The sequence below is a fragment of the Biomphalaria glabrata genome, chromosome 12 (genome assembly GCF_947242115.1).
Source record: "Biomphalaria glabrata chromosome 12, xgBioGlab47.1, whole genome shotgun sequence".
In the NCBI taxonomy this organism is placed as follows: domain Eukaryota; kingdom Metazoa; phylum Mollusca; class Gastropoda; family Planorbidae; genus Biomphalaria; species Biomphalaria glabrata.
Window position 1 is genome coordinate 25,345,618 of NC_074722.1, and position 121,073 is coordinate 25,466,690.

Genomic DNA, 121,073 nt, shown 5'->3' on the forward strand with positions numbered 1-121,073 from the left:
CACCGCCTGGTCATGTATGATTTTCCAAACCGTCGTCACAATGATCTCGAGTTTGAACCCTGTCCGCTCCCACCCCTTCCATCCTGCTGGATATTTGGACACAATAAAAATATATTTAAAAAAAAAACTTAAGTTATATTGAGTGCAGTGGCGTAGCTAGGTTGGGGGATAGGAGTGGGAGAATTTGAAAACTTTTTTTTTTTGCCTATCTGGAATTCTGGTCAAATCTCCTGCGCCCAATTAATATAGTTCCGAAGAAACTACAAAAGTCTGGACTGCCCATACGGGAAGCTGCTGAAGAAATTAAAACCCTTTCATGCTTTCTGCAAAATGATGAGAAAGGGACAAAAACCCAATCCATCGAAAAAGAAAGTAGTGAATACTAAGGAGCTCCTGTCATCAAACCAACCAGAAGAAAGACAAGACTTGATGGAATGTTGTGTTCTAATGTAGGACTGTCAATAAAACTGCAATTCAAACGTGTTGTGACAGAAGTGCTGGACAGATTTCATATGGAGATGAAGGGCAGATTCCAGAGGCTGGAAAACTATGTGGACACCTTTGAGTTTCATCTTGAACCAAGACACCTGTTGGAGTCTATGGACGATGACACGCTGATGACAAACTGTTACTTTTTCCTGCTTGTATGATGAAATACAGGCAAATCACTTGTTCAATGATGTCATTGATGCACGAGCACTTTTTATCAACAAACCAGTAATACAATCACCAATAGACATATTGAGAAAGCAGGTTTCATATGGTAATGATGTGTGCTCAAACCTTGCAATCTCCTCCGAATACTGCTAACTCAGGCCACTTCCATTGCGTCATGTGAGAGATCATTCTCAAAGTTCAATCAAAAACTATCTCAGGAGCACATTGATGCAAGAAAGGCTTAGCAGCACGGCTTTAATGTCGATGAAGTCACAAATACTAGACAGTATTGGTGTATATCAGGTGTTCTCAACCTTTGAGTCGCGACCCCCTTGGGGGTCGATTGACGATTTGCCAGGGGTCGCCCAAGCACAATTAAAAATATGGATTGTTTTTGTCTATTCTTCTGTATGGGTGTGTGCGGGGGGGGGGGTGCGGCAGAGTGGGAGGGGGTTGTAAAAAGGGGTCGCCGAGCTTAAAAGGTTGAGAACCGCTGGTGTAGATGATGTTATAGATGCCTTTGTTGCTCGGAAAGCACGGACTTGAAGATACATGAATTGAGGTTTGTCACATACATTATTTAGCCAATAAACAACGGTATTATTCATTAAACGAGTCTTAATGATTATTTTTTGTTAATTTTAGTGATATACTGTACCAGTTTGATTTTGGGTTCATATATTTTTACGTACAATCGTGTCATGATTTCGAATGTCAAAATGCATGGGGCCCCCAAAAAGGTCAATCCCCCCCCCCCATGGCCCCCAAATCCCTAGCTACGCCCCTGATTGAGTGTAATTGTATCAATTAGTTTGGATCAATCATGTAGGCCTAATTAAATTTGTAATAGATTTAGACCATAGACTATATATTATAGTCTATGATTTAGACTAACAATAATAAATCTGTGCGATTAGATATAATTTTTACCAATTGTTTTTGTTTAGTGTAATTTCATGCTTTTAGCTTTTTCCATACGCTATGATCTGGTCCAATCTCTTTTGTGGACCCGTTGTAGGATCATCGGATGGGGTTTGTATGAGAAGGTTTCCTGTGACGCTCAGCTAACACAGCTCAGCTCGAGTCAGGATTCGATCCCGCTTGATAGGATACCAAACTTTTTTTGCCACTCAGCCACACATAATATAATATAATTCTACATTTGTATTCAGTCATTCAAAAGTAAGAAAAAAGATTCTTAGAAACATTGTGATATAAGATATTGTCAACACAAGAAGCAGTTACCGGGGTAGACAAACAAAGATGCTCAGTACATCACAAGGTAACCAGACACCTACATTAATAGCTTGTTTCCAAACCTAGACACCCAAACCTGGGTACAACAGAAATACACCCTCCCCTCTCCCTTCTTAGCCCTTCATTAGTTTGCACAGCAGGTCGGCAAATAGAGAGAAGAACTAGGGTCTAGTTCTGGTCCATTCACTATCTTAGAAAAGAACGGCTAATGCCATCGTTTAAACAAACATGTAGGATATGCACGCAATGCGAAGACAGACATGCGCACAGAAGCAAGTCAGAGAAGTCAGAAAAGATTGCATTTAGACATGGGGTATAGATGAAGCAAAGAGATGTTCAATATTCAATGACAGGATAATGGCTTAGAGTTGTACAGCCTAGACGATTTAATAATGTCGCGTATGCTTAAATGATGTTTCGTTAGAATCAAAAGTGTATGAGAATTAAGTGAAAATAAACTGAAACAGTTTTTTTTTTCATCTTTTTGTAAGTATTCTAAAAGTTGAGTGGAAGACTCTTGAAACGGCTGGGCACGTGGAAGATTCCCTCCATCGTTCTGTCTGAACGGTTCTGTCTGGGAGGGATCCAAGCAGATGTCAATTTGCTACATTCCTATTTCTGATTACTCGTATGCAAAGACGTTCGTGTTAGAGAGTCGAGGCCGAAGGCCGATCAAACCGGGGAATTTCCCCTATATTTTTTTCTGTACCACAACAGCCGTGAGGGTGTCTGGGATCTATGCGGGGATTTATGTGCGTGTGTGTGTACGTAATTAATCTTTATAACATTCGACCCTTCATTCTTTCGAAAGACGTTTATGCTAGAATAGGTTCTTCCTGGAGTTAGTGGAAAGACTATAGACACCCCGCCCTTGTCAGCCAGGCACTATTTCCGATATTTACCCCCCCCCCCCAATGCATTTTCTAAGATATCTACAGTGCATTATCCTTTTATTTAAACAAAAATTTTTTTTTGTTTAAATCTGCACTTTGTTAATGGAGCCCAGTGACTGTTAGAAATGTGTAACCCTTGTTGGCTACTCTCATGGAATTTGATAACTGTAGTTTGCTTTAGAATAAAATTTAAGTTGGGGTTTGAACCCCTACCACCCTGCTACGCCCATTAAAAGGACGTACCTGAATATAATCCAGTTTTAATGGGGAACCACACTGGTGAAAGTAGAGCTGCAGGCTGTTGTTTAAGTCAGTGTGTAAGTCAGTGTGTAAGTCAGTGTGTAAGTCAGTGTGTAAGTCAATGTGTAAGTCAGTGTGTAAGTCAGTGTGTAAGTCAGTGTGTAAGTCAATGTGTAAGTCAGTGTGTAAGTCAATGTGTAGGCCATATATTATCTTTTGTAAACTAAAGGTAACGGGGATACACAACACTTTATTCTACACATGATCATTTCAGATCATTTCATTTGAGAAGGACAACTCGGACTTTGTATAACACAAAAATGTGCGACTTCCAACAAGAAACATCCTACCGATCCAGATTAATATTTATGACTTTATTGACTTTGTGTTCATAAGCAGTGACTCGTACTATAAGCTTAAAATCAACTCCACGAGACATTGTTTAATTATCCTTAGATCAGTAACACTTTTTTCACATGCAAATATTTTGTAAATGTATCAATGAGAACATCGGCAATCGCAAAGTGCCAATATGGATATTATATAATCAATGTTAATTGTCTGACAGTGTAGCTTGGAGGCATTTATCTCGTAACTGTTGCATGCCAAATCTTTTTTTTTCTCTAGATGGAGTCTGACATCAAAGACATCTTTTCGTAACCACGTACCTTTGAATTATATTAACTGAGGCTTTCCCCCCAAGTGATTTAAAAACTCAAAATTTTGAGTTCAGCTTAGTGTAACTGGCAAAGAGAATACCTGGTAGAATTTAACTTCCAAGAGACACGTCTGGAGAATTCTTACAAGGACCTTAACTCAGCGACCTACCTTTTAGATCTATAGAGCAAAGAGAAATCTTTCTGAAATATATTTAGAGCCCATAGATTTCTATAAGCCCATATTAGCCCTGGGCCGGATTTAAGTAAGTAAAGGCCCCCGGTGGTAACCACACTTTTTGGAAATTTTAATGAAATCCTTTCTTGTGGACCCCAGGGCTGTAGCCCCGCCTGTTCTTTTAAATCCGCCCCTGTATAAGCAGGTTCTCATCTTCCCAGAATATAGATTACAAATAGCCTGAGCTAGCCAGGAAAACCAGTGACTTGGCAGAATTTAAGTCATTGGTTAATATGCATGACTAAATGCATGACGCGTAGGACGTAATCTTCTTGTTTTTTGAAGTAACGTCTGTATTATATAAGATAAGATAGGATTGAAATCTGGATCTAGTTATCTACTTACTTTCCATATAAATACCGTTTTCCTCTCTCTCTCTCTGTACATTTTGAAAATGAATCTTTAGTTGTTGTAAATGTTAAATGGTTATTGTAATGTTTCTTACAGCATGTTATTATGTGTGGCTGAGCAAAAACTTTTTTTTTCTTTTAAAGGAGACAACTCTAGAATATACTTAAGGTAGTGTATCTGTCCAAGTCATTTCTCTTTAAATTCAAGCCGATGTCCTAAATTACCTAATTAGTTAGTTATACAATTATATCTGTGTATATTTTTGGCTTACATCTAATGTTAATTAATGGAACACGGTTTGTAGTAAGATTTTGTTAATGTCTATCATTTTGTTTTTCAAAAAAATAATTTTAAGCTATTTTTTTTGGTCGAAAAATTGTTTCTGTTTCATATACTTCAATGTCAGTGTTTAAGACTGTTGAAGGAGACAACTAAGGAAAATACGTTCAGGTTCAAACTGTAGAAAAACAGTTTTAGTTCTTTCCCCTTACGTAGCATTCTCTATCTTTGTTAGTCATTATCTTTAGATTTAATCTTTTTTTTATTATTATTTTTAAATTTGGGCGTCACCCAGTGCTATTCGCAACCCTCTAGAGACGTCACTGAGAGCAATAGTTTAAAATATAAGCTAAACAATTAATCGAAGAAATAACCTAAGTTTTTCAAACCTAATAAGTTTTTTTTGTTTTTTTTTTGGAAAAGGTTTAATCGACAAATAGTAACATAGAAAATATGAAAAGTTGAAGACACCGTTTATAAGCAAAATTAAACTTTGAATGTATTTTTAATCTCAGATCCAGTTCTATATTTAGGAAATATCTCAGGCCTTATATTCCTTTTCTTTCTGTACCATGACGACTCCTTTGATGACATTACTATTTGTATTTCGGATGAGGTCGTAATCAACAAGTATCAACGTGGTATCTCACCAACTGACTCAATATTTGTCTGTAGTTTACTTTCATCGCTATGTGTACTAATACTATGGTTTTGCTTTTAATTAAAATCGGTTTTAGTTTATCACGAAGATAATAAAAAACAAATGTCTTAGAACTTTGCTTCTTCACAGCCATATGATGCCATACCAGTTCACTGTGAAATACTGGAACAGCGTTGGACGTATCAAGTCAAAACAATGGACTCTTTTAAAACACTCGCTTTCTCAAAATATATAGACTTACCTACATTTTTCATGACTGTTCAGGAGCGTAGCAAGGAATTTTCCATCGTTTGGGGGCCGGGGAGCTTGACCTTTTTGGTGGCCCATGCATTTTGCGTAATATTTAATTTTTAATGTAAGCAACACTCATTTGGGGACCCCTCTCTCAGGTAAGTGAGAAAATTAAAAGCCTGCATAGAAACTAACAATCTGCCTGCTTCAAACACTGCATAGCAAGTCTGCTACCCAATAAAAGGGACGCAGGAAAAACCACTTTGACATATAGTTAATGGTTTTATAATATTCTCTTATACAAGAGAGCGTCGTGTTTTAAAAAAATATCTTTTACAGACTCTACTAATATTGATACTAATTTAATGTAGCATATTTTCCGGTATAGTGTAATAGTCTACATCCGTAAAAAGTGATACTAGTAGGCTTCATCATTTTACGGCCTACACACTTAGCAATTAAAAAGCAACTTTACGTCTATATTTCTGCATACATCAAACTTATAATGATTTTGAGGACAGGCCTATAATTAGATGCCCATCATATGATAATATAAAATTTATGGACCATATTGTATAGAAATGCCCGGGCCGATTTTGACACCCAGTCCGCCCCTGCAAACAAGCACTGGGAAATCGGAATACTGAGGAAAAGTTTAATACCCCTACTTCGCTACGGTTAAAATAGTCGGTATGAGTTTATTTTGACTGGGACTTTTTTTTCCCTTCCTCTAAAGTAGTCTAAATCTTACCTGCCCCCACCCCCCAAAAAAAAAAAAAAAACTTTACTCACTTTTGAAGTCCCCTCCTCCTCCTCGTTTTTTTTTTTTTTTTTTTTTGTGGTTTCATTCATCCTTCAATCGAACGGCTCACAGCCCAATGTCCACTTACTTCTTTGGCACATCTAAAATGGTCTTAAAAACAAATCGCATTTTCGGGCTATCCGCATTTCGGATGTCATTTATTAAAACTTGCAAGTCCAATTCGAAACATTGGAATTGTATTAATTAGAAAACAAGTTTCAAGCATCGAGCATATATGGTCTGTTGTCAAAATATCTGTGAGTAGGTGCAAATAAGAAACAGCAACTCACTTCAAAGTTCTTCTACACTTCTTAGATCTACTTATATAAGGTAAACATTATTCACATAAAACAGTTTATTTTCCAATAAAAAAATATATATCCATTTGTTAATCATAAAAACTAATAGAATGTAAAGCAGAAAAAAAAAAGGGGGATGTGATGCGATTGTCATTGGGCTTCAATTATACGACAGTTAATAGCAAACTCAATAACAGCATGAAGGTGGTGGCTGTGGTCAATGAAGCTGCAGCGAACGGTCCTTGGCCAGCATCAGTCCCATCATACCTCTTAGTGGTATAGATTGGATAATTCGTAGTGTATTGTTGGTAGTTTGTTGGGTGCATCAAGGCGTAGGCTTGCGTCTCACAAGAGGCTATTCTGGCCATCATGTCGAGGCCAACATCGTGGGATGACAACATCGCATACTGAAATAGACAACATCGGTGTTGATAAACATTACATTTGGTAATTGATAACATCGCGTGTTGATAAACATTACATACTGAAATAGACAACATCGGTGTTGATAAACATTACATACTGAAATAGACAACATCGGTATTGATAAACATTACATTTGGTAATTGATAACATCGCGTGTTGATAAACATTACATTCTGTAATTGACAACATCGGTGTTGATAAACATTACATTCTGTAGTTGACAACATCGGTGTTGTTAGCATTACATTTGGTAATTGATAACATCAGTGTTGATAAACATTACATTTTGTAATAGACAACATCAGTGTTGATAAACATTACCTTTGGTAATTGATAACATAGCGTGTTGAAAAACATTACATTTGGTAATAGACAACATCGGTGTTGATAAACATTACATTTGGTAATTGATAACATAGCGTGTTGATAAACATTACATTTGGTAATAGACAACATTGGTGTTGATAAACATTACATTTGGTAATAGACAACATCGGTGTTGATAAACATTACATTCTGAAAGACACAACATCACTAATAACATATATAATATCTTCTCAACAAGTTACCTACTGACCATGGGCGTAGCCGGGGGGGGGGGGGTTGGGGGTTCAACCTTCCCCCTCCCGAAATGAAATCTTCCAGGGGGGGGGGGGGATTGGAATTTAGTGACTGATTTTTTGCTTTGATTTTGTTTACTTTAGGTGAGATTTTAATACTAAACTATCACTTGCCCCAGCACAGCAAAGAAGGTTTTGAGTTTAAAACCCCCTACCAGGGGTTATACAGTTTAAAGCCCCTACCAGGGGGGGGTAATTTAAAAACCCCTACCAGGGGGGTTCGAGTTTAAAACCCCCCTACCAGGGGTTTTCGCCGTTAAATTCCCCTCTTCTATAACACAAAACAAAAAAAAATGCAAACGACAATCCCCCAAATTTCACGAGCACAGTTAAGGAAGATTTTGTTTTTAGCGGCCCCCGTAAGGGGAAAAAGCCGCTATTAGGTTTGTGCAAAATGTCCGTCTGTCCGTCTGTCACACTCAGATCTCGAAAACTAGAAGAGATATGAAAAATATTATTTCATCATTAAATCCGGCTTGAAAAGTTTAGGTGCAACGGCTACTTTTGGTTTTCTAAAAGCAAACCGTTTAATTTATAAAATTAATTATGCAAGCGATTTTTTCATAAAAATACACCAATTCTAAAACAATTACGTAAATGTAAGGGAGGCAATGTTACAATATGCTAACAAAGATGGACAATTTTTGTGTATTTTCAGTATCACTAAGTCAAATATATTTTAAAAATGTACAGGAAATGTTTACAACAAATATAAATAATAGTTAAAGACGTTTTTTCTGGTCAACTAGCTGCTAAAATTAAAAGAAAACATTTCTGTTTGTTTATAAAGGCTAATAATGCACTTTGTATGTAAATATCACGCACATTTTTTTAAATGGACTTTTTATGCAGCGATTTTCGTGCAGTAGCGTAACGTCGCAACATGATCAGGTGCTAAACCAATTCCTTAAACTTTTTTTTAAAAATCAGATTTTATTTATTTTTTGTTTAGTGCCCCCATCCGAATAAAAGAAGCTTATTTTTGTGCGTTTTGTCTGTTGGTCGGTCTGTCCGTCACGATTAGATTTAAAAAACTAGAACTCTAAAAGCTATTGAAAATCTGATTTACCCTTTAATGTTCCTCCCATAACATCTCAATAGTTTTAAGTATCTAAAATTGATTGTTCCGGATTTTTTTGTGCAAAACTAATCAACGCCAACAAATGTTTGTTTGCTCTTCTAACTTATATTACATTCAATTTCCATGCTTAAACGTTGCAAAAACACATTATCAATAATATGTTGTTCCGTTTTTTATGTAAATAGCATATTAATGCTAAATCAAAATCTCTATACTGACTTATATTTCATTAAGTGTAAAAATGTTCCGGATATTGTTTTCTAAAACATGAATTATGCCTAATGATTGTTTGAAATCGCATAAGGCTTTTAAAAAAAGTAATTTACTAGAATTGATTACTGAAAATTACTTTTTAGACATTTAATTTTCTTGTAAAACATAACATAGAAGTTTTGTAATCAATAAAGAAAGTTCCGGAAATTTGTTTCTTACAAATCGTCGCCAGAAATTTCCGAATTTATTTAAAAATCTACTAACGCCAAATAATTGTTTGAACTCCCTCTTCTAATTAATAAACAAATAATCTTCTCATTTACGAAATAATGTTTTTACGGATTTTTATGAAAAATATTTTAACTCACTACTCTCTTACAGTACATTTAACTTTCTACCTAAAACATTAAAAAATCTAATTATCGTTGATATTATGTTCCGATTTTTAAGGAAAACAGAATCCAAACACCAAAGTAAGGTATGAAAATCTCTCCACGTGGCTGTAGTACATCTAATTTTTATACGAGACCATCCAAAAAATTTAATTAACGGTATTACATTTATCTGAAATTCTTTTTTTCTTTTACTATTTATACAAACATCCGGAACAATCTATTATATAAACTTTTCGATTGTGTTCATACCTAAAAATTATTGCGATGTTTTGAAACGTAAAATAAAGGTTAATCAATTTTTAATAACTTTTAGTTGTTTTTTTTTATATCAAGATGACGGACAGACCGACTGACAGACAAAACGCAAAAACAATGCGGCTTTGATCCTTTTTAAATAAATTCTATTAGAACTCAGTGCACCAATGTCTATGAACCCTCGTTAAATATCTCGTGTAAATAAAGACATTTTTTTATGGTACCGGTACTAGCCTATTGTGAGGTAATGGAATTTTTTTTCTTTGACGTCATATGAATGGACTCTTTAAATGTAATGTTAAAAGAACGTACTCGGTGCACCAATGTCTATTAACCCTCGAAAAAATTGCTTGTATTAATGAAAACATATTTTAGTCTAACTAAGCCGTGTGACGTAGTGGTTTTTTTTTCCTTTGACGTCATATGGAATGAATTCTTTAAAAGAAATGCTAAAAGAACGCACTCGGTGCACCAATGTCTATGAACACTCGAGAAATGGCTCGTGTTGATGAAGGTGATTTTTAATCTAGCTAGGCCTTGTGACGTAGTGTTTTTTTTTCCTTTGACGTCATATGGAATGAATTCTTTAAAAGAAATGCTAAAAGAACGCACTCGGTGCACCAATGTCTATGAACACTCGATAAAAGGCTCGTAATGATGAAGGCGATTTTTATTCTAGCTAGGCCGTGTGACGTAGTGTTTTTTTTCCTTTGACGTCATATGGAATGAATTCTTTAAATGAAATGCTTAAAGAACGCACTCGGTGCACCAAAGTCTATGAACACTCGGATAAATGGCTCTTATAGATGAAGGCGATTTTTAGTCTAGCTAGGCAGTGTGACGTAGTGTTTTTTTTTTCCCTCTGACGTTATATGGAATAAATTCTTCAAACGAAATGAAAAAAGAACTCGGCATAGTAATGTTTATTAAGCCTCGTTATGTGACTCGCGTTTAAAAAAGGAATGATATCTTGATTTAGATCTAATCTAGATTTTTTAAACTAGATCTAGATTTTTATTACAGTATATCTAGATCTGGATTTATATTCTAAATTATTTTAGAGTCTAGATCTAGAATTTCTAGATCTAGTTTAGACTAAAATAGACTAGATTAAGATGTAGAATTTCAATTTCTAAACTTAAAGTGTAAAAAAAAAGTGTAGATTTTCATTTCCAAACGTTTTGATCAATATTGTAATGTTTTAATATACTAAAACTAATCTACTATTTTTTATTAAATTTAAATTTACGGCAAATGAATCTTTGAAACATTATTACTTTTGACCATCGGATGGCTGCCTGGTCGTGCGGTTTGCGCGCTGGACTGTCGTTCAGATTTATGGATGGCCCAGGGTTCAAACCCTGCCCGCTCACATCCCCCGTCGTCCTGCGGGAGGTTTGGACTAGGAAGTAATTATCTTCAACTCTGAAGGAACATCCGAAACGTGTAAAACATTTTACATCAAAATTAAATCACCTCTTGAATATTATTTGCGAATATGCAGATCCGACAGGGATCCGACTTCGACGGGGGCCGCCTCTGAGTTTGTGTAACACAAACTCTCTTTGTAATCTTGTTTAAACCCATTCCGAAATTTCCGATAAACCCCTTCTTCAATATAAAAAAAGAAAAGTATACACTCAAAATTCTATGAGCGTAGCCAAAGGGGTTTTGAGTTAACCCCCCCCTCTTCTGTAGTGTTTGAAGCTAAAAAATACCTCTTCAATACCCGGTATAAAAAAAAACGCAAATTACGCACTCAAAATGTTATGAGCGTAGCTAAATGGGTTTTGACTCAGTTTTGAGTTTAAACCCCCCTTCAGTGGGGTTTAAAGGTAAAAAATACCTCTTCAATATAAAAAAATACCACTTAGAAATCTATGAGCGTAGCCAAAGTGGTTTTGAGTTTAAACCCCCCGCAAGCGGGGTTTGAAGCTAAAAAATACATCTTCAATGTAAGAAAAAAGCAAATTACACACTAAAATTATTTGAGCGTAGCCAAGACAATTAGGGGTTTTGAGTTTAAAACCCTCTCCTACAGATGACTTTTTTTAAAGTTTAAAACCCCTCCAGATGGTTTTGAGTTTAAAATCGCCCTACAGTGCGTTTTGAGATGAAAAACCTCTATCTTCAATATTATTCTAAAGCAAACTACAGTTACTAAATTCTATGACCGTAGCTAAATGGGGTTTTGAATTTTAAAAAACCCATAACTCCAGAGATTTTTTTAGTTTAAAACCCCTAACAGATGATTTTGACGATGAAACTTCCCTTTTCGATATAAAATCTAAAGCAAACTACAGTCATTTAATTACAAGAGCGTATTCAAGAGAGGTTACACATTTCTGCCAGTGGCGGGGCTCCATTAATAAAGTGCAGTGAATAGTCATCTGCCGAAATTGAAAAACACTAAATGTGGCTCAACAAAGATGGCTAAGACTGATTTTAGGAGTCAGTTATAGAGATCGGGTCTAAATCAAGGAAATCCTATGACGAACTGGGAGTCGACCCCTTAGTAAGATTGTGACAGAGCGTCGCATGAGGTTTGCGGGACTTATTCTCCGACAAAATGAATTACGCATGAAAAGAGTTGCGATGACATCCTAGTACAACTTGGCGCCACACATTCATGGAGGTCTTCGGAGCAGGTGGGAAGAGGCTTCAGACATTACCAGTGACAGATTTTTGTGGAAACAGCTTGATGGCAAATGCGCCGAACGGCGCGGGAGGGTCTAAGTCAGTAAGAATAGCACATTAGGTTTTTGAAATAAAACTTTTTAATAGCAGCAAAATGCACTGTAGATACCTCAGAATATGCATTTTGTTGGCTTTCAATATCAGATATAGTGCTTAAATTTTTTAAACAACATTATGATTCATGAGTAACTGAATTAAAAAATATATTGTCATGTCCTAAGCCAAAACCTCCAGCAGGACAGCTAGGAGAAGGCAGCGGTCAGGGTTCGAACTCGAGTCAGACCAAAAAAGAGACCACAAGCCCAAGCAGCCAACATGACTTGTCACATTTGATTGACAACCAACAGTAGCGATGTACTTACAAAACGTATAGCACGTTTGAACTCGTTATTTCTCCCAATTCCCATTCTGGGTTCAAGTTTAAAACTTTACACAATTATTAACTGTTCCTAATAAAACATGAATCAATTAAAAAAAACAACAGTTAATGAATTAATTAGTGATTATTAATTAACTTTGTTTGATAGGGAAAAGGGGGGATAAATCTAACAGTATTTAGATATATTGCAGTAAATATTAATTCTTCCCTTAATTAAAATTTTTGTTTAATTTATATTTTGCTCGTTTTATTAATGAAGTTCAGTTGTAACGAAAAGCAAACGTTGACCTCCATAACTAGATAGACTTTTATTGTTAAGGGCAAAGTCCGAGTGAATTAGTTCCCCTTTCTCACCCACAACCCACCGCCCTCCATTTCCACCCATAATCCTTACCAAAAAAAAAAATACCAGTTACCTTAATGAATTCAAATAGCTCTCCCTGAAAGCACTGGCTACTCTGCTGCATCTGGACAATCACCTGCAGGCATTCTTCCAGGCATGGACTAAATGGACGACAGTTCTCAACAAGTTGTTTATAAGCAGACGACGAGTTCACTGATCCCGGCATAAAAAAGCTCCTAAGTTCTGGACACCCATGTCTCAGTGGTGAAACATCATCGCAGAAGCTGGAGAGCAGTTAGACATGGCAGAATAAAGTAGAAGCTGGAGAGCAGTTAGACATGGCAGAATAAAGTAGAAGCTGGAGAGCAGTTAGACATGGCAGAATAAAGTAGAAGCTGGAGAGCAGTTAGACATGGCAGAATAAAGTAGAAGCTGGAGAGCAGTTAGACATGGCAGAATAAAGTAGAAGCTGGAGAGCAGTTAGACATGGCAGAATAAAGTAGAAGCTGGAGAGCAGTTAGACATGGCAGAATAAAGTAGAAGCTGGAGAGCAGTTAGACATGGCAGAATAAAGTAGAAGCTGGAGAGCAGTTAGACATGGCAGAATAAAGTACATTTCGTATCAGCATTGAAATATTTATAAAGCCTATAAAATGCATTGCTTCTGAATAAAAATTACAATTCAAAATTAGGGATGGGAGAACTAGAGAGAGGGGGGAGATAAACATAAGAATAAGTTTTGTTTCGCAAAATTATGCCTTTGATACTTAAAGAAAAATGAAATGTATATCTTATTGTTGATACCGTTAGATTCAATGAAGTTTACAGTTCCGTTCATATTATACTATTATAGTCTTAATTTAGCAAAGGTCGAGAATAAAGTAGATCAAAGGTAAAGAGTAAAGTAGACCTAACAAAGGTAAAGAGTAAAGTAGACCTAACAAAGTTATTAATGTAAGTTATTACTTAACATCAGGGCCCATAGTCACGCAGTATTCAGTCTTCAGGTTTCTCTTCGGGAAGTAAGTTATAAACCCAAAACACATCTCATCGTATGTTGCTTCCCCTTGCCTTGTAGAGTGGTTCCTATTGGAGGTATCGTATGTACACTTAGTAATGATCTCGTCCCCGGGCAAGAGAGTCACTGGGTTGTCTGTGCTGGAAAACAAAATAATAATTATAAAAACTCGTAATGACCTCATTAATATAAAGAGTAAGACTAGGTCAGTTGTGTTCACATTTTAAACAAGGTTACAAAGACATGTTGTGTGGAAACACAAGCTCAAAATCGGCCCCCGAAGTGGTCCACCTAGAGTCTTCACCAGGATCCGGTTCCAAGTGCTTTACCCCTCAGCCACAGCATCTCCATATATTCATTTAGCGTACACTTATATTTTTTAAAATAATAATTATTAACTTTATCCATACATTCAAAATTAATAACATGTTACATGTAATAAAGAGAAACTAAAAAAGATTTATTCTTCTTACACAATTAGAACAATTGGTAACACGAAAAAAATAATTCTTGACCTACTATAATCTACAATAAAAATAAAAATTAATATCCCCATTGTCATTTGTCATACAAACTAGACATAGATCTAGCTAGATCTAGACCTAGTTTTAGATCTAAATCTAGATTCAAGATCTAAGTCTAGAACTAGAACTAGATATCTAGACCTAGTTTTAGATCTAAATCTAGATTCAAGATCTAAGTCTAGATCTAGAACTAGATATCTAGACCTAGTTTTAGATCTAAATCTAGATTCAAGATCTAAGTCTAGATCTAGAACTAGATATATAATCTTGATATAGAATCTACTACATCTAGACTAGAAGTCGTATTAATTTACACGTTTGATCTTCAAATTTCAAGTTCTAGGCCAATGAATAATAGGCCTTTTGTTACCGGGTAATGCTGTACTATGCTGTTCGTATCCATTCATTTCTTAATGTGATACTATTGTAATAAATAAAAAATCTGCATCCCAATGTGTCAGAAGATAAGTTATTGCCTTAATAATTAAAATTGTCTTCAAATTATCAATACATTTATAATATATATATTATAAATATATCTAGGTCATGGCTCTATTTAGTCTTATTTAGACTGTCAAGTGTAACCCCCTATAATGAGGATATGTCAAAACTGCGCGCTATAAAAGTAGTTTGTTATTTTTTAAACTTATAACTAAAACGAAGTTCGTATCAAAATTCTTTTTCTAAAAACAACATTTGAATCAGAATTCTATTCAATTAGTTAGTTAATAAATGGAAATATATTTTATAATGATCCATTGACACTTTTATCATTGTGACATTAGATGCAATTTTTTTGTACCAATGCGCGAATTTATGAATGAAGCTTGAGTTATTAATGAAGAAGTCCATGACCTTTTTAAAAAAGTTACCTCCCCTGAAATTTTTTATAGAAAATTGGTGTCATTTTTAAAAACAATCTGCTTGCATATATAGTTTTTAAAAATAGATGGTTCACTTTCGGAAAAGAAAAAAGTAGCCGTTGCATCAGAACTTTGAATGATCTAAAATATCATGATGTCCAATTTTCATTTTCTCTTCTAGTTTCTGAGATCTAAACGGGACGGACAGACAGGCCACACAAAACTAATAGCGTCTTTTCCCCTTTCGGCGGCCGCTAAAAATTGACCAATTATTTCATCATTTAGTCGCAATTAATTGATTTTGTTTTATATAGAGACAGTACTAGCATTGTATAAAGAATTAGGTCGTCACCTAAAAATTTAAAACTAAAAGTAGATATTTTGATAAGTACTTGTCTAGCTCAGTGGCTAGCTTGTCTGCTCTCAATCAAGACCGTAGAACCCGTATTCATATTCAAGTCACGCAACATTTAAATATCCCCTCCATATCCCCCAAAACAAAAATATTTCAAATTTTACATTAACTTACTCTGTCTGAGTTATCTCTTTTACACTTTTTGTCTCCCTTTCCCATTCTCTGATCAAGTTGAAAATGTGCAACAATTATTTCATTTTCGATGACAATACGAATCATTAAAAACATTAACCATTTAACTAGGGGTAATTTATAAATTTTGTTTTCCTTATAAAAAGGGGAGATAAAACTTGCAATATTGAGATTTATGTAAGGGACTTATCTTTTATCACAAGCTTTTTATAACTCCATAACAATTACGTGTTGACCCGGGCCCTGTGGGTTTGCTGGTGCTCTCGATATATAAATAAATATATGAATCTATCTATCTATCTAACTAAATATCTATATACGTATGTATGTATGCATGTATGTATGTATGTATGTATGTATGTATGTATATAAAAAATATATGTATCTATCTGTCTGTCTGTCTGTCAATCTATCTATATCTATATCTATCTATCTATCTATCTATCTATCTATCTATCTATCTATCTATCTATCTATCTATCTATCTATCTATCTATCTATCTATTCTATCGATCTATCTATTCTATCGATCTATCTATCTATCTATCTATCTATCTATATTATTATATATATATATGTGTGTGTGTGTGCGTGAGCATGTGTTTGTGTATGTGCGTTTGAGTAAAAACTATTACATTGTTTATTTTTATAAACAACAATGAACCTAATTTCAACTTTGGAAACATTTCACTGAAGTCACTTACTAGGAGTAGACTTGTGGACTTTCATAGCTGTAGATTGGGTCATCGGTCAAATACAGCAAGTGAGCATTGTTCCTCAACACTTCAATACTCATCTTTTTACCTGCGAAATACAGTTTGTACATTACTCTGTTTTATGAGCTGTTTATTTGATCTAACACTATGACTAGATGATGTTTTTATACAGTGTTGGCATATTGTCGCTCAAGGCAAACATTTTGTGTTGTCCAGTTATCCAGCAGTAGAAATATCCACTGTGGTATCAGGTCAGCGGAACTAACAATACAATACAATCGGCAACATTTCAACTACTTTCATTTAGTAAACTTCATTACTGCCCACACTGCCTATCTTTGTACTTCTATACTTGATATATTTACCTGCGTAGTGCATGTGGTTCCAGGCCATGGTGACGTTGACTGCTCCTAGGTAATTGTTCCTGGTACACCCGGATGTGCACGTACTTGTCACGGTCAAGGACTGGCGTTTTGGCGGCAAAAAGAAGCTGGTTACGCCGGTCAAAATAATCCCTGCATCATAAATTCTCCTAGTAACGAAACAGACCAAAAAAACATTTTCTATTCACCGACATTTGAGTGTAATTGTATCTGTTACAAGTAGAGTAGTCCTTTCAGTATAAAATTAATTTGAGACTCAAAAAAAAAGGTCATTCTAGTAATGACTATGAAGAAAAAAAATGACTATGACGACATTTATTTTAAGAGATGGCTAGTACAGATAAAAAAAAAAGGTCAGATGTCACAGTTCGCATCCTAAAATGTCTTGAAGACACTAGAGTAGTGAAATGATATAAAAAGGAAAATGCACAGAGAGTCGGGGTGGGTCGGTGTTATGAAAATTATATGCTGTATCGGTTGTCGTTCTTATGTTTACATGTGCTTGTAACTCGTCCGTAAGAATGTGTTCACGAAATGTGTGTTGTGTAGTCATTCGGTGTATTAAAGCCAGACTAAGCGGACATGGTTTTCGACCCTGTTCTCATTATGTTCATAACAATTTAATACACTGAATTAAACCATGTGACTTTAATGTTGTAATTGAAATGTATAAATAATGTTTGTTTGGAGGTGGTTATTAGGTATTTGTTGTTTTTCTTATTCGACTAGGATTTGTTTTCAGTGCTTAATTCATTACAAAGTGTGTTGAATTTGTGTCAGTACAATCTACCATTACAAAGTGTGTTGAATTTGTGTCAGTACAATCTACCATTACAAAGTGTGTTGAATTTGTGTCAGTACAATCTACCATTACAAAGTGTGTTGAATTTGTGTCAGTACAATCTACCATTACAAAGTGTGTTGAATTTGGGTCAGGACAATCTACCATTACAAAGTGGGTTGAATTTGGGTCAGGACAATCTACCATTACAAAGTGGGTTGAATTTGGGTCAGGACAATCTACCATTACAAAGTGTGTTGAATTTGGGTCAGGACAATCTACCATTACAAAGTGGGTTGAATTTGGGTCAGGACAATCTACCATTACAAAGTGTGTTGAATTTGGGTCAGGACAATCTACCATTACAAAGTGTGTTGAATTTGGGTCAGGACAATCTCCCTTTATCCCTCACCCACCACGCTACCAGATACATTAAAAAGATGGCTCCAGTTTAGTAGAGCAACTTAAGCTGAAAACAAAAAACTTACGGAAAAGAATGTCTTGAAAAAAAAAACTGAACGACCTCGCTTATTGTCTTCCATTGTATACATACCCGTCCTAATCTTCATTTCACCAACTAGAAATATCAAGAAATCTATTTTAGGTACCATGAAATATATGCACTCGATCTATAGAAATATGATTTTTTTTTCTTAAGCATACTTTGTTGAAAACATTTGATTCATTCAAACCATGAAACATTAATGAGTACATTGCGTGGCACTGACATATTAGGTAGATGGAATTAGTTTCGTTTACTATTGACATGAAAACTGCACCAATTCCCCCAAAGAATAAAATAGTTCAGGAGTTAGTACGATCAAAACTTACAAGTTAGGTGTGTAGTAGATTCTCAAGCCAGAATTGTCCAACAGGTCAGAACGTATGCTTGGGTTGTTCCAATGGAGCTGCGAAACACATAAATATTATTTAATTAAAAAACCCATATGGATTTAAAAAAAAAGACATTTTTGGTTTGTTATTTGTTTGTTGATGTTGTTGTTTTTCCCAGGTTATTGCATCTATACCTAAATCTATGTTTGAAAAACTATTTAGCTAAAATGCTGCAGTCATTAAGCAACTAACCTAGAGTGGCGGATTGATGAGAATATTTACACAACAACAAAAAACAGACAAGAAAATAAGTCGGCTGGAATGGTAGCTACAGACTTGCTTACATTGAAAGTAGAGTTATGACAGCATTTAACGATGGCCTATGCATAAAAAAGTGCAATAAAAAGAAGAATGCTGTTGAAGCTGTCAACCTTTCCAATGACAATTTGACAATTTCAAGGCGAGTTAAAGATATTGGTAAATATTTCCATTCAAAAGTAACAGATAAAACAGATTTCGAAATGTTTTTTTTTTAAATTGCCGCTAACGAGTCTACTGGCATATCTGATACCGCAGTTAGTAGCTATTTAATTGCCGCTAACGAGTCTACTGACATATCTGATACCGCAGTTAGTAGCTATTTAATTGCCGCTAACGAGTCTACTGACATATCTGATACCGCAGTTAGTAGCTATTTAATTGCCGCTAACGAGTCTAATGGCATATCTGATACCGCAGTTAGTAGCTATTTAATTGCCGCTAGCGAGTCTACGGACATATCTGATACCACAGTTAGTAGCTATTTAATTGCCGCTAACGAGTCTACTGACATATCTGATACCGCAGTTAGTAGCTATTTAATTGCCGCTAACGAGTCTACTGGCATATCTGATACCGCAGTTAGTAGCTATTTAATTGCCGCTAGCGAGTCTACGGACATATCTGATACAGCAGTTAGTAGCTATTTAATTGCCGCTAACGAGTCTACGGACATATCTGTTACCACAGTTAGTAGCTATTTAATTGCCGCTAACGAGTCTACTGACATATCTGATACCGCAGTTAGTAGCTATTTAATTGCCGCTAACGAGTCTACTGACATATCTGATACCGCAGTTAGTAGCTATTTAATTGCCGCTAACGAGTCTACGGACATATCTGATACCGCAGTTAGTAGCTATTTAATTGCCGCTAACGAGTCTACGGACATATCTGTTACCACAGTTAGTAGCTATTTAATTGCCGCTAACGAGTCTACTGACATATCTGATACCGCAGTTAGTAGCTATTTAAATGCCGCTAACGAGTCTACTGACATATCTGTTACCGCAGTTAGTAGCTATTTAATTGCCGCTAGCGAGTCTACGGACATATCTGATACCGCAGTTAGTAGCTATTTAATTGCCGCTAACGAGTCTACTGGCATATCTGATACCGCAGTTAGTAGCTATTTAATTGCCGCTAACGAGTCTACGGACATATCTGTTACCACAGTTAGTAGCTATTTAATTGCCGCTAACGAGTCTACTGGCATATCTGATACCGCAGTTAGTAGCTATTTAATTGCCGCTAACGAGTCTACGGACATATCTGTTACCGCAGTTAGTAGCTATTTAATTGCCGCTAACGAGTCTACGGACATATCTGTTACCGCAGTTAGTAGCTATTTAATTGCCGCTAACGAGTCTACGGACATATCTGATACCGCAGTTAGTAGCTATTTAATTGCCGCTAACGAGTCTACTGACATATCTGATACCGCAGTTAGTAGCTATTTAATTGCCGCTAACGAGTCTACTGACATATCTGATACCGCAGTTAGTAGCTATTTAATTGCCGCTAGCGAGTCTACGGACATATCTGATACCACAGTTAGTAGCTATTTAATTGCCGCTAACGAGTCTACGGACATATCTGATACCGCAGTTAGTAGCTATTTAATTGCCGCTAACGAGTCTACGGACATATCTGATACCGCAGTTAGTAGCTATTTAATTGCCGCTAACGAGTCTACGGACATATCTGATACCGCAGTTAGTAGCTATTTAATTGCCGCTAACGAGTCTACGGACATATCTGATACCGCAGTTAGTAGCTATTTAATTGCCGCTAATGAGTCTACTGACATATCTGATACCACAGTTAGTAGCTATTTAATTGCCGCTAACGAGTCTACGGACATATCTGATACCGCAGTTAGTAGCTATTTAATTGCCGCTAATGAGTCTACTGACATATCTGATACCACAGTTAGTAGCTATTTAATTGCCGCTAACGAGTCTACTGACATATCTGATACCACAGTTAGTAGCTATTTAATTGCCGCTAACGAGTCTACTGACATATCTGATACCGCAGTTAGTAGCTATTTAATTGCCGCTAACGAGTCTACTGACATATCTGATACCGCAGTTAGTAGCTATTTAATTGCCGCTAACGAGTCTACTGACATATCTGATACCACAGTTAGTAGCTATTTAATTGCCGCTAACGAGTCTACTGACATATCTGATACCGCAGTTAGTAGCTATTTAATTGCCGCTAATGAGTCTACTGACATATCTGATACCGCAGTTAGTAGCTATTTAATTGCCGCTAACGAGTCTACGGACATATCTGATACCGCAGTTAGTAGCTATTTAATTGCCGCTAGCGAGTCTACGGACATATCTGATACCGCAGTTAGTAGCTATTTAATTGCCGCTAACGAGTCTACTGGCATATCTGATACCGCAGTTAGTAGCTATTTAATTGCCGCTAATGAGTCTACGGACATATCTGATACCGCAGTTAGTAGCTATTTAATTGCCGCTAGCGAGTCTACGGACATATCTGATACCGCAGTTAGTAGCTATTTAATTGCCGCTAACGAGTCTACTGACATATCTGATACCACAGTTAGTAGCTATTTAATTGCCGCTAATGAGTCTACGGACATATCTGATACCACAGTTAGTAGCTATTTAATTGCCGCTAACGAGTCTACTGACATATCTGATACCACAGTTAGTAGCTATTTAATTGCCGCTAATGAGTCTACGGACATATCTGATACCACAGTTAGTAGCTATTTAATTGCCGCTAATGAGTCTACGGACATATCTGATACCACAGTTAGTAGCTATTTAATTGCCGCTAACGAGTCTACTGACATATCTGATACCACAGTTAGTAGCTATTTAATTGCCGCTAATAAGTCTACGGACATATCTGATACCACAGTTAGTAGCTATTTAATTGCCGCTAACGAGTCTACTGACATATCTGATACCGCAGTTAGTAGCTATTTAATTGCCGCTAACGAGTCTACTGACATATCTGATACCGCAGTTAGTAGCTATTTAATTGCCGCTAACGAGTCTACGGACATATCTGATACCGCAGTTAGTAGCTATTTAATTGCCGCTAATGAGTCTACTGACTTATCTGATACCACAGTTAGTAGCTATTTAATTGCCGCTAACGAGTCTACGGACATATCTGATACCGCAGTTAGTAGCTATTTAATTGCCGCTAATGAGTCTACTGACATATCTGATACCACAGTTAGTAGCTATTTAATTGCCGCTAACGAGTCTACTGACATATCTGATACCACAGTTAGTAGCTATTTAATTGCCGCTAACGAGTCTACTGACATATCTGATACCGCAGTTAGTAGCTATTTAATTGCCGCTAACGAGTCTACTGACATATCTGATACCGCAGTTAGTAGCTATTTAATTGCCGCTAACGAGTCTACTGACATATCTGATACCACAGTTAGTAGCTATTTAATTGCCGCTAACGAGTCTACTGACATATCTGATACCGCAGTTAGTAGCTATTTAATTGCCGCTAATGAGTCTACTGACATATCTGATACCGCAGTTAGTAGCTATTTAATTGCCGCTAACGAGTCTACGGACATATCTGATACCGCAGTTAGTAGCTATTTAATTGCCGCTAGCGAGTCTACGGACATATCTGATACCGCAGTTAGTAGCTATTTAATTGCCGCTAACGAGTCTACTGGCATATCTGATACCGCAGTTAGTAGCTATTTAATTGCCGCTAATGAGTCTACGGACATATCTGATACCGCAGTTAGTAGCTATTTAATTGCCGCTAGCGAGTCTACGGACATATCTGATACCGCAGTTAGTAGCTATTTAATTGCCGCTAACGAGTCTACTGACATATCTGATACCACAGTTAGTAGCTATTTAATTGCCGCTAATGAGTCTACGGACATATCTGATACCACAGTTAGTAGCTATTTAATTGCCGCTAACGAGTCTACTGACATATCTGATACCACAGTTAGTAGCTATTTAATTGCCGCTAATGAGTCTACGGACATATCTGATACCACAGTTAGTAGCTATTTAATTGCCGCTAATGAGTCTACGGACATATCTGATACCACAGTTAGTAGCTATTTAATTGCCGCTAACGAGTCTACTGACATATCTGATACCACAGTTAGTAGCTATTTAATTGCCGCTAATGAGTCTACGGACATATCTGATACCACAGTTAGTAGCTATTTAATTGCCGCTAACGAGTCTACTGACATATCTGATACCGCAGTTAGTAGCTATTTAATTGCCGCTAACGAGTCTACTGACATATCTGATACCGCAGTTAGTAGCTATTTAATTGCCGCTAACGAGTCTACGGACATATCTGATACCGCAGTTAGTAGCTATTTAATTGCCGCTAACGAGTCTACGGACATATCTGATACCACAGTTAGTAGCTATTTAATTGCCGCTAACGAGTCTACTGACATATCTGATACCACAGTTAGTAGCTATTTAATTGCCGCTAACGAGTCTACGGACATATCTGATACCACAGTTAGTAGCTATTTAATTGCCGCTAACGAGTCTACGGACATATCTGATACCACAGTTAGTAGCTATTTAATTGCCGCTAACGAGTCTACTGACATATCTGATACCGCAGTTAGTAGCTATTTAATTGCCGCTAATGAGTCTACGGACATATCTGATACCACAGTTAGTAGCTATTTAATTGCCGCTAACGAGTCTACTGACATATCTGATACCACAGTTAGTAGCTATTTAATTGCCGCTAACGAGTCTACGGACATATCTGATACCACAGTTAGTAGCTATTTAATTGCCGCTAACGAGTCTACTGACATATCTGATACCGCAGTTAGTAGCTATTTAATTGCCGCTAACGAGTCTACTGACATATCTGATACCGCAGTTAGTAGCTATTTAATTGCCGCTAACGAGTCTACTGACATATCTGATACCGCAGTTAGTAGCTATTTAATTGCCGCTATCGAGTCTACGGACATATCTGTTACCACAGTTAGTAGCTATTTAATTGCCGCTAGCGAGTCTACGGACATATCTGATACCACAGTTAGTAGCTATTTAATTGCCGCTATCGAGTCTACGGACATATCTGATACCACAGTTAGTAGCTATTTAATTGCCGCTATCGAGTCTACTGACATATCTGATACCGCAGTTAGTAGCTATTTAATTGCCGCTAACGAGTCTACTGACATATCTGATACCGCAGTTAGTAGCTATTTAATTGCCGCTAACGAGTCTACTGACATATCTGATACCACAGTTAGTAGCTATTTAATTGCCGCTAACGAGTCTACTGACACATCTGATACCGCAGTTAGTAGCTATTTAATTGCCGCTAACGAGTCTACTGACACATCTGATACCGCAGTTAGTAGCTATTTAATTGCCGCTAACGAGTCTACTGACATATCTGATACCGCAGTTAGTAGCTATTTAATTGCCGCTAACGAGTCTACGGACATATCTGATACCGCAGTTAGTAGCTATTTAATTGCCGCTAATGAGTCTACGGACATATCTGATACCACAGTTAGTAGCTATTTAATTGCCGCTAACGAGTCTACGGACATATCTGATACCGCAGTTAGTAGCTATTTAATTGCCGCTAATGAGTCTACTGACATATCTGATACCACAGTTAGTAGCTATTTAATTGCCGCTAACGAGTCTACTGACATATCTGATACCACAGTTAGTAGCTATTTAATTGCCGCTAACGAGTCTACTGACATATCTGATTCCGCAGTTAGTAGCTATTTAATTGCCGCTAACGAGTCTACTGACATATCTGATACCGCAGTTAGTAGCTATTTAATTGCCGCTAACGAGTCTACTGACATATCTGATACCACAGTTAGTAGCTATTTAATTGCCGCTAACGAGTCTACTGACATATCTGATACCGCAGTTAGTAGCTATTTAATTGCCGCTAATGAGTCTACTGACATATCTGATACCGCAGTTAGTAGCTATTTAATTGCCGCTAACGAGTCTACGGACATATCTGATACCGCAGTTAGTAGCTATTTAATTGCCGCTAGCGAGTCTACGGACATATCTGATACCGCAGTTAGTAGCTATTTAATTGCCGCTAACGAGTCTACTGGCATATCTGATACCGCAGTTAGTAGCTATTTAATTGCCGCTAATGAGTCTACGGACATATCTGATACCGCAGTTAGTAGCTATTTAATTGCCGCTAGCGAGTCTACGGACATATCTGATACCGCAGTTAGTAGCTATTTAATTGCCGCTAACGAGTCTACTGACATATCTGATACCACAGTTAGTAGCTATTTAATTGCCGCTAATGAGTCTACGGACATATCTGATACCACAGTTAGTAGCTATTTAATTGCCGCTAACGAGTCTACTGACATATCTGATACCACAGTTAGTAGCTATTTAATTGCCGCTAATGAGTCTACGGACATATCTGATACCACAGTTAGTAGCTATTTAATTGCCGCTAATGAGTCTACGGACATATCTGATACCACAGTTAGTAGCTATTTAATTGCCGCTAACGAGTCTACTGACATATCTGATACCACAGTTAGTAGCTATTTAATTGCCGCTAATGAGTCTACGGACATATCTGATACCACAGTTAGTAGCTATTTAATTGCCGCTAACGAGTCTACTGACATATCTGATACCGCAGTTAGTAGCTATTTAATTGCCGCTAAAGAGTCTACTGACATATCTGATACCGCAGTTAGTAGCTATTTAATTGCCGCTAACGAGTCTACGGACATATCTGATACCGCAGTTAGTAGCTATTTAATTGCCGCTAATGAGTCTACTGACATATCTGATACCACAGTTAGTAGCTATTTAATTGCCGCTAACGAGTCTACGGACATATCTGATACCGCAGTTAGTAGCTATTTAATTGCCGCTAATGAGTCTACTGACATATCTGATACCACAGTTAGTAGCTATTTAATTGCCGCTAACGAGTCTACTGACATATCTGATACCACAGTTAGTAGCTATTTAATTGCCGCTAACGAGTCTACTGACATATCTGATACCGCAGTTAGTAGCTATTTAATTGCCGCTAACGAGTCTACTGACATATCTGATACCGCAGTTAGTAGCTATTTAATTGCCGCTAACGAGTCTACTGACATATCTGATACCACAGTTAGTAGCTATTTAATTGCCGCTAACGAGTCTACTGACATATCTGATACCGCAGTTAGTAGCTATTTAATTGCCGCTAATGAGTCTACTGACATATCTGATACCGCAGTTAGTAGCTATTTAATTGCCGCTAACGAGTCTACGAACATATCTGATACCGCAGTTAGTAGCTATTTAATTGCCGCTAGCGAGTCTACGGACATATCTGATACCGCAGTTAGTAGCTATTTAATTGCCGCTAACGAGTCTACTGGCATATCAAATACCGCAGTTAGTAGCTATTTAATTGCCGCTAATGAGTCTACGGACATATCTGATACCGCAGTTAGTAGCTATTTAATTGCCGCTAACGAGTCTACTGACATATCTGATACCGCAGTTAGTAGCTATTTAATTGCCGCTAACGAGTCTACTGACATATCTGATACCGCAGTTAGTAGCTATTTAATTGCCGCTATCGAGTCTACGGACATATCTGTTACCACAGTTAGTAGCTATTTAATTGCCGCTAGCGAGTCTACGGACATATCTGATACCACAGTTAGTAGCTATTTAATTGCCGCTATCGAGTCTACGGACATATCTGATACCACAGTTAGTAGCTATTTAATTGCCGCTATCGAGTCTACTGACATATCTGATACCGCAGTTAGTAGCTATTTAATTGCCGCTAACGAGTCTACTGACATATCTGATACCGCAGTTAGTAGCTATTTAATTGCCGCTAACGAGTCTACTGACATATCTGATACCACAGTTAGTAGCTATTTAATTGCCGCTAACGAGTCTACTGACACATCTGATACCGCAGTTAGTAGCTATTTAATTGCCGCTAACGAGTCTACTGACACATCTGATACCGCAGTTAGTAGCTATTTAATTGCCGCTAACGAGTCTACTGACATATCTGATACCGCAGTTAGTAGCTATTTAATTGCCGCTAACGAGTCTACGGACATATCTGATACCGCAGTTAGTAGCTATTTAATTGCCGCTAATGAGTCTACTGACATATCTGATACCACAGTTAGTAGCTATTTAATTGCCGCTAACGAGTCTACGGACATATCTGATACCGCAGTTAGTAGCTATTTAATTGCCGCTAATGAGTCTACTGACATATCTGATACCACAGTTAGTAGCTATTTAATTGCCGCTAACGAGTCTACTGACATATCTGATACCACAGTTAGTAGCTATTTAATTGCCGCTAACGAGTCTACTGACATATCTGATTCCGCAGTTAGTAGCTATTTAATTGCCGCTAACGAGTCTACTGACATATCTGATACCGCAGTTAGTAGCTATTTAATTGCCGCTAACGAGTCTACTGACATATCTGATACCACAGTTAGTAGCTATTTAATTGCCGCTAACGAGTCTACTGACATATCTGATACCGCAGTTAGTAGCTATTTAATTGCCGCTAATGAGTCTACTGACATATCTGATACCGCAGTTAGTAGCTATTTAATTGCCGCTAACGAGTCTACGGACATATCTGATACCGCAGTTAGTAGCTATTTAATTGCCGCTAGCGAGTCTACGGACATATCTGATACCGCAGTTAGTAGCTATTTAATTGCCGCTAACGAGTCTACTGGCATATCTGATACCGCAGTTAGTAGCTATTTAATTGCCGCTAATGAGTCTACGGACATATCTGATACCGCAGTTAGTAGCTATTTAATTGCCGCTAGCGAGTCTACGGACATATCTGATACCGCAGTTAGTAGCTATTTAATTGCCGCTAACGAGTCTACTGACATATCTGATACCACAGTTAGTAGCTATTTAATTGCCGCTAATGAGTCTACGGACATATCTGATACCACAGTTAGTAGCTATTTAATTGCCGCTAACGAGTCTACTGACATATCTGATACCACAGTTAGTAGCTATTTAATTGCCGCTAATGAGTCTACGGACATATCTGATACCACAGTTAGTAGCTATTTAATTGCCGCTAATGAGTCTACGGACATATCTGATACCACAGTTAGTAGCTATTTAATTGCCGCTAACGAGTCTACTGACATATCTGATACCACAGTTAGTAGCTATTTAATTGCCGCTAATGAGTCTACGGACATATCTGATACCACAGTTAGTAGCTATTTAATTGCCGCTAACGAGTCTACTGACATATCTAATACCGCAGTTAGTAGCTATTTAATTGCCGCTAAAGAGTCTACTGACATATCTGATACCGCAGTTAGTAGCTATTTAATTGCCGCTAACGAGTCTACGGACATATCTGATACCGCAGTTAGTAGCTATTTAATTGCCGCTAATGAGTCTACTGACATATCTGATACCACAGTTAGTAGCTATTTAATTGCCGCTAACGAGTCTACGGACATATCTGATACCGCAGTTAGTAGCTATTTAATTGCCGCTAATGAGTCTACTGACATATCTGATACCACAGTTAGTAGCTATTTAATTGCCGCTAACGAGTCTACTGACATATCTGATACCACAGTTAGTAGCTATTTAATTGCCGCTAACGAGTCTACTGACATATCTGATACCGCAGTTAGTAGCTATTTAATTGCCGCTAACGAGTCTACTGACATATCTGATACCGCAGTTAGTAGCTATTTAATTGCCGCTAACGAGTCTACTGACATATCTGATACCACAGTTAGTAGCTATTTAATTGCCGCTAACGAGTCTACTGACATATCTGATACCGCAGTTAGTAGCTATTTAATTGCCGCTAATGAGTCTACTGACATATCTGATACCGCAGTTAGTAGCTATTTAATTGCCGCTAACGAGTCTACGAACATATCTGATACCGCAGTTAGTAGCTATTTAATTGCCGCTAGCGAGTCTACGGACATATCTGATACCGCAGTTAGTAGCTATTTAATTGCCGCTAACGAGTCTACTGGCATATCTGATACCGCAGTTAGTAGCTATTTAATTGCCGCTAATGAGTCTACGGACATATCTGATACCGCAGTTAGTAGCTATTTAATTGCCGCTAGCGAGTCTACGGACATATCTGATACCGCAGTTAGTAGCTATTTAATTGCCGCTAACGAGTCTACTGACATATCTGATACCACAGTTAGTAGCTATTTAATTGCCGCTAATGAGTCTACGGACATATCTGATACCACAGTTAGTAGCTATTTAATTGCCGCTAACGAGTCTACTGACATATCTGATACCACAGTTAGTAGCTATTTAATTGCCGCTAATGAGTCTACGGACATATCTGATACCACAGTTAGTAGCTATTTAATTGCCGCTAATGAGTCTACGGACATATCTGATACCACAGTTAGTAGCTATTTAATTGCCGCTAACGAGTCTACTGACATATCTGATACCACAGTTAGTAGCTATTTAATTGCCGCTAATGAGTCTACGGACATATCTGATACCACAGTTAGTAGCTATTTAATTGCCGCTAACGAGTCTACTGACATATCTGATACCGCAGTTAGTAGCTATTTAATTGCCGCTAACGAGTCTACTGACATATCTGATACCGCAGTTAGTAGCTATTTAATTGCCGCTAACGAGTCTACGGACATATCTGATACCGCAGTTAGTAGCTATTTAATTGCCGCTAACGAGTCTACGGACATATCTGATACCACAGTTAGTAGCTATTTAATTGCCGCTAACGAGTCTACTGACATATCTGATACCACAGTTAGTAGCTATTTAATTGCCGCTAACGAGTCTACGGACATATCTGATACCACAGTTAGTAGCTATTTAATTGCCGCTAACGAGTGTACGGACATATCTGATACCACAGTTAGTAGCTATTTAATTGCCGCTAACGAGTCTACTGACATATCTGATACCGCAGTTAGTAGCTATTTAATTGCCGCTAATGAGTCTACGGACATATCTGATACCACAGTTAGTAGCTATTTAATTGCCGCTAACGAGTCTACTGACATATCTGATACCACAGTTAGTAGCTATTTAATTACCGCTATCGAGTCTACGGACATATCTGTTACCACAGTTAGTAGCTATTTAATTGCCGCTAGCGAGTCTACGGACATATCTGATACCACAGTTAGTAGCTATTTAATCGCCGCTATCGAGTCTACGGACATATCTGATACCACAGTTAGTAGCTATTTAATTGCCGCTATCGAGTCTACTGACATATCTGATACCGCAGTTAGTAGCTATTTAATTGCCGCTAACGAGTCTACTGACATATCTGATACCGCAGTTAGTAGCTATTTAATTGCCGCTAACGAGTCTACTGACATATCTGATACCACAGTTAGTAGCTATTTAATTGCCGCTAACGAGTCTACTGACACATCTGATACCGCAGTTAGTAGCTATTTAATTGCCGCTAACGAGTCTACTGACACATCTGATACCGCAGTTAGTAGCTATTTAATTGCCGCTAACGAGTCTACTGACATATCTGATACCGCAGTTAGTAGCTATTTAATTGCCGCTAACGAGTCTACGGACATATCTGATACCGCAGTTAGTAGCTATTTAATTGCCGCTAATGAGTCTACTGACATATCTGATACCACAGTTAGTAGCTATTTAATTGCCGCTAACGAGTCTACGGACATATCTGATACCGCAGTTAGTAGCTATTTAATTGCCGCTAATGAGTCTACTGACATATCTGATACCACAGTTAGTAGCTATTTAATTGCCGCTAACGAGTCTACTGACATATCTGATACCACAGTTAGTAGCTATTTAATTGCCGCTAACGAGTCTACTGACATATCTGATACCGCAGTTAGTAGCTATTTAATTGCCGCTAACTAGTCTACTGACATATCTGATACCGCAGTTAGTAGCTATTTAATTGCCGCTAACGAGTCTACTGACATATCTGATACCACAGTTAGTAGCTATTTAATTGCCGCTAACGAGTCTACTGACATATCTGATACCGCAGTTAGTAGCTATTTAATTGCCGCTAATGAGTCTACTGACATATCTGATACCGCAGTTAGTAGCTATTTAATTGCCGCTAACGAGTCTACGGACATATCTGATACCGCAGTTAGTAGCTATTTAATTGCCGCTAGCGAGTCTACGGACATATCTGATACCGCAGTTAGTAGCTATTTAATTGCCGCTAACGAGTCTACTGGCATATCTGATACCGCAGTTAGTAGCTATTTAATTGCCGCTAATGAGTCTACGGACATATCTGATACCGCAGTTAGTAGCTATTTAATTGCCGCTAGCGAGTCTACGGACATATCTGATACCGCAGTTAGTAGCTATTTAATTGCCGCTAACGAGTCTACTGACATATCTGATACCACAGTTAGTAGCTATTTAATTGCCGCTAATGAGTCTACGGACATATCTGATACCACAGTTAGTAGCTATTTAATTGCCGCTAACGAGTCTACTGACATATCTGATACCACAGTTAGTAGCTATTTAATTGCCGCTAATGAGTCTACGGACATATCTGATACCACAGTTAGTAGCTATTTAATTGCCGCTAATGAGTCTACGGACATATCTGATACCACAGTTAGTAGCTATTTAATTGCCGCTAACGAGTCTACTGACATATCTGATACCACAGTTAGTAGCTATTTAATTGCCGCTAATGAGTCTACGGACATATCTGATACCACAGTTAGTAGCTATTTAATTGCCGCTAACGAGTCTACTGACATATCTGATACCGCAGTTAGTAGCTATTTAATTGCCGCTAAAGAGTCTACTGACATATCTGATACCGCAGTTAGTAGCTATTTAATTGCCGCTAACGAGTCTACGGACATATCTGATACCGCAGTTAGTAGCTATTTAATTGCCGCTAATGATTCTACTGACATATCTGATACCACAGTTAGTAGCTATTTAATTGCCGCTAACGAGTCTACGGACATATCTGATACCGCAGTTAGTAGCTATTTAATTGCCGCTAATGAGTCTACTGACATATCTGATACCACAGTTAGTAGCTATTTAATTGCCGCTAACGAGTCTACTGACATATCTGATACCACAGTTAGTAGCTATTTAATTGCCGCTAACGAGTCTACTGACATATCTGATACCGCAGTTAGTAGCTATTTAATTGCCGCTAACGAGTCTACTGACATATCTGATACCGCAGTTAGTAGCTATTTAATTGCCGCTAACGAGTCTACTGACATATCTGATACCACAGTTAGTAGCTATTTAATTGCCGCTAACGAGTCTACTGACATATCTGATACCGCAGTTAGTAGCTATTTAATTGCCGCTAATGAGTCTACTGACATATCTGATACCGCAGTTAGTAGCTATTTAATTGCCGCTAACGAGTCTACGGACATATCTGATACCGCAGTTAGTAGCTATTTAATTGCCGCTAGCGAGTCTACGGACATATCTGATACCGCAGTTAGTAGCTATTTAATTGCCGCTAACGAGTCTACTGGCATATCTGATACCGCAGTTAGTAGCTATTTAATTGCCGCTAATGAGTCTACGGACATATCTGATACCGCAGTTAGTAGCTATTTAATTGCCGCTAGCGAGTCTACGGACATATCTGATACCGCAGTTAGTAGCTATTTAATTGCCGCTAACGAGTCTACTGACATATCTGATACCACAGTTAGTAGCTATTTAATTGCCGCTAATGAGTCTACGGACATATCTAATACCACAGTTAGTAGCTATTTAATTGCCGCTAACGAGTCTACTGACATATCTGATACCACAGTTAGTAGCTATTTAATTGCCGCTAATGAGTCTACGGACATATCTGATACCACAGTTAGTAGCTATTTAATTGCCGCTAATGAGTCTACGGACATATCTGATACCACAGTTAGTAGCTATTTAATTGCCGCTAACGAGTCTACTGACATATCTGATACCACAGTTAGTAGCTATTTAATTGCCGCTAATGAGTCTACGGACATATCTGATACCACAGTTAGTAGCTATTTAATTGCCGCTAACGAGTCTACTGACATATCTGATACCGCAGTTAGTAGCTATTTAATTGCCGCTAACGAGTCTACTGACATATCTGATACCGCAGTTAGTAGCTATTTAATTGCCGCTAACGAGTCTACGGACATATCTGATACCGCAGTTAGTAGCTATTTAATTGCCGCTAACGAGTCTACGGACATATCTGATACCACAGTTAGTAGCTATTTAATTGCCGCTAACGAGTCTACTGACATATCTGATACCGCAGTTAGTAGCTATTTAATTGCCGCTAACGAGTCTACGGACATATCTGATACCACAGTTAGTAGCTATTTAATTGCCGCTAACGAGTCTACGGACATATCTGATACCACAGTTAGTAGCTATTTAATTGCCGCTAACGAGTCTACTGACATATCTGATACCGCAGTTAGTAGCTATTTAATTGCCGCTAATGAGTCTACGGACATATCTGATACCACAGTTAGTAGCTATTTAATTGCCGCTAACGAGTCTACTGACATATCTGATACCACAGTTAGTAGCTATTTAATTGCCGCTAACGAGTCTACGGACATATCTGATACCACAGTTAGTAGCTATTTAATTGCCGCTAACGAGTCTACTGACATATCTGATACCGCAGTTAGTAGCTATTTAATTGCCGCTAACGAGTCTACTGTCATATCTGATACCGCAGTTAGTAGCTATTTAATTGCCGCTAACGAGTCTACTGACATATCTGATACCGCAGTTAGTAGCTATTTAATTGCCGCTATCGAGTCTACGGACATATCTGTTACCACAGTTAGTAGCTATTTAATTGCCGCTAGCGAGTCTACGGACATATCTGATACCACAGTTAGTAGCTATTTAATTGCCGCTATCGAGTCTACGGACATATCTGATACCACAGTTAGTAGCTATTTAATTGCCGCTATCGAGTCTACTGACATATCTGATACCGCAGTTAGTAGCTATTTAATTGCCGCTAACGAGTCTACTGACATATCTGATACCGCAGTTAGTAGCTATTTAATTGCCGCTAACGAGTCTACTGACATATCTGATACCACAGTTAGTAGCTATTTAATTGCCGCTAACGAGTCTACTGACACATCTGATACCGCAGTTAGTAGCTATTTAATTGCCGCTAACGAGTCTACTGACACATCTGATACAGCAGTTAGTAGCTATTTAATTGCCGCTAACGAGTCTACTGACATATCTGATACCGCAGTTAGTAGCTATTTAATTGCCGCTATCGAGTCTACGGACATATCTGATACCGCAGTTAGTAGCTATTTAATTGCCGCTAACGAGTCTACTGACATATCTGATACCGCAGTTAGTAGCTATTTAATTGCCGCTATCGAGTCTACGGACATATCTGATACCACAGTTAGTAGCTATTTAATTGCCGCTAACGAGTCTACTGGCATATCTGATACCGCAGTTAGTAGCTATTTAATTGCCGCTAATGAGTCTACGGACATATCTGATACCGCAGTTAGTAGCTATTTAATTGCCGCTAGCGAGTCTACGGACATATCTGATACCGCAGTTAGTAGCTATTTAATTGCCGCTAACGAGTCTACTGACATATCTGATACCACAGTTAGTAGCTATTTAATTGCCGCTAATGAGTCTACGGACATATCTAATACCACAGTTAGTAGCTATTTAATTGCCGCTAACGAGTCTACTGACATATCTGATACCACAGTTAGTAGCTATTTAATTGCCGCTAATGAGTCTACGGACATATCTGATACCACAGTTAGTAGCTATTTAATTGCCGCTAATGAGTCTACGGACATATCTGATACCACAGTTAGTAGCTATTTAATTGCCGCTAACGAGTCTACTGACATATCTGATACCACAGTTAGTAGCTATTTAATTGCCGCTAATGAGTCTACGGACATATCTGATACCACAGTTAGTAGCTATTTAATTGCCGCTAATGAGTCTACGGACATATCTGATACCACAGTTAGTAGCTATTTAATTGCCGCTAACGAGTCTACTGACATATCTGATACCACAGTTAGTAGCTATTTAATATCCGCTAATGAGTCTACGGACATATCTGATACCACAGTTAGTAGCTATTTAATTGCCGCTAACGAGTCTACTGACATATCTGATACCGCAGTTAGTAGCTATTTAATTGCCGCTAACGAGTCTACTGACATATCTGATACCGCAGTTAGTAGCTATTTAATTGCCGCTAACGAGTCTACGGACATATCTGATACCGCAGTTAGTAGCTATTTAATTGCCGCTAACGAGTCTACGGACATATCTAATACCACAGTTAGTAGCTATTTAATTGCCGCTAACGAGTCTACTGACATATCTGATACCACAGTTAGTAGCTATTTAATTGCCGCTAACGAGTCTACGGACATATCTGATACCACAGTTAGTAGCTATTTAATTGCCGCTAACGAGTCTACGGACATATCTGATACCGCAGTTAGTAGCTATTTAATTGCCGCTAACGAGTCTACTGACATATCTGATACCGCAGTTAGTAGCTATTTAATTGCCGCTAATGAGTCTACGGACATATCTGATACCACAGTTAGTAGCTATTTAATTGCCGCTAACGACTCTACTGACATATCTGATACCACAGTTAGTAGCTATTTAATATCCGCTAATGAGTCTACGGACATATCTGATACCACAGTTAGTAGCTATTTAATTGCCGCTAACGAGTCTACTGACATATCTGATACCGCAGTTAGTAGCTATTTAATTGCCGCTAACGAGTCTACTGACATATCTGATACCGCAGTTAGTAGCTATTTAATTGCCGCTAACGAGTCTACGGACATATCTGATACCGCAGTTAGTAGCTATTTAATTGCCGCTAATAAGTCTACGGACATATCTGATACCACAGTTAGTAGCTATTTAATTGCCGCTAACGAGTCTACTGACATATCTGATACCACAGTTAGTAGCTATTTAATTGCCGCTAACGAGTCTACGGACATATCTGATACCACAGTTAGTAGCTATTTAATTGCCGCTAACGAGTCTACGGACATATCTGATACCGCAGTTAGTAGCTATTTAATTGCCGCTAACGAGTCTACTGACATATCTGATACCGCAGTTAGTAGCTATTTAATTGCCGCTAATGAGTCTACGGACATATCTGATACCACAGTTAGTAGCTATTTAATTGCCGCTAACGAGTCTACTGACATATCTGATACCACAGTTAGTAGCTATTTAATTGCCGCTAACGAGTCTACGGACATATCTGATACCACAGTTAGTAGCTATTTAATTGCCGCTAACGAGTCTACTGACATATCTGATACCGCAGTTAGTAGCTATTTAATTGCCGCTAACGAGTCTACTGACATATCTGATACCGCAGTTAGTAGCTATTTAATTGCCGCTATCGAGTCTACGGACATATCTGTTACCACAGTTAGTAGCTATTTAATTGCCGCTAGCGAGTCTACGGACATATCTGATACCACAGTTAGTAGCTATTTAATTGCCGCTATCGAGTCTACGGACATATCTGATACCACAGTTAGTAGCTATTTAATTGCCGCTATCGAGTCTACTGACATATCTGATACCGCAGTTAGTAGCTATTTAATTGCCGCTAACGAGTCTACTGACATATCTGATACCGCAGTTAGTAGCTATTTAATTGCCGCTAACGAGTCTACTGACATATCTGATACCACAGTTAGTAGCTATTTAATTGCCGCTAACGAGTCTACTGACACATCTGATACCGCAGTTAGTAGCTATTTAATTGCCGCTAACGAGTCTACTGACACATCTGATACCGCAGTTAGTAGCTATTTAATTGCCGCTAACGAGTCTACTGACATATCTGATACCGCAGTTAGTAGCTATTTAATTGCCGCTATCGAGTCTACGGACATATCTGATACCACAGTTAGTAGCTATTTAATTGCCGCTAACGAGTCTACTGACATATCTGATACCACAGTTAGTAGCTATTTAATTGCCGCTAACGAGTCTACTGACATATCTGATACCGCAGTTACTAGCTTTTTAATTGCCGCTAACGAGTCTACTGACATATCTGATACCGCAGTTAGTAGCTATTTAATTGCCGCTATCGAGTCTACGGACATATCTGATACCACAGTTAGTAGCTATTTAATTGCCGCTAACGAGTCTACTGACATATCTGATACCACAGTTAGTAGCTATTTAATTGCCGCTAACGAGTCTACTGACATATCTGATACCGCAGTTACTAGCTATTTAATTGCCGCTAACGAGTCTACTGACATATCTGATACCGCAGTTAGTAGCTATTTAATTGCCGCTAACGAGTCTACTGACATATCTGATACCACAGTTAGTAGCTATTTAATTGCCGCTAACGAGTCTACTGACATATCTGATACCACAGTTAGTAGCTATTTAATTGCCGCTAACGAGTCTACTGACACATCTGATACCACAGTTAGTAGCTATTTAATTGCCGCTAACGAGTCTACGGACATATCTGATACCACAGTTAGTAGCTATTTAATTGCCGCTAACGAGTCTACTGACATATCTGATACCGCAGTTAGTAGCTATTTAATTGCCGCTAACGAGTCTACTGACATATCTGATACCACAGTTAGTAGCTATTTAATTGCCGCTAACGAGTCTACTGACATATCTGATACCACAGTTAGTAGCTATTTAATTGCCGCTAACGAGTCTACTGACACATCTGATACCACAGTTAGTAGCTATTTAATTGCCGCTAACGAGTCTACGGACACATCTGATACCACAGTTAGTAGCTATTTAATTGCCGCTAACGAGTCTACGGACATATCTGATACCACAGTTAGTAGCTATTTAATTGCCGCTAACGAGTCTACTGACACATCTGATACCACAGTTAGTAGCTATTTAATTGCCGCTAACGAGTCTACTGACATATCTGATACCACAGTTAGTAGCTATTTAATTGCCGCTAACGAGTCTACTGACATATCTGATACCACAGTTAGTAGCTATTTAATTGCCGCTAACGAGTCTACTGACATATCTGATACCACAGTTAGTAGCTATTTAATTGCCGCTAACGAGTCTACTGACACATCTGATACCACAGTTAGTAGCTATTTAATTGCCGCTAACGAGTCTACTGGCATATCTGATACCACAGTTAGTAGCTATTTAATTGCCGCTAACGAGTCTACTGACACATCTGATACCACAGTTAGTAGCTATTTAATTGCCGCTAACGAGTCTACTGACATATCTGATACCACAGTTAGTAGCTATTTAATTGCCGCTAACGAGTCTACTGACACATCTGATACCACAGTTAGTAGCTATTTAATTGCCGCTAACGAGTCTACTGACATATCTGATACCACAGTTAGTAGCTATTTAATTGCCGCTAACGAGTCTACTGACACATCTGATACCACAGTTAGTAGCTATTTAATTGCCGCTAACGAGTCTACTGACACATCTGATACCACAGTTAGTAGCTATTTAATTGCCGCTAACGAGTCTACTGACACATCTGATACCACAGTTAGTAGCTATTTAATTGCCGCTAATGAGTCTACTGACATATCTGATACCACAGTTAGTAGCTATTTAATTGCCGCTAATGAGTCTACGGACATATCTGATACCACAGTTAGTAGCTATTTAATTGCCGCTAACGAGTCTACTGACACATCTGATACCACAGTTAGTAGCTATTTAATTGCCGCTAACGAGTCTACTGACACATCTGATACCACAGTTAGTAGCTATTTAATTGCCGCTAACGAGTCTACTGACACATCTGATACCACAGTTACCACAGTTAGTAGCTATTTAATTGCCGCTAACGAGTCTACTGACACATCTGATACCACAGTTAGTAGCTATTTAATTGCCGCTATCGAGTCTACTGACATATCTGATACCGCAGTTAGTAGCTATTTAATTGCCGCTAACGAGTCTACTGACACATCTGATACCACAGTTACTAGCTTTTTAATTGCCGCTAACGAGTCTACTGACACATCTGATACCACAGTTAGTAGCTATTTAATTGCCGCTAACGAGTCTACTGACACATCTGATACCACAGTTAGTAGCTATTTAATTGCCGCTAATGAGTCTACTGACATATCTGATACCACAGTTAGTAGCTATTTAATTGCCGCTAATGAGTCTACGGACATATCTGATACCACAGTTAGTAGCTATTTAATTGCCGCTAACGAGTCTACTGACACATCTGATACCACAGTTAGTAGCTATTTAATTGCCGCTAACGAGTCTACTGACACATCTGATACCACAGTTAGTAGCTATTTAATTGCCGCTAACGAGTCTACTGACACATCTGATACCACAGTTAGTAGCTATTTAATTGCCGCTAACGAGTCTACTGACATATCTGATACCGCAGTTAGTAGCTATTTAATTGCCGCTAACGAGTCTACTGACACATCTGATACCACAGTTAGTAGCTATTTAATTGCCGCTATCGAGTCTACTGACATATCTGATACCACAGTTAGTAGCTATTTAATTGCCGCTAACGAGTCTACTGACACATCTGATACCACAGTTAGTAGCTATTTAATTGCCGCTATCGAGTCTACTGACATATCTGATACCGCAGTTAGTAGCTATTTAATTGCCGCTAACGAGTCTACTGACACATCTGATACCACAGTTAGTAGCTATTTAATTGCCGCTAACGAGTCTACTGACACATCTGATACCACAGTTAGTAGCTATTTAATTGCCGCTAACGAGTCTACTGACACATCTGATACCACAGTTAGTAGCTATTTAATTGCCGCTAACGAGTCTACTGACACATCTGATACCACAGTTAGTAGCTATTTAATTGCCGCTATCGAGTCTACTGACATATCTGATACCACAGTTAGTAGCTATTTAATTGCCGCTAACGAGTCTACTGACACATCTGATACCACAGTTAGTAGCTATTTAATTGCCGCTATCGAGTCTACTGACATATCTGATACCGCAGTTAGTAGCTATTTAATTGCCGCTATCGAGTCTACTGACATATCTGATACCGCAGTTAGTAGCTATTTAATTGCCGCTATCGAGTCTACTGACATATCTAATTTCACAGTTAGTAGCTATTTAATTGCCGCTATCGAGTCTACTGACATATCTGATACCGCAGTTAGTAGCTATTTAATTGCCGCTATCGAGTCTACTGACATATCTGATACCGCAGTTAGTAGCTATTTAATTGCCGCTATCGAGTCTACTGACATATCTGATACCGCAGTTAGTAGCTATTTAATTGCCGCTATCGAGTCTACTGACATATCTGATACCGCAGTTAGTAGCTATTTAATTGCCGCTATCGAGTCTACTGACATATCTGATACCACAGTTAGTAGCTATTTAATTGCCGCTATCGAGTCTACTGACATATCTGATACCGCAGTTAGTAGCTATTTAATTGCCGCTATCGAGTCTACTGACACATCTGATACCACAGTTAGTAGCTATTTAATTGCCGCTATCGAGTCTACTGACATATCTGATACCGCAGTTAGTAGCTATTTAATTGCCGCTAACGAGTCTACTGACACATCTGATACCACAGTTAGTAGCTATTTAATTGCCGCTATCGAGTCTACTGACACATCTGATACCACAGTTAGTAGCTATTTAATTGCCGCTATCGAGTCTACTGACATATCTGGTACCGCAGTTAGTAGCTATTTAATTGCCGCTAACGAGTCTACTGACACATCTGATACCACAGTTAGTAGCTATTTAATTGCCGCTATCGAGTCTACTGACACATCTGATACCACAGTTAGTAGCTATTTAATTGCCGCTATCGAGTCTACTGACACATCTGATACCACAGTTAGTAGCTATTTAATTGCCGCTAACGAGTCTACTGGCATATCTGATACCACAGTTAGTAGCTATTTAATTGCCGCTAACGAGTCTACTGACATATCTGATACCGCAGTTAGTAGCTATTTAATTGCCGCTAACGAGTCTACTGACATATCTGATACCGCAGTTAGTAGCTATTTAATTGCCGCTAACGAGTCTACGGACATATCTGATACCACAGTTAGTAGCTATTTAATTGCCGCTAACGAGTCTACTGACATATCTGATACCGCAGTTAGTAGCTATTTAATTGCCGCTAACGAGTCTACTGACATATCTGATACCACAGTTAGTAGCTATTTAATTGCCGCTAACGAGTCTACTGACATATCTGATACCGCAGTTAGTAGCTATTTAATTGCCGCTAACGAGTCTACTGACATATCTGATACCGCAGTTAGTAGCTATTTAATTGCCGCTAACGAGTCTACTGACATATCTGATACCGCAGTTAGTAGCTATTTAATTGCCGCTAACGAGTCTACTGACATATCTGATACCGCAGTTAGTAGCTATTTAATTGCCGCTAACGAGTCTACTGACATATCTGATACCGCAGTTAGTAGCTATTTAATTGCCGCTAACGAGTCTACTGACATATCTGATACCGCAGTTAGTAGCTATTTAATTGCCGCTAACGAGTCTACTGACATATCTGATACCGCAGTTAGTAGCTATTTAATTGCCGCTAACGAGTCTACTGACATATCTGATACCGCAGTTAGTAGCTATTTAATTGCCGCTAACGAGTCTACGGACATATCTGATACCACAGTTAGTAGCTATTTAATTGCCGCTAACGAGTCTACTGACATATCTGATACCGCAGTTAGTAGCTATTTAATTGCCGCTAACGAGTCTACTGACATATCTGATACCACAGTTAGTAGCTATTTAATTGCCGCTAACGAGTCTACTGACATATCTGATACCGCAGTTAGTAGCTATTTAATTGCCGCTAACGAGTCTACTGACATATCTGATACCGCAGTTAGTAGCTATTTAATTGCCGCTAACGAGTCTACTGACATATCTGATACCGAAGTTAGTAGCTATTTAATTGCCGCTAACGAGTCTACTGACATATCTGATACCGCAGTTAGTAGCTATTTAATTGCCGCTAACGAGTCTACTGACATATCTGATACCGCAGTTAGTAGCTATTTAATTGCCGCTAACGAGTCTACTGACATATCTGATACCGCAGTTAGTAGCTATTTAATTGCCGCTAACGAGTCTACTGACATATCTGATACCGCAGTTAGTAGCTATTTAATTGCCGCTAACGAGTCTACTGACATATCTGATACCGCAGTTAGTAGCTATTTAATTGCCGCTAACGAGTCTACTGACATATCTGATACCGCAGTTAGTAGCTATTTAATTGCCGCTAACGAGTCTACTGACATATCTGATACCGCAGTTAGTAGCTATTTAATTGCCGCTAACGAGTCTACTGACATATCTGATACCGCAGTTAGTAGCTATTTAATTGCCGCTAACGAGTCTACTGACATATCTGATACCGCAGTTAGTAGCTATTTAATTGCCGCTAACGAGTCTACTGACATATCTGATACCGCAGTTAGTAGCTATTTAATTGCCGCTAACGAGTCTACTGACATATCTGATACCGCAGTTAGTAGCTATTTAATTGCCGCTAACGAGTCTACTGACATATCTGATACCGCAGTTAGTAGCTATTTAATTGCCGCTAACGAGTCTACTGACATATCTGATACCGCAGTTAGTAGCTATTTAATTGCCGCTAACGAGTCTACTGACATATCTGATACCGCAGTTAGTAGCTATTTAATTGCCGCTAACGAGTCTACTGACATATCTGATACCGCAGTTAGTAGCTATTTAATTGCCGCTAACGAGTCTACTGACATATCTGATACCACAGTTAGTAGCTATTTAATTGCCGCTAACGAGTCTACTGACATATCTGATACCGCAGTTAGTAGCTATTTAATTGCCGCTAACGAGTCTACTGACATATCTGATACCACAGTTAGTAGCTATTTAATTGCCGCTAACGAGTCTACTGACATATCTGATACCACAGTTAGTAGCTATTTAATTGCCGCTAACGAGTCTACGGACATATCTGATACCGCAGTTAGTAGCTATTTAATTGCCGCTAACGAGTCTACTGACATATCTGATACCGCAGTTAGTAGCTATTTAATTGCCGCTAACGAGTCTACTGACATATCTGATACCGCAGTTAGTAGCTATTTAATTGCCGCTAACGAGTCTACTGACATATCTGATACCGCAGTTAGTAGCTATTTAATTGCCGCTAACGAGTCTACTGACATATCTGATACCGCAGTTAGTAGCTATTTAATTGCCGCTAACGAGTCTACTGACATATCTGATACCGCAGTTAGTAGCTATTTAATTGCCGCTAATGAGTCTACTGACACATCTGATACCACAGTTAGTAGCTATTTAATTGCCGCTAACGAGTCTACTGACATATCTGATACCGCAGTTAGTAGCTATTTAATTGCCGCTAACGAGTCTACTGACACATCTGATACCACAGTTAGTAGCTATTTAATTGCCGCTATCGAGTCTACTGACACATCTGATACCACAGTTAGTAGCTATTTAATTGCCGCTATCGAGTCTACTGACATATCTGATACCGCAGTTAGTAGCTATTTAATTGCCGCTAACGAGTCTACTGACACATCTGATACCACAGTTAGTAGCTATTTAATTGCCGCTATCGAGTCTACTGACACATCTGATACCACAGTTAGTAGCTATTTAATTGCCGCTATCGAGTCTACTGACACATCTGATACCACAGTTAGTAGCTATTTAATTGCCGCTAACGAGTCTACTGGCATATCTGATACCACAGTTAGTAGCTATTTAATTGCCGCTAACGAGTCTACTGACATATCTGATACCGCAGTTAGTAGCTATTTAATTGCCGCTAACGAGTCTACTGACATATCTGATACCGCAGTTAGTAGCTATTTAATTGCCGCTAACGAGTCTACGGACATATCTGATACCACAGTTAGTAGCTATTTAATTGCCGCTAACGAGTCTACTGACATATCTGATACCGCAGTTAGTAGCTATTTAATTGCCGCTAACGAGTCTACTGACATATCTGATACCACAGTTAGTAGCTATTTAATTGCCGCTAACGAGTCTACTGACATATCTGATACCGCAGTTAGTAGCTATTTAATTGCCGCTAACGAGTCTACTGACATATCTGATACCGCAGTTAGTAGCTATTTAATTGCCGCTCACGAGTCTACTGACATATCTGATACCGCAGTTAGTAGCTATTTAATTGCCGCTAACGAGTCTACTGACATATCTGATACCGCAGTTAGTAGCTATTTAATTGCCGCTAACGAGTCTACTGACATATCTGATACCGCAGTTAGTAGCTATTTAATTGCCGCTAACGAGTCTACTGACATATCTGATACCGCAGTTAGTAGCTATTTAATTGCCGCTAACGAGTCTACTGACATATCTGATACCGCAGTTAGTAGCTATTTAATTGCCGCTAACGAGTCTACTGACATATCTGATACCGCAGTTAGTAGCTATTTAATTGCCGCTAACGAGTCTACGGACATATCTGATACCACAGTTAGTAGCTATTTAATTGCCGCTAACGAGTCTACTGACATATCTGATACCGCAGTTAGTAGCTATTTAATTGCCGCTAACGAGTCTACTGACATATCTGATACCACAGTTAGTAGCTATTTAATTGCCGCTAACGAGTCTACTGACATATCTGATACCGCAGTTAGTAGCTATTTAATTGCCGCTAACGAGTCTACTGACATATCTGATACCGCAGTTAGTAGCTATTTAATTGCCGCTAACGAGTCTACTGACATATCTGATACCGCAGTTAGTAGCTATTTAATTGCCGCTAACGAGTCTACTGACATATCTGATACCGCAGTTAGTAGCTATTTAATTGCCGCTAACGAGTCTACTGACATATCTGATACCGCAGTTAGTAGCTATTTAATTGCCGCTAACGAGTCTACTGACATATCTGATACCGCAGTTAGTAGCTATTTAATTGCCGCTAACGAGTCTACTGACATATCTGATACCGCAGTTAGTAGCTATTTAATTGCCGCTAACGAGTCTACTGACATATCTGATACCGCAGTTAGTAGCTATTTAATTGCCGCTAACGAGTCTACTGACATATCTGATACCGCAGTTAGTAGCTATTTAATTGCCGCTAACGAGTCTACTGACATATCTGATACCGCAGTTAGTAGCTATTTAATTGCCGCTAACGAGTCTACTGACATATCTGATACCGCAGTTAGTAGCTATTTAATTGCCGCTAACGAGTCTACTGACATATCTGATACCGCAGTTAGTAGCTATTTAATTGCCGCTAACGAGTCTACTGACATATCTGATACCGCAGTTAGTAGCTATTTAATTGCCGCTAACGAGTCTACTGACATATCTGATACCGCAGTTAGTAGCTATTTAATTGCCGCTAACGAGTCTACTGACATATCTGATACCGCAGTTAGTAGCTATTTAATTGCCGCTAACGAGTCTACTGACATATCTGATACCGCAGTTAGTAGCTATTTAATTGCCGCTAATGAGTCTACTGACATATCTGATACCGCAGTTAGTAGCTATTTAATTGCCGCTAACGAGTCTACTGACATATCTGATACCACAGTTAGTAGCTATTTAATTGCCGCTAACGAGTCTACTGACATATCTGATACCACAGTTAGTAGCTATTTAATTGCCGCTAACGAGTCTACTGACATATCTGATACCACAGTTAGTAGCTATTTAATTGCCGCTAACGAGTCTTCTGACATATCTGATACCACAGTTAGTAGCTATTTAATTGCCGCTAACGAGTCTACTGACATATCTGATACCGCAGTTAGTAGCTATTTAATTGCCGCTAACGAGTCTACTGACATATCTGATACCGCAGTTAGTAGCTATTTAATTGCCGCTAACGAGTCTACTGACATATCTGATACCGCAGTTAGTAGCTATTTAATTGCCGCTAACGAGTCTACTGACATATCTGATACCGCAGTTAGTAGCTATTTAATTGCCGCTAACGAGTCTACTGACATATCTGATACCGCAGTTAGTAGCTATTTAATTGCCGCTAATGAGTCTACTGACATATCTGATACCGCAGTTAGTAGCTATTTAATTGCCGCTAACGAGTCTACTGACATATCTGATACCACAGTTAGTAGCTATTTAATTGCCGCTAACGAGTCTACTGACATATCTGATACCACAGTTAGTAGCTATTTAATTGCCGCTAACGAGTCTACTGACATATCTGATACCACAGTTAGTAGCTATTTAATTGCCGCTAACGAGTCTACTGACATATCTGATACCACAGTTAGTAGCTATTTAATTGCCGCTAACGAGTCTACTGACATATCTGATACCACAGTTAGTAGCTATTTAATTGCCGCTAACGAGTCTACTGACATATCTGATACCACAGTTAGTAGCTATTTAATTGCCGCTAACGAGTCTACTGACATATCTGATACCACAGTTAGTAGCTATTTAATTGCCGCTAATGAGTCTACTGACATATCTGATACCACAGTTAGTAGCTATTTAATTGCCGCTAACGAGTCTACTGACATATCTGATACCACAGTTAGTAGCTATTTAATTGCCGCTAATGAGTCTACTGACATATCTGATACCACAGTTAGTAGCTATTTAATTGCCGCTAACGAGTCTACTGACACATCTGATACCACAGTTAGTAGCTATTTAATTGCCGCTAATGAGTCTACTGACATATCTGATACCACAGTTAGTAGCTATTTAATTGCCGCTAACGAGTCTACTGACATATCTGATACCACAGTTAGTAGCTATTTAATTGCCGCTAATGAGTCTACTGACATATCTGATACCACAGTTAGTAGCTATTTAATTGCCGCTAACGAGTCTACTGACATATCTGATACCGCAGTTAGTAGCTATTTAATTGCCGCTAATGAGTCTACTGACATATCTGATACCACAGTTAGTAGCTATTTAATTGCCGCTAACGAGTCTACTGACATATCTGATACCACAGTTAGTAGCTATTTAATTGCCGCTAACGAGTCTACTGACATATCTGATACCACAGTTAGTAGCTATTTAATTGCCGCTAACGAGTCTACTGACATATCTGATACCACAGTTAGTAGCTATTTAATTGCCGCTAACGAGTCTACTGACATATCTGATACCGCAGTTAGTAGCTATTTAATTGCCGCTAACGAGTCTACTGACACATCTGATACCGCAGTTAGTAGCTATTTAATTGCCGCTAACGAGTCTACTGACATATCTGATACCACAGTTAGTAGCTATTTAATTGCCGCTATCGAGTCTACTGACATATCTGATACCACAGTTAGTAGCTATTTAATTGCCGCTAACGAGTCTACTGACATATCTGATACCACAGTTAGTAGCTATTTAATTGCCGCTAACGAGTCTACTGACATATCTGATACCACAGTTAGTAGCTATTTAATTGCCGCTAACGAGTCTACTGACATATCTGATACCACAGTTAGTAGCTATTTAATTGCCGCTAACGAGTCTACTGACATATCTGATACCACAGTTAGTAGCTATTTAATTGCCGCTAACGAGTCTACTGACACATCTGATACCGCAGTTAGTAGCTATTTAATTGCCGCTAACGAGTCTACTGACATATCTGATACCACAGTTAGTAGCTATTTAATTGCCGCTATCGAGTCTACTGACATATCTGATACCACAGTTAGTAGCTATTTAATTGCCGCTAACGAGTCTACTGACACATCTGATACCGCAGTTAGTAGCTATTTAATTGCCGCTAACGAGTCTACTGACATATCTGATACCACAGTTAGTAGCTATTTAATTGCCGCTATCGAGTCTACTGACATATCTGATACCACAGTTAGTAGCTATTTAATTGCCGCTAACGAGTCTACTGACATATCTGATACCACAGTTAGTAGCTATTTAATTGCCGCTATCGAGTCTACTGACATATCTGATACCGCAGTTAGTAGCTATTTAATTGCCGCTAACGAGTCTACTGACACATCTCAAGCTTGGAACCATCACAGTCTGTGTTCAGTGGCGTAGCTGGAGAGGGGGGAGAATTTGAAAATCCCCCCGGCCCTGACTTGAGGGGGGGGGGCTGCCAAATGAGTGGGTTTTTTTACATTAAAAAGAGGTTAAGCCCCCCGGGCCCCCAAACGATGGAAAATTCCTAGCTACGCCCCTGTCTGTGTTCCAACTATCTGTCTCATCTATGAAGCTGGGTATATAAAAAATGGTTTATGATAAACTTTTCATGAATTAATGCAAGTAGCCCTACTAGATTCACGGGACCATATATAAAAATAATTTAAAGTCATTTTTTTTTTTTTTTTTTTACAAAGCTTGGTCGAGAGGCTAAGTACACTTGAATTTGGCTTGGGTACCTATGAAGGGGGCGGCTCGAGGTTCTGCACCCGACTCGAGCAGAGTTGTGTTTACTGAGCGCCTAAAGGCCACACGGAAAACCTTCTCCCCGATACCCCCCCCCCCAGCTGGTCCACAAATGAGATTGGACCATAGCGCTCTGAGCATGCTATAAGCATGAATATAGCTATATTATATATAAGAGCTATAATTTAATATATATTAACTCACTTTGTCTGTCTGTCTGGTAAAAATTGTGTACACGTTATTTCTCCCACACCCACTATACATTGATAGACAAGAAACGAATCATTAAAAAAAAAAAGTAACCAATTAGATAATTAATTACTGGTAATTCATTATTTTGTGTAATAGTAACAAGGGAAACTAATACTTATGTATTCACAGATATTGCTACATTTGTTGGGATTAGTCCCCTTAAATAATTGTTAACGCTATTTCTCCCTCACGCATTCTCCGATCAAGTTGATACTTTGAACAAGTATTTATTGTACTTAACAAAACATGGATCAATAAACAAAAATAATCAATTAGTCAATTATTTATTGGTAATAAATTATTTTGTGTGATATTGAATAAGGGAAACAGATTGTACATTATTGGTAGATATCGTTTAAGGTCGGAGTTCTTCCCCTTTGGATACGTTTTTTTTTAAAGGATTGTTTTATATTTTGCTTGTTTGTTCTTTTAGCACTTTTTTTTTTACCACTTTTTCGTTTTGTTAGCACTTTTCTTTCCTTTTGCATATTTTTTCTTACTTTTAGCACTTTACCATGAAAGCTCTGAGCATGATATTTTGAAATGGAGTTAGGCCCCGCATATGACACTCAGGGTCCGGCGATTTTGTTAAAGCCGCCTCTGCTTTCTCAAAGCAGAGTTCTTCCTCCTTGTTCGCGAACAGGCTCGCCTATAAAAGTTGACATCAGTAAAACCTTGTTCTGTTTAACAACTTTCGCTTTCAGCGTTAGTTCAGAAATGAAGGTTATTACAGCCTAGAGCAGCCCCTACTTGCAATAGGGGCTTAAGCTCGGGCCCATCATGACGACAGTTCCAAGTGCAAGCCACACGACCAGGCAGCCCTCCTACAATGTTGGGCAGAGGTGTTGGGATGTGTTAAGTCACTGACTCGAAATTTTTTTTCTGTTTACATGTTAAGAAATTTAAAAAAAAATACTTGAAAAAAAAACACAAAGATTATCTAAAGAGAACAAATCTACATTTACAACCACAACTCTCAGTACTGTGAACATTTTTTCCATTTTTGATATAAAACAATCTAATTAACTAATTGGTTAATTATTTCATTAATTCATGTTTTGCTAGGAGCGACAAATGATTGTGCAAAGTTTCAACTTGATCCGAAAATGGGAAGTGGAAGAGATAACGTCTTACAAATGTGTAGCAGACAGACAGTCAGAGTGAGTTGTAGCAGACAGACAGGCAGAGTGAGTTGTAGCACACAGACAGGCAGAGTGAGTTGTAGCAGACAGACAGGCAGAGTGAGTTGTAGCAGACAGACAGGCAGAGTGAGTTGTAGCAGACAGACAGACAGAGTGAGTTGTAGCAGACAGACAGGCAGAGTGAGTTGTAGCAGACAGACAGGCAGAGTGAGTTGTAGCAGACAGAAAGGCAGAGTAAGTTGTAGCAGACAGACAGGCAGAGTGAGTTGTAGCAGACAGACAGGCAGAGTAAGTTGTAGCAGACAGACAGGCAGAGTAAGTTGTAGTAGACAGACAGGCAGAGTGAGTTGTAGCAGACAGACAGGCAGAGTGAGTTGTAGCAGACAGACAGGCAGAGTGAGTTGTAGCAGACAGACAGGCAGAGTGAGTTGTAGCAGACAGACAGGCAGAGTGAGTTGTAGCAGACAGACAGGCAGAGTGAGTTGTAGCAGACAGACAGGCAGAGTGAGTTGTAGCAGACAGACAGACAGGCAGAGTGAGTTGTAGCAGACAGACAGGCAGAGTGAGTTGTAGCAGACAGACAGACAGGCAGAGTGAGTTGTAGCAGACAGACAGGCAGAGTGAGTTGTAGCAGACAGACAGGCAGAGTGAGTTGTAGCAGACAGACAGGCAGAGTGAGTTGTAGCAGACAGACAGGCAGAGTGAGTTGTAGCAGACAGACAGGCAGAGTGAGTTGTAGCAGACAGACAGGCAGAGTGAGTTGTAGCAGACAGACAGGCAGAGTAAGTTGTAGCACACAGACAGGCAGAGTGAGTTGTAGCAGACAGACAGGCAGAGTGAGTTGTAGCAGACAGACAGGCAGAGTGAGTTGTAGCAGACAGACAGACAGAGTGAGTTGTAGCAGACAGACAGGCAGAGTGAGTTGTAGCAGACAGACAGGCAGAGTGAGTTGTAGCAGACAGACAGGCAGAGTGAGTTGTAGCAGACAGACAGGCAGAGTGAGTTGTAGCAGACAGACATGCAGAGTGAGTTGTAGCAGACAGACAGGCAGAGTGAGTTGTAGCAGACAGACAGACAGGCAGAGTGAGTTGTAGCAGACAGACAGGCAGAGTGAATTGTAGCAGACAGACAGACAGGCAGAGTGAGTTGTAGCAGACAGACAGGCAGAGTGAGTTGTAGCAGACAGACAGACAGGCAGAGTGAGTTGTAGCAGACAGACAGGCAGAGTGAGTTGTAGCAGACAGACAGGCAGAGTGAGTTGTAGCAGACAGACAGACAGAGTGAGTTGTAGCAGACAGACAGGCAGAGTGAGTTGTAGCAGACAGACAGGCAGAGTGAGTTGTAGCAGACAGACAAGCAGAATGAGTTTTAGCAGACAGACAGGCAGAGTGAGTTGTAGCAGACAGACAGGCAGAGTGAGTTGTAGCAGACAGACAGGCAGAGTGAGTTGTAGCAGACAGACAGGCAGAGTGAGTTGTAGCAGACAGACAGACAGGCAGAGTGAGTTGTAGCAGACAGACAGGCAGAGTGAGTTGTAGCAGACAGACAGGCAGAGTGAGTTGTAGCAGACAGACAGGCAGAGTGAGTTGTAGCAGAAGAACAGGCAGAGTGAGTTGTAGCAGACAGACAGACAGAGTGAGTTTTAGCAGACAGACAGGCAGAGTGAGTTGTAGCAGACAGACAGACAGGCAGAGTGTGTTGTAGCAGACAGACAGGCAGAGTGAGTTGTAGCAGACAGACAGACAGAGTGAGTAGTAGCAGACAGACAGGCAGAGTGAGTTGTAGCAGACAGACAGACAGAGTGAGTTTTAGCAGACAGACAGGCAGAGTGAGTTGTAGCAGACAGACAGGCAGAGTGAGTTGTAGCAGACAGACAGACAGAGTGAGTTGTAGCAGACAGACAGGCAGAGTGAGTTGTAGCAGACAGACAGACAGAGTGAGTTGTAGCAGACAGACAGGCAGAGTGAGTTGTAGCAGACAGACAGACAGAGTGAGTTTTAGCAGACAGACAGGCAGAGTGAGTTGTAGCAGACAGACAGGCAGAGTGAGTTGTAGCAGACAGACAGGCAGAGTGAGTTGTAGCAGACAGACAGACAGAGTGAGTTGTAACAGTCAGACAGGCAGAGTGAGTTGTAGCAGACAGACAGGCAGAGTGAGTTGTAGCAGACAGACAGGCAGGCAGAGTGAGTTGTAGCAGACAGACAGGCAGGCAGAGGGAGTTGTAGCAGACAGACAGGCAAAGTGAGTTGTAGCAGACAGACAGGCAAAGTGAGTTGTAGCAGACAGACAGACAGAGTGAGTTGTAACAGTTAGACAGACAGAGTGAGTTGTAGCAGTCAGACAGACAGAGTGAGTTGTAACAGACAGACAGACAGAGTGAGTTGTAGCAGACAAACAGACAGGCAGAGTGAGTTGTAGCAGACAGACAGACAGGCAGAGTGAGTTGTAGCAGACAGACAGACAGAGTGAGTTGTAGCAGACAGACAGACAGGCAGAGTGAGTTGTAGCAGAAAGACAGACAGAGTGAGTTGTAACAGTCAGACAGGCAGAGTGAGTTGTAGCAGACAGACAGGCAGAGTGAGTTGTAGCAGACAGACAGGCAGAGTGAGTTGTAGCAGACAGACAGGCAGAGTGAGTTGTAGCAGACAGACAGGCAGAGTGAGTTGTACAGAAGATTGAAGAAAATATTACAGAATAACTTTCAATCATTTGTTCTATTGTTTTTCTGCTATTTCCAACTACCGTCCAACCTCAGTTTAATTCTCTCCTCCTTCAAACATTTTGTTAGACCTGCTACCAAACAGGAATTCAGAACACTTTTCAAAATAGTTTTAACACTTATACAGTGCTCACCTGAATGGCAACTTTTTTATAACCGTTTAGACCAATTCTCACACCAGCCTTGGGGTGGGAACAATCTCCAGAGAGTCCAACTGTCCAGACACTCAGAAAATCTTGGCACGAAGCGCCAGCGGACATCCCACATTCGTAAGGACCATTGACCATTGCTTCGCTATCTTCACAATGTGGAAAACACAAGAAAACATTATATAAGCAAAACATTCTTTTAAAAACAACAAAGTTATCTAAGGAGAAGAACTCCACATTTTAATACATATATCTCAATACCTTAAAATTATTTTTCATTCTTCAATATGAAATAAAATTATTTAATTACCACTATTCAATATTTTTTTTATACATGTTTTCTTAGAAATAATAATTGTGTACAGTTTTCAACTTGATCCTAGACTAGGAAGTGGGAGAAATAACGTGTTCAAAATGTGTACCAGACAGACAGAGTGAGTAGATATAATTTAAAAAAATAAGACTTAAATTACTTCCCAAACCGGTCACAACCCGGTCTAGTAAAATGTAATGGTCTCTTTTCAGACCGAGTGATCCTTGGAGCAGGTGATGTTAAGTTAATCTGTTTCTACAACGTAATGAGGGTGTCCTATGGACAGCAAACGACCAACTTTATGTGCTTTCTCCAATTAATTTCTGATAGCCCGTGGAATTAAAACAACAACTAAAGTTCAAGATCTTCACAGCTACTCGAACGTGAGACCTTTCGGTTCGAAAGCCAAGCGCTAACCAATAGGTCAGCACGCCTTAATTCTTGAACGCCAACATTAGGACGACTAAGTCGACTATTCGGGATTTTATTTTTTTGGTTTTGTGTTTTTTTTTTGTTTTGTAAATAAAAAAATAAAAAACAGGTTCGGCTTAAATTCCTTGTCTCCTACTGCATGCCAAACTGAGTTTAAAAAAAGTTACAACATTGAAAGTCGGCCTCAACAAACATTTCACCTTCGCATCCATACAGCACCATGTGGTGCAGGATCTCCCTTGTGTTGATGATGGGTTCAACAGCCACCATGTGATTGTCCAACGTCTGAAGCATCGTCTGCAAGTCAAACATCTGGCACATGTAGGTGGTGGCCTTGGCTGGCACTCTGGTGTTGTAGTCCACTCTTAAGTCTAAACTTCTGACACCTAAAGAAAACATTATTTGACAGAGCAAAAAAAAAATTAAATACAATAATATAAAAAAAACACAAGATTACAAAGGAGGCCCTCATGGAATTGTTTTGATAGTTTAAAGTAATAAAATTTAAAAAATCACGGGGCAGTAAAATAATAATAATGATAAAATGAAATTAATTTTTCTTTTTAAAAGTTTAAATCTTTCAACATGAATTTTTAAAAGGCATGAGTACTTTTTCAATTACTAATTGTTTAAAAAGTTCCCCTTACAGACCTAGTGATCTATAGGGCAGATGATGTAAAGGTCATCTTTTTTCTATTGCCCACGGTTAACGAGGGTGTCATGTGGCCAGAACAACGACCAACCGGCTTTACGTTTCCCTAACTAATGTCAAGTACCCATTAGAGCTGGGTGAACTCATTTTCAACCACTATCGGATCCAGGGGGGGGGGGGCAGAAGGGGCGATCGCCCCCCCCCCCACACAAACACACTCGGCCGAACCCACCCCCAAAGGGGGGGCGGACAAATTTTAGTATAGAATTCACATAATTTGTATACGAATTTATTACGTATGTTAACAATATATACTATTAAATAAGAACAATCTGGTATAAACTTTGTCACATGTAAATTATGAGTGAGTCTGGTGGAATGTACACTTTGGTTTCTTATAGTTATAATGTTTTTTTGTTTGGTGTAATGCACAAATTGTAAGACATTTTCCATACGGACAATAAAGATTATTATTATTATTATTATTATTAATTATTTATATTTCAACCTATTTGTAGATTATTTCGCCCACCCCCTCTAGTATGTTGGCAGATTTTGGTGGGGTCCGGAGGGGGTGATGGCATACTTTGCAAACAAAATGTGTTAAATATATTTATAATATAAGCTACGTATTAATATGTGAACCCATTTGTATATTATATCGCACCACACTCTAATCTCAAATGTTATCATTAGTAAATATAAAATGAAAAAAGGGTTGTAACAGGTGGGAGGGGCGATACAAGCAATCGCCTTCCCCCCATCGGATAAACCAATACTTTTTCTTTTTGTATTATATTTATGAAATTATTATAAACAATTTTAAAAAATCTGCCACTAATATGCTATAAATTAAATACTTATATCGAGTCGCCCCACCCCCTATTCTTTAATGCCCGATGCAATCATTAGCGGAAATTATAAAAAGGAACGAGGATTAATCGTTTTCACTCTACCGCCCCTCCCCTTTCCAGTCGAAAACATGACGTTTTAAAACAGAATAGTCAAATATGGCGACAGAGTTTATGTAATTTCACATGGATTTATCATAATTATTTTAAGAAAGACTTTGCTTTGGAAAAGTTAGAATTCATACCAAATTTTTCAGCATAAGAGTCACGATTGAGATGAGTTCTAAACCCAAATAGGTTTATACTAGTCGCCTTTTTCCAACCTTACAAACAACATGTATCACTTACAAATGAGCATTTGTTTTTAAATATTATTTAACGAATAATTATTTTTTTGGCGGCGATCCTTAATAGCCTTAATCTAAATATGTGGGGTATCTTATCTTTTCAAGGAACAAATCGGTTTTATTTGCAATGTATTAAGGGCCTGTAAATTCATATTAGAATATTATTCAAGTAAAACATTATTCAAAAGATCCTTTTTAATAGGATGAATAATGAGCTTTAGGTCAGGAGAATGCGTTACTGCAGTGAAGAATGCAAGAAAACGCCTTTAGCGTCTAGGCTTTGCCCCGAGCCCCGCTGATGGATAACAAGCTGTTGATGTCAGGAGAATGCGTTTCTGCAATGAAGAATGCAAGAAAATGCTTTTGGCGTTGGGGCTTTGCCCGAACCCCACTGATGAATAATGAGCTGTAGATGTCACGAGAACGCGATATATTCTATCCTGACAAAATATTTTTATTTATTTCTTCTATCGTAGACCTATTTGCATTTTTAAAAATGATCTCTTCAACTCCAATGTTGTTGTTTTGGTATCCTGTCAGATTTCTGTGACGCCTTTGTGCTAACAATATAACACCCACCGTCCCTTAATAAGCTTGTTAAATTATGATAGAAATAAAGATGATAGATAATAAACTTTTCCACTGACGAAGGAGTCAGGAAATAATAACACTATATAGCAAATATATTAATAAATTAAAACATCCATTACCCGATTCATTTTTGGCTGGGCAAATAAATTCTCCAGCTTTGCACACAGCATTAATCCAGTCTCCTTGTGTCTTGTATAGTGAATGGGTTACATTTTTATGAAGACATATTTGAGAATCCCATGGGTCACAGATACCTGAAAATAATATTCAATGGGTTACATGTTTGTAAGGATATGCGGTAGATTTTTATCGGTCGCAAATATTTTAAAAGTATAGATGACTGAGAAGTTTTCTTCCTCTACATTAGAGAGACTAGAAGATCGTTGGTGCATGAAATGTTTTATTTTACGAGCATAGTTTAATATTAAGCCTGCCAGGGCCGAATTTTAATTTGTAACAAAAATAAAAGCAAGTTTCTTATTCCATATGCGAGGAAAATTTGTACAAGAACTTCTTCCCTAGAGCCATTGTAGAATGGAACGGTTGTCTGAATCAGCCAAGAAAACCCCAAAAATTAACAGAATTTAAAGATACGCGTAGGATGTAGAAAGAACGTTTGATATATTCACTAGAAGAAGATTGCACGGTGGCTGTGAAGGAAGCACATCGGACTGTCGATCACGACCTAGAACCTGCCATCAGTTATCCCCCCTGCTGTCCTGCAGAGTGTTTCTACACTAGACATCTGATAAGACGTCTGAAACTTACAAGACAAATAGGTCAACCCTTAGCACGTTTACACTGATAGCATGTATTATACTGTTGTTTTTTGTTCAAATTGTTAAACCTGCGCCAATGTTAAACAGCACCAAAAAGTCAAACATCAACACGTAAACACTGTAAACACTCCACAAATGTTTTTCTCCAGTTAGTTGACTTGTAAAATGTTTTACATGTTTCGGGTGTACCTTCAGAGTTGAAGATAATTTACTTCCTAGTCCAAACCTCCCGCAGGACGACGGGAGAGGGGAGCGGGCAGGGTTTAAACCCTGGACCATCGATAACTCTGAACGACAGTCCAGCGCGCAAGCCGCACGACCAGGCAGCCATATACTACTTCTATTTGATTTGTCTGTCAAAATATGGGAATGAAAGACATTTTGGTCATGGCGTAACGTGAACTGTGTGAGTGCCTTATGAAGTGACAAACATGAAGAGCTGGGAATAGAAAACGGTGTGCTAGGAACTTAGAAATAAAATAATTAAAACTTTGAAACCTTACAAAGTCCTACCTGGATGAGTAATACCGTAGCTCTGTGTCGGGATGCTGTTTTCTTTCCAAAGACAATAAGGATCACCTAACTCCTCACCGTTGGTACGGCCGTCCCCATCAGAGTCTTTACGACATAAGCTCTGAGTCCAAACCTAGAGATAAGATTTTAATGGATTTATTTGACCTGGGAGTTCAAGTCTAGATGTCACTTCAGCCGAGACCAATCGTCATAGAACACTGACCTGCAACTTCCAACCATTGACCAGTGGAGACCAGTAGCTTATTGCCAAGAAAGAGGCTTAACACATTAAGACAGTATTTCTCAAACTATGTTTCGCGAAACACTAGTATTCCCGAGGCATGAATAGGTTTTCCTCGAACTATTGGCCTACATCCCTACATGTGAATTATTGCAAAAAAAAATTGATTCTATTAAAACATCATTTTTATTACTTTGACTAGACTAGATCTACTAAACTTTACTTACATGGCCTTCATTATCAAAATCGTTGCCGAATGCATTCCGAGGTCCAGTTCCAGCGTCAATGAAGTGACCGACACCCTCCCACAAGGTGTTAGCTTTGCAAGGGTGGGGCACCAAGTTTCCGTTAGGGATTTTAGTCTTATAGCTTCTGAAGGCCGAGGCACAATAGAACAGCAGCACTACTAATAGTCTTCTATAGGGGGAGAAAAGACATACACATTATAGAAGACCTTCATTAATGTTAGTTGCTTTTAAAAATCTTTTCTACACATTCATTTTTTCAAATGTTTATTATTGTAAATGTAGACTCTATGTATTTATATTTTTTTTAATTTGATTTATTTCTTTGTATCTTTGAAGGTGACTGCGTAACTAGACAGGAGGATCCTAGCTATGGGATTAAGATACTACAGAAAGATCCTAGCTATGGGATTAAGATACTACAGAAAGATCCTAGCTATGGGATTAAGATACTACAGAAAGATCCTAGCTATGGGATTTAGATACTACAGAAAGATCCTAGTTATCACACAAAGGACCGCATTATAAACGATACATTTGGACAGACATCTAAATATTTTAATCTAGCATACATCACATTATTACCAAAAAAAAAAAAAAACAACTTAAGACCAATTTCCCTTTTAAACACCAACTATAAACTACTGACAGAAATGATTTTTTAAAGAGTTATAACCCTTATAACTCATCTGATTGGACAAGTCCAGTAATAAAGTAAGCCCGACAAAACTATAGAAAAACTGAACCACCTCTTACCATGAGAAAGCCTTTGACAGAATTGATCATAGCTACTGATTTAAAATACAAGACATAGACAAGACGTTGACAAATAGTTAAGCTGGTCTACACCGAGGCCACAAACCAACTTTTAATAAATCAGACACTTAGCAGTAGGATTCCCATTAGAAGATCTGTTAGGCAAGGCTCCCCCTTATCCCCCCTTTTATACACCCATGGCCTAGAACCCTGTTAGAGAATATTAGGTTACACTAAGAAATTTTAGGAATAAAATCCCCGGTCCAACGCCCATAATAAAAATTAAAGACTATGCTGATAATACCACCCTTTTCCCCACCTCAGAAAATATATAGCTAAAATTATAGAGAAATTTACATTATTTGTGAGGGCGAGAGGGTCCAAAATAAATATAAATAGATTCTCCATTATGGCACTTGGTAGGTGGGACCCCCCCCCCCCCCAACATCCCCTTTAACCTTGAAATAGAAAAATAAATAAAAATATGGGGCATCGTGTGGACCAGAAACCCAGCACACTACTGCAAAAAAAAGTGACTGGAGATTCAGGCCCACACAAAGAATGTGATTAAAGTTTTTCAATATAAGGCGACATCCATATTTGGGAGAGCTATATTCATAGACATATATATATATAGACTGGACGATAAAGTAAAAATTATTATGGGAAACATTTGGGAAAAGATAAGTTTGTATGAGTTATACAGCAGTTATGAGAAGTGTAAAATTAAAAGTAATTATAGTTGTTGTTTTTTTTCAGCCATAACCTATATAATTGATAGAACCCCTTCTGTATTATTATATCTCTAATCGTGCCTACCAAATCTATTAAATTTACATAATTAAAATAATTATAAATAGTTTTAAATACTAGATTTAGATCTAGTCTATATAAATACTATAGTAAAAAAAATACTAGGCCTACTTACTACTAGTACTATACTACTATACTATAAACTATAATTGTAATCTGTATAGTCTAGTCTATAGTTAGTTACAGTTAGTATATAAATAGTCTAGGACTAGATTGTCACTAGATCTATGATCTATACTTATACTAGATCTAGTCTGCATGCATAGATGATAGACTGACTAGTTTAATAGTTAGTAGTAAAAAGTATGAAAAGTATTAGACCTAGTTATTACAAATATTAGTCATATTTTTTAGATTTAGATCTATCAATATTAAATTAGTGACAGTCACAGTTCACAGTCACAGTGATACTGAATTATTCTGACTTACTGAAACTGAAAGTTACTGTGTATAATATTCAATTTTTTTTCAACCTTTAGAATTTATCCTTGGCCTATCGTACTACGAACATTAGAGCACGTTCTGTTCATTTTCTTTGACTTTTTTTGACTAAAAACTAATTCTAACAATTTGAATCGATAAGACGACCGCCATACATTAATAAAGAAGCCATATGTCAACAAACATAGATCCACATCACAAACCTATATATATTTGACTATGTCTATGATTATGAAACAAAGGCATAGGCCTAATATTGGGAATATGGCAGTTTTGTACTTTTCAAAACTAAAGATCATAATTATATATTGGCTGAAATGTTAGTCCTAGAATTTATAGCTCAATTGCCGCCATTTTTTTTTTCACATAGATATAGTACATAAAACAGATTTGACTTCCCCCAAATAAAAATAGCTTAATACTTCCAGTCTATATTTATTTATGCCTATGGCTATATTATAAAGAACTTGGTCATCCCGAAGATAATCTACTTAGCAAATATAGTGGAACCACCTCCCAATTTCATACACAACATTAACACTGTTATCAGAAATTTCATTTAAAAAACACAATAAATAACATAAAACACTCATACAAGTTGAAAGAGAAAAAGGGGTGGGGGGTAGGTTAATAAGTGTTTCAAATTTCGAAGAAGGAAATCAAAATTTGACATATCTAGGGAAAAAATAAAAGAAACAAAATATAGATGTGTGTGTATGTATGTATATGTATGTATGTGTCCGAAACCCAAAGCAATGGAGACAAAGAAAAAAATGTGACTAAGATGTTAAAATGTTTAAATATCATTTCATGTACAATTTTTATTACTTTGTTGTTCTACCCAATAATCTATTGTTAACATTTTCACTGTATATATCCTAAGTACTCTTTAAAATAAAATTATGTGTCATTTTATAAACCTAATTGGTTTATTCTCTGTATACTTTTGTAGCTCTAACAGACCCCAGAGAGTTCCTGATGATATAGGATGGAGGTCCTTTGTCTTGGGCTCTTGAGAGGAAAAATTTTTGCAAAAAAATAAAAAAAAAAAAAAAAAAAAAAACAATTTAACATTATTTCGTTTTGAAATTTCATGATTTTTTTTTTGCTCCAAATTATTTTAAAATGACACAATCATCCTCTTCTGAAACGTATGCTGCAGTCTACTCCACGGTCATACGGTGTTGGAATATATCTGTTTAAAAATAATTTCTTCATAAGAATTTGTTTTATATAATTTCGTTTGTATTAGTATTAATATAAAATAATTTGATAACTGTTTTTAAATAAAATTTATTTTTAAAACAAGGCATGAACCCCCCCCCCAAAAAAAAAAAAAAGAGGTGAAAGAAACAGTCAAAAAGAGGCAAGAAAAAGAAAAGAGGCCCAGGGCCCAAGGATTCTTATGATGAAAAAGCTAAAAATGAATAGCACACAATGCTGATGTTCGTATATAAAAAAAGTGGGGAAAAGTTAATAGCACCTGGCAAAAGTTGGTGTGTTTTTTCAATGCAATAGCGTTAAATGCATTCCAGTTACCTGTATATCATTGTCCTCCTTGGTTACAGTTGAGCTAAGATCAGATCGGAACTCCTATGAAAATATGCTTCACTGGCTTTTGTTCCTGCTTCGAACACACCGAGGCTGATCTTTTATATGTGTTCAAAAGTGAATCTGGTCATGTGATAGTCTCATTGAAAGAGGAGACATGTTGTAAGGAGTGGCGTGGGACTACTGGAATACATTGAAAATTCAGTGGGGAGAGGGTTAGAAAATAAAAGGTAGTCTAAAGAGTAAAGCTACAAATAGTTCATTTGATTCACAGCATGAGACTGAAATATCCCTTTACATTTCCATACTATAAAGTCCTCTCTTTAGTTTGATTGTAAATGAGCAAGTAAAATATTTAAAACAATGTATTTTAAAATAAAAAAAAAAGACAACTCCTCCTTTATGAAGCTGATGACTGTAGTAAAAGCGATTACTTTAATCTTAATAACTAATGAATGATAGTTTTTTTTTTAATTGAACATTTTTTACCCAGTCCCAATATAATACCACCCACCCACGGGAAAATATCCTGATCCAGCCATGGCGTCATTAAAAGACAGTGGTCTAGACTAGAAAACTGGATCTACATATAAAGGTACATAAATTTCTAGTTTGGTGATAAGCATACAGATACAAACTTACAAAAGTTTTCCTTGTGTGGCCAATCAGTTAGTAATTCTATTCCCAAAGACAAACATAAACTGTCAATTTTTATTTTTTTAAGAAAATCGTTAGAATCGTTTTCGACATCCGTGTCCATATTCCAGAGGTTTTGTTTTGTTTTGTTTTGTTTGTTCCCATGGAGAATTTGCAACGAATATTCACATTTGACTAGAGTAACACCTTTAGTAAAATCACTAAATTTAGAAAGCCTTCAGGATAGAAGACTCAAAAGTAAAGTAGCAATGATACAAAAAACACTGAACCATAATCTTAAAATACAAAAACAAAATTTAATTAAATACTCAGAAAGACACAAAGATAAAGGCACATTCCTCATTCCATATACAATATACAATAATAAAATACCTAGGTGTTATAATAAATGAAAAACTGTCATGGAATCCACATATTGATGAAACTACAAAAAAATCAAACAAAGCATTAGGATTTATTAAAAGAAATTTCTATAAATCAAATAAGAACATAAAACTAAAATGTTATTTAACCTTGGTTAGGCCAATAATAGAATATGCATCCGTTTTATGTATTATTGCTACTTTACTTTTGAGCCTTCTGTCCTGAAGGCTTTCTAAATTTAGTGATTTTACTAAAGGTGTTACTCTAGTCAAGTGTGAATATTCGTTTGTTATGAATCTCACTGCTCTATTTTGTGTCTTTCCAGTTTCTTAATGTTATCTTGAAATGAGGGGTCCCAAACAGAGGATGCATATTCTATTATTGGCCTAACCAAGGTTAAATAACATTTTAGTTTTATGTTCTTATTTGATTTATAGAAATTTCTTTTAATAAACCCTAATGCTTTGTTTGATTTTTTGATAGCTTCGTCAATATGGGGATTCCATGACAGTTTTTCATTTATTATAACACCTAGGTATTTTGTATTTTTAGTCTATGTTACTGGTTTACCATGAATAAGATACGAGGAATTAATTTGTTTTAGTTTTTTTGTTACTCTTAATAACTAGCATTTTTACTAGGTGGAAAGACATGCTCCAATTTGATTCCCATTTGTGTAGTTCATCTAATTCTCTTTGTAAAATTTCTGTATCTTGTGTTGTTTTTATTGTTCTATGTATTATGCAATCGTTCTCGAATAATCTAACTTTTGTTCCTGAAGTAAAATAATTCGGTAAATCGTTTATGTAAATTAAAAATAGTAGTGGACCTAAGACTGTTCCTTAAGGTACGCCTGAGTATACTGTTGATTGATGTTGATTTAGAGCCATTTATGATTACAGTTTGTTCTCTCCCTATCAGAAAATCTTTAATCCACTGATGCAGTGGACCATCAATGCCTATTAGTGGAGTACTATAAAGTGTACTAGATCTATACATTCGCATTACCAGGATTTATTTACGGGAAGAATGGGGGAGGGGGGAGGATACAAAAAATGTTCCATTGTTCATAAATTTTTAAGAGAAAACCAATATGTTGCACAGAGGAGGTATTGCCTTTTTTTTTAAAGTATTTTTTAATGAATTTCTTTTCTTTATTCCATTTCGGAAATAAGTAGCAGTAATACCAAAATGATCATATCATCCTCTGGCTTGCTTTTTTTTGGGGTCTCGTCTTGTGATCGCAAATCGTTGCATACTTACCTCATGTGAGATCATAGACTTGGCCCTAATTCTATTGCCTAATGTTTACTTTGTCAGATCACCCGGTGACTGCGCTGTGCTTGTTGACTGAGAGAGACTGTGGACTTTTGTTGAGCTAAAAGTTTTCTATTCAGCTGCTGAACTAAGAAAAAAAAATGTATTTGCGTTTGTATAATACATTACGGGCATTGCTCATGTAGAGAGGGAATCAATGTTCTCTATACTTACCAATATCTAGATCGAGATATGTAACTTTGCTAACCACCAACCCTATCAGAGAATATCGTTTATTTGTACAGGACAGGAATAATCGTGTTTTTTTTCAGTATCGTCTGCAAGATACGAGATAGAAATTTAGAAGATACGAGATAGAAATTCAGAAGATACGAGATAGAAATTTAGAAGAAACGAGATAGAAATTTAGAAGATATGAGATAGAAATTTAGAAGATACGAGATAGAAATGTAGAAGATACGAGATAGAAATTTAGAAGATACGAGATAATAGGTCATAGACCTATAGGGGTCTATATTAGGGGTGCACCGGATAGTACTTTTTGATATTTGGCCGGAGCCGAATATTGCCAAATAGTAAAAAAATTATATTCAGCCGAAGCCGGGGCCGGAGTCGAATACCTAAGTGTCTTGTAAATAACTTGCGTTGCGGAACATTTTAAGAAACTGTTAAATAGCATACCTATATTGGTTGGTATTAATTTTATTTTCCTTTTTTCTACAAAATAATTAGTTACTGGCTTACTGGGCTATGAAATCTCGCGGTTTGTGTCACTCGTTAAGTTGTGTGATCTTTAGTCCAGCTTACTTATTGAGATTTATATCCAAGTAATTCGGCACACGTGTAAAGGTGTGGCCTCTAGTCTAGCCACGTGATTCAGATTTTTCTCCAATAAGCAAACTCTTTGTCAGGTTACCCATGTAGATGTGTGGCTTGAAGTCCAGCCCCTAATTAGGAATTTTTACTAAGTAAACAAACCTAGTTCCCTCGTGTGACCTCTAGAGAGTGCTTACGTCCATCGTATCTGACTTGTGGTCACCTATCAATCAATGAACTCAATGTGACGGACTAAACAAATAATAGGGGTGGGAGTTGTTTATCTATACCTCTGGAAATATACCTGGTTACCCTTGAGGAGGTGTGCCTCTTGTAGTCCAGCCCCTTAATAAAGATTTAGTAAACAAGCTCAGTTCTCTCAAAAGGTATGACCTCTAGAGAGTGTCGATACGCTAACATTAAACATAAGTCCATCGTATTTAACTTGTGGTCTGTCTATCAATGAACTCAATGTTATGGACTAAACAAATAAAAAGGGGGGTGGGAGTTCATCTCTACCTCTGGAGATATACCTGCACAGCTAAACAGACGTCTGGACAGCGTGACGTAGTCAAGGAATATAACATGTTAACATGCTAACTAACCTACTCAAAGGTCAAGACAAATTGAAAAAATGTGCCAGCCATTGCTGCTCTGTATGTAAAGCGCATTTATGATGTAAAGTTTCATTTCTATTCATATTAACACGCCTTGACTTTATAATAAACGATGTTTGGTGCACATTCATAAAGGCTCTATTTTTAAGCACATTACTTTATTTTAATATAAATATTAATACATTCTACAACAGACATTAATGGAACGAGGTCCACTTTATGCCTATTAAATAGGTGTACTTTTTACTATCCGGCCAACTTTCCAGTAGTGATATTCGACTGGAGCCGAATATCGTCGAATAGTGATAAAAATGCCGAATATTCGGCAGAAGCCGGAGCCGGAGCAACTATCCTATGCACCCCTAGTCTATATAGACCACTTTGGAAATCACTGCTCTAATGGACCGTCCTGTATAGCGGCCCTTCTGGTGTAAGGTGGTACAGTGTGCTGTTCTGGTGTGAGGTGGTACAGTGTGCTGTTCTGGTGTGAGGTGGTACAGTGTGCTGTTCTGGTGTGAGGTGGTACAGTGTGCTGTTCTGGTGTAAGGTGGTACAGTGTGCTGTTCTGGTGTGAGGTGGTACAGTGTGCTGTTCTGGTGTGAGGTGGTACAGTGTGCTGTTCTGGTGTGAGGTGGTACAGTGTGCTGTTCTGGTGTGAGGTGGTACAGTGTGCTGTTCTGGTGTAAGGTGGTACAGTGTGCTGTTCTGGTGTAAGGTGGTACAGTGTGCTGTTCTGGTGTAAGGTGGTACAGTGTGCTGTTCTGGTGTAAGGTGGTACAGTGTGCTGTTCTGGTGTAAGGTGGTACAGTGTGCTGTTCTGGTGTAAGGTGGTACAGTGTGCTGTTCTGGTGTGAGGTGGTACAGTGTGCTGTTCTGGTGTAAGGTGGTACAGTGTGCTGTTTCCCTCTGGTTTCCCTCTAGAACAGACTAGAGTAGGGGGATTCAAGTAACAGAATACATCTAATGGTGACCTCTAGAACAGACTAGAGTAGGGGGATTCAAGTAACAGAATACATCTAATGGTGACCTCTAGAACAGACTAGAGTAGGGGGATTCAAGTAACAGAATACATCTAATGGTGACCTCTAGAACCTTTCAGAAAGCAAAGCTCTTCAAGTTGAGAGGTAGGTGAAGAGGTAAATTCCTGGCGTTTGGGAGAAAGTCTGCCCACTTGTCATAACACTCATTATTTTTTTTTTGTTTATTTTGCTTCGACCATTTGATGTCCACTCTGATATTGAGCCTGGTTACAAAGTGAATTAGCTCTTGACTGCCAACCAGCCATTTGTAAGCCAAAGTAATATCTAACAATGTGCTGGTCACGTAACACTCTTGTAATATATTGTAATAACTGAAGGGAGGCAAATTCAACGAGACACATCGATGTTTATTTACAGGACATCACAAATACATGTAGAACAGGGGTGGGCAAATTACGCCCGTGGGCCACATGCGGCACGCCGAAGTGTTTTATGCGGCCCGCCGACGCCTAAAGAAATCAGGTGTTCCCACACATTACACATATAAAGATTCAAATATATTTAAATAAATAATTGTAAATATGTATAGATCTAGAAATTATTGAAACTTTTGATTCTTATCACTTATCATGAAGAGGCTAAAGAAACATTGTCTTAAAACGTCATTCTAAAAAGTTTGAAGTAAACGAAGATTATTCTTAATGGCAATATTTCGAAACATTCAGTCAAAGACAAACACAAGCCAGTATTTATTCAATTCTATCAAAAACTGTGGTGAAAGTGTTGGGTCGGCATGTACAAGATGGCAAGTGTAACAACTAATGGAGATCCTGTTTTGACTAAGAAAAACAGGTTTTTTAATAAAATAAAGCATTGAATATCAAATATATTGTTGGAATTGATTTCTCAATGATCTTATTATTGGCACAGGGCCAGCCTTAGGCATAGACAAACTGCTTAGGGTCACCAATTGGTGAGGGCATTGCACTAACTGCTGTCTTATTATTTTAGAGAAGAAATAGCGAAACTTGTCTTTAATGTTATTGTTGAAGTACAATAGATTTTTGATAAATTGAATAATTTTACTGTTGTAGCTTTTTATTTTTTTAAATTTATTTGAGGCCAACTAATTCACTTTGCCTAGGGCCTCCAATTATCTACCGGCCATGACTGGCAGTTTTGAGAAGTACTTGAAGATTTGGAACACAACATTCCGATGTTCGGTAACACAGTAGCATCCGCTGGCCTAGAAGAATATGGAATCTCAAGGAAGAAATAGTTAGGTTCATTGAAGGACATTGACTGTGACTTTGTTACTAATATTTCTAACGAAGAGTTGAAGACAAACTTCATGTTTATCTTTGGAGACATTGCAATGTTTTGTTTGCAAATGAAATGTATCTGCATCTTACATCTTTTCAAACAAAGTTATTCCACTTTTTGAAGCAGCGAGTGAAATCGGGTCTTATCATTTTCTTTAGCTGAAAGGTGAAACTATTTCTAGTGAAATTGATGAAATTACAAGACTTATTTGGATTCCTTGATTGTGGAGTTTGAAAGCAAATTTTAAGACGTCAAGATCTTGGAACTAGTTTTCAATACCCTCAGCTCACGATTTAATGCAGAAGCTGATTCAGCTCCAGATGACATACCTCCAAGCAAATTATGACTTCGAAGAGTAATTCCAGTGAGTTATTCCACAGAAGTTTCATGACTGCCAGAATCTGTATTCCCATACTTCAGAAAACATTGCTGCGAAGCTGTCACATTATTCGGAACCTAATTCATCTGTGAACACGCTTTATTTCGTTTGTTTGAAAATTATGAAATGTTAGAACAGGTCGATGCTCACTGACTGTAATTTGACAGCAGTCGCAAGAACAAAACAACTAGTAAGCTAGTTCTACAGTTAGAGAACATTATGCACGGATGTAAACAGTTAAATGCTTCACATTAAGTACAATTGTACATTTGTGGTGAAATGTTATGATGTAAAAAGACAATAACAAAATTTAAAAATTATTCGTAAAATTAGTTCAAGAAATTGCTAACTGTTGTAATTCCTCAATTGGGAATAAAAAAAAATAATTATGCGGCCCGACAGTCCCCAATTTTTTTTAATGCGGCCCTTGGTAGAAAAAGGTTGCCCACCCCTGATGTAGAACAACATGTCTTGAGCACGGCATCTTTACATCAGCTCTCACTTGGGCGGAAATCGTTATCTCTCTCATGTCAACATCCGACTTGTCACTAATAGTGCGCACCTTCTTTCTGCACTAGCCTGGAATACGGTGCGCATGGCAGAGTTATAACAATATGAACACCCAAAATATTCTGATAATTGATTAATGATTCGTGTTCACCTTTTAATTACACAACATGTTGGTGTTTGTTGTTGTTTGTATTACCCAAAGCTTGTAGATCTAATGTGGACTGAATGATGCCTGAAGATATTTTTAATTGTAAACACACTTCGTTATAAACACATGGACCTGAAAGCTACATCTCAAGTCATTGGCATACCTTACACACGGGAAGCAATGAAAGGTATGCTATGCCTGTCTGTATTTGCATATTAGTTCATCAGTTCAACTAAGACATTGTCACACACGGAGGCAATGAACTTTTTTTTTATGCCCATCTTGGTTTGCGAACTAAAATCCTTCTTCCTATACTTTATATATATATATAGACTGTAAATTGTTTCGAAAGGGAAGTGGCGCTCTAAAAAAAAGTCGTATATATCCTTTTCAAAATATATAAAATCTAGTGCCAGTTGGGATTACGTAGTATCTATATAACGTCAACAATGTATTCGTTAGAGAAGACTATGTAAGTATTAAGTGATACCTATTGTTATAGGTTTACTTTAATTGGGAATTTGACGAGACTATAAATAGACTATGTTAGACGGAACTAGGGAATTATGGAATATGAACTGAATAGGAATGATGGGATTAATTTTAATGGACAGTAACGACTCACTCCTCTTTTAATGGCGAGACATCACTTTTAAGAACTGTTGACATTTGGACTGTGCCCCTTCGTTTTTGGATTAAATATTATTTGTCAAGTATCCATCGTTTTTATAAAGTCATTTATACAAGTTACTATATGTTTTTGGTTGATTTATTAAGAAGACTTCATTTAGACCTAGATCTACTGACTTTTCATCTATTACTAAAACAACCACAACATATTTGGGAATAATGTAAAACTAAATCTCCACAAAATGCCAATTAATCAAGCAATTTTATAACAGAATTACACCCTTTATCATCGTATCTTATCTTATAAATTACAAATGTTCCTTATAAAGATAAGATAAGCGCATTATACGCGTGTTCCAGTTTCCTCGTGTTTTCCTTAGTTGAAGGATCCAAGATTAAATAGCATTTTAGTTTTATGTTGATGTTTGATTTGGATAACAATATTTTAATAAAACCTAATGCTTTGTTTGATTGTGATTTTTTAAATTGATTTTTGTGTGTGTGCAGCATACAGCGTGAAAAACCTCCAGCGCAGATTTTATTCATAAATTGTGTGCATTTTTTTTATGTTGTTGCCCTACAAATCTTTGATCAAGAGTAGCAATGATTGAAATTAATTCTTATTGGAAATCAGACTAAATTCAACTAAAAATAAAAATTTTCAAAACATTAAAAAGTAAAGTAAGTTCCCCTTTCAGACCTTGTGGTCTATAGGACAGATGATGTAAAGGTCATCTGTTTCTGTGGCCTACGGTTAACGAGTTAACGAGGGTGTCAAGTGGCCAGCTCAACGACCAAACGCCTTTACTTTTCTCCAACTAATGTCAGGTAGAGCTGGGTGGACTCAGAGGCACCCAAAGATCCTGAAATTAAAAATCTCAGTCTTCACTAGGATTCGAACCCGGAAGCCAAGCGCTTTACTGCTCAGCCACCGCGCCTCCTCCAACATTAAGTATATCGTAAATTTATTTTAGTTCGTAATCTTCAGTTAAAACTGCTTCACACAAAAGAGACAAAAGTCATTTTTTAGAAAAGATCCTGATCTTTAATTGTAATAGAAATAGAAAAAAACAAACTTTACCACAAAAACAAAAAGGACAGGCTTTTTTTTTTTTAAATTAAATTAAAAATACAGTTAAACAATTAGTGACACGAACTACATTAAAAGACCAAATATTGCTAACAGAATAACAAATGACGTGGCCGTGGTCAATGAGGCTGTGGCGAATGGTCCGCTGCCTAAATCAGTATCAGTGTACTTGAGGGTTGTTGGCTGTGGGTAGCCAGTGGTGGGTGTTGGATGTAACAAAGCGTAGACCTGCGTCTGACAGGAGGCCATTCTGGCCATCAGGTCGCGTCCCACTTGATGAGACATCAACATATCGTTCTGAAGTGACCCAAGAAATGTAAATGTTTATGAGAACAAGAAAGTGAAAAGTTTGTAAGAAAAGTATATTGAAATGTTTAATAGAAAGGTATATTGAAATGTTTATGAGAAAAGTATATTGAAATGTTTATGAGAAAAGTATATTGAAATGTTTATAGGAAAAGTATATTATAAGGTTCATAAGAAAAGTATATTGAAATGTTTATAAGAAAAGTATATTGAAATGTTCATAAGAAAAGTATATTGAAATGTTTATAAGAACAAGAAAGTGAAATGTTTATAAGAAAAGTATATTGAAATGTTTATAAGAAAAGTATATTGAAATGTTCATAAGAAAAGTATATTGAAATGTTCATAAGAAAAGTATATTGATATGTTTATAAGAAAAGTATATTGATATGTTTAGAGTAAAATCAAATGTTTATAAGAAAAGTAAATTGAAATGTTTATATGAAAAGTATATTGAAATGTTTATAAGAAAAGTAAATTGAAATGTTTAGAGTAAAATCAAATGTTTATAAGAAGAGGGCTACAAAAAACAAACTATTTCTCTTTATACGCGTTTTTTTTAATTATTAAACTTTCATAGAATTCGAATAAAAAAGTTAATACATTGTGAAATTTCAATTTCAGGGCCTATGGTCAATGGAGCGCATTTCTTTCTGTGGTCAACGAGGGTGTCATATGGCCAGCACAACGACCGATCGCCTTTGCTTTCCCCATTAGAATTACGCTGACCCCCTAACGCCACAGAAATCTCAACCTTAAAAGGCCCAGTTTCTTACTAAATTCAAACTCGCGAGCCTTTGGTTCGGAATCCACTAGAAACTAGGCCATCATGCCCGCCGCACCCCCAAATGAGAATAAAATTAAGAAGAGAACACGATGTCAGTCGGAGTGTCACTTCAGGCATACACATATATGTTTACACACACACACACATACAAAGCAAACTGTCAAAAGCATGTTTACTTAACAACACTTAGATTGATTCCCCATCCACCGCATTGTATTTTGACAAAGGTTTTGATTAATTCATGAATATATAAAAAGTCTGATTTCTACTTGAGACCATGGTAATGACCTGCATTCCTCTCCCCCTAAATTATATGTGTGTTCTGCCAAGAGCATTGGATAACATATATTGGATTCTATTTCAAAAAGACATTTTAAAAAATATTTACATTAGTTAAGAGATAACTTTATTTAAAAAATATATTTTTGGTAATGGTGCTTTGTATTTAGACTTCTCCCGACACAGATAAAGACGAACGAATGAAGACAATACCTATACCGAGTTTATTTTAAATATAGAGCTGGAGATTGTTTTTGTTTTTTAGTTGTTGTTGTTTTTTTTTGTTTTGTTTTTTTAAATAAAATTTGCCTCTTAATAAACAAATATGCACAAGTCAAAATGTTTCAGAAAACGATGTGAAATACAAACTTGCATAGACATGAAATAAATGATGACACTAGTTGGTTAATGGACAAAGTGTGAACTACGGATGACTGCCTGGTTTTGTGGTATTGTCTCTAGATATGTGGTCTTCAAAGTCCCGGGTTCAAACCCTTCCCGTCGCAATCCTCCGCAGGTTTGTATGAGGATGTTAAAACCTCTAATTCTGAGGGAACATTCAAAACATGTACAATGTAGACAAAGTATGAAAGGTCAGACCTCGACCTGGGACCATGACAGTAACATACCTCCCCCGGCCCCATAAACTAAACGTGAGATTGCGACACGCACACGATGGCATTCATCAATTAGTTTGAGTTGAAGGTAGTTACAAATTAAACAAATCATTATCGTTTCTACTTAAATTTGAATAAAATTTTTTCTATCATAATTTTGTTTTGTTTTGAGAAATTTTCAAATAACACTTACGTTGTAATATAATTTAACAAGAAAGTATACAACAAACTTAAATACCCAAAAAATAAGGGACACAAATGTCTCTTGTTCTCTACAAGACACATACGTTAGACACAGCTACACATCACAAAACGTAGATATGTATCATTCTGAATTATAGAAATAATACAATAAACATAAACAATGTTATCAAAACATTTCGCGCCAAAATAACCCATGCGCAAAAACGGATGCGCCAAAATGACCATTGCGTCAAAACGGCTCTGCGAAAACGTCCTGCTTCGGTACTAGATCTAGCATGGGCGTAGCCAGGATTTGGGGCAGAGATTTTTTATTTATATATATATATTTATATATGTATGTGTGTGTGTTTATCTTTATTACATTCTGACTCTTCATTCTTTCGGAAGACGTTTATTATACCCTAGAATAGGTTCTTCTTGGAGTTAGTGGAAAATTTGTGGACTCCGCGCCCTTACCAGCAATGGGGTCTGGGGGAGCTCTTGAGCTGTGGGGGAGGGGATTTCATTTCGGGGGGGGGGGGGGGGGTCGGGGGGTTGAACTTCACCCCCACACTGGCCACGCCCATGAGATCTAGCCGCTAAGTCTTGGTCGCTGCTCGAGTTTCGATGCGTAAGCCTACTTCTAAATATTCGCTGATTTATACTTAGTAAGGAAACGTCTCTCACACGTGTAGACTAGAATTGCATTGGACGTAGTGAAATGTCTTCTTCGATAGAACGCTTAGAATCGAGTTTGTGGCTTCTCACGAAATGTCCTACATGGAACATGAAACGACGTCAGTTTATGAAATATTGATGTGATTTTGTTTTTACATAGTAATAACGTTGTGATCCTTGCAATGTCCATCTTTTGTGCTTACCGTGCATTATTTAAGGGGACAAAACACAAAACATTTAGCCATATCTGTGAATACTGTATAAATCTTTTCCCTTGTTGATATCAAACAAAATTATTAATTTAATTACCAGTAGTTAATTGACTAATTGGTTACTTTTTGTTTTATTTATTAATGTCTTGTCTATACTAATACCCATAATTGTTTCAACTTGATCCGAGAATGGGTGTGGATGAAATAACGTGTACACACTTTTTACTAGACAGACAGACAGACAAACAGAGTGAGTTGATATAAGCTTTATAAAACAAAAAAGACGTAAAAGTTGGAAAGTAGAAAACAAAAAACTACCTTAATAAATTCAAAGACGTCCCCTTTAAAACACGCGTTGCTTTGCGTCAGCTGGGCGACGTACTGGACACACTCCTCCAGACACGGACTAAAGCTTTGACAGTTCTGGACAAGTCCTCGGTACTCCAGTGACCCATTAACATACTGCTCACTAAAGTAGTACATCATTGTTGGGCATCCCAGGTCATTCATTTGTTGCTGGTCGCAGTAACTGAAAAAGTGGGAAGAAATTGTAATCATCATCGGTAGCAGACGATGAGTGACTGTTAACTTCACATGCCATCCCCCTTTTCCATTTTTTTTTTAAATTCTTAACTTTTGACTTTTTAATTAACATATAAACAAAAACTAACCCCCTACCCCCCCCCCCAAAAAAAAAGTTAAACTTCTCTTTTTTGTCGAATTATAGTATAAAGAGACAACTACCCTCATGTACCGATACCTAGCTATGAAATATACGCGAATTCTATTTTTTTTTATTTCATTGTTCTCTAAAAATAAAAAATTGATTTTTTTCTTTCTTTAGCAAAAAAGAAGTTATTTCCACTTAAGTGCCATCCTCTGTAGGGTGTCATCTAGTAAGTCCGCATCCTTGCACTCATTGTTATTAACATTTCAAGGCAGGCTATACTCCGTGCAGCTGATACCGTCGCCTCGCACCCCTAGTGACGCCCCATCTCATAATGTACTAGGAGTTAATCGATGCGATCCGCACCCCTCGCAGCCACCAAGTAACGCCACTGTTAGTAAAGGCAGACGTACATATAACGAACCTAATATCTTGTCCTCCAGAAAGACAATAGCCGCCCCAAAAGTTGTCTTTAGGATAATAAGAAATGAAACCGTAACACATCTCATCGTAGGTACCCTCGCCAAAAAGTGTGGAGCTGTTTCTGTTGGCGGTAGTGTAGGTGCATCTTGTGGTCACCTCATCACCGGGCAGCAGTTGGATCGGTTGACTGGTACTGAAATAAACAAGAGATAATTAAGAGGAACTGCACCGCAATGACTATGATAATAATGATATTTATGAGGATGGTCACAATGAAGTTCTCAATGATGATTATGATGATGTTAATGATGATTACGATGATGACCACATCGATGATGATGATATTATAATGATGATTATGATATTGATAAATGGTGAATTATAATGATGATGATGATGTTGTTGATGATGATTACGATGATATTCAGATGATAATTATGATAATGATAATGGTTGCGATGATGATGATAATGATTATATTGATGATGATGATGATGATGATGAAAATTATGATGATTACAATGATGATGCTATATGATGATAATGATTACAATGATGATAATGTTGATGATTTGATTACAATGACGATGATGATAATGTTGTTGATGATGATAATGATGTGTGTGTGTGTTAGAAAAGCTGTTTACAAATAGCAAGCTAAAAAAAAATACTAAATCGAAAATGACTAACAACATACTATGTGTAGACTTGTGGACTGTCATAACTGTACACTGGGTCATTGGTCATATAAAGGTAGTGGACATTGTTCCTCTTCACTTCGATGCTCATTTGAACACCTGAAAGTGTGGACGTACAGTTGGAACTTATGGAATGTAACAGTAACTATTCATTGACTCAGCTACCTGGTCGTGTGGTATGTGCATCGGACTGCAAGTGACGATAGTCCCGAGTTGGAACCCGCTGTCAACCCCCTCCCATCTCGAAAGAGAATTTTAATTTCTAAAGGGACTCAGAAAATGGAAAAGTAAAATAATAAAATGTTATCAATGCAGATGTCACGTGATTAAATGTTTCAAGGTTACAGAACGTAAACAGAACGTTTTTTTTACAATGTGTATTTCAACGTTCTCTGTCTGTCTGGGGAGAAACTTTCACACGCTATGTCTGCCACTTCCCAGTCTCGGATCAAGTTGAAACTTTTCACAATTATTCATTATTGTTGAGAAAACACGAATTAACTCCTTCTCTCCTAACTGACGATACCAGCGTTGATTCCACCAGAATGTGGTAAATAATTACGGAGAGAAAGAGTTAATTTTAAAAATTAAACAATGAGTTAAAAACTAGTCGTAGTTGATTAATTTTGTTCTATTTAGAAGATGTACTAACCTTAGGGGAGATTAGACATATATATAGAATTAGGTCGTTCTATAAAAATGTTAAACTAACAATAGTCTATGAAACCTTCTATTATTGTATATAAGAAGTATATAAGGCCTATACAGGGAAAGACAATTATCGGGATTTTTTCCAGGACCGGCTTTTTATTTCAAAAAATAGAGACCCGCGGCGGAAAATGGCTTTGTCTGCATCAGATGTGGAAAAATATGCAGGTCGCAAATGGGTTGGCGTGGTCATGTGAAACAATGCTTACAGCAAAAATTTAAATTATGAGCAAAAAAATTATTTTATGTAATTATATTAAATATATACAATGTATTATATCAAAAAATATTATTATTTAATCAAAATGTATTCTAACACCAGTCCTTTTTGAATTAAATACTGACCGGCGTAATGCATATGATTCCATGCCATTGTGACATTGATTGGTGCTTTAATTAAGTTTCTTGTACATCCAGATGTGCATGTGCTTGTGATTGTTATCGACGCCCGTCTAGGGGGCAAAACGAAACCTTGGGCGCCAGCCACAATAATTCCTGCGTCGTACGTTCTCCTGGGAACAACAAAAAAAAAAACAGCTTGTAAAACAGCAATATGAAGTACTTTGAGACAAAGATTGTGAAGTTGTTGAATTACTTTGAGGCAAAGATTGTGGAGTTGTTAAAGTACTTTGAGGCAAAGATTGTGGAGTTGTTGAAGTAATTTGAGCAAAGATTGTGAAGTTGTTGAAGTACTTTAAGACAAAGATTGTGCAGTTGTTATTGAAGTACTTTGAGACAAAGATTGTGAAGTTGTTGAAGTACTTTGAGGCAACGATCGTGGAGATTTTGAAATAGTCTGAGGCAAAGATTATTGAACTATAGAAGCACTATAAGTCAAAAATGTTTGAGGTATTGAAATACTATTTGGCAAAGGTTGTGAAGACATTGAAATACTAGATGGGATTCGTAAAAATAAACTACACGCTAATCAGAAGATAAGTGCTACCTACAAATGAGGTGTGTAGTATATCCTCATTCCAGAGCTGTCTACCCAGTCTGATCGTTTGCTTGGGTTGTTCCAGTGTAACTGGTTTTTAGAAAAAAACGAACACTTAAATTGCAACATAAATATTTACAAACTATTGATTTTACCCACTGAAATCTTCCATTACTTTAATGTATGGAAAACAGAAAAATACATAAATAAATAAACTGAAATATAATCAATTATACCGTGTAAGATTAAGATAGAGTGCTCTGATAACAGGGGAGGTTGCTAAAAGAATAGATAATATTGAATACAGTTTGAATGTTTCTGATGTATTGTCTGTCAATCTAAAAATCAAGTGTTTTCTACCATTACATTATATAAATAAAAGCAATTTTTTTACAATAAAATTGTAACACTTTTTATATTCATGCGATAAATGACCAATTCTCAATTTGTTTAATTTTAATTAAGTTTAAGTTAATATTGTCAGATATGTACGATGCACTGCGCGTGAAAGATATTCAATTATCCTGTTTCATCTGAGTAGTATTTCCAAGTACTGACTATGACCTACCTGAATGGCGATTTTCTTGTATCCGCCTTGACCCAGCTTTATACCAGCCAAGGGATGAGCACAATCTCCAGCGAGTCCAACTGTCCACACACTTATAAACATTTGACAACTTGGACTGGCCACCATCCCACACTCGTAAGGTCCATTAATCATTTCTTGGGAGTCTGTCGAGGAGAAACAAAGAGACACATGAAGCGAAGAAATTTTTTGTTTTATGAATCTTTACTTTTCATTTAGTTGGAGTTATTTTGAGCTCATCACTCGGTCATTATTTTCTAAGTTCAAAGAATAAGAAAAGATTGCTGAATTGTGCGAGTTTAGGTTTAGCTCCGGAGATTTACACCAGATTATGATGCGATAGATGCCTCAAACAGCACAGTTGTCAAATAATAAAATCTTGCCACTATACAGTCTATATTGGATTTGTCCAGAATGTCCATCAATTTTTGTGTCGGCTTGCCATCATGTTTTTAAAATGGAGGCGTATGAACTTATGGTTAAAAAGTCATGTCATTCATATTCTGTCTCAAAGTTAGTCCCAATTAAGACGTCAAAGTGTGGATGTCAGTTACTCGAAATATTTCGAAACAAAAAATCAAGAACTCGGGACTAAAGTTTCGGACTCGTGAACATACCACACGACCAGTAAGAGAATTGTCCATAATAATACCTAGTGCAATCAAATACAGATACATGACTTAGGGCAGTGGTTCTCAAACTGTGGTCTGCGAACCTAAAAGGGATCCTTGAGACGAACGTAAGGGGTCGCAGAAATAAGAAAAAATATACAATTAAAATAACGTCTTCGATAACAACCAGTTTATCCGATGGGATAATTTTAATAATTCACCCCTCACTGCTGTTTTATATGTGTATTACGTATAACGAACTCAATTACATACTATGCATTTATGTAGCTTTTTCACTAAGCAGTCGTAGGCAAGTTTTAACTATATAAAGGGGTCCCCAGATCAAAAAAAAAGTCTGAGAACCTCTGAATTAGGGTAATTAGGTGAAGTTAATAGTTCTTCTACTTTGTAATTGTCGCTAGAGTTGAGTCGGGCAACTCTAGACGCATGAGAGTTAACACCTGAATGACACCTCAATGTTTATTATGAGATAGTAGTGTGAGACTGTCCTTAGTTTTAGTGAGAAACAGCGGTCTTTAACGGACCCTATTGCAGACACCATCATAATCATCTTCGAAATCTTCGACATGAAAATCTGAAAGACTAGTCACGTGACTGGACCACTTACCTTCACACCCGAACAGAACCATGTGATGTAGGACGTCAACATTGCCGATGATAGGTTCCACAGCGACCATGTGATAGGTGCCGTTCTGCAGAAGGGTCTCCAGGTTAAACATTTGACACATGTAGGTAGTTTGTTTAGGCGGCACCGTTGTGTTCGTTGGTACATGTAGAGCAGCATTCTTTACACCTACGTAGGACAGAGTAACAACATGAAAACAACAATATTACGAATCTATAACACTTAAATACCCCGCGGTTATAGCATACAAATTGTTTAGTGAACATTGGATTGTTTCTCCATTTTTGAAATGATGCCTAACCTATGGCCTGTGGACAATTTTAGCTTTGCCATCCGACCCTCAAAGCTTCTGCTTAATCGCAGCGAATAGGCATGTTAAAAAAAATAAGAAAAGGAATCGGCCAGCGACACGCGTGCCAGAAATGTATGTAAAAATAGCTTGGACATCAATGCTTTTACCCTGACAGTGTCGGAGAGAGCGTGCGAAGTCATGAATCCGAAAGACAAGCATAATTAACAATGCTACCCATAAGCCCACAAGAAATGCCTATAGCTGGAATAGAGAACATTGTATTAGATATATTTGGTTCCGGAGAACTAAATTGTGTATTACCAAAAAAATATAATTCTTTTTCAGAAGAAAATAAATGTGGGATGTGTTGGCTACCTCGAGTCCCGACACCAGTTGAGTTGTGATTGCTGAGCAGCTCGGAAACCTTAAAAGAGATTGGACTATATCCCATTGAGCACGTCATATAAAGATGCCAATATGTACAGTATATACTTTGAGACAAAGATTGTGGAGTTGTTGATGTAGTTTGAGACAAAGATTGTGGAGTTGTTGAAGTACTTTGAGGCAAAGATTGTGGAGTCGTTGAAGTACTTTGAGGCAAAGATTGTGGAGTTGTTGAAGTACTTTGAGACAAAGATTGTGGAGTTGTTGAAGTACTGTGAGACAAAGATGGTCCGACAGTTACGCTGGGCATGGCACGTATCCCGTATGGGGGACGAATGTATGCCAAAAGCAGTCTTTTTTTGGTGAGCTAAAAGGTGGTTGACATAACAGAGGTGCCCCACAGAAACTCTTTTAAGACAGCAGACGGCGAAAAGAAAATCTTAGTCTACCACTGGCGGACAATGGTTATGCTTGCCCTGGATGTGGCAAAATATGCAGGTCACAGCTGGGGCTGCGTAGCGATGGGATATACTGCATTCCTCATTAGTCTTCGGACTCGAAGACAAGCCTTATTAATATATATTATATAAAAAGCATCCGGCCATTGTGCATCAAGTGTGTTATAGCTCTAAAGATGCGTTATATAAAGGCAAGTTAATTATTATTTAAACGCACAAAACGTCCCGAAAATTTCGAAGAGGCCATGAGAAATCAAATAAAAGAAAAAGATATGAAATATGAGTGTGACAAGGTGGATTAAAATATTGGCCGTTAAGGGTGTATAGGGGTCTTTATAGTTTGAGAACTCACACTTGCACATATAATCTATAGGGACAGCGTTATAATGCAGGCAACAAATAATAAGATGTAAAATTATGTACAGTTTATTATACATTAGAAATAATTAAAAGGTGAAATGCTGTACAGTAGCACAATAGCTAGGATGGGATCTAGCGTATTTACATGTATAAGTCTATCATCATTAGATTCGAGAACCAAGTGGTCTGAGTGTCATTAGGCTGGTTGCTTATCTTTGAGTCCGGTGCTGCACTGGTGAGACGAGTGTGGCTGGTGCTGACGCTGTCTGCTTGTGGTCTGGCATAGTAGATCCAGGCGCCGGGTGCAGTTCAACGGTTCGTAGCTGCAGAGCTCAGCTGCGGCTACTGTTAGTCAAGCCAGTGACGAGTCTGTGGCTAGCTTGTTGCTTGGACACTTGTGAAGAGTAATCAGGGCTGGTATCTGCAGATCTGGTGCCAACAAATCTGGTATCAGCGTTAGTTTGCTAAAACTTCAGACGGATGTTGCCTATAAATAAAAGCTGCAACGACATGATGTACAAATCGGTTTAGCCATAATGATACTACTGAGACGTAGATGCCTTTCCGTGAAGGACATGTTCAGAATGATGAAGAGAAACTATAAGCTAGTTTCATAAATAGCAAAGGGAACTAACAAATAAATGTTGTACCCATGAAATGAAGTAAAAATAATAATGGGAACTCCCATAAAGGGGAATCACAAAACTAATAAGTAATAAATGATAAGGTAATACAAGTGATGTTAACCAGTTACTGTGAATAGCAGTTACATACATTGCTTAGATAAATGAGATGAAAGGGAAGGGGAGATCAACGACTGATACTAGCCCATGCTTTCACATACACATGCTTAAACATAGCTGGGACAAAGTCTCCAAACTAGAGAACAACTAAATAACATGGTTTTACCTAAGTAATACATCCTGGCCAACATATCTGGCAAATAGAATACATAAATAATTACGGGATTCCTTACCAAGGAATGATAGTAAATACATACTTAGTAATAAGACATATTTACAGAAATGTTATTATAATTCCCTGCCAAGGATTCAATTAATAATAATACTCTAAGGGCTCGTGCTGAGCGATAATTTATCAGCGATAAATTAATAATAGCTAAAGAGCTAAATACATATGGTAAGAATTATCAATGTATTCTAGTTCGGATATAGGGGATGACTTTGGACATCTTGCCATAAAAGTCATGATATAAAATATAAACATAAAGTAATCTTTTTACATTATCCATGATAAGAAATACACAAATATGTACACAAATAATGCAGTAAATAAATACACAAAATATACACATTACTAAGTAAAATGGTTCTCAAGCACCAATCCAAAGTGAAATAAGGTAATGAAAATTGTGTAGAGCTCAAGCAAGTGTGTCCGCTCCAAAACAGCTCTTGAGCGTGAATGGCTCTCGGGCCGAAAGGTTTGTCCATTTAAAGATGGGCAGGGGGTGAAACAATGGTGTTGGGCGATAAGCAGCAAAGGTGGTATAAACTATCTGGCGTCATTTGATATAGAATTTCCGCTTGATCGAGACGAGAGTTTCCGGGGGATAGACATTGCGTGAAGGCGCGAATTGAAAGACCAGGAAATCGGTCGGCTCGCGTCCCTGTGTCTTCTGCCCAAGTGGTCAGAGAACGGGAGGGGGAGATGGACAGGAGGTGGCCAGGGCAAGATAGATTACACCTGGACATTGATCAACGTTACCCGAGGCGTTTGAGTTGAATGGGCTCCTTGAAGTGGGCCAGCCGCTCACGAGGGAGGGGGTGTCAACGGATGTCCGCCAAGAAAGGTAGAGGGGGTGTGCTCTTGTCAAGAGTCTAGTGTGGCACGTTTCAGGATAGGAATGTGAAATGTGACATCGGTGCCAAGGGGGGGGGGTGGATTGGAGGGGTGGTGGTTGTGTTTTTAGCGCTTGATTGGCTAAATTAGTAAAATTGATGATAAATAGAGTAATTAAAATAATTAAATGCTTGGACCTGAGTGATACCTTGAGTGAGCTAGAACGGGTTATAACAATAAGCTACATCAAATTTACTGCAAAACAACAGAAGTCCTAATGCTATTTCAACATTTGATAGATTTGAAAAGAACTTGACAACCGACAAAGCTTTTATTTATACAACTGTCATTTGTGTTTACTTGTGTTTATAATTATATAAATGATTCAACTAATGACCTGATTCGTTTTTCCCGGGACAAACAAAGTCCCCAGCCTTGCAGACAGCACGGAGCCAGTCTCCTTGTGTCTTGTACACTCCATGAGTTACATTTTTCAGAAGACACGTCGGAGAATCCCATGGGTCACAAATACCTGTAAAAAAATCAAAGGTTGTTGTACACCACAGATTTCTGAAATATGGAAAATGCTACATACGCCCTCTATGGCCAAACTTATAGAAAATTTTAAGAGAAAAATATCTGCAATAGTTTGCATAAAGGAAAACTAAATTACGGTTCGATATTGACTTGATAATATCTGGAATAGCCCCTTGATTTATTTCTGTTCACACTAATGGCTAATCCCAATTCCTAATCTGATCATTCTTCATTTAAAATGTTCATTTTATTCTACAATGCTAAAAAAAAGGTTTAAAAAATTACTATGTAATTTTAAAAATGTATTGCTCATCAATAGTTCTGTATTTTGTCCAAGGAAAACAAACACACACACAAACTTGTTATTTATGAATTAGGATCCAATTTATACAAATCTCTAATAGACATGATAGAAGCACTTTAAAAAAAGACAATTGTTAATGATTCCTCTTGAAATGCATGTGTTGCTAGGATATTTGTTGATGAAAGTGATCTACAAAACTATTCTCATGACATAGTTTGGTAATGTAATGTGTCCCTGTGGAATTACGAGGTCAAGAAGTGGTAAAATAATCTCTTTAGACCAGCTAAGTGATAAAAGAATAATTAAGTAGAAAAAAAGGAATTTTTGCCTAAATCGAGGTAGAAAATTTAGTTTTAATTAAAGGAATAAAATTATCTGCAGCCTTGTCTTATAGTATAAAGAAAAGAAATACCCGGGTGACTTATTCCAGATGTCTGCGTGGGAATTGTATTTTCTGTCCAAGTACAGTTAGGATCTCCTAACTCTTGACCATTGGTACGTCCATCACCGTCCGAGTCTTTACGACACAAAGTTATAGTCCAGGCCTGAGGAAAACATATGCAAAGTAGTTTAGTTATGTAATACTAAGCCAACTTTAAACCAAAAAAAAATGTGTAGTGTGCAAATACAGATTAGATCCTATTATACTTGGATCATAGATGGGTCGTCATGGCGAAGATTATAAGCGCCATTACTAGTGATATACTAAAGCCCTGTAGAGCTTCAAATGCTTCGCTTTGAAACTACTATTATTTAACAGCCGGCCACACCCTATATTGTCATCCTAATCGGCCTTCCAATTACAAAGAAGAATGCACTCTCCACTACGGCCATACTACAAGTTAATCAGGAAGGGGAGTTACACAAGTGTTTGGTTTATTATCTTTCACATTCATTTCGTCAGTGTCTTGGAAGTCGTTCTGGTGTTCTATTACCTCGGAAAGTGTTCGCGCAGTATTGGGAGAAAGGTTTCATTTGTAGTTCATCAAGTAGGATATCAACAGTTGTAACAACAACACTTCATCTTTAATCAGTTGTATCTACAACGCATACTTAATCAACACTTGTTCAACACTCTATTCTTACTCTATCAACAGTTATAAAAACACTCAGACTCAGCATATACACTAACACTCAGCAATGCCAAAGGGCATGGTGGTTAAGCGCTTGGATTCCGCACCTGGGGTCCTGGATTCGAATCTCGACAAAGACAGGAATTTCGAATTTCTGGATTTTTAGGGAGCCCATGATTCCACCCTACTCTGATGGCGGTTGGTCGTTGTGCTGGCCACATAACACCCTGTTCGATAAACGTTGGCCGAAGAAGCAGATGACCTTAACTGTCCTATAGATCGCAAGGTCTGAAGGGGAACTTTACTTCTAACAACACTATCATCAAAGAGTCAAAGCAGCAAACAACTTCAAGTACAAAGTTTTCTATTGGAGCACAAGTGCCTCAACTCTACTCACAAAATTCTCAGCTGCAAAGTCAACACCGAATGGATTTCGAGGTCCAGTACCACCTTCAATAAAGTGGCCAACTCCTTCCCAAAGGGTGTTGGCTTTACAAGGGTGAGGCACAGCGTCCCCGTTAGGGATTTTAGATTTGAAGCTCCTGTAAGCAAGGGCGCCGGGCGCAAACAGCACCACAAACAGAAATCTGAAAAAAAAATAAAGATGAACAGAAAAAAAACATAGTTAATGACGTAAATGTATCTTTGAGGTTGCTGGTTCGTATTTCTTCATGTCATTCATTCTGTGGAGATTTTTAATAATAAAAAAAAAGCCGCAAATTTTTCCAGCCCCGATACTAGTAAATGTTCACTTGCATGTGGTGGACTCATTTAATACTTAACGTGAATACATAAAATTATATATACACAGTGATTTTTTGTAAAAAAAAAATAGGTGCCGGTACTCATTGATTAGGTGCCGGTTCTCAGTAGTTGATTGCCTAACTTATAACTACTAAATATTAATAATATACGTTAAAATACATGAAAAGTAAAAAAATTTTCAAAAAGGTTGCAGGTACGCAGTACCGGTGCGTACCGTCACAACAATAGCCCTGTACATATATATATTATATATATATATATATATATATATATATATATATATATATATATATATATATATATATATATATTATATATATACATATTGTTGTAACCCTGTTCCTCCCTGACTATTTTTTCCACGAATAAAGTAAGGTGATTTTTGCTTATGCTTTTGGGCGTAAATGACCTTAACTAGTGTGTAAATGTGTTAGGAAACTTTAGTGATGATTTTGGATTTCTTGACTGAGGATTGTTTTCTATTGTGTTAGTGAATCGGGATATGTAAATTTGATTTGGAGATTGTGACATTATTTCTTTTTATCGGGGATATTGATTGATCCTAGTTGGATTGTGCTTCTGCAATAAGAGAGATACCAGCGATCTGAGAATCGATGAGATATTTTCTTTAGTTCAATTCCACGTCTTAACAATATATATTGTTACGAATCTCTCTATGCAGGCTCTCTGCAAACTGCACCTTGCACCACCAACTGAAAGAACTTGACAACTGAGGGCTCCAAATAACGTAATAGTTTAATGTCAATAAAATCACAGCCAATACTGTACAATTGGCAGCACGTAACACAAGACTGTACAAATATCTCTCCTGTTACTAGCCGTGCCGCCGTATCAACTCTTGCACTGGTCTCTCTGTCTCGTCTCGGAATTGTACTGAGCCGTTGTAACGAACTGTAGATCGGGAAGTTGTGACTGACTCGTCTCTGATACCTTCGCTCTTTATATAGGGTCCCTGCTGGCCTTCTAGAACCGGGCAGAACGTCGCTCGACCATTCTGGGTGGTCATATGACTACATCCCTCGTGACGCTCCTGAGCTCTGTTCACGACGCCGATCCTACTCGCACCTTCATGTTGACACTCATCTCGGTTGACCGTTGTAGCTCGTCACGGTTGACCGCTCGTCAACCGTTGGCCTGGGGCGATTTACGTCGGCTGACTACACACACACCACTACCCCCATCTGTGCCACCACCAGGTTTATAACAATATATAGAGTAGAGTCACTATTGCGGAACAGTTTGCAACCACTTTTAGTTTTCAATTTTTGACTCCGTAATGGTTAGACCTATGGAAAAACTAAAAGTATCTAGGCATCGCCCATCCATTTTCCGATAAAAATAGACGCTTTGTTTAGTTTTTCAACAGATATTTAAATTTTACATTCAAATCGACTGAGATATGGTCAGTCACAATTACAGAACAGGATTTTAAAGAAGTCCCAATTGCGGAACACGGTAAAAATGTCGGAACAAAGCCTATATAAAGCATATATTTTATTACTCTAATACTTGAACTCCTTATCCTTTACATTAATTTTATTTTATTAAAGCCTAAGACAACACATTGTCACTTTTAGATTCTCTACCTCTTCTTTAATTGTTTTTGACGTCACACTACCCTGATTTTCCTTACAAGTTTTTTTTTCAAACTATTCTTTTATTCTTTTTTTTTTGTTATATTAATATTATATATATCATGGGCGTAGCCAGGATTTTTTTTCGGGGGGGGGGGGTTGGGGGGGGGGTTCTCTTCCCGCCCCCGGCCCCCCCCCCCCCCCCCGCGCGAAAAAAAAATTATATGTATTTATAAGTGTGTGTGTGTGTGCACATAATCTTTATTACATTCTGACCCTTCATTCTTTCGGAAGACGTTTATTGTGCCCTAGAATAGGTTCTTCCATGAGTTAGTGGAAAAATTGTAGATTCCCCGCCATTACCAGCAAAGCCCCGCCGCCAAGCACTATTTCTGATATTGAAAACCAGCAAAATGCATATTCTGAGGTATCTACACTGCTAATAAAAATTTTTATTTCAAAAACCTAATGTGCTATTCTTACTGACTTAGACCCTCCCGCGCCGTTCGGAGCATTTGACGTCAAGCTGTTTCCATAAAAATCTGTCACTGGTAATGTCTGAAGCCTCTTCCCACCTACCATGAGGACCTCCATGAATGAGTGGCGTCAAGTTGTACTAGGATATCATTGCAACTCTTCTTATGCGTAATTCATTTTGTCGGAGAACATGTCCCGCAAATCTCATGCGTCGCTCTCTCACAATCTTACTAAAGGGTCGACTCCCAGTTCGGCCTTGATTTAGACCCGATCTCTATAACTGACTCCTAAAATCTATCTTAGCCATCTTTGTTGAGCTACATTTAGTGTTTTTCGATTTCGGTAGATGATTATTCACTGCAGGTAAAAATGTGTAACCTCTCTTGAATACTCTCTTAGAGAATTAAGTGACTGTAGTTTGCTTTAGATTTTATATCGAAAAGAGAAGTTTTATCGTCAAAATCTTCTGTTGGGGGTTTTCCACCTCAAAATGCCCTGTAGGGGTATCTTAAACTCAAAACCATCTGGAGGGGTTTTAAACTTTAAAAAAAAAGCCATCTGTAGAAGAAGGGTTTAAACTCAAAACCCCCAATTTGATTGGCTACGCTCAAATAATTTTAGTGTGTAATTTGCTTTTTTTCATATTGAAGATGTATTTTTAGCACCAAACCCCTCTGAATGGGGGTTTAAACTCAAAACCCTTTTGGCAATGCTCATAGCATTTTGAGTGCGTAATTTGCTTTTTTTCTTACACTGAAGATGTATGTTTTATCCTCAGATCCCCCTGGAGGGGAGTTTAAACTCAAAATCCCTTGGACTACGCTCATAGATTTTGGAGTGATTAATTCTCTTTTATTTATATTGAAGAGGTACTTTTTAGCTTCAAACTCCACTGGATGGGAGTTTAAACTCAAAACCCCCTTGACTACACTCATAACATTTTGAGTGTATAATTTGCTTTGTTTTTATTATTAAAGAGGTATTTTTTACCTTCAAACAACGCTGAAGTGGGGTTTAAACTCAAAACTGAGTCAAAACCCATTTAGCTACGCTCATAACATTTTGAGTGCGTAATTAGCTTTTTTTTTATATTAAAGAGGGGGTTTATCGTAAATTTTAGACGGGGTTTTAAAATCAAAATCTTCCTTAACTGTGCTCTTGGAATTAGGGGATTTTCGTTTGCATTTTTTTTTGTTTTGTTTTATAGAAGAGGGGGAGTTAACTGCAAAAACCCCATGTAGCGGGTTTAAAACTCAAAACCCCTAGTAGGAATTTTTAAACTCGAACCTCTCTGGTAGGGGTTTTAAACTCGAACCCCCCCTGGTAGGGGTTTTTAAACTCGAACCCTCCTGGTAGGGGTTTTTAAACTCAAAACCCCTTTGGTTGTGCTGGGGCAAGTGATGGTTTAGTATTAAAATCTCACCTAAAATAAACAAAATCAAAGCAAAAAATCAGTCACTAAATTCCGACCCCCTCGGGCGAGGGGGGGGGGATTTTATTTCGTGGGGGGTTTGAACCCCAAACCCCCCCCCCCCTGGCTACGCCCATGATATATATATGGTATTATGATTTGTCTTCTTTTTGCTGGACGTATGGTAATCATAAATTATATATTATATGTAATATTATTCTCTAAATGTTTTTAAATTTGTGTATACTAATACAAACTCATATTTAAATTCCGATATCTAAATCAATATGTAAATATTAAGCTAAATGATAGTAAATGCGCAGGTCAAATAAATAACATCTATAGTGTTCCACAATTGTGACTATCTTTAAAAAGGTAAAAACAGGATAAACACCTCCTAATTTTTTTTAAATTGAATTCCTGGTAGATAGCTATGAAATGAAATTTTTTCTCAACCATTTATAAACCGAAAAATATGTGTATCATGCGGGTGATGGGTCATTATCATTTTTAAAAAGCCTTAAGCCATGGCCTATGCGGTTCTCCTGGTACGTGAAAAATAATGGACGATTCCACACCTGTCAACTTTAACCTGGAGTCAAAATTAATTTTCTGCTGTGAAAGGAAAACCCTTATATTGGAAATGTAGAGAAATGGACCATGCGCAGTACCGTTACAGTAATTTAGCAGAAAATTTCAAAAAAAAAGTAGATTTTAACTAATTTCGACGAACTGTTCCGCAAACATGCCTGCTCCGCAATAGTGACTCTACTATATATAGATATATAATTTGCGTGAAAATTAATAATCTAATTGTAGCAGACATTGTAGATAATATTTTAAATTTTACAGAACAAAAATTGTTCAATTAGTTCCTCATCTACATATTAAATAAATCAAAATCATGCATGTACTTATTTACCAAGTGAACTAACTAGAAAATGACTAAGAGAGAATAAAATGTGTCCTTATTTCTAATTGCAAGATAAATTTACATATGGCCCGCCATGTGGTTTTTATATATTTCATGACCCACCAAGTCATATAGGCTGCCAACATCTAACATAAAATATTAACTAGAATACTAGCCGTTGGTCATTTTAAGACTTAATTATATATAATTCGTCCATCGTGGTTCGATGATGACCACTTTTGTCATCCAGGGGGCGGAAAGCTTTGCACTGGGGTTTTGAGCCTTCTCGGGTGAGACCTATGTGAGCCCGGAATGTTTGGCTTCACACTGGGCAGGTTATTCAGCTGGCGCTAGTGTCATTGGCCTTGCTTTTTTTTTCTCCGACGCTTTTCTTCTGCAAGAAGTGTTCTCTGTAATTTGTGCCAATTAAAGTAAAATCCGCCCAGTACCCCTTTCTTCCCCCCACCCCCACCTTTCCAACTGGTCCAGACAAGTGATGGGAACAAAGCTAATTGAGAAAGCTAAAAGCATGAAATTGCGCTAAACAAAAACAATTGGTAAAAATATTTGTAATCGCACTTATTTATTACTGTTGGTTTAGATCTATTGCATTTTAATTACATGACAGACCCAAACTAATTGATACAACTGCATATCGTATAAACGTTGCTTTTTTTTATTAGTAATTTGTTTTAGTTTTTTCTTGTTATCTAATCTTGTAACTTGACAAAAAATTCTTTTTAAAAATCTATAGGGCACGGACTTACACGTAAAAAGATGTTCTGTGATTAAGAGATTGTAGTTGTGTTAATCCATTGGCTTGTATTGTTCTACAGAATAGCAGCGTTATAAATTAAGAGCTTTTTTTAAAAATATACTTGTGTTTGTTATACAGAAATTTGACTGTTGGACTTTTATTGTTTGGTTTCAATAGCAAAACAAACGCCATACAACTAAAACAAAATCAATGAGGGTCTAGAGTTATACAAGAACTCGGTATGTGTGTCATGAGACGATCACATGATTGTCACTATTGACTTTTGTCAAGTTTTCTATTGAGAGTCACTCAGCGTTGAAAAACACGTGACGCCAACAAATTCAGGTAAATCTCTCACGTGGAACGAAACCTGGTGCACTTGCATAACCGCACCTACCCACAGCCAAGTACGGGTCACATATTTTTGGGTTATTTACTCATGGTCATGCCTGGGTGACAGAGTTACACCTATTCAACTTGACTTTTTTTTACTTCTTTCCTAGACTTTGTAGTTAAATATTTAGTCTAAACAAAACATGACAATAACAAGAGAAAGTGTTGTATTCATTTACGTTTCAGTTATATTGTTTATATCCATTGTATTTTACTTCAATCAGCTGGACATATAATATAACATCAGAAAGAGGTCATTCTCTTGATAAAAGGTTTGTTACCTGGTAAAGAAAGAGAGGAGAACTTGGGTTGCGAGCCCAGTCACTGCACCTCAAAGCAAGAAGGTCTAGAGTAAAATGATGAAGATGCTAATGCGAAACGTTTGTTTATATTTATATATATATATATATATACAGGGCTTTTTTGTGATGGTACGCACCGGTACGGCGTATCGACACCTTTTTGAAAAAAATATTACTTTTCTTGTATTTTAACGTATATTATTAATTTGTAGTGGTTAAAAGTTAGGAAATCAACTACCGAGTACCGGCATCTAATCACTGAGTACCGGCACCTATTTTTTTTTTTTACAAAACAAAAAAGCACTGCCATATATATATATATATTGGCCTCCTTCAGTCGTAGCACGACTATGGTTCATCTCGAACACTGTTTTCATATGGCTGTGGAGCCCTATTTTGGAGAGACACTCCCGTCCACATATATTGCAGGTCAAGGTGGCTTTCGCTTTGGTGGTACAGGAGCTGGCCATTTTCGTATGGTACGCTTTTCTTCAAGAGTCGAGGCCCATGTTTTCTCGCTGTCCATAGCTTTCTTGGTCACCGTCTCTCTCCATCTAGTGCGGTCTAGAGCTATGTCTTCCCAATGGTCAGTATCAATGTTCACTGATTTTAAATCTCTTTTTATCACATCAACTTAACGGAGGTGGGGGCGAGCAGCTTTTTTTAAGCAAGACGCGAGTTGCCCATACAGAATGATTTTCTGTACCATAGGTTTATGTTCAGCATACAATCCAATGAATAAGATGATTATTTACTAACTGAATGTCAAGTTATGAGTCAGTGTTTTCCCAATGGTGTAAACTTGATTTTTGTTTTGTATGGCTGTTGTTTAAATAAAAGAAAAACAAAAGTGCTTCTCGATAAATCAGGATGCAAATATGCTTTTAAAAAATGTTTAAAAAACAACGTGATTCAATAGGGCGAAACAAAACGACAAACAAAAATATAATCACATTATATATAAAACAATATGTACACAATACATCTATAAACATTAAACATGAGTAAGAGACAATCCCCTCCAGTACGGAAAAAATATAACAATATTGCACACACACACACACACAATGTAACTTTAAAAAAAACTTAATACTCTGAAATCAAAGACACCACATCTTATTCTATAAACTAGGACAAAATTCTTATAAGTGCTTTTTCTTTCGTTGTGCCATAAGAGCAGGCATGTGGTTGTCTGGTTCAGACAGGAAAACCAAAAAACTAATGGAGTTGAAGTCAAACAAGAACGACATGAACACTTGTTGAACTTTATATTTTTTAATGAACGTTTCTAAGCCACAAGAATTTATTTCCATTTTCTCTATTGGCTTTCATTTTTTTTTTTATGAATGGAAATGGAAGTTTGGAAGTTGAAAATTCAAGTCTTCAACAAATCCATTTAGTGGTGAACATTTTCTCTGCCTCCTAACTTGTTAAAGAAGAGTTCAAAGAATTTGTGGCAGTAGATAATGACATATTGGGACATGGGTAAGCCAACGGGAAACGGAAATAGTTGTCCGCCATTGTTATTCATTTGGCTTCCACCCCCTCCCCAACAACAATAGAACCATCGTTCTTCCTTCAGAGTGAGAATACAGTTAGTCCTGCATAAGTTGAAGAGGCTGAAGTAACAGTCAACACTCTTTAGGTGATACATGAAAGCATGGGCGTAGTCAGGAATTTTTTCGGGGGGGGAGGAATTTTTTTCTCCCCCCCCTCCGACCCCCCCCCCCCCCGGCGAAAAAAAAATTATATGTATTTTTGTAGCACTATTTCTGATATTGAAAACCAACAAAATGCATATTCTGAGGTATCTACAGTGCATTTTCCTGCTATTAAAAAGTTCTATTTCAAAAACCTAATGTGCTATTCTTACTGACTTAGACCCTCCCTCGTCGTTCGGCGCATTTGCCATTAAGCTGATTCCATAAAATTGTAGACTCCCCGCCATTACTAGCAAGGGGGTCTGGGGGAGCGCTAGGCGAAGCCCCGCCGCCAAGCACTATTTCTGATATTGAAAACCAACAAAATGCATATTCTGAGGTATCTACACTGCATTTTCCTGCTATTAAAAAGTTTTATTTCAAAAACCTAATGTGCTATTCTTACTGACTTAGACCCTCCCACGCCGTTTGGAGCATTTGACGTCAAGCAGTTTCCATAAAAATCTGTTACTGGTAATGTCTGAAGCCTCTTCCCACCTGCTCTGAGGACCTCCATGAATGAGTGACGTCAAGTTGTACTAGGATATCATTGCAACTCTTCTTATGCGTAATTCATTTTGTCGGAGAACATGTCCCGCAAACCTCATGCGTCGTTCTCTCACAATCTTACTAAGGGGTCGACTCCCAGTTCGGCATAGGATTTCCTTGATTTAGACCCGATCTCTATAACTGACTCCTAAAATCTGTCTTAGCCATCTTTGTTGAGCTACATTTAGTGTTTTTCGATTTCGGTAGATGACTATTCACTGCAGTTTATTAATGGAGCCCTGCCACTGGTAAAAATGTGTAACCTCTCTTGAATACTCTCTTGGAATTAAGTGACTGTAGTTTGCTTTAGATTTTATATCGAAAAGAGAAGTTTTATCGTCAAAATCTTCTGTTGGGGGTTTTCCACCTCAAAATGCTCTGTAGGGGGATCTTAGACTTAAAACCATATGGAGGGGTTTTAAACTTTAAAAAAAAGCCCTCTGTAGAAGAAGGGTTTAAACTCAAAACCCCCGATTGGCTTGGCTACGCTCAAATAATTTTAGTGTGTAATTTGCTTTTTTTTATATTGAAGATGTATTTTTAGCACCAAACCCCTCTGAATGGGGGTTTAAACTCAAAACCCCTTTCGGCAACGCACATAGCATTTTGAGTGCATAATTTGCTTTTTTTTTCTTACACTGAAGATGTATTTTTTATCCTCAAACCCCCCTGGCGGGGGGTTTAAACTCAAAACCCGTTTGACGACGCTCATAGATTTTACAGTGAGTAATTTTCTTTTATTTATATTGAAGAGGTACTTTTTAGCTTCAAACTCCACTGGAGGGGAGTTTAAACTCAAAACCCCTTAGACTACACTCATAACATTTTGAGTGTATAATTTGCTTTGTTTTTATTATTAAAGAGGTATTTTTTACCTTCAAACCCCGCTGAAGTGGGGTTTAAACTCAAAACTGAGTCAAAACCCATTTAGCTACGCTCATAACATTTTGAGTGCGTAATTAGCTTTTTTATATTAAAGAGGGGGTTTATCGTAAATTTTAGACGGGGTTTTAAAATCAAAATCTTCCTTAACTGTGCTCTTGGAATTAGGGGATTTTCGTTTGCATTTTTTTTTTGTTTTGTTTTATAGAAGAGGGGGAGTTAACTGCAAAAACCCCAGGTAGGGGGTTTAAAACTCAAAACCCCTGGTAGGGGTTTTTAAACTCGAACCCCCCTGGTAGGGGTTTTTAAACTCGAACCCCCCTGGTAGGGGGGTTTAAACTCAAAACCCCCTGGTAAGGGGTTTTAAACTCAAAACCCCTTTGGTTGTGCTGGGGCAAGTGATGGTTTAGTATTAAAATCGCACCTAAAATAAACAAAATCAAAGCAAAAAATCAGTCACTAAATTCCGACTCCCCCCCCCCCCCACCGAAGGGGGATTTCATTTCGGGGGGGGGGGGTTGAACCCCCAACCCCCCCCCCCCCCGGCTACGTCCATGCATGAAAGGATAGAACCGTAGGAAGGCTCTGAGGACCTTCAAACACTTCCTCGGAATTATCATACCTCTAAAAGTCACTCGGGACAGTAGTACAAGCTAGTCTAAATTGCAACAACTACAACTTAAAGAAGAACCAGATCTAACTACAGAGTTTATTGATTTATAGTTACTTATCCTAGTACATTGACTAGTATTTATGTTAATATGTACTACATGCTTTTGCTTAGTGCTACTTGTCGTGTGTAGGCGGGGTGAATGTGGTGAAATCGTTGATACTTGTTTAAGTTTGTGTAATGTGAGAAGGTGCACAACATTGATGCAGTGTATTGTTCTCTCAATATTTTTGTATGTGTCGTTCTATTTAAATAAAGCCTTGTATTAGATTTCCCTGCGATCTTAATTCTTATTACAAATTTAGTTCAAGCTAAACTTTCGCAGACAGTAGTTTGGCTGGATTTCACAGTTGATAGAGCGTCATACAGATGTCAAAACACACATTTAGTTATCAAACTGATCTAAGGATGATCCCTCACAGTCACTCTGACAATCATCTACACCTAGTGGAGAATTAGATTTAAGATCTAGATGTGTGGGAAATAATCATACATTTAAAAAAAAATATGGAATAAAGGAAAATTACATACCAAAGAAATTGGTTATAGCGGAAGGAATTGTAGCTTTGTACTTTAGACTTGAACATTTCGCCTTTCAAAGACATATTTGGTAGAAATTGCAAATAAAAAGTCTTTTTTTTTTTTTTTGGTTAATTTATCCACTGCGCTGTCGATCAAAATGGCTTAGTTGTAATAGGCCTAAGTAAGAACAGGTTAAATTGTCTTATTTTATCGTCCATGGCAAGTAAGAGAATTGAGTGATGATGAGTCAGTGAATGGTCTGGATCAAGAATTGTAGGCTATATTGTAGATAACAATTTCTTTCTTTTCTTGAGCCCATAATGGCCATGTACAAGGGCGCAATGAACCCCTCCGCGTCATAGTTGATACGCCACTGTTTGCTTTGCAGTTATTCTAGCTGTGTTTGGAGTTAATGTTTTGAAGCAATTTAAAACATGCACTTGAAATAAATGTTGAAAGAAAAATATTCCAAAGATTGCCTTTTTCTCTGTGTCTACAGTAGTCTACACACAAACACACTTTTTTTTTTATACATGCACAATTCAGCACTGAACTCTATATTAGAATAACTAGATATGGTCCGATTGGCAGCTGTCTGTAAGCATGTTTTTTTTTTTTATAACGTGCGTTGCTTTAATCTCACAGGTAAGAAATGTTATTTCCAATCATGAAAAGCAAACGGACGAAGTGTAACTGTCTTAGTCACGTTGTTTTCTAAAATCTAAACGTCACGAATTTGTTTTGAGCGAAGTGTTGTTACACTATCAATAATACCTTTTTTTTTTGTCTTTCAAAGTCACGTGACACTTGGAGGTATGGAAGTGCATGTATATAAACACACTGAAGAAACATAGTGAAAAATTATTTTTTTTTTGAATATCTTCAAACAGAGTATCTTCCCTTCGAAGAATGCAATGCCAATAAGCTATAAATCACTTTACTTGACTTGTACTAATCATAGCTGTAGTGGAATCAAGCGCAGTGACTAATTGCTGTGCACGAAAGTGACGATCAATGACAACTGACTAATTAGGAATGACTAACGACCCCGACATCTTGCTTTTATACCTATCCTTTATAAACACTTTTCTGGATTGTTACATAAGTCTTGACTCTTAGTTAGTTCAGCTAATAATTTCTGCGGTAGACTATGACCATAATACTTATGTGCGTCTATTTATTCATTCACCTCTTTACTGAACACGAAAACATTTGAGTCTAGTACGGGAATTCCCGCTGAAGCTGCGCACCAAATACAAAAAAAAAAAGACGTAATCCCAACTAAATGTGAAGATGATTATATTTTGAAAAATGATCAGGTCAAACCAGAGTTTTCACTGTGTTAGGTAGTTGTTTTGTTGTTGTTGCTTTCAAAGATATACATTAATGGTCAATTTTTTTGGGAAATCGTTAGAGCCGTTTTCGAAACATCCATTGACTTTCCAGTTTCCAGCCAGTTTCTACAGCTATTATATCAACACTCACTCTGTCTGTCTGTCTGGGAAAAAGTGTACACGTGTTTCTCCCACACCCATTCTCGGACCAAGTTGAAACTTCGCTCAATTCTTCATTGACTTAGACAAGAAATGAATCAATAAACAAGAAAAGTAACCAATCAGACAATTAATTACTAGTTATTAATTATTTTGTTTAACAGCCACAATGGAAACTAATACTAGTGTAGTTTTAAGGATGGAGTTCTTCCCATTTAGATAAGCTTTGTTTTTTTTTTTGTTTTTTCTCTTTTAACATGAATTTTTATATTTTGCTTATTTTAAATTTTTGAACCTATAAAGAGTTTGCAAGCTAATAGAAGGAAGTGTTACTTGTCGTATAGTTACCACAAGACTCATTTACCTTTCCCTTTTAAATGGTAGGTCCTAAGTATTGTAAAAAGACGAAAGCTTAAAACCTTTGGCCACATTACATCTACGGGGCTCGCAAAGACCTTCCTTCAGGGAACAGTGCCAGGGAAAAGAAGAAGAGGCAAACAGAAAAAGCGATGGGAGGACAACATTAAAGAATGGACGGGCCTGCCATTGAGAGAGGTTCTAAACAAGGAAAAAAAAAGGGAGGAATGGAGAAAGACGGTCGACAAATCTTGCCTGGTGCCCCAACGGTCCAACAGACTAAAGGATAGGTAAAGGTAAAAGGTAAAAGAAGGAAATGTAAAAAAAAAACATTTAAAAAATATTACTGAAAAATTAAAGTATTTAGGCACACTTAAATGGCTGCCTGGTAGTGTAATATGCGCTTTGGACTGTCACGGGTTAGAACCGTACCCTAGGTTTGGGCTTAAGATACAATAATCCTCAATTCTGGAGGAACATTCGAAACATATCAAGCGTTCCAATATTAGCAATCACTAAACAGAAGTTGCCGCTAAATTCTCATTTATTTAACAGAACACAGTTTTTGATTAGGGATTAAAATGAAAATGTGTATAAGAAAATAATTTACCTGAACATTTATTAATATCTCGTTGAAGTTACAATATAGAAAGTCTATACAGTGATTCAAGTTGAAGAGTTTATTACAAATATCAACAGTGTCTCGAAATGTGAGGAATCAACAGGCCTGAAAAAAAAAAGACCGCGTGACACAAAAACAGCGGCACTATTTATGGCTGTAAAACACAACTCTAAATGGGATTTGGATCCGTCAAGTAGCTGGGTAGAGTACATAGGACCTACCATTTAAAGGGAAAGGTGAATGAGTCTTGTGGTATAAATAGATTCTCCGGTCATAACTTCAGACATGCAAAATTACTTTGATTAATGTAATGAGACTGTTAATACATTCATGGTACGTGTCATTGTAGTCGCCTCTATTCTCTTATTGTCATTGTAGTCGCCTCAATTCTCTTATTGTCATTGTAGTCATCTCTATTCTCTTATTGACATTGTAGTCGCCTCTATTGTCATATGACGTTGTAGTCGCCTCTATTCTCTTATTGTCATTGTAGTCGCCTCTCTCTTATTGACATTGTAGTCGCCTCTATTCTCTTATTGCCATCGTAGTCGCCTCTATTCTCTTATTGACATTGTAGTCACCTCTATTCTCTTATTGTCATTGTAGTCACCTCTATTCTCTTATTGACATTGTAGTCGCCTCTATCCTCTTATTGTCATTGTAGTCGCCTCCATTCTCTTATTGTCATTGTAGTCGCCTCTATTCTCTTATTGACATGAAACACAGTTCGAACCTTTTAAAAAAGTCAATAACTAAACAAAATTGGGGGGGGGGGCTCATTTTTATTAATAACTGTGTTAGCCTACCCATAGTAAGCTTATACTGTCCACACACCAATTTGGTGTAGTTTACTGGGACTATGTAGGTCATGGCGCTAGGAATGTGGAACGTTAGTGCAATACAGGTATGGGGCGAACACACACATTGACAACCTTTACTTACTGCTGTTAAACCTCTCCTATAATCTTCATCTTTCCATTCCACCTTTTATTACAAAACTATATTTGCCTCTCCCGTGTCCATTGTTACATTTTCTTTGTTTACATAGCTTTTATCAACTCACTCTGTCTGTCTGGTAAAAAGCTTATACACGTTATTTCTCCAACGCCCAATCTCGAATTAAGCTGAAATTTTGCACAATTATTTCTTTTACCTGACAACATAAGAACCAATTTTAAAAACGTAACCAATTATTTAGTTGACTATTTGTAATTAATTATTTTGTTTGTTATCTTGAACAAGCGAAAGAAATAGTACTTGTCAGACGTTGTGGTATAAGTTGAATTAGATCCCTTGAGGACGCTTGAGCCTTGAGTGCACATTTTGTATGTACTTAAAAAAATTGAAGAAGATGACCCCTTCTTACCCCTCCCCCCTTAACAACTGGTCCAGACAAGTGATAGGATCATGGCACAATGAGAAAGCTTTAGCCCCAAAAGGGAAAAAGACGCTATTAGTTTTGGGTGGAATGTCTGTCCGTCCCGTTTAGATCTCGTAAACTAGAAAAGATGCTGAAAATCTTACACCATAATGTTTTAGACCATTCAAGGTTCTGATACAACGGCTACTTTTTTCTTTTCTGAAAGCAAAAAATCTATTTTTTTAAATCACTTATGCAAGCAGTTTGATCATAAAAATACACCACTTTTACAACCGTTCACTATTAATAGGGAAGCTCTTTAATAGGGGAGATTACCATTTACCATCAAGCCCTGGCTATAATACAAAAAAACAGAAATGGAAAAGTGGTTTGAGTGCTGGGACAAGTCCCAAAAAGCCCGTGGAGTCTAGGAGCGCATGAGGCGCCCTGACCGCACTTCCCCGTGGTGGAGGCTGTCCAGGCCTGAGCAAGCTATTATAGCACAGTGCAGGACAGGCCACTGTCCTGTTGGCTCATATTTCTCTCGGCTATGGCCAAATTTCGATTCACGGTGCCCTCGCTGCGGGGAAGAAGAGGAAACCGTGCCTCATATTCTGTTTGACTGCCCCAGACTTGCTGATCTCCGTCTCGACAGGTCTGGGAAACCCAAAATTCTCGACCTGTATGGCGACATTCATGCTCTACGCAAGACAGCAGGGTTTCTGTCCAGGGCTTTTGCAAGAGAGGATTTGAGCCTCTCAAACCCTCACTCTAATGGAGTTTGATGATGATGATGATGACCATTTACCATATTTTTAACACATTTATGCAAATGGATGTAGATATTTTGTCAATAAAATATTATTTTTACATTTGTATTGTTAAGTTGTGTAAGTTCTGTACTAATAAAAAAATGTTTACTATTTTTTTCAAGAGAAAAAATCTATTTAGTATGCATTTAAGTTGGACATAATTTAAAACAACAATTAATAAGTAGTTTTTCATATTATCGCGTGAACTGTAGTACTCTACAAATACCGTAGACTGCGTAGAGCACTGAACCAAAGGAAAAAAAAAATTTTTACGGAAATGTTTTTTTTTTCTTGAGGAATAAGAGATTGACCCTTTACAAAACAATTAGATCAATTAGATATTCACTTTAAGTCATCAGTTAGACCAGGTTCACATCTAACTTCACATTCACTTTCACCTATCCTTTGGTCTGCTGGACCGCTGGGGCACCACACAAGATCTGTTAACCTTTTTTTCTCCATTCTTCTCTGCCATTTGTCTTTGATAGAATTTCATTCTGATAATATTGAAACCTGCCTTTTTACCTACCTGGGTGGACCACTTCGTGGGCCGATTTTCAGTTTGTGTTTCCACACAAACTGTCTTTGTAACTTTGTTTTATTGTTTTTGTTTCTCTTAGTGAACTTAGGTTTTCCAAAGAATATTAAAAACTACTTTTAAAAAAGACAAAATGTAATTTTTTCAATTAGTTTGAATCGGTCATGTAATTAAATTTGTAAGACTAACACTAAGACTGTTTTATTGATCCTCATGGAAATTTGTTCTGATTACAAGGAAGGACTCTTTTCTCATATAAAGACAACACAACAGAAACATACACATAAATAGAACAGACACAACATAAAGAGTTCATTCAGCTACTACACAGGCATCTTGGTCCTTTTCATGTTTCCTGATCAACGAGTGGCGTTGATATAGTCTGACCGAATAAGGAACGAACGAGTTTTGTAATAGAGTTCTAGATCTAGACAATAAAAAATATGTGCGATTAGAATTTTTAGCAATTGTTTTTGTTTTAGCTTTCTCAATGCACTATGTTCCTATCACTTGTCTGGACCAGATGGGAAAAGGGTGGGAGGGTTGAAAGAGGGGGTATTTGTGTGAATGTTACCGTGATCGCTTTTTAAATGCATTTAAAAAATATTGTACGTCTTAATTCGATCTTGAGGGCTCACGCCTCATCAAGTTAATATACTAACGACTGCGCTTGCGAAATACTTTCAAGCGACAAACTAGTTCTTTACACAAAGTATAAAGGGGACTAATTCAACTTATGCCACCACATCTGTAGAATCTTTCCCTTGTTCAATACCAAAAAAAAAAAATTATTACCAATAGTTATTAATTAATTGCTTATTTCTTTTTTTAGCGGCCACCGAAAGGGGAATAGACGCTATTAGTTTTGTGTGTAATGTCTGTCTGTCCGTCTGTCCGTCCGTCCCGTTTAGATCTCGTAAACTAGAAAAGATAGTGAAAATCTGGCACCATAATATTACATTTGTATTGCTAAGTTATGTAAATTCTGTCATACAAACTACTACATTTACACACAAAAAAAGTGTTTTTTTAAAGAGAAAAAAATCTATTTAGTATGCATATAAGTTGGACACTACAGAAATAGTACACTTTACTAAATGAATTATTTTTTTTTATGAAAATGTTTTTCATTTTTTAGGATGGGAATAAAAGATTGACCTTTTACAAAACAATTAGATCAATTAGATATTCATTATAAGACATCAGATAGACCAGGTTCACATCTAACTTACAGACACACTACAACAACATGAGCTTCAATAAACACAATGATTGTATTAGTCTCTATTTATGTTGTTTACTCCAGCCACTTGTTCTCTAAACTGACCTCCTTTTACACACAGTCCTGACACACTGCTGTTCACTCATCCATGTACACTCAAGTCCACTGGTCATTTCATACACAGGCACACACACTGCACTACCAGCCACTAAAAACACATACACTTACTATCACACACATTGATTTTCACCTATCCTGTTATGTACTAGTTTAGAGAGTATGTTAGTTTTCTTAGACAAATAAATTGTGTATTGTTTTAGCGACGGTAAAAGTAGTGACGTAGTGTGACAAACGAATGACGTAGTAGACTAGACCAACAGGAGAGCAACATGGCGTTAGTATAGAAGTAGTTTGTTTTGGATGTTAGTTAGAAATAGCGACGTTTATGAAGACTAGACGGACTTCCCAGTGATAAATAAAGGTGTCATTTTATAACAGTGAAAGTTGTTATCAAGTATATTTTTAACTTGTAATGTTCTGTGGCTAATTTGAAGTAATAATTGAGTTAGAAGTGAAGTCAGAATAGATGAACCCACAACAATCCTTTGGTCTGCTGAACCGCTGAAGCACCACTGTTACGACACAAGACTCTTCGAAATAATAATAGACTCTCAGGTTATTACTCTATAAATACTTTAATATTACAACAAGTTATGTAAATCCGAACATTTCATTCCTCTTCCTGTCAATTCCTCCCGGCTTCCCCTTTTCAACATCCTTTCCATTCATTACACAAATTCGCACCATTATTCATGCACACCGTGCTGCGCTACGACCGTAACACCCCTGTTCAATATAATTATATTATCTTCATTAATTCTCATTCTTTTAAACCAGGTAAAAACCAACGACAACAAAACCCTCCAACAGCAAAATTAAATATCATCATTCTTTACATTATTATTTTAGGTTCAAAATTACTTATATCCATCCCAATGTATAATGTCCAGACTTCCCCAACGAATCAATCAGAGTAAATCTCATAATTCACAATTATAACTATAATTAACTTGGTAACTGTAATACTATATTTTACATTTCTAACAATGGTTTCATCAAATTCTCAATATTACACCATATATTAATATCTCGACACCTCACACATGTAACAAAGCTTCGTCAATCCATACAGTCTTCGATTACATATACATGTAATATGTGTATATTTACAAAATGTTCCAATCTGTTATAGATGTCTATTCATTACACTGCTATTCATTGTGTTCTCACCGAAATGATTTTACTGACATTATTCTTTTGACCAACCAACAGAAACAAAATTGACGTGGCCAAGCTCCTTTCCTTACTTCCATTTCTTTTCCGTCTTAGGTACACCGTGATAATGTGTCCGCTATCACATTGTCTTTCCCTGGTATTGTCCTGACCTCAAAGTTATAATCCATAAGTTGCAATGCCCATCTGGCTATTCTGTTGTTCCCTAGTTTATTTGTATTAATGAAGGCCAAGGGAGCGTGATCCGTCCATAGTTCAAATTTAGCTCCCATTAGGTAGAACCCTAATTTTGTTATACCCCATACAATGGCTAGTCCTTCCTTTTCAATGGTAGCATATTTCAACTCAGATGTTGTCAGTTTTCTACTCACATATAAAACAGGATGTGGGACACCATTCCATTTTTGCATTAGACAGCCTCCTATTGCAATGGCTGATGCATCTGTAGCCAAAATAAATTCCTTAGTATTGTCAGGTAATTTCAAAATCGGTGCCCCAGAAAAGAAAGTTTTAATTATGTCCAGTGCTTCTTGACATTCCTCCGTCCACACTATATTGTTAGGTTTTCCTTTCTTTGTTAGATTTGTTAGTGGTTCAATTATTTCTGAAAAATTTGCGATAAATTTTCTATAAAAGTTGCATAACCCCAAAAGGCTTCTAATTTGCTTCTTTGTCTTTGGTACCTTAATGTCCAATATTTTTGATACAGTTTCTTCCAATGGTGTAATGTACTCATTTTTAATCTTATACCCCAAAAATGAAATTTCACTTAGGCCAATTTTTATCTTTGTTGGTTTCAATGTTAAATTGTTTTCTTTGATAATTTTAAAAACCTCTTTAAGGCTTTGTATATGCTCATCCCATTGCTCACTAAAAATGCATATATCATCTAAATAACAAATTGTGTCTCTTCTATGGCTCAATAATTTGGCCATCATTCTGTTAAACGTGGCTGGAGCATTTACCAAGCCAAAGCTCATCACATTCCATTGATATATGCCCGAAGGTGTCTTAAATGCCGATAATGGTTTAGCTTCTTGTTTTAGAGGTACTTGCCAGTATCCTCTTGACAGATCCAACGTGCTAAAAATCTTTGCATTTTTTAGCTTAGTAAACATTTCTTCTGCTTGTGGCATTGGAAATGGATCAAATTGTGTGACTTTATTCAACTGTCGATAATCCACACACAATCTTAAGTTGCCACACTTTTTTTTAACAAGCACGACTGGTGCAGCCCATGGTGAACTAGATGGTTCTATCACTCCAAGTGTTAGTAGCTCATCAATTTCCTTCTGTAATGTTTCTCTATGGTGTAATGGGATCGTATATTGTGGCAGTTTATTCGGTACTTTGCCAGTTAACTTGATATCATGTTCTATAATACTTGTTTTCCCAGGTAAATCCGTAAAAATATTCTTATACTCCTCAATTAGTGCCTTGATTTCTTTAGCTCTATCAAGAGAAACTCCATCCACCATGACATCCTTCCATGTTTGCCTACTTTCTGTTGCCACTGTCTCTATTGGTCTAAACCTTTCCTCTGTCTCCATTTCTTCCGTCACACAGGCACTCATTGTCATTGACTCATCCTTACTCCTTTCTTCACTTCTTTGTCTTGGTGTAAATTCTTTTAGCAAATCCACATGAAATATTTTTAACATCGAATCAATGTCTATTTCATAATCCATATCGCTAATTTTCCTTGCTACTTTGTATGGTCCCAGCCAATTTGTGCCCGAAGCATTATTGTTATCCTTATGTAAGACCAAAACATCTTGTCCTACCTCTAATTCCGTCATTTTTCTATGTTCATTCACTCTGGAATGTGCTAATTCATTTCTCTCTAGCATCTGTCTATCCGCTTCTTCACATGCCTTTATAATCTGATTTCTAGTTTCTGTCACAATATCATAACTGTCATTAGTTACTACATGATCCTGTGGGATTATCAAATCTTTCAATATTGTCATTGGACCTCGTGGATTTCCTCCATAAATCATTTGAAATGGTGAAAACCCTGTTATTTCATTACGACTCTCCCTGTATGCAAATAGTATTGACGGTATTGCCATATCCCACTCTTTGGGTTTATCATCCATTACTTTATATAATGATTTCTTTAGATTGACATTAAAACGTTCACAAGTGCTCTGTGGATAATACGAGGTTGTAAACCTTTGCTGTATCCCAAACATGTTCAAGAATGTTGTAGCCAATTGACAGTTGAATTGAGTGTCCCTATCTGACAATATTTCTCTAGGAAATCCAAATCTTGTAAATAACGTATATAATGCTTGTACTATATCTCTGGCTTCAATTCGTTTGAGTGGGATAGCTTCCGGCCATCTGGAGCACACGTCTATCACAGTTAGGATATAACGGTGACCCCTATTTGATACCACTGGCATTGGACCGATTAAATCAATCGCTATTTTACTAAATGGTCTATCTGGTAAATCCATCCTTTGTAATGGTACTTTTATGTTTCTTGCTCCTTTTCTAGAACATAGTTGGCACGAAGTCACATAACTTTTTATGTCCTTATTAATTGATGGCCAATAATAATTCTGAAATATTCTTTGTTTCGTTTTGTGTAATCCCAGATGTTCTGTGTGTGCTATATCGTGTCCATTTTCCATTACAAGCTGCCTGAATTCTCTGGGTACCACAAACTGGATTACTTTTTTTCCATGCCATTCAATCTCTCTAACAAGAGTTCCTCTTTCTACATAGAATCTTCCTCCTCTACCTCCTTTCTTTGCTAATTGGAGTAACTCTGGATCATTTTTTTGTTTTGTGATAAATTTTTCTTTGTTAAATCCTATGTCTTTGATTTCAATTGTTTCTGTGTTTTCATCTTGTTCTTCATCTTGCTCTTTTTCCATAGTTGATAACTCGAACAACTTTGCCAAATCTCCTTCCTCTACATCTTTACTACAGGATCGAGTAGTGGCCATTCCACAACAATTTTTCCAAACTGCTATCTCATTTTCCGTGCACTTCTTTATGTTTGGTATATTGCCAATAATCAAATCAATTTGATCATGGTCTATAACACATGCCTCTACGCTCCCGGTATAATACGGTGTTTTAATGTTCACTCGGGCTACGGGTAATCGAACTGTTTTACCATCAAACATAATACATGCTTTGTTTTTTCCAGTATATTCATGATCTTCAACCAATTTTCGGTTTATTCCAACAATAGTGCTTCCAGTGTCCCTTATCGTTCTTGCAGCCTTATTTCCTACAAATGTTTGAAAACAATCTAGACTTCCCGAACTCGACAATAACGACAAACTTTGATCTCTTCCATTTCTTCTGCCATCATATCTTCCCTGTCTGTTTCCTTGATATCTCCCTCTGTAGCTATTATACTGGCCTTGTCTACTATCTATTTGGCTCCTTCCTTGTCCTCTAAACCTATTCTGTCCTTCATATCTAAATCTTCTATTGTTGCTATAACTGTCTTGTGTTTCTCTAGCTCTATTAAATGCTACTATTTCTTCAATATCGCTACCTCTGTTTAACTTTTTTTCAGGATGTGCCACTTTGTAAGCCCTTGTTAATTTTACAATCTCATCTACAGATTTTGGCTTTCTCTCCAGCAGGAATATTTTTAGTTCGTCCTGACTCTCATAAATGACTTTATCCAGCATAAGAAATACCTTTAGTCCATCAAACGTCTTCTCTATTTTTGATGACTCTGTCCAATTGTCAAAGTAGCTATTCATCTTGTCTAAAAATGTTTGGGGATCCTCGTTGGTTTCAATGGTGCAATTAACATATTGTTGACGATAAAACGCCTCAGTTTTTCCAAATGTTCGTAGTAATTGCTCCTTTACTATTTGGTAATTATTCTGATTCATGCAGATCTTTGACGGTACCTCCGCTGCAAATGACTTCGATAACAAAAATGTCCATTTATCTTCAGGAAAAGCCAATTCTTTCATTTCAATTTCAAACTTCTTTAAGAAAATATCTATGTCTATTTTATTCTCATCAAACATTGTACCTTTATATTTTGACAATTTATTTCCAGACACGTCATTTTTCTTTCCAGTACCTTGCTCTTCAGCTTTTCCTTTTTTTATTTCCAACTTTTCTTTCTCTATGGCTAACCTTTCTTTCTCAATAGCTAGCTTCTCTTTCTCAATTTCTTTATCCGTAAATAATTTCTCTTTACTGATAGCCAACTTCTCTTTCTCTATTTCCTTTTCCATGACTAACTTCTCTTTCTCTCTTTCTTTTTCCATGGCTAACTTCTCTTTCTCTATTTCCTTTTCCATGGCTAACTTCTCTTTCTCTATTTCCTTTTCCTTGCCTAGTTTCTCTCTTTCTATTAATCTTTTTTGTACATATTTTCTCAGCTCTGCTCCTTCTAATTCCAATAGTCTCCCTTCTTCTTTCAAAGCAACTATTTCAGCTTTATCCGCCATTTGTAATTTTTCTTTATCGAGTTATCTGGCCATATCCATTAAATATATTTGATTCTCCTATACTTAATGCCTGGAAACAATGTTCATATCTAAATGTAATGTAATGAACCAAACGTTTAATGTTACTCGAATACAAATATGTATCTACTTCCCGTAATACTCTTCTTCCTGCTGGTATAACTTCCAATGCTAGTGTATATTCTCCGCCGGTGATATGAATCTTTCGTTGTTTGTCTATATGCCGTGGTCAGTGTATATCCGTTGGTCCTAAATGGGCACTGTTCTCCACCGTAGTCAAAATTCACTAGTGTTGCCCACAGCAGTGCTAATAATCGTACAAATTTCCATTAATATTGAATGTTAAAGGTTATTGTTGAGAACTATGACCCGCCAGACCAATGAAGATGTACGTTTTCACATTGGTGAATGTAGAGAATGGGCCGTCATAATAATTATAATGATATAAATCTAGATTTAAATGTTAATCCAGTTGATTAATTCAGCAATAATGTTTTTAGTTAAGTTTCAACTAAAGGTTTATGTTTACCAGTGAGTCTAGTACATAGCTTTAGAGATTTAGATGACGCTAACTCTCTCAATCCTAATAGATCTAGAGATCTAGAGATTTTGTTACACTTTGTAGTACTAGTAATACCTCCGTAGACAGGAATTAGATACCGTTATAACGCAGGTCTTGCCTTTTCCGTTGGGCGCCACTTGTTACGACACAAGACTCTTCGAAATAATAATAGACTCTCAGGTTATTACTCTATAAATACTTTAATATTACAACAAGTTATGTAAATCCGAACATTTCATTCCTCTTCCTGTCAATTCCTCCCGGCTTCCCCTTTTCAACATCCTTTCCATTCATTACACAAATTCGCACCATTATTCATGCACACCGTGCTGCGCTACGACCGTAACAACCACACAAGATCTGTCAACCATCTTTCTCCATTCTTCTCTGTCATTTGTCTTTGATAGAATTTCATTATGGTGTTCTTTCTGAAAATATTGAAACCTGACTTTTTACCTGCCTGGGTGGACCACTTCGAGGGCCGATTTTGAGTTTGTGTTTCCACACAAACTGTCTCTGTAACCTTGTTTATTATTGATTCTCGTTTTGTGTGACTCCTCAGCTTAATCCGAGATTGGGTAAGGGAGAAATAACATGTACAAACTTTTTACCAGACACAGACAGACAGAGTGAGTTGATTTAAGCTTTGTAAAAATATTACTAACATGTTACATAGTATTGATTTCTTATACTTAAACTCCACGTTTTCTTTACATAACTCTCTTGATTTCAAGGTTCGAGTGACCGTCCAAAGCTTATAATAAGCTTGCTTGTATCAATTAGTTTGTATCAGTCATGTAATTAAATTTGTAATAGATCTAGACTAACAATTAAAAAGGCATTTATGAAAATAAAAAACGGGGTAACGACCTAAATTCAAACTCATGGCTTCAGACTTCTCAGGGTTCTCAAGCCAACACGGTAACCACTCTGCTAGTGGACAGCCTATGAACAGAGAAGAGAGTACTCTATTGTTTCTAGAGTCTCATCTTATTTTTCATGTTGCGTTCACTGAGAATCAGACGTCGATGTATAAAGGGGGACTAATTCAGCTTTTTGTCAAGTACAAATCAGTTACCTTGTTTGAGATACTAAACAAAATAATTAATTACCTAACCAATAATTTATCAACTAATTTCTTAAAGATTCTTGTGTTGTCAGGTAAAAGAAATAATTGTGAAAATTTTCAGCCTGATCCGAGATTGGGTGTTGGAGAAATATCGTGTACACATTTTTTTACCAGACAGACAGAAGGAGTTGATATAAGCTTTTTAAAATTAATTTGAATTCTGGGTCTAATCCCAATAAGCCTTTGGAGTCTGGGAGCCAATGATTCGCCCTAAGGAGTAGAGGGAACAATCTATTATGGCCCAGTTCAGGACTTTCCACCAAGGCCAAACTTTTAATCATAAAAAAAACGTGTATCATGTTTTTGTTTAAGACTTGCGGGTCGGGATAAGCCACTTGATGTTGATTTGTATAATGTATTATCACACACACAAATGAAAATTAGGATGCTAACTGACTTCGTGAGCTTAAATATACAAGAAATCTGCAATTGTATCAACTTGGTCCGCAAATCACTTTAAAATAAAGCAGTCTTAGTCTTAGTAATGTGACATATCTAGGTTGCATAGAAGCATTGTGGAGAGAATCTGGCTAAAGCTATCATCTAAATCTATCTTTTTAGGCGCATTGTAATGAGAGTTTGTATAAAAACATACATTTTCATTCGTAAGATTTCCATTTCTTCAATGTGTATTTCTTTTTTTTTTAAATCTATCTGTTTGTTTAATATCTTCCTGGTAAGACTTTACTTTAACAGAAGTAGTCTTGTTGCCTAGGCATGGCTGCCTGGTCGTGCTGTGTGCACGCTGCACTGTCGGTCGGGTTCATACCCGACCCACTGCCATCTCCCGTCGTACTGTAGGAAGTTAGGACAATGAACAAAAATGTATCTTCAACTCTGAAGGAACATCCAAAACATGTCAAACATTTTACAAAACATTTTACAAAACATTTTACAAAACATTTTACAAAACATTTTATTTTTACAAATAACTAGGAAGTTTCTTCCTACACTTGTCTGAAAACCTAGGTCATAGGTCATACTATAGAACGGTGGAACTGTAAATAAACAATGTCATACTATTTAAAGACATAGGAAGCCAATAACTCTCAGTGTGTTGGACGAAGACAATGAATTGGATTTAGAACCAGCGGTCTCCTGGATGTATTACATTCTCCAAGTGTTATGCTCCGCAAACCAGTGACGTAGTAAGGTAGCCTCAGGTCCGGGTTCAAGAATATTGTGGTGGGCCATTCTCATGTAATAGGAGGAGGACAGTATCTGTATCGAGTCAGACTGTTTTGTACATGTTTATTGAAGTATTGAATATCGTATATTTACAAATAGATATTGTATTGCAAGAACTACCTCCCTTTGAGTGTAACGCTCTAGTGTCATTACACTCGATGCTTATAATAATATAAGACTATCAGAGGTTTCTTATTAACTAACATTTATTACACATTTTCTTGTTACTCAAATATACGTTTTTAAACAAAACTTGACAACTGTTAAACATTGACTAAATAGAGGTATCTTTCTGTTTCCATTTATTACCTAGCAATAGATTAACTATTTTACCAGTGGGTACCAGGTTTATTAACCAATACAGTTTTTTTAGAGCTTCCGACTAGCAAACTTTGAAACAAGTGCATCTATTTGTAAACCTGGGTTTTTTTCTTGTTCAATAGAGAAAACAGAAAATAAAGTCCACCTGTTTTGTTTCATAGAATTTCTTAAGGTAACTTTTATCAATCGCAACTTGGGATCAGACTCCTATACAGTAGGAACTATCAGGAGCAACGTAAGAACATGTATGAAAATGTTTGGGAAGCGTAATAATAAACGTTGTATATAACACAAGAAAAGGGGGCGCGGTGGCTGAGGGGTTAAGCGCTTGGCTTCGAACTTGGGGTCCTGGGTTCAAATCTCGGTGAAGAAATTCCCAGCTCTAATGGGTACATGACTTTAAATGGGGAAAGTAAAAGCGGTTGGTCGTTGTACTGGCCACATGACACCGACACCTTGCTCGTTAACCGTTGGCCTAAGAAACATGATTTTAACATCATCAGCCCCATAGATCGCTAGGGGAACTTAAAATAAAACCTAACTTATAAAACAACAAAAGTATTTTTTAATTAAAAAAAAAACACTATACTTATATTAAATGTAGTTGTATCAATTAGTTTGGATCAGTCATGTAAATAAATGTGTAATATAGGTAGACTGTGCGGTTACAAATTGTTTTTCTTAAGCGCAATTTCATGCTTTATTTCTGGCACACCCAATCTCGGATGAAGATAAAATATTAGCGCGTCTTTCCTTAACTTACACCTTGTTATCCAATTTGTATTTAGTTTCCTACATCTATTTATTTTGTTAGAAGCGTCTATCTTTATATCTTTACATCCTGTGAGGAAAACAAAAGACATAAATCTCTACATATTTTGTATCACATCCTATAACACTGGAGCTTCTCTGTCATGCATGCCAGTATCTTTTTGGGCCAAAATTAAGTTCTGGTTTCCTCAGTATGTAGATCTTCAGTTAAGTTTGTTATATTTAGATTTCATACTCATGTCTTCGGAGTGAAGGTAATGGAAGGAAAGTTTGTTTATTGTTTTAAAATTATATCTAGGCCTGTGGGAATACTATTTGTCCTTTACTGAAGAGTTTGGATATATGAAAATGTTATTTTAATGTCAACTCTTAATATTAATTCATGTATCTCATCAAGTAAATGAACGCTGTAATATTAAACAAAATAATTAACAAATATCTAAAAAACTATCAAAATGTTAAGTGGTAGAGTACTTTCAAGGTATTTATCTATTTCAGTATTTTCAAAACTGTGTTCCGCGGAACCCGCGAGGCCTGAATAGGTGTTCGGTGAATGATTTATGAATGAATAATTAACAAGTAGTTCACCTCGTGAATTAATCACTCTAAAAATGAGCAAAGTGTGCAGCTAAATACTCAAATGTTCAAAATGTCCATTAAGAAAAATCTGGGAAACAATGGTTCATTTATTTCATAGATCGTTATCATTGTTATGTATATATATGATTGACGTAACATATTCACATTCAGTGAAATGTTGTTATGACAATTTTAGAGTAATCTTTCTTTAGATTTCAGAATGAATATATATATATATATAATTCTCTTCTTGGCTCTAACAGTTTGGACACCAAGAAGTAATGGAAAGATCACGCTTTTATTTCTGCAAGCCGTTACTTTAGCGGCGAAAAAAAAAAGGGCGGGGGGAGAACAAGTAGTATTCACCTGTCACTAAATAGCGACCAGAGTAACCCCACGTATCTTTAGCGGCGAAAAAAAAAAGGGGGGGGGGAGAACAAGTAGTATTCATCCGTCACTAAATAGCAGGGCCGGACATAACCATTGTGGGCCCATATGCGAAACGGATTTCGCGGGGCCACGTTTGGGTAGGGACACGGATAATAAGTGAAAATTAAGAGTTTGTATTAGAAAGTAAATTTGTCTTTGCATTTTATTCATTCTTTACTACGTACAGAATTACTTTACGAGCCTTGCGTGTAGCGAAGTCATTCAGTATATCATAATAATTCTGTTTCCTACATAGATCAAACTCAATAGCAAGAATTACCAAATGTTTCAATCTATCTACGAGAAATGTTGACCTCAAGTAATTCTTCATTAGTTTGAGGCGCGAGAAGCTTCTTTCAGCATATTCCACAATTACGGGAATTGCATAATGCCGTTTTTTTATCGCGCGTAGGATTGGTGTTTTCCATATTGAATGACAACCCAAAATGGCAAATTGTCTATATTTCAGGAGATTTGTGTGAGTTTTCAAAAGATTTTAATAATTTCAGGAGATTTCCTTGACATTTTTGTACATTTTACAATTTCGGGAGATTTCCAGGAGCTCCTGGTAAATCAGGAGGCCGCGGAAAATCTGTTAAAGTTATACAATTGTGTTAATTTAATAATGTACACCAAGAATTAGCGCGAGTCCTATGAAAGTGCGGGGCCCACTGCGGTCGCATAGGTTGCATTGGCCTAAGGCCGGCCCTACAAAATAGCGGCATATGCTACGCCGTGGGTCGACTAGTACAGAAATAAGGTTTATACCATTTTGTTACTTTGTTGTTTCTTTTTACCAGTTCTACTAATTGGATATAATTAGATATTCATTAATACACAAAGGTTTCAAAGTAAAGTTATATCATTCAACACATTTTTTTTTATTGTTTTGTTTGAAGCCATGGGCGCAATGAATGTCTTCCCTTTCTATGATAGACCGTCCATTCTTTGATGTCTTCCCATCGCTTTCTCTGTCTGTCTCTTCCTCTTTTTTCTTATTTATCTTATCTTATAAATTACAGATGTTACTCCAAAAAAAATGATGATTACGTCCTACGCATGTTTCAATGTCAATAGTGTCATGCATGACTTAAATTCTGTCAAGTCATTGGTTTTCCTGGCTGACTCAAGCAACCCATTCCATGCTGTAATAGTACTAGTGAAGACGGAGCATTTGTACAAATTTGTACTAACATATGGAATATCGAAATGCTGTATAATCTTTACGAGCCCCGAGGATTGCGCGATTTCGTAACAGAACAAAAAAAGAAACTATCTGCTAGTCACGCAGGGGTGGGCAAATTACGGTCCGCGGGACACATGCGGCCCGCCGGAGTGTTTAATGCGGCCCACCGACACCTACAGAAATCAGGTGTGCACTCAGTATATACTTATAAAAATGTTAATATTAAAAAAAATATCTAAATAAACTATTGAAACTGTCTCATTTTTAAAAGTTTCAAGTAAACGAAGATTATGCTTATTGGCTATACATCTATACACTTAATTCAGGACACAATCTCTGAGTGTTGGGTAGGGTTGATGGAGCTCGATCATTGACTGAGAAGAGTAGTTGTTTCTTTTTTTTTTTATAAAAAAACAAATCCCAACCATAAACTCTAAACAAGAAAGTTTGCACAAAGCTGCATAAAATTTTTATGTTAAAATACAAAATAAATATTATAATCACACAGAAGAGTGCAAGAGGTGTTAACCGCAGGTAGTTCCTAGTTATGAACAACGTATTCCAATGTATCCGCTGGCTTAGCATGGGTAAAAAAAAATATAAGAAGAATATAAAATCTCAAGGAAGAAATTGTTATCTTACTTGAAGGACATTGTGAATTTGTTACCAGCATCTCTATTATATGGTGGAAGACAGATTTCATGTTTTTTATAACCATATACGTTTTTTTTTTTTGTTGTTTTTTTTTGCTATTGGTTGTATGCATATAAATGTAAATGCATGTTAAATCTTTTCTAACAAGGCTTTCCAATTTCTACAAGCAAGCAAAAGAAAACAGTTTTTGTCATTTTCCTTTGCTGAAAGGTGAAACTATTTTAGTGAAATGATTAAAATTACATTTATTAAGATTCCTTAATTGTGCAATTTATAAAAGCAAATTTTAAGACGTCAACAACCAGTTTTCAATACCCTCAGCCCACCATTTAACGCAGAAGCTGATTCAGCTCCAGAGGACTTAACTCCAAGCAAAGAGAAGCTTGTCAGTACTTCCACGGGAGCTTTATGGGTGCCAGAAGCTGTATTTCCACACTTTAAAAAACTTTGCTGCTGTTCCCACTATTTGGGTACCATACATCTGTTCTTCTTCTTCATTCTAATTTTACCCGATTGAATGGTTCAGATCAGTAATCCTATATCTGAGATGAACAGCGTGTGGTTTCCAGATCAGGCAGTTCTCAGAATAGTCTTTGGAGGGCTTGGGGGCCAGAGTCTTGTTCGGGTCTCTTGATTTAGTATGCACCATTGAAGGGCATGGTCAGTATTCTCTGGTGATGCTCAACAAGGGCATGTTTCGCTGGTCCCGACATTTAACTTCCGGAACATATATTGTCTCATTCAGTGAGCAGGTATTTTTGGTGGAAACAAAAACAAGTGTAATCAGTGGTCAATGTTGACTGACTGTAATTTGACAGCAGTCACAAGGGTAACAACTAGTAAGCTAGTTCCACAGTTCCGGGGCATTATGCACGAGTGTAAAAAGTAAAATACTGCACATCAAGTACAACTGTATATTTGTGGGGATATTGTGATATAAAAAGACAAAAGCAATTTTAAAAAAAATCGTAAAATTGGTTTCGAAAATTGCTAACTTTTTCAACGTGGAGTATGGAAAAAAAAAGAAAGAAACGTGACTATAATACAGTGTAAATATGAATTAAAAGACACTCTACACAGTTAGCTAGCGTATCTTTCTAATTTATATATGTGTGTGTGTGTGCGGCCCGCCATCCGCAATTTTTTTAATGCGACCCTCGAAACAAAAAGGTTGCCCACCCCTGTGCTAGTGTATTAAAGTTAGTTTGCACCATAGACTATATATGATTTGCACTAAACAAAATTCATAACTTTTTTCTTGTCATATAAATTAATGTCATTCTTTTGGAAAAATCCTAGTGTTAATCTAGCCATTAATGTGGGATGTGTGATATATTGTGTGGCTGTGTTAATCTAGCCATTAATGTGGGATGTGTGATATATTGTGTGGCTGTGTTAATCTAGCCATTAATGTGGGATGTGTGATATATTGTGTGGTTGTGTTAATCTAGCCATTAATGTGGGATGTGTGATATATTGTGTGGCTGTGTTAATCTAGCCATTAATGTGGGATGTGTGATATATTGTGTGGCTGTGTTAATCTAGCCATGTGTGTGTGTGATATATTGTGTGGCTGTGTTAATCTGGCCATTAATGTGGGATCTGTGATATATTGTGTGGCTGTGTTAATCTAAGCATGTGTGTGTGTGATATATTGTGTGGCTGTGTTAATCTAGCCATTAATGTGGGATGTGTGATATATTGTGTGGCTGTGTCCTAATCTAGCCATTAATATGGGATGTGTGATATATTGTGTGGCTGTGTTAATCTAGCCATGTGTGTGTGTGATATATTGTGTGGCTGTGTTAATCTAGCCATTAATGTGGGATGTGTGATATATTGTGTGGCTGTGTTAATCTAGCCATGTGTGTGTGTGATATATTGTGTGGCTGTGTTAATCTAGCCACTAATGTGGGATGTGTGATATATTGTGTGGCTGTGTCCTAATCTAGCCATTAATATGGGGTGTGTGATATATTGTGTGGCTGTGTTAATCTAGCCATTAATGTGGGCTGTGTGATATATTGTGTGGCTGTGTTAATCTAGCCATTAATGTGGGATGTGTGATATATTGTGTGGCTGTGTTAATCTAGCCATTAATGTGGGATGTGTGATATATTGTGTGGCTGTGTTAATCTAGCCATTAATGTGGGATGTGTGATATATTGTGTGGCTGTGTTAATCTAGCCATTAATGTGGGATGTGTGATATATTGTGTGGCTGTGTTAATCTAGCCATTAATGTGGGATGTGTGATATATTGTGTGGCTGTGTTAATCTAGCCATTAATGTGGGATGTGTGATATATTGTGTGGCTGTGTTAATCTAGCCATGTGTGTGTGTGATATATTGTGTGGTTGTGTTAATCTAGCCATTAATGTGGGATGTGTGATATATTGTGTGGCTGTGTTAATCTAGCCATGTGTGTGTGTAATATATTGTGTGGCTGTGTTAATCTAGCCATTAATGTGGGATGTGTGATATATTGTGTGGCTGTGTCCTAATCTAGCCATTAATATGGGATGTGTGATATATTGTGTGGCTGTGTTAATCTAGCCATTAATGTGGGCTGTGTGATATATTGTGTGGCTGTGTTAATCTCGCCATTAATGTGGGATTTGTGATATATTGTGTGGCTGTGTTAATCTCGCCATTAATGTGGGATGTGTGATATATTGTGTGGCTGTGTTAATCTAGCCATTAATGTGGGATGTGTGATATATTGTGTGGCTGTGTTAATCTAGCCATGTGTGTGTGTGATATATTGTGTGGCTGTGTTAATCTAGCCATTAATGTGGGATGTGTGATATATTGTGTGGCTGTGTTAATCTAGCCATTAATGTGGGATGTGTGATATATTGTGTGGCTGTGTTAATCTAGCCATATGTGTGTGTGATATATTGTGTGGTTGTATCAATCTAGCCACGTGTGTGTGATATATTGTGTGGCTGTATCAATCTAGCCACGTGTGTGTGATATATTGTGTGGCTGTATCAATCTAGCCACGTGTGTGTGATATATTGTGTGGCTGTGTTAATCTAGCCATGTGTGTGTGTGATATATTGTGTGGCTGTATCAATCTAGCCACGTGTGTGTTATATATTGTGTGGCTGTGTTAATCTAGCCACGTGTGTGTGATATATTGTGTGGCTGTGTTTATCTAGCCACGTGTGTGTGATATATTGTGTGGCTGTGTCAATCCAGCCACGTGTGTGTGATATATTGTGTGGATGTGTTAATCTAGTCACGTGTGTGTGATATATTGTGTGGCTGTGTCAATCTAGCCATGTGTGTGTGATATATTGTGTGGCTGTGTCAATCTAGCCACGTGTGTGTGATATATTGTCTGGCTGTGTTAATCTAGCCACGTGTGTGTGATATATTGTGTGGCTGTGTTAATCTAGCCACGTGTGTGTGATATATTGTGTGGCTGTGTTAATCTAGCCACGTGTGTGTGATATATTGTGTGGCTAAGTCAATCTAGCCACGTGTGTGTGATATATTGTGTGGCTGTGTTAATCTAGCCACGTGTGTGTGATATATTGTGTGGCTGTGTCAAACTAGCCACGTGTGTGTGATATATTGTGTGGCTGTGTCAATCTAGCCACGTGTGTGTGATATATTGTGTGGTTGTGTTAATCTAGCCATGTGTGTGTGATATATTGTGTGGCTGTGTTAATTTAGCCATTAATGTGGGATGTTTGATATATTGTGTGGCTGTGTCCTAATCTAGCCATTAATATGGGATGTGTGATATATTGTGTGGCTGTGTTAATCTCGCCATTAATGTGGGATGTGTGATATATTGTGTGGCTGTGTTAATCTAGCCATTAATGTGGGATGTGTGATATATTGTGTGGCTGTGTTAATCTAGCCATGTGTGTGTGTGATATATTGTGGGGCTGTGTCAATCTAGCCATTAATGTGGGATGTGTGATATATTGTGTGGCTGTGTTAATCTAGCCATTAATGTGGGATGTGTGATATATTGTGTGGCTGTGTTAATCTAGCCATTAATGTGGGATGTGTGATATATTGTGTGGCTGTGTTAATCTGGTCATGTGTGTGTGTGATATATTGTGTGGTTGTATCAATCTAGACACGTGTGTGTGATATATTGTGTGGCTGTGTTAATCTAGCCATGTGTGTGTGTGATATATTGTGTGGCTGTATCAATCTAGCCACCTGTGTGTGATATATTGTGTGGCTGTATCAATCTAGCCACGTGTGTGTGATATATTGTGTGGCTGTGTTAATCTAGCCATGTGTGTGTGTGATATATTGTGTGGCTGTATCAATCTAGCCACGTGTGTGTGATATATTGTGTGGCTGTATCAATCTAGCCACGTGTGTGTGATATATTGTGTGGCTGTGTTAATCTAGCCATGTGTGTGTGATATATTGTGTGGTTGTATCAATCTAGCCACGTGTGTGTGATATATTGTGTGGCTGTATCAATCTAGCCACGTGTGTGTGATATATTGTGTGGATGTATCAATCTAGCCACGTGTGTGTGATATATTGTGTGGCTGTGTTAATCTAGCCATGTGTGTGTGATATATTGTGTGGCTGTGTTAATCTAGCCACGTGTGTGTGATATATTGTGTGGCTGTGTTAATCTAGCCACGTGTGTGTGATATATTGTGTGGTTGTGTCAATCTAGCCACGTGTGTGATATATATTGTGTGGCTGTGTTAATCTAGCCATGTGTGTGTGTGATATATTGTGTGGCTGTGTTAATTTAGCCATTAATGTGGGATGTTTGATATATTGTGTGGCTGTGTCCTAATCTAGCCATTAATATGGGATGTGTGATATATTGTGTGGCTGTGTTAATCTCGCCATTAATGTGGGATTTGTGATATATTGTGTGGCTGTGTTAATCTAGCCATGTGTGTGTGATATATTGTGGGGCTGTGTCAATCTAGCCATTAATGTGGGATGTGTGATATATTGTGTGGCTGTGTTAATCTAGCCATTAATGTGGGATGTGTGATATATTGTGTGGCTGTGTTAATCTAGCCATTAATGTGGGATGTGTGATATATTGTGTGGCTGTGTTAATCTGGTCATGTGTGTGTGTGATATATTGTGTGGTTGTATCCATCTAGCCACGTGTGTGTGATATATTGTGTGGCTGTATCAATCTAGCCACGTGTGTGTGATATATTGTGTGGCTGTATCAATCTAGCCACGTGTGTGTGATATATTGTGTGGCTGTGTTAATCTAGCCATGTGTGTGTGTGATATATTGTGTGGCTGTGTTAATCTAGCCATTAATGTAGGATGTGTGATATATTGTGTGGCTGTGTTAATCTAGCCATGTGTGTGTGTGATATATTGTGGGGCTGTGTCAATCTAGCCATTAATGTGGGATGTGTGATATATTGTGTGGCTGTGTTAATCTAGCCATTAATGTGGGATGTGTGATATATTGTGTGGCTGTGTTAATCTAGCCATTAATGTGGGATGTGTGATATATTGTGTGGCTGTGTTAATCTGGTCATGTGTGTGTGTGATATATTGTGTGGTTATATCAATCTAGACACGTGTGTGTGATATATTGTGTGGCTGTGTTAATCTAGCCATGTGTGTGTGTGATATATTGTGTGGCTGTATCAATCTAGCCACCTGTGTGTGATATATTGTGTGGCTGTATCAATCTAGCCACGTGTGTGTGATATATTGTGTGGCTGTGTTAATCTAGCCATGTGTGTGTGTGATATATTGTGTGGCTGTATCAATCTAGCCACGTGTGTGTGATATATTGTGTGGCTGTATCAATCTAGCCACGTGTGTGTGATATATTGTGTGGCTGTGTTAATCTAGCCATGTGTGTGTGATATATTGTGTGGTTGTATCAATCTAGCCACGTGTGTGTGATATATTGTGTGGCTGTATCAATCTAGCCACGTGTGTGTGATATATTGTGTGGATGTATCAATCTAGCCACGTCTGTGTGATATATTGTGTGGCTGTGTTAATCTAGCCATGTGTGTGTGTGATATATTGTGTGGCTGTGTTAATCTAGCCACGTGTGTGTGATATATTGTGTGGCTGTGTTAATCTAGCCACGTGTGTGTGATATATTGTGTGGCTGTGTCAATCTAGCCACGTGTGTGTGATATATTGTGTGGCTGTGTTAATCTAGCCATGTGTGTGTGTGATATATTGTGTGGCTGTGTTAATTTAGCCATTAATGTGGGATGTTTGATATATTGTGTGGCTGTGTCCTAATCTAGCCATTAATATGGGATGTGTGATATATTGTGTGGCTGTGTTAATCTCGCCATTAATGTGGGATGTGTGATATATTGTGTGGCTGTGTTAATCTAGCCATTAATGTGGGATGTGTGATATATTGTGTGGCTGTGTTAATCTAGCCATTAATGTGGGATGTGTGATATATTGTGGGGCTGTGTCAATCTAGCCATTAATGTGGGATGTGTGATATATTGTGTGGCTGTGTTAATCTAGCCATTAATGTGGGATGTGTGATATATTGTGTGGCTGTGTTAATCTAGCCATTAATGTGGGATGTGTGATATATTGTGTGGCTGTGTTAATCTGGTCATGTGTGTGTGTGATATATTGTGTGGTTGTATCCATCTAGCCACGTGTGTGTGATATATTGTGTGGCTGTATCAATCTAGCCACGTGTGTGTGATATATTGTGTGGCTGTATCAATCTAGCCACGTGTGTGTGATATATTGTGTGGCTGTGTTAATCTAGCCATGTGTGTGTGTGATATATTGTGTGGCTGTATCAATCTAGCCACGTGTGTGTGATATATTGTGTGGCTGTGTTAATCTAGCCATGTGTGTGTGTGATATATTGTGTGGCTGTATCAATCTAGCCACCTGTGTGTGATATATTGTGTGGCTGTATCAATCTAGCCACGTGTGTGTGATATATTGTGTGGCTGTGTTAATCTAGCCATGTGTGTGTGTGATATATTGTGTGGCTGTATCAATCTAGCCACGTGTGTGTGATATATTGTGTGGCTGTATCAATCTAGCCACGTGTGTGTGATATATTGTGTGGCTGTGTTAATCTAGCCATGTGTGTGTGATATATTGTGTGGTTGTATAAATCTAGCCACGTGTGTGTGATATATTGTGTGGCTGTATCAATCTAGCCACGTGTGTGTGATATATTGTGTGGATGTATCAATCTAGCCACGTCTGTGTGATATATTGTGTGGCTGTGTTAATCTAGCCATGTGTGTGTGTGATATATTGTGTGGCTGTGTTAATCTAGCCACGTGTGTGTGATATATTGTGTGGCTGTGTTAATCTAGCCACGTGTGTGTGATATATTGTGTGGCTGTGTCAATCTAGCCACGTGTGTGTGATATATTGTGTGGCTGTGTTAATCTAGCCATGTGTGTGTGTGATATATTGTGTGGCTGTGTTAATTTAGCCATTAATGTGGGATGTTTGATATATTGTGTGGCTGTGTCCTAATCTAGCCATTAATATGGGATGTGTGATATATTGTGTGGTTGTGTTAATCTCGCCATTAATGTGGGATGTGTGATATATTGTGT

The 121,073-nt window shown here is 37.5% G+C and overlaps 2 protein-coding genes across 2 annotated transcripts; both read right to left on the reverse strand.

Annotated features, from left to right (window-relative positions):
* Positions 1-6,600: 6,600 nt before the first annotated feature.
* Positions 6,601-61,418, reverse strand: LOC106059062 (tyramine beta-hydroxylase-like). Its single transcript, XM_056005858.1, has 12 exons — positions 61,267-61,418; positions 57,700-57,889; positions 57,232-57,364; positions 56,059-56,193; positions 53,699-53,884; positions 52,739-52,902; positions 18,637-18,713; positions 17,007-17,173; positions 16,630-16,729; positions 13,940-14,131; positions 13,047-13,257; positions 6,601-6,971 (listed from the first exon to the last, which is right to left on the reverse strand). Exons 1-12 carry the CDS (start codon positions 61,275-61,277, stop codon positions 6,729-6,731), a joined length of 1,809 nt encoding a protein of 602 aa, XP_055861833.1. The 5' UTR covers positions 61,278-61,418; the 3' UTR covers positions 6,601-6,728.
* Positions 61,419-70,001: 8,583 nt separating this feature from the next.
* On the reverse strand, positions 70,002-97,209 carry LOC106059217 (tyramine beta-hydroxylase-like). The gene is made up of 12 exons (XM_056006402.1): positions 97,012-97,209; positions 84,013-84,202; positions 82,955-83,087; positions 82,099-82,233; positions 78,390-78,575; positions 77,133-77,296; positions 76,578-76,654; positions 75,973-76,139; positions 74,919-75,018; positions 74,223-74,414; positions 73,450-73,660; positions 70,002-70,366 (listed from the first exon to the last, which is right to left on the reverse strand). The coding sequence occupies exons 1-12, from the start codon at positions 97,017-97,019 to the stop codon at positions 70,136-70,138; spliced, it is 1,794 nt and encodes a 597-aa protein (XP_055862377.1). The 5' UTR covers positions 97,020-97,209; the 3' UTR covers positions 70,002-70,135.
* Positions 97,210-121,073: the final 23,864 nt, after the last annotated feature.

Excerpts from the sequence above, each read along its gene's own strand:
- LOC106059062 (XM_056005858.1), bottom strand. Across the intron at positions 16,730-17,006 it reads GAACCACATGCACTACGCAG|GTAAAAAGATGAGTATTGAA; the intron begins GTAAATATATCA and ends TGTATTTCGCAG. Across the intron at positions 14,132-16,629 it reads AGTCCACAAGTCTACTCCTA|CACAGACAACCCAGTGACTC; the intron begins GTAAGTGACTTC and ends TTTGTTTTCCAG.
- LOC106059217 (XM_056006402.1), bottom strand. Across the intron at positions 78,576-82,098 it reads TCCCGGGAAAAACGAATCAG|GTGTAAAGAATGCTGCTCTA; the intron begins GTCATTAGTTGA and ends TGTCCTACGTAG. Across the intron at positions 73,661-74,222 it reads TCTGGAGGACAAGATATTAG|TTACTGCGACCAGCAACAAA; the intron begins GTTCGTTATATG and ends CCACTTTTTCAG.